This window comes from Lagenorhynchus albirostris, chromosome 9, assembly GCF_949774975.1.
Source record: "Lagenorhynchus albirostris chromosome 9, mLagAlb1.1, whole genome shotgun sequence".
Lineage (NCBI taxonomy): Eukaryota > Metazoa > Chordata > Mammalia > Artiodactyla > Delphinidae > Lagenorhynchus > Lagenorhynchus albirostris.
The window spans coordinates 104,206,867-104,327,871 of NC_083103.1; the positions used below are offsets into that span (position 1 = coordinate 104,206,867).

The 121,005-nt window shown below is 44.0% G+C and overlaps 2 protein-coding genes and 1 non-coding gene across 8 annotated transcripts; 2 read left to right on the forward strand and 1 right to left on the reverse strand.

The window, feature by feature from the left end:
* The first annotated feature begins 45,916 nt into the window (after window positions 1-45,916).
* Window positions 45,917-118,358, forward strand: APLP2 (amyloid beta precursor like protein 2). 6 transcript variants are annotated; one of them, XM_060160771.1, is made up of 19 exons: window positions 45,917-46,111; window positions 82,460-82,633; window positions 83,458-83,581; window positions 95,262-95,374; window positions 96,370-96,581; window positions 96,958-97,148; window positions 98,269-98,436; window positions 101,687-101,817; window positions 102,672-102,746; window positions 104,079-104,237; window positions 104,931-105,059; window positions 108,229-108,328; window positions 109,822-109,974; window positions 111,815-111,850; window positions 114,593-114,678; window positions 115,414-115,488; window positions 115,811-115,966; window positions 116,991-117,096; window positions 117,679-118,358. In XM_060160771.1, the coding sequence occupies exons 1-18, from the start codon at window positions 46,007-46,009 to the stop codon at window positions 117,090-117,092; spliced, it is 2,289 nt and encodes a 762-aa protein (XP_060016754.1). In that variant the 5' UTR covers window positions 45,917-46,006; the 3' UTR covers window positions 117,093-117,096; window positions 117,679-118,358. The 6 variants fall into 6 exon arrangements, with proteins under 6 accessions (XP_060016754.1, XP_060016752.1, XP_060016756.1 ...); XM_060160769.1 differs by lacking the exon at window positions 117,679-118,358 and having other exon boundaries at window positions 116,991-117,346; XM_060160773.1 differs by lacking the exons at window positions 102,672-102,746; window positions 117,679-118,358 and having other exon boundaries at window positions 116,991-117,346.
* LOC132525933 (mitochondrial carrier homolog 2-like) lies at window positions 46,277-63,147 on the reverse strand. The gene is given in 3 exon segments (XM_060159513.1): window positions 46,277-46,796; window positions 46,982-47,141; window positions 62,192-63,147. Coding segments are annotated over 3 exon segments (1,614 nt in total). The 5' UTR covers window positions 63,126-63,147.
* On the forward strand, window positions 57,390-57,496 carry LOC132526631 (U6 spliceosomal RNA). The gene has a single exon (XR_009542622.1). It is a non-coding gene; the product is annotated as a U6 spliceosomal RNA (small nuclear RNA).
* Window positions 118,359-121,005: the final 2,647 nt, after the last annotated feature.

Genomic DNA, 121,005 nt, shown 5'->3' on the forward strand with positions numbered 1-121,005 from the left:
CGCTCGGAGGGACCGGCGGCGGCGGCGGCCCAGGTCGTGAGCCTTCCAGCCTCTGTGCCCGAGGTTGGGAGGAGGAGCTGCTCGTCGGGTGCTACACGCCCCCCGAGGGCCCGCGTCCTGAGAGCTGCTCCCCAGGACGCGGCGGGCCGAGGGCGCGCGGGCTTGGAGGCGGCTCGGGCCCCGGCAGCGGGCCGGCTTGCGGAGCGCCCAGCCGAGCCCACGCCACGCGCGGAAGCCCTGCGCTTCGGAGCCGGCCCCGGCGTCTGACCTCAGCCCGGCAGAAGCCCGGAGTGCGGCGCTGCGTCTCTCCTCTCCCCTTTACCATGCTGAAAGGAAGTGATTTTCACAAACGTGAAGATGTTTTTCAACCCTGGTTAACCAAGGGCTTAACTCACTCTTTTCTTAACCTCAGGCTTCCACATCGTACCATCCCTTAAAATTGCCTTCGCAAAGCAGCCCAGTGCAGAGAGATGAGCTCGGGCTTTGCAGCAAGATGCCACCTGTAGTTCCCCGCCCCTAATATGAATGGCAACTAGATCTTGAAGAGACCTTGAGCCTTTGGACATTCAGGGAGCCGTAATCCTGTCCATGACATCTAACTTGCTACGTTATTTTGAAGATAAAGTGGGATTTACGTGTAAAATACTTAGCACACTAGATCTTAAACGGATAAAAGTATCAATGACGATAAAATATACAAAATTGCTGAACTATTGGCTAACCAAGAAAGTACCACTAAGCAAAAGACCTAAGAATAGAAAACACGGGGCGGTGGGCGAGCGGAGGATGTAAAATTCGTTCAACAATATCCTATTTACTGTTTATTTTTAAAACTGGAAACAAAATCTGGGAAATTTTGGGAAAACATTGTTTTTAGAATTTCAGGACTGTTGAGTACCTTGTAAGCAACTTGATGACTAACCCATGTCTTGTTCCTCCACAGACTCCTGTGCAGGCTGTCAGTAAACACTTGCTGAATTTAATTGAAAAGAAAGCACATTTGGGGTCTGATGAGGCAGACCTTAACATTTATAGTGAGAGATGCTATTAACTCTTAGCTGGATATAAAGACACATGAAAGTCAGTTGCCTTAGGAAAGATGATATTGGTTAGGAGAGTCACTGGAATGTTCTCTTTTGGTGCTGTGAGTAGACAAACAATGCCAGAAGTGGACAGGTCCACGGCCCCTAGAGAGAATTTCCCCCGTTTTGAGATTTAACATTATTACATCCTCTCTGAAGGATTGGGATCATCACAACTGAAGTCTGACCAGAGATGACCGCAAGGAACACAAAAGGGGAAATTGTCATGAGGAATGGGGCTGTCTGGACTGGAGGGCCCAAGTTGGCCTCACGGACTTGGAGAAATTGTCTAAAACTTTACTGGCCACGCAGCTATGCAGGATCTTAGTTCCCCCACCAGGGACTGAACCCGTGTGTCCCCTGCAGTGGAAGGGCTGAAAGCGCAGAGTCCTAACCACTGGACCGCCAGGGAATTCCCTAGACCTAAAACTTTAGAGTGCATAAATGTTACAGGTAGACACCACCTCAGAGATTTTGTTATTCAGAAGGTTTGGAATGAGCCTCAGTAATCTGCCTTTTATATAAATGTTTCAGTTAATTATTAAATTTGCACACAGTAGAATTCTCTCCCTTCAGTATACAAGTACTGAATATGTACTGTCTACCAGTCACTGTTCTAAACCATGAGGATGGAATGGGGGACCAAAACAAAAAAAAGCCCCTGCTCTCACGGAGCTTAAGTTCTAGTGGAGGCAACAGAAGAAAATTGATAAATAAATGAGATGATTTCAGGTAATGATAAGTGCTATGAAGAAAATAAAGCAGAAAAATGCAAAGGGGAGGAGAATGCTGGCAATTTAAATAAAGGTGTCAAAGAAATCCTTTCTGAGATGCTAACGTTTGAGCTGAGACTTGATTGATGAAAAAAGCCCACCGTGCTAAGATCTTGGAGAACATTCCAGTCTGAGACCAGCAGATGTAAAGGCATGAGGGGGAAAAAAAAAAAAACATGCACCTATTCATTCATTCTTCCATAGAATAAATATTCATTGAATGTTTATGATACGCCAGGCACTGTCCTAGGTGCTTTGAGATTGGTCAATTAACATTATAGACAAAAGGAAAAACACAACACATAAAAATCCCTGCCTTTATGGAGAGCTTTCACTCTAACACACTGAAAAACCTAAGAAAGCCTGAGTTGCTAGGACACAGGGCAAGAAATACTGTGGTCCAAGAAAACTTGGGGAAACCGGCAAGTGTCAGATCATATATTGCTTTGAGGGCTAGAGTATGGGAGTTGTTATTGTATTTTAAGTACAACTTAAAGTAGAGGTTTTAAGCGAAGGTATGATACAGTGTTTTGTTTTGTTTTTAAAGATAACTCAGGCTGCCCTAGGAAGCTTATCATGTTGGCTGAGGGGATGAGAAACGGGAGACAAGGAGGATAGTAAGGGTCCGCTGCAATATGGTCTAAGCAAGAAATGATGGTGATCTTGACTAAAATAGGAGAAGTGTAAATGGGGGAAATGTATGGATACCAAATATATTTTTGAGGTAAAGCCAAAGAACTTGCAAATGAATAAGAGGATGGGTGAGAGTTGGCATTTCTAGTGATGACGAGAGTGATCAAGACCGATGCATAAAGTTGAGACTCGAGTGACCTAGTAAATGTGGATGGCTTACCTGAGGAGACCTGGTTAGAAAATTAAGAGTTCTATTATAGTCATGTCAATTTTGAAATATCTTTTAGAAATACACTTGGACATACTGCAGAAGCAGTTGGAATTCAAGGAGAGATCTGGGCTGCAATACAATTTTAGAATTCATCAGATTATACATTGTATTTCTTTTTTTTCTTTTTATTGGAGCATAGTTGATTTACAATGTTGTGTTAGTTTCAGGTGTACAGCAAAGTGACTCAGTTATACATATACATATATCCACTCTTTTAGATTCGATTCCCATATATGTCATTACAGAGTATTGAGTAGAGTTCCCTGTGCTGTACAGTAGGTTCCTATTAGTTATCTATTTTATATATAGTAGTGTATATATAAATCCCCCAATCTCCCAATGTATCCCTCCCCCCTATAAACTATATTTCTTTTTTTTTTAATTAATTTTTTTTTGACTGTGTTGGGTCTTCTTTGCTGTGCATGGGCTTTCTCTATTTGCAGCGAGCGGGGGCTACTCTGTTGCGGTGCGTGGGCTTCTTATTGCAGTTGCTTCTCTTTGTTGCAGAGCACAGACTCTAGGCACGCAGCTGCAGTAGTTGTGGCACATGGGTTCAGTAGTTGTGGCTCGTGGGCTCTAGAGTGCAGCCTCAGTAGTTGTGACGCACGGGCTTAGTTGCTCCGTGGCATGTGGGATCTTCCCGGACCAGGGCTCGAAACTGTGTCCCCTGCATTGGCAGGCAGATTCTTAACCACTGCACCACAAGGGAAGTCCCTGAATTGTATTTCAATACATAGGATTACATGAAGTCTAATTAGATGAGATCATCTAATGAGGATGAGATGAAGGAGAGAGTGTTTATAGAGAAGACAAGAGGGTCCAGGATTAAGCTCTTGGGAGCTGCTGAGTTTAGAGATGAGAGACAGGAGAGGAACCAACCAAAGAGACCATGAAGGCCAGTAAAACAGAACAGAGGAGGGTGGTGTCTGAGAAGCCAAGGGAAGAGAGTGCTTGAAGAAGGCTGCAGTCATCAGCTGCAGCTAATGATGCTGAGAGGTAAAGAAAGATAAAGACAGATAACCTGTGGGCCTGGAAAGATGGAGGGGGAAGTACCTGGTTATTTGTCAATAGCAGCTTCAGGGGAGGGTTAGGAAACTTAAGAATTGTCTGAAGAAAGAGTGGGAGGTGAAGAGTGATATCTGTTGCCAATAGTATAGCAGATAAGATAGGCCAATAAAAACAACTAAAATGTTGTACATGCTTTCCATAAAACACTTTTTTTTAATGCATCACAGAGCTGGCAACAGAGTGAGGACTCTACAAAGGTTAAAACCAAAGTCCGTGAGTAAAAAGGGAAAAGCTCATCATTACAGAAGAAAACAAACTAAAAAGAGAAAAAGGAATGCTGGGAAAAGAAGAGAGATCATTTGGCAGGAACCATAATAACTATTAAATTTTTTCAAGCAAGAATGATCAATGGAGGATAAACCTTAATGGATGAAAATTTGATGGTTTGATATCAACGTGGTTTTGAAATAGCTCTACAAAAGATACTTATCAACTACAATGGAAAAAATAATAACTTTACAGTGGAGAAAGTTGGCAGATACCATCATTGTGATCAAAGTTACTGTACTCAGGGATAGGACCCCGAGACCGAGTGCCTCTGCATGTGATGCCCTGGGAAGGACACGACTTCTGCAATATGGCTACCAGAAGCTCTTAACTCTATGGGCAAACCCAAACTGGGGGATATTCTACAAAATAACTGGCCTATACTCACCTTTAAAATGTTAATGCCATGGGCTTTCCTGGTGCCACATCTGGCAGCTGTGACTGTGACCTTATTTAGAAATAGGGCCTTTGCAAATATGATGAGTTAAGATGAGGTCGTACTAGATGGATATGTTGGGCCCTAACCCAATGACTGGTATCCTTAAAAGAAGAGAAAATATGGAATTCCCTGGTGGTCCAGTGGTTAGGACTCTGTGCTCTCACTGCTGAGGGCGTGGGTTCAGTCCCTCGTCGGGGAACTAAGATCCCGAAAGCCGCGTGGTGCGCGGCCAGAAAAAAAAAAAAAAAGAAGAGAAACTAGAGATACAGACACACAGGGGAAGATATATGAAGACGGGGCAGAAATGGTGCATCTACAAGGCAAGGAAAACCAAAGATTGCCAGCAACCACCAAGGGCTTGAAGAGAAGGATTCTTCCCTAGAACCTTCAGAGGGACCATTGCCCCACCAACACCTTCATCTCAGACATCTAGCCTCCAGAACTGTGAGAGAATGAATTTCTATTATTTTAAGCCAGCTAGTTTGTGGTACTTTGTTATGACAGCCACGGGAAACTAAGACAACATTATAAAGTAAGGAAGAAACTATAAGGGCACAGGATCGTGTATGTGTAGGGCATCTCCATGTGGATGGCTGAGATTATGAGCATTTATGATATAGGAACAGTTTGAGGGTGTTTTTGTTTGTTTTTGCCGAGAAGGTTGGCTCTTTAAAATTTATCTTACGGAGCTGTAGTTGATTTATAATGTCGTGTTGTACAGCAAAGTGATTCAGTTAGACGTATATATACATTCTTTAAAAAAATTTTTTTTTATCTTCTTAATTGAAGTATAGTTGATTTATAATATTGTGTTAGTTTCAGGTGTACAGCACAGTGATTCAGATAGATATATAGATATAAATATATAGATATAGATATATAGATATATATGTATAGTCCTTTTCAGATTCTTTTCCCTTATAGGTTATTACAAAATATTGAGGGACTTCCCTGGTGGCGCAGTGGTTGAGTCCGCCTGCCAGTGCAGGGGACACGGGTTCGAGCCCTGGACGGGGAAGATCCCACATGCTGTGGAGCAACTAAGCCCGTGTGCCACAACTACTGAAGCCTGCGTGCCTAGAGCCCGTGCTCTGCAAGAAGAGAAGCCACCGCAATGAGAAGCCCGCGCACCACAACGAAGAGCAGCCCCCCCTTACTGCTACTAGAGAAAGCCCATGGGCAGCAAAGAAGACCCAACGCAACCAAAAATATATATATATTGAGTATAGTTCCCTGTGCTATATAGTAGTTCCTTGTTGGTTGTATGTTTTTTAAGATGTGAAAGGAAAAAGCCAAGGAATTGAGCAGATAATTATATTAAAATATGATTTTTATATAAAATCGGACACACTTAATTATGGAGTGGAAAATACAAGCAGGTTTTTATCCCTGGCATTCCAGTGGTTAGGACTCCGCGTTTCTACTGCAGGGGGCCCAGGTTCGATCCCTGGTCGGGGAACTAAGATCTCTCAAGCCGCGTGGTGCGGTCAAAAAAAAAAAAAAAATCAGCTTTTTAAGAAAAATAGATAAGATGGCTGCAGAAGGACTAGCTGTTATGGGGTATCTGCTTTTGTTTGTGTCCCAGACTCCCAGAGATCTTAAGTCACAAGAGTGGATATACCATCTTCAGTTCAAACAGCTAGAGCCACAGATGTTGGAGAAAGAACTGCAAAGGAGGTGATGTCCAGCGGAAGTTAATAAGCAGCGAGAAAAGCAGCAGGAAGACCCTGAGTCAAACTGCATCTTTCTCTGTGAAATACAGTCAAGGAAAAAGAAAATGTATGAAATTGAAAAGTACTTCCTTAAAGAAAAAAAAGAAAAAGTACTTCCCATCAAACATTTTTCCTTCAAGAAAACATTTTTATGAATATGGCTCAGTCTGAAAAATGTGGACCATAACTTAGATTTCAGTATGAGGGAATCTGTGTAAGCAAGAACGATTATGAATATAACGAGTTTGTTATGGTTCCTCCTATGTGTAGCAATCTCATCTGGGGTAATCATTGTGAGAAGGGTCTTCTCTCAGAAATATGATGTCAGCAGATACCTGAGAATTAATACTGAAGAGAAACTGTAGCATTTAAGGAATGTTGGAAAGCCTCTAGCCAAAGCAAATCTCCTTAAGCGTAAAAAAATTCATACTGGAGGAAAAACTCATGAATATATTTAGTGTAGAAAAGCCTTTAGCCTGAAGCAATACCTCAGAGATCATGAGAATATGCGTCCTGGAGACTGTGCATTCAAGCATGTGCTGACTGGACTCAAGTGTTCTTTCTCTCTCTCTCTTTCAAGTGTTCTCTCTTTTTTTAAAAAATAGATTTATTTTATTTATTTAATTATTGGCTGCGTAGTGTCTTCCATGGCTGTGCGCGGGCTTTCTCTAGTTGCCGAGAGCTTCTCATTGCAGTGGCTTCTCTTGTTGCGGAGCACAGGCTCCAGGCATGCAGGCTTCAGTAGTTGTGGCACGCGGGCTTCAGCAGTTGTGGCGCACGGGCTTAGTTGCTCCGTAGCATGTGGGATCTTCCCAGACCAGGGCTGGAACCCGTGTCCCCTGCATTGGCAGGTGGATGCTTAACCAGTGCGCCACCAGGAGAGTCTCTCAAGTGTTCTCTTGAATCTCATCCCTCACTCTACATTTCAGAATCCATACAAGGAGAAATCATATAAAAGTGATAAAGGTGGAAAAGACTTCAGCTGTCATAGAAAAAGCTCACACGCATCATTATAAGGAGAAGAAAAGCTTGTACTCACATGTCATTTCTCATTAGAAATCAAAGAAGGCATGCTGGAGGGACACCGTGCATCTAAAGAAAGAGGGCACCCCCCGCTCCAATAGCAAATCACACCTCACAGAGCATGAGAATATCCATACTGGAAAGAGCCTCTTGAGTATAATCAATGTGGAAATGTCTTTACCTAGAGGCAATGCCTCATTACGGATCAAAACATTCATACTAGAAAGAAACTCCCTGAATGTAATGAATGTGGGAAATCTGCAGACAAAGGGGAAAACCTCAGTATTCATCAAATCCATGCAAGAGAGAAATCTTATCAATGTAGTAGGTATGAGAAAAGTCATATTTAGAAATTAAGCCTTATTAGATGCTAGCGAGGTCTTACTGGAGATAAACCCTATGCATGGGAGGAAGGTGAGAACGTATTCAATGGCAAGTGAAAATCCTCATTTGAGAGATGCCCTATAAATACAGTGAATGTGCAAAACCCTTCACGCAGAAACCACGCTTCATTAAATATTACAACATCCGTATAGATGAGACACACTAAGAATGTATTAAGGGTGGAAAAGCCTCTGGAATCCCACTGCTTATCGTATGTGAAGAACCCATCCAGGTAATAAACATGAATGTAAAATGTGTGGAGAAGCCTACTCTATGCATGAGAACCAATGCTGAATGGAATGTCCATTAACAGGTGAATGGGTAAATGTATTGTGGTATATCTGCACGATGGAGTGCTACCCAGCAATAAAAAGAAATAAACTATTGGGCTTCCCTGGTGGCGCAGTGGTGAAGACTCCATCTGCCAATGCAGGGGACACGGGTTCGAGCCCTGGTCCAGGAAGATCCCACATGCCACGGAACAACTAAACCCGTGCACCACAACTAGCCACAACTACTGAGCCCATGTGCTACAACTACTGAAGCCCGTGCGCCTAGAGCTTGTGCTCCGCAACAAGAGAAGCCACCGCAATGAGAAGCCCGCGCATGGCAACGAAGAATAGCCCCCACTCGCCTCAACTAGAGAAAGCCCGCACACAGTGACCAAGACCCAACGCAACCAAAAATAAATAAATTTATATAAAAAAAGAAATAAACTATTGATACATACCATCATGTAAATTCATCTCAAAATAATTATGCTGAGTAAAATAAGCCAGACCAAAAAAAAGAGAGAGAGAGAGAGAGTACATACTTCATGATTCCATTTATATAAAATTCTAGACAAAGTCAGACTAATGTGTAGTGATAGGAAGCAGATCTGATTGCCTGTGGGGTTGGGAGGAGGGAGAGGGATCACAAACGTTCAGAAGGAAACTTTTGAAGGTGAGTATATACACTTTCTTGACTATGGTGATGGCTTCATGGATGTGCACATTTTTCAAAGCTGATTAAGGTGCTCACTTTAAACATGTGCAGTTTAATGTCACTTATACCTCAGTAAGGCTGTTCGGATTGTTCTGGGGATTTCTGACAGTTATAGTCAGTCAAGAAATTTTTTTTAATTGGTTATGAATTTGAAAAGGAGAATTTAATCTCCATTTGTTTATAATATGATTAGGATTTACCAAAGTCTCTTAGGTTTTTTGGGTAAACATAATATAAACAAAAAATACTAAAAGACTTAAATATAACAATGAAACAATAAAAATCTTCTAAGACAATCTAATTCATTATATGTGCCATCTCTTCTAGGAACATTGGCAACCTTCTTCACCAAGACCGGAAACCAAGGAGCTGTAATGGGGGAAAACATCTATAATAGAGACAATAGGCATATTTTAGTTGCATGTAAATAAAAACTTTGGCTATATATACCACAAACAAGTCAATAAACAATATATTAAAATTTTTGCTATACAGAGCACAAAAAGAAATATCTTATAAATTTGTAAGAAAAGGCAAACAACCCAAAAGTAAAGACAAGGTGTATTAAAATTTCAAGGCAGACGAGCAAATCCAAATGTCCAAAACTATATAAAACACACTCAAACTTTAAGCATCAGGCAAATGGAAATTAATTATTAGGTATTACTTTATTTTCTAAAATATTTATTTATTTGGCTGCGCTGGGTCTTAGTTGTGATGTGCGGGATCTTCGTTGCGGCATGTATGCGGGATCTAGTTCCCTGGGTTAGGGTAATGTGGGGAGGGCATGGGGGGGGAGAAGGGGAGGAGAATACCAAGCAAAAAAAGCAAAAATACCAAAAAACAACAACAACAAAAAACCCTACAACATTAAAAACATAAAATCCAGGATATCATAGCATCATATTTGTGGATTTATATAAAATAATCTATGTGTATAAAAATATATAAAGACATAAAAACCAAAATACAAATTTAGCAAGTATTCAATAGATAAAAGAGTACTCATTGTTAGTTTTTTAAAATATAATCAAAGAGAACTGCTCTTCTTAAATATCTGTTTTAAAACACAAACATGGGCTTCCCTGGTGGCGCGGTGGTTGAGAGTCCGCCTGCGATGCAGGGGACACGGGTTCGTGCCCCGGCCCGGGGGGATCCCACATGCCGCGGAGCGGCTGGGCCCGTGAGCCATGGCCGCAGAGCCTGCGTGTCTGGAGCCTGTGATCCACAACGGGAGAGGCCACAACAGTGAGAGGCCCGCATACCGGAAAAAAAACAAACAAACTCACAAACAGTATCTGTATTAGTTTTCTAGGAGCAAATTACCATAAACTGGATGGCTTGAAACAATAGACATCTATTCTCTCACAGTTCTGGAGGCTAGAAGTTCAAAGACAAGGTACTGGCAAGGTCATGTTCATTCTGAAGGGCCTGGGGAAGAATCCTTTCTTGCTCTATCCCAGCTTCTGCTGGTGGCTGGCAATCCTTGGCATTCCTTGGCCTGTAGTGTCATCACTCCAGTTTCTGCCTCTACCATCACATGGCTGTCTTCCCTCTGCCTGCATGTGTGTGTCTCCAAATCTCCTTCACCTGAGAGGATCACTGGATTTAGGGCTCACCTTAACTTGATTACATTAGCATATAAGGTCCATATTCACAGGTACCAAAAGTTAGGACTTTAACATACCTTTTCGGGGGACACAATTCAACCCACTATAGTATACAACTTATGATAATCAACTAAAACATTTCTATTAAAAGGAGAGAACAACAATGCCACATTTATTGCAAGTATTTAACACTGCCCTGGAAGCTCAAACCACTGCAATAACACAGAAAACAAAAACGAGACAATTATTCGAAAGGAGGAAAAAAGTCAGCATTACGGGCAGAAATCCAGAGCATATGTGTTGATATACCATTGGGCCTATAAGAGAGTTTGAAATGGTGACCACACACACAATAATTAAATACAAATGAGTAGTTTTCCTTAACACTAACAAGAATCATAGGAAGCACCATAGAAAAATATGTAGGTATGGAAAGCCTGCTACGCACTTAGCTTTGTCCTTTAAGAAGTGAGAAGTGCGAGATGGCTCAGTTATTCAGCAGGATTTTCTGGATCCCAGGGCGAGGTTTCTGCTCCAGGCATGCTTGAGCTGCTTTACCATGTTGCCTGTGCTCTGCCCCTTGCCAAGGTTACTTTTTTTTTTTTTTTTTTACGGTACGCGGGCCTCTCACCTCTGTGGCCTCTCCCGCCGCGGAGCACAGGCTCCGGACGCGCAGGCTGAGCGGCCATGGCTCACGGGCCCAGCCGCTCCGCGGCATGTGGGATCCTCCCGGACCGGGGCACGAACCCGTGTCCCCTGCACCGGCAGGCGGACCCCCAACCACTGCACCACCAGGGAAGCCCTGTCAAGGTTACTTTTGATCCTCTCTGCACTCCTCCCTCACAACAGGAAATACAGCTGGGAGATCTACAATCCTCCTTTCTCTGATCCCTCCTGTTTGGTTCCCAAGTGGTTTGTAGGTAGCAGCCCTGAAGCCCCCTCCGTGCTTTCACTTGTGGCTAAACCACTGGAGTTGCTGCCTTGCTGGTTGTTTATGAGAGAAGGTTACTTTCTAGGCAGAAGCCAAAGAGCTGTATTAAATGTAGACCGTTTTAAACAAAGCTGTGGTCTTTTGCCAACTTTTTCCTCCTGTTCATGATTTGGCTTCCCCTCTAGCTGAACAATCAATCATGGGAGAAAATGACAGAAGGACATGACCGTGGACAGAAGAGAAAGACAACTGCAGATTCTGATGGGAAAAGTAGTATTGGGGAGCAAAATGAAAAAAGAAACAAACAAAAAAACCACCACCACCAACAAGTTCACTAGAGTAAGCTAAGAAGATGTGAATGACCAGTTTTCGAAAAGCTCCCAGAAAACACTGAAGAAAATACTTTCTAAGAATTTTCACAATGAAACATTCAGAGCAACCTTTTTGGTTTACTTAAAGCTTAATTTAAAAAAATAAATGCTGGGCAATTTCTATTTTGAGTTAAGCCCTTCTTTCTGTACCGCTTCAGCTGCTGTGCCTTTCATGTGGATAGCACCTTTTGATCTAAGTGAGATTGCAAATATATTGGCCAACCAAACAGTTAACTGGGGTTAGTCTTCTGCTGAGTGGGAGAAAGGAAATGGAAAATTTTTTAGAAAACAAAATCCTAAGCCAAATATAGCAAAGATTAAGATCCAGAGAAACATTGTTCTGAATATTGATGGGTAATCCATGAATAATCCTCAGAAATAGATATTGCTGATGTAAATCAGATGAAAAACATTGGGGTGGATTTTTTCCAGCACATATGGCGACAAAGAAGAGTAGAGCAGCGTTACTGTTACCAGGGCCATGAATGCATAATTTTAAAGACTGAGAGGAAGCAAAGTGAGTCCCATTGGTTAGAGAAATAATCCTCTGTAAGTGAGGACAACGTTTCCCTATTAAAAATAGGAGACTGTAAGAAATGAGGGAAAAACTCCATTGTTTTTAATGCCAACCATGATGTGTGGATTTTAAGTTGTTTAAGCTTTTTGCTCCTTCTCAGTAAACATTAACAAGAGACAGGTCCTGCATAGATTTAAATTTAAGTAAGACCTTTCCTGCTCCTTCCCAGTGTTTTTTATTTACTCTACTCCTGTGGTCATGGAATGTAAATATTCTCTTAACTTCTCTTTCTTATCGTATTAAAATAACTACCCGAGAGCTTGAGAATTAAGCAGGATTCTTTCCCCTCAAGGCTGCTTTCAAATTCTAGGCTGGCATCAAATTTCTTTTCATTTCGGTCCAGACAAAATCAAGTTATTTTTTACATTTAAAATTTTTTATTTCCTCACCAGGAAGAAACATGAATCACTAGTACCTACAAATGCAGTCACTGCTGGTGACTAGGTTTCTAGAAAAAATACTTTTTAGTTTTGTTTGTTTGTTCACACAAAAGTGACACACATGGAAGCGTCTCAACTATTCAGATTGTGTTCATGCCCTAGTTAATCAGCCCACTCACATGTCAGTTGTTGGAAAGTGTTCCTCCAGGTTAGAAAAGGAAAATAAGACCCTGGCTTTTAGCCTTGAGACTATGAATCCCTCTAAAAACTTTTAGGCAAAGTACCATGTTCAACTTCTTATGTGCATTTCTTCTGAGAGGAGATTTCATAGTTTCCAGCACATTCCAGGGAGTCCAGGATCCCACAAATACCAATAATCACTCCTTTATAACAGTTACTGAAAACCAAGGGGCTTTTATAATGCATTCCATACACTTTCTTAATTGGTTACATCAGTGCTTTCCAAATTTTAATTCACATACAGATCATGTAGGGATCCTGTATAAAATGCAGATTGTAATTCAGAAGTTCTGGGGTAGGCTCTGAGACTCTGCATTTCTAAGAGATGCTGTTACCGCTGGTCCATGGACCACACTATAAGTAACAGCAAAAAATATGACACACCCAAAGAGTACCCTATGCAGAGCTCAGAAAATTTCACCCATTAAGATGATTCTAATACTGTGTTTATCGATATACCCTAATGTCTGACGAAGACAGGAGAGTAAACACTTACGGCATTGACTTTTGCCATACTTGGAATAAAGAATATATTCACGAGATGATGAAAAGTAACACCCTCCCCACTCTTGAGAGGTCTGAATCTGATTTCGTGGTGTCATACAGCATGGGAGCTCTCTGATTGAATTCCCTATCTTTGTGTTTCTTCCATCGCCCCAGTCCATAGAATTGGTTCACAGAGTTTCATAAGATGCTGTCAGCTCTCCCAGTGCAGACATAGATGTAAATTGATGATGCTCCTTTTAAAAAAAAAGTCATTGTTTTGTTATCTTCAAGACTGAAATATTACCCTCTCTTTTTTTTCATCCTCAGGCATATAAAGCCTTGTTACAAACAAGTTTAGAAATAAGCAAAACAAATACATTTTATTATTCCAGTGGGGACAGGATTAACGCTTTCTCATACATTCACCTTACTTTTCTTCTCCTCTGCATCTTATGATTGACTCACCCAACGATTATCCAATTACCTATCTGGAAGTTTTACCAATGCCTGAAACTTAACACTAGAAATTTAACAATTCCTCTATCTTATTCATATGTATCTTCCATGACCCAAACAACTTGTGATCAAAACCAAAAGATTTTGTTTGACTCTATGTCAAGCTCCATACTTAATCACTTACCAAATCCTATTAAAATCATCCTCTCTCGTTTCCTAAAACAATATCGGGGATTTCAAATGGGAAAGAAAATGAAGAAATATATCAGTTTTTTTCCCTCCAGCCCTAACTAAAAACTGCAGCCTCCTCTGTGAGATCTGAGGGGGAAAGACAGCAGCAAAGAGGAAGAGAAGGCGCCAGAGAAGGAAAAGGGGGCAAAAAGTGTGTTCCAATCTTTTACACACCATCTTAAGTGGAGAGCAGGACAAAAGCCATTTTAAAAATAGTGCTGTGTAATGTAAATGGTTAATAACTTGGGCTCTGCTGTCAGACCTACTTCCAACACTGTTTCTAAGCATTCTTACACCTCACTTTCCTCATCTATAATATGAGGATAACCTTGAGGGTTGTTTTCCAAATTATCCATCCTCCTTCTTCCTTATTAACAAAATTTTATTTAGTGATCTCACAGCCTCCTTTGCAGCTAGAGGTAACGATAAGACATAGTTCTGACCAAAAAGATGCTGATGGAGGTCCTTGAGAAGAGATATTCATTGTCCTTTCTCTCTGGGAGGCAGATGCAATGTCTGGAGAAGTGTCAGTGATACTATGACCATGAAAATGAAAGACATATGCTGAGAAGAGTGAAGAAAGAAGATAGGATTCTTAGTGATGTCATTGAGTAACACAGAAAACTGGACTGGGCTCTTTATTAAATGGAAGAAAAAAAAGAGTGGGTATATGTATATAATTCACTTTGCCGCACACCTGAAACTAACACAACGTTGTAAATCAACTATACTCCAATAAAATTTTTTTAAAATAAAAATAAAACAAATTTTTTAAAATGGAAGAAGAAAAATAACCAACTTGACTTCTTAAACTCTTGTAAAAGTGTTCTCTATTATACGTAACACAATCCTAACTGATACACTATTTCACAGAGTTATTGAGAATATTATTAAGTGTGATCATGAATATAAAAATGGTTCACACAGGGTGTTGCACATAGTAAGCATACAATAAATGTTAGTAGCTATTTTTGGCATTCTATTTATTATTATTATTATCGATATTATTATTATCCCCCATGGCTTCTTCATTCTTCCCCATCTCTAGCACAAATTTTTTTCCATTCTACTTTATTTCCACACCGTCAGCCAAATCAAGACACTCATTATGTTGCATCTGGATAATAACCAAGCCACCAGGTGTTTTAGTTGTATCTTGAAAGATAAATTATTTTCAATAGGCAGAGAGAAGGGTTGAGGGCCTTATTGGTGAGGGAGACAATGGTGTCAACACAGGTGCTGAGGTTGGGAAGCAGAGGATAGCAGAAACTCCATGCATTTCTGGAGGATTAATGTGGGATCAGGTAGAAAGAGAGGTTGGAGCCAGATTGTCAAGGGTTTTCTATGACTGGCAAAGAGCAGACCAAGGAATCTGTAGTATATTTTCCTGTGAACATTTTAGGGCACTGTTTGGTTTGGTTTTGACACAGGAACTAATACAATTAAAGAAATGAGAAGAGTTCATTCTTTTGCTTACTTGGCTGGCGTTTAGTTTGCTCAATTATCACATGAGGAAGTTAAAACAGATGCTCTCAAAGACCTGTGAATATTCTAGAAGTCTAAGATTCATTGGAAACTTCGAGAATATTCTAATATCTAAGCTTGAGTTCAGAGCCTCCATTTCAATGTTAGCCCTGACTTATTCATTTATTCTTTCTTGCAACGAAGTTAATTTATGTTGCACATTGAGTCTGAGGACATTTGCTGCTACCTCAAATCTCACTGGAAGCCAACTTCAATTATCCATAACCAACAGAAAAATCTTCTTCATAAATTTCAAGAATCTCTAGCAGCAACCCTTGGTCCACCCAGCTTTCACACCCCTCTGTCAACTAACTTCAGTACCAGTGAACTCCATCTCTGCCCTCCCCATCCTTTTACAGTTCACATGTGATTCTAGATCCCAAGGTAAGTGGAATATTAACTTATAAATCAAATGCAATATAATAGTGCAAATGGTTTACTACCTAATAAATATATTGTGCTTGTTTTTAAAAATAAGTTTACTATTTTTAAGTTATAGTACAATGCCAATCATAAAAGAAAATAGATGGAATATTTTTTAAAAGGAAGTAATAATACCACCATCCAAAGGAAAAGGTGTTAACTTTGGGGGGGGGGTCTTGCTTTGCCAGATTTTACATAGTTGTCATTATTTTTAATTTATACATTGTGATTTTATAGCAATGTTTTCCATGTTATTATATTGGCTTTATATGTAACTTTTTGATAGTTACATAATATTTTAAATTGATCATGAAATATTTCATACCAAAAGATATAAGGAATAATAGAATGAAAATCCATGTAGCCTCACAGAGCTTAAGAAATAAACCATTGAGGATAAAGAAGATGTGGTATATACATATACAATGGAATACTACTCAGCCATGAAAAAGAATGAAATAATGCCCTTTGCAGCAACATGGAGGCAACTAGAGATTATCATACTGAGTGAAGTAAGTCAGGGGCTTCCCTGGTGGTGCAGTGGTTAAGAAACCACCTGCCAATGCAGGGGACATGGGTCAAAGCCCTGGTCCGGGAAGATCCCACATGCTGCAGAGCAACTAAGCACGTGCACCACAACTACTGAGCCTGCGCTCTAGAGCCTGCGAGCCACAACTACTGAGCCCACACGCCACAACTACTGAAGCCCACACACCTACAGCCCATGCTCCACAACAAGAGAAGCCACCTCAATGAGAAGCATGCGCACCGCAATGAAGGGTAGCCCCCACTCGTCACAACTAGAGAGAGCCTGTGCACAGCAACAAAGACCCATCGCAGCCAAAAATTTTTAAAAATAACAAAACTGGTGTGTTAATTAAAAAAAAAAGTGAAGTAAGTCAGAAAGAGAAAGACAAATACCATATGATATCACTTATATGTGGAATCTAAAATATGACAAAAATGAACCTATCTGCAAAACAGAAACAGAATCAGGGACATAGAGAATAGACTCGTGTTTATCAAGGGGAGGAGGTTGAGGGAAGGATGGATTGGGAGTTTGGGATTAGCAGATGCAAACTGGTATATATAGAATGGATAAACAACAAGGTCCTACTATATAGCACAGGGAACTACAGTCAATATCCTGTGATAAACCATAATGGAAAAGAGTATGAAAAAGAATGTATATATATGTATAACTGAGTCACTTTGCTGTACAGCAGTAATTAACACAACATTAAATAAATCAACTGTACTTCAATAAATAAATAAATAAATAGAAACAAACCATTGAACAACAATACAATATCTGATGACCTGTTATTGGAAAGAAAGGACAACATAAGGCAATGGACTATTATCATTAAAATGCTGAAACAAAACAAGTAGGAGGCAGTCATTTAAAAGTAAGTCTAAGAAACTGAGGACAGGATGCTTTTTTTTTTTTTTTTTTTGGTGGTACGCGGGGTCCTCACTGTTGTGGCCTCTCCCGTTGCAGAGCACAGGCTCCGGACGCGCAGGCTCAGCGGCCATGACTCACAGGCCTAACCGCTCCGCGACGTGTGGGATCCTCCCGGACCGGGGCACGAACCCGCGTCCCCTGTATCAGCAGGCAGACTCTCAAGCACTAGCGCCACCAGGGAAGCCCCTCAAGATACTTTCTTGAGGATAAAATCTCTCCCACAACATGATAATAACATGGTAACAACAGTCACTTCTATCAAAGGCAGAATAAAAAACAACAGGGGACTCACTTTTCACTGAAGGCCCTTCTGTATCTTTCATACTGACTTCTGAATACCAGTCAGCTATTCAAAAACACTAAATAGGGTTTCCCTGGTGGCGCACTGGTTGAGAGTCCGCCTGTCGATGCCGGAGACACGGGTTCTGTGCCCCGGTCTGGAAAGATCCCACATGCCGCGGAGCGGCTGGGCCCGTGAGCCACGGCCGCTGAGCCTGCGCGTCCGGAGCCTGTGCTCCGCAACGGGAAACGCCACAACAGTGAGAGGCCCGCGTACCACAAATAAAAACACTAAATGTTTTTAAAGCCTAAATAATAATAAAAAAAAATTACCTCTTTTATCGGTTATAAAACCTATGTCCCGGGCTTCCCTGGTGGTGTAGTGGTTGAGAGTCCGCCTGCCGATGCGGGGAACGCGGATTCGTGCCCCGGTCCGGGAAGATCCCACATGCCGCGGAGCGGCTGGGCCCGTGAGCCATGGCCACTGGGCCTGCGCGTCCGGAGCCTGTGCTCCGCAACGGGAGAGGCCACAAAAGTGAGGGGCCCGCATACCGCAAAACAAACAAACAAAAACAAAAACAAAAAACAAAAAAAAAAACCCCACGTCCCTTTTAATTTGCTATTTCATGCCTAACGATATGGTCAAGAGTTATAAAAATATACATTCGTAAATCTAGAAGAAATGAACATGAGTACCCAAAAGAGAAGTCAGTGAAGTCAGTAAAACTGAGGAGAAAAAACCAATACAAGAAAAAACAAGACTGAGCTTCAGAATAAGGAGTGCTTCCATCTGTTATATAAAACTGTTACATAAAAACTATGTTCCTTGTGAATTTGCTTTTTCATTCCTAATGAAATGACCCCAAATTAAAATATATCTTGTTAAATCTAGAAGTAGTGAAAAGAAGCACCCCACAGATAAGTGGAGTCCTCAAAACGGAGGGGGTAACATATGGCTAAAAACCAGGTCAAGCTTCATGATAGTGAGAGGTGGTCCAGAAGTGGGGAGGAAAAAGCTCAATCTGTATTTAATTTTCACAAAGACTTCCATTTACAGGGTGCTTGACAGACTCAGAAAACACTGATGATTTCATATTTAAAAGCCACAGTTTAATTCCCTGTACTATTTTCCCAGAGAAGCAGCTTAGCATAATACTTGATAGCACAGCTTTGAGTTGGCCTAAATCACTTCGAATCCTGGTTCTGTCACTTATTAGCTATGCACACTTGGATAAATGCTTTAATTTCCTCATCCAGAAAATGGGAAAAATAATAGTACCTATCTGATATAGTTCTTGTAAAGATCAAATGAGGTAGCACAGTACTAAATTGCTTAGGACAGTATATGACATAGTAAACAGTCAATAAATGTTTATGTGTGTTTATAAATGTGACAGAATTTTACTTAAGCCTTACCAGTGTTAATATAAACTTTGTTGCTTAGAAACCAATTTGTGAAAAGTATTTTCAATGATTTTTATTATTCATTTGCATTTGATTAAACTCGATAAGTATACGCTATTGGAATAATGTACAAAAGTTTTTTTAGTTTTAGAATGACTACAACCTGCTGCTCTGGAAAAAGGAAGATCCCTTGTTACACAGTGCCATGTATACACTCCTCTAGGAATTTTCTCAAATGTAAATAAATGCAAAGTGTTTAAAGAAAGGAAAATTAAAAGTGGAGGGGACTCCCTGGCAGTCCAGTGGTTAGGACTCCACGTTTCCACTGCAGGGAGCACGGATTCGATCACTGGTTGGGGAACTAAGATCCCGCAGAGCTGCTAGGCACAGCCAAAAGAAAAAAAAAAAAGTGGAATTCTATGATTTGTGAATTATATTCCAATAAAGCTGTTGTCAAATTTGCTACACATTTTCCCTAGGTTTTTTGGGGTCCGTGGTTTAGTTTTTAAATAATGCCTATCGGTATAGAATTAAAGAGTTTAATACTTGATTCTATTATAATGTCAATTTGCTTATGTGAGTGGTCACACATAATAGATAGGATATTTTGATGGTAAAATCATTAATATATCATTAAATTTACAAATATATATACTAATCTGAAATTGGCTAAATTTTAAGATTCTCTTGGTGGTCTTAAATCATCCATTTCCTAGAACAGCGTTTAGGGTACTGCTGACCCCAATGTGGTTTGTAAAGCATGTACCATCTTTAGTATCTTATGGAGAACTTTCATTTATGTTTTCTTTCCTTTATTTACTTATTTTTGTTTTCCTAAGAAAATAATTAGCAGTTCAAGTTTAAATCACCATTAAATCCTTTCAAATTCCATTTCACTAAACCGTCTAATGTTAGGAAACTTAGCACCCTTGCTATTTCTTTACGAATTTCTTCCACTTTGAGAGGTGGGCACTTCTGCAATTTTAAAATAAAAATTTGGCCTTAAAAAATTTTAAGACACAGAGAAAGACTAATATTATATAATATCACTTATATGTGGAATCTAAAAACTAATGCAAAACAGAAACAGACTCACAAACATAGAAAACAAACTCAAGGTTACCAAAGGGAGGGATAAATTAGGAGTTTGGGATTAACAGATACACACGACGATATATAAAATAAACAACAAGGGTTTACTGTTGTATAGCACAGGGAACATAAATTCAATATCTTGTAATAACCTATAACGGAAAAGAACTGGAAAAATATATATGTATATAAATATCCCTGAATCACTTTTCTGTACACCTGAAACTAACACAATATTGTAAATCAACTAAACTTCAATTTAAAAAAGTTTAAGACACAGGTTGAAAGAATCAGTGGTTTCACTCTGAAGGGAAGAAGAAATAGTGACATTTATTTACCATTCTTATACCTCCTCTGTTATGAAGAAAGAATTCCTAGGAATTAGTAGAAGTCTCCTTTGAAGGCTTATAGAATTAATAGAGCTCTTAACAGGCCAAAAGAGCTATCATCTACTGCGCAGTATTTATTGAGCACTGCTTTATGTCCAAGCCTACTGCAGGTGCTGGGAGATATAAGGAGAGTGACTAAGAGGTCCTTTCAGGTAAGGCAGAGAAGGAAAGAGAATAGTGAGAAGTCCACCTGCAGGTACCGGAGCCAGGATACAAATGGTCTTTTATAACCTCCTAAAGAATATGGATTTTTTCCCGCAGCAGTTGACAACCTTAAAATATATTTTTTTCTTTTCTTTTGGCCATACCAGTGGGCATCTTTAAATGCACTGCCATGCATGGTGCTACCTTTGCCATATTTGCAACACCATGAATCTAATCAAATGAAAAAAGTCACTATTTCTCTTTGAATAAAAAGATGTGTTTTAAAAGATAATAAAGGAGACAGCATGGAAAATGGGCTGCACAGAGGAGATATGGAATGGGGGTGACCATTGGGAGACAGATTGCAATAGTCCAGGTGAGATAAGATGAAAGTCTGATATTACAAGACATCCTGCTCAGCACTGCAGGGAACAGAAGCTGAGCAAGACACGGCCCTGCCTCGAAGGACGAATGAAGAAGAATGCCGAACTCCACGCTCATTTACCCCAACATGAGGCTCCTGGAGCCAGTGATGTAGAAAGCTATGAATGAGAGAAGATGGACTTTTATTAAAATCCTGCTGAAGGTAGAGATTATAGAAAGCAATAATTCTTGCTTGATCTGTTCAATTGGACTATGTTGTCTCCCTTGTCTTTAGGTAATCAATTTCTACACCCTGCTGTTTGTGTTTTGACCGACCATAGAAAACAAGGTACCCGGGAACAATGCAGTCAGCAGTTGCCTGGACTTGTTATCGGATGTGATTTCAGTAACTAACTACTTGCTGACTCAGAGACAAGAGGAAAGCAAAAATCTCTCCCAGTTCTGTGGACAGCCAAGTGATTACAAGACTGTCAAAATTCACAGGGATGGACACCCAGCTTGTTCATTTGCTGTGTCATCCGTTAAGCAGGACCGAAGTTCCATTCTAAATGGAAAGAACTACGCGAGTTATGTAAATCATTTTCAGGGCTAGGTGTCCAGGACCAGGTGGCAAAAAAACCAGACACCTTTCCTGCCCCGAGGCCCCATTACTCACCTGAGTAGCTCCATGGAGGGAGCCAAGAGCAAAGCTACTGCAGCACCTCCCCCATCTCTGTTGGAGAAAACAGACACCCAGCACAGAGCCTAGTCCCACAGTAGAAAAAGGATGGGATGTGAAATCAGATATGGCTGAATGCTGGCTTTGTCAAGGCTGTGTGACTTCCTGCAAGTCAGTTAAGCTCTTTCAGCCTCAGATTTCCCACCCATAAAATAGTGCTTACGATATGACCACACCTATCTCTGCAAAATAATATATTCACAACACCTGGCACTCTCCTACTTTGTTGGGAGGAATGTAAAATGGTGCCGCCTCTTTGGAAAACAGTGTAGCAGCTTCTTAAAAAGTTAAACATCAATTTACCATACAGCCCAGCGATCCTACTCCTAGGCATCTACCCAAGAGAAATGAAAACATATGTCCACACAAAGACTGATGTGTGAATGTTCATAGCAACATTATTCATGAGTGAACCACAAAAACATTATGCTAAGTGAAAGAAGCCAGATGAAACAGATCACATATATTATGAGTCCGTTTACATGAGGAAAGGCAAACCCAGAAAAGACAAATCTACAGAGACTTCCAGCAGGTTAGAGTTGCCAAGGGCTGAGGGAGCGGGGAGGGGAAGAGACTGCAAATGGGAAGGGGGGATCTTTCTGGGGTGATGGAAATGCTCTGAAATTGGATTGTGGGGACGGATGCACAACTCTGTAAATTTACTAAAAGTCACTGAACACACACTAAAAAATGGTGGAATTTTATGGTATCTAAATATCTAAATCAGACCTCAATAAAGCTGTTTTTAGAAACCCACCAGCCATGTAGTAGATACTCAATACTATAGCAAATCACTAACATTTAATAAGCATTTACTGGTAAGCAACTTTAAACACATTATGTGCCATAGCTCAATTTAACTCATGTATTTCTAAGGCCTATTTCTTAGTTTCAGTCTTTCAAATACCACTTTCATTATTTTTTCCATATTCACTTCCCATCAACACCAATTATCAACCAAATATTGTTCTTTAAACAAAATTACTTACATAAAACTTAGAGAAATTCATTGAAAAATAAAACACTATATCCCTATGGTAAATGCAAAATCAGTATCATTTGTCATAAATAAAAGGTACTGTGAAAATAAACACAAGGAAAGCCAAATGATCTTAGTTTGTAGACACATGTTGTTACCTAAGGAAGGCTTGCTCTCTCTGCTTGAAAAAGGAGACTGAAAAAGTTAGCCAGGTGATTCACACCAGCACAAACAGAGAATTTCGCTCTGATGTAATCAGAACCCGAGACTGGGATCCCAGGCTGAGAACAAAGAAGGTTTTCTTGTGTCCCCACCGTCAATAGAGTTGAAAACAATTGAGGCCAGATACCTTCTTAGGTTATCAGAGGCGGAGGTGGCTGAACCTCAGAAAGAGCAGATGCCTGGATAGAGGGGCGGGGAGAGGTTGAGGACCTTCAGTCCTGACTCCTGACTTGGTCAGGAATTCTGCCTCCCCTGGGGCAGGAAGGGGCCTGAGAGAATCACTCTCAGGGACCACAGAATAGTAAGGAAGGAGGTGGCGTCCATCCACTGGAGGTCGGAACGGGTCTTGACCTGGAGCTGCGACCCCAGCAAGGAGTGTGGAGACAGAGGCTTCGGAGGAGCCTTGGTGCTCGCCTCCCAAGCCCCATGCCCACAGAGTGGAAAGGACGTGGAATGGGAGCTGAGGGACAGTTGAGGCGGTCGAGCCAGAGTGACCCCGCGATGCCGGGGAGCTACGCAGGGCCTACTGAAGAAGGCGTCCTCACACTAGTGGGAGAATCAGAATTTAAGACGCCCAGAACAAGGGGACCTCAACAGCCAACAATGTCAGCCAGAGAGGCAACTGAGCCAAAGAGGATCCCACATCGTTTAGGGAGGAGACATTTTCCCCTCTTCCTTCTTTCCCAGAATCATGGGAGAAAGCGATTTCACTGAGCATGGCAGAAGGGAAAAAAGAAAACATTTCAGGTTTGTACCTCACTTGATTCAGATTGTTCAATAAACTGGGTAGAGGAGGATTAAAACAACTTAAAAAGATTTCACTTTCACACTCTGCCATCCAACTGCTGCCTAGACTGTGACATCTAAAATCATCTCTGGTTCCTCCTACTGTTTAGAAAACACTGCTCAAGGGAAGGTGAAGAGATGCCTTCAACCCCACCTGCAATCCAACTGGGAGGCTGAAAACGTGATAGAATGATACCTGAACAGCTTCTCCACCCACTGTTTATCAACCTTGGTCTGTCTTTTCCAAGCTATGGAATCCATAAAATTTAGTAACATTACATCCTTGACCAAAGTGACTGTTTTTCTCTCAATTTCCTCCCCCTCTTTCTATTTCTCTCACTTGTTCTATTTTCCTTCCCTCTTACTGACTTCCAGTTCTTGAGTTTCCTTGGTCAGCAAGGGAGAATTACTCTCCACTGGTGGGTCTTATGGTCAAATGAGAACCAAGGACACCATGGGAGGCAAAATGTTGGGGAACAAAAACTCCTGCCTGCAGTGGGCAGGGTTTGAGTTCAGGTTCTGCCGTATTGTCTATATTAGTTCACATTCTGAGCATCAGTGCACAAGGGTTTTCTTTTCCCCACATCCTCACTAACACTTGTTATTTCTTGTGTTTTTGATGACTGCCATTCTGACAGGTGTGAAGCTGTATCTCATTGTGTTTTTTATTTGCATTTCCCTGTTAAGTGGTATTGAGCATCTTTTCATGTACCTGTTGGCCATTTGTATGTCTTCTTTGGAAAACACTGCGAGTTTTTTAAAAAGTAAAGTAGTGCGAGAGCTTCCCTGGTGGCACAGTGGTTGAGAGTCCGCCTGCCAATGCAGGGGACACGGGTTCATGCCCCGGTCCGGGAAGATCCCACATGCCGAGGAGCGGCTGGGCCCGTGAGCCATGGCCGCTGAGCCTGTGCGTCTGGAGCCTGTGCTCCACAATGGGAGAGACCACAACAGTAAGAGGCCCACACACCGCAAAAAAAAAAAAAAAAAGTAAAGTAGTGCTATGTGTTGTTCATGAATATATACTTATGAAGGGAAAGAACTTCAAATGTGTGGGAAAACACATTAAACTCATGCTAATGGGGAGAAAGGGGCCATGAAACTGGGGAAGGGTACCAAGGGGCTGAAAGAAATAGTCAAGGCAAATATAACAAATTAGGAACAACTGTTCAATCTGGGTGGTAGAGGCACATGAATGTTTACTATACTGTGTTACTCTCTGTGCTTTTGTCTTTTGAAAAAATATTTTTCTTAAAAAATGTTTCTGCTCAATGTTGAAAATCTGGAGAAAACAGAAAAGGGTAAACCCAATAACAATAATAAAAACCCAACGTTCATGGGTATATGTACCTCCCATCTTTTTTATTCATTTATGCATACAAATGCACTTAAACACAATTGGGTCGTTCTGTTTTGTGGTACCTAAGTTGCATGCTGGCAGCTGGGTTGGATGGCCTAGTTGTCAAAGAGCAGGGCTTACGAAAATGAAACATTCCCTCCACCCTTTTATTATTGAAGCTTCAAACACCGGCCTGGTGTTTGTTTTTCATTTATATTTTACTGTGTTACATGATGCCAAATTCATCTGCCAATTCACTCCATTCAGTTTTTTCTAAAAAGTAAAATAGTTTTTGGTGTTGTATAGATACCACATGTTCAGGTGATCAGCTAAAGTTCTTTATTATCTACTTGGTTTAGAATTGTTTATGTGTCTTCCTTCTATCCCAGTAATATCAGTAGATGAGGGTATGTTTTTTTCTCTTCACCCTTTCACTTCTCAACCATCTACTTCTTTGAGTTTGAACCAAACTCAGGAGTTGGTTAAGGTTTGAATACTCAACCAGTCAGGAAATCTGGATTTGGTCTCTAACAGCTAAAAAAGTCACCTGAAAGTCTAAAACTGCACTGTCCAGTACAAGTAGCCATTAGGCATATGTGGTTCTTTAAGTTTAAATTTATTAAAACTGAATAAAATTTAAAATTCAGTTCCTCCATTACAGGAGGCACATGTCCAAGTGCTCAGTATTCACATGTGGCTGGTGGCTTCCATGCTGGAGAGCCCAGGTCTAGAACATGTCCGTACCTCAGAAAGAACTGTTGGACGGTGCTGGTCTAGATCATGTGCCAGCAATTATGTCATTTCCTGCACTTTCCAAATGCCCCATCTTCATCTTCCTAACTTTGAAAAGCTTCTGCAGGTGCAACTGTGGCTGAGGAAACTGTGGGTAAGACATGAATGTTGAAGTCAAAACTAGCTAATTAGAGTCCTTTTCACTCTTCCCTAGGGACCACTATTTCTCGTAAGCTACTCGGGCTTCTGTCCTGGCCTCCATCTTTGAGTTGTTATAAGATTTTCAGATAAAGATCTTACCAAGAGACAGAGATAGATCCACGCACCCAAGGCTCCTTATTATGTTTATTTATGAAAGAAAGTTTGAGGATTTGAGGCAAATGTAATCGGTAATCCAGTTTTGTCCTTAGACAAACTTCTAGTCACTGCTTCCTTCTTGGAAGGTAGACTAACAGTCAACTAATAAAGTGTGGCGAGCAGGAAATTGGCTAATTTGCATCCAGTGACTCCATAAGGTCAATAAGTGGTCACAGCTCAGAACGGCTCTTATTTTTGTAGAGGACATGCTCTACGGACAAATAAGGTGACAAGATAAAGTAGCACCTGTAAATCTTTGAACCGAGGAAAAATAGTTAGCAAATGAAATTTCTCGTGAATACACCTTTCCTAAACGTATGAGGTGATATTTTCTTCAAATTCTCTCCATTGTTTCTGTGTACCTAGTGCACCGTGATTTAACTTTTCTTTGTTTTTTTTCTCCCTCTGTACTTTTCCATTTGGCTTTTACAGAAGTGTGCTCTACTGCTATTCCAGAATGAGTCTATATACCACTTAACCCTTAAATCACCACATTTTATTAGAACACCTACAGAGTATTTATTATTTCAATTAATAAATGTATATCTTTTTCGATAATTGTCTTGGGGCATGAGTACCAAGTGAAAAACACTCAGAAAATTATGCAGAACCATAAAAGCCTTCAGCCAATGACAAATGTACTCTTTAGGCACTACGCCATTTAAAATAATTCCAAAGCAGCTTTCACAAAATACTGTCTTATGGAGAAGCCAGCTGAAAAAAGATAAATGTTGGTACAGAAACTCTGAAGGAAGCCAAACTAGGGGCTTCACCAGGGCTGGAGTGGGGAAGAACTTAGGTAAACAAGTGTCCTCCACCATGAGGCCTCTGTGGTTTCCAGGTCCCTCTTCTCTAGATGGAATTTGGGACCTGTGAGTGGGTGTACCCCACCAGATCACAAATTGCTCCAGCACTGCAGAGGGCAAGAGGCAGTCACCAGGAGACCAAATCTCAAACCACTTAGGTCTTTACAGACGTGGTCAACACTTACAATTCTCCTTAGAAGCAAACAGGCAACTTGTTCAGACTCTCCAAGGTGAGTTCAGTCTCATACTTGGAGAGTTTCAGAGGGAAAGGAATACAACTGATGAGTTTTAAGTCTGTGAATCTTTTCCTGAATTGCTAGGCAAATATTAGCCCTGTGCGCTGTCGCCACTGTCTTCCCTTCAGCTCACTAGAGGCTAGTCATCACTCCCAGCTCCCTGCCTTTGCCTTTTCTGCAGCAATAATGAGCTTGGAAAGAGACTCTGAGAGGCCTCCTTGATTTTATTTATTTATTTCATTTTTTTTTTAACATCTTTATTGGAATATAATTGCCTTACAATGGTGTGTTAGTTTCTGCTTTATAACAAAGTGAATCAGCTATACATATATATATCTCTTCCCTCTTGCATCTCCCTTCCTCCCACCCTCCCTATCCTATCCGGCCTCCTTGATTTTAATCAGCCACACAGAGTAACTCATTACAAACAATCTCACTTCACGTTGTGCATATTTTTCAGGGCAATGCTCAGACCCCCAGTCTAAGTATAGTCACATGCTTACGGAAAACACATATTCCCAGGCTCCACCCAAGACCCAATTGCTCAGAATCTTGGGAGAGGTGTCAGGAATGCGCATTCTAATCAGCTCTCTTCCATGATTCTTTCACTAAAAGGAAAGATTGAATGGATGGAAGGTAAGAAGGGTTTCTATGCCTTTTTCTATAAAGAAACAAGATGAGTCAGAAATTCAGCTAAATCTCTGAACCAGAACAAAGAAAAATTATTAATTGAGAAATAACTCTGGGCAAAAAGCAGAAGAATTTTAAAGCTGTAAGTACTTCCAAGGAGTCCAGGGACTTGGCAAGGCCTTGGCCATCGTCTTTCCCTCATTTCTCAAGCCAGTTCCAGTTTCAGATATCCTGTCATGCTGGTTGAGACCACCAGCAAGTGGTCACTTCTCTTTATTTCCATTTCTCATTTGTAAAATGAGAAATAGCAATTTCTGTCTTGTACACCACACAACGTTTTTGTAACGATGGATCCAATGAGATAACATAAGTGAAAGCAGTTTGCAAACTACAGAGTGCTTTACAAACATTATGAGGTCCAGGGAATAGAGAACTGTATTATTCTTTCATTGACTAATTGTTCGTCATTTTGGAAAAAAATCAGTTACTAATTCAATCTTCTGTTCTGTGAATTAGGGTCGTGTCTTTGCATCATGAGTGAACTGTATTATGGCACAATCAATTCATTCATTGTTTGTCTTTGCAATTAAGTTAACATGTGGTAATTTACACTGATTATGGAGATACTCAGATAAGGTGCGTTACTTAGGGCTCTTCGTAAATGTAGACAAAATTTAAATCCTCATCTCTCTCACCAGTCTTCACTTTGTATCTTTTCTTCTTTGCCGTTCATTTAAAGTTATCTATTTAGTTTTAAAGTAAGTAATACATATGTAAAAATCAAAATTCAAAGGTATAAAAGTCTCTTTACACGTACATCTCACATCCATCTAATTTTTGCTTACCTTTGGAAAGCAATTACTGTCATTGTTCTTTTTCTTTTTAATTTTATTGAAGTATAGTTGATTTATAACGTGTTAATTTCTGCTGTACAGCAAAGTAACTCAGTTATACATATATATTTATTCTTTTTCATATTCTTTTCCATTATGGTTTATCACACCATATTGAATATAGTTCCCTGTGCTATACAGTAGGACCTTGTTGTTTATCCATCCTGTATATAACAGTTTGCATGTGCTAATCCCAAACTCCCTGTCACTAATTTCTTGTATACACTTCCAGAGATTATTTTTATGCATACACAAATAGATATAAATATATATCATCTCTCCTTTTACTTTTCAACATGATGACAGCATACTCCACACACTGTTCTGTGCTTTGCTTGCTTCATTTAACAATACATCTTGGAGATCTTTCCCTAACACAAAATAGTTTCCTCAATCTTTTTTTTTTTTAAATAAATTTATTTATTTGTTTTTGGCTGTGTTGGGTCTTCATTGCTGCACACAGGCTTTCTCTAGTTGTGGCGAGCAGGGGGCTGCTCTTTGTTGTGGTGCACGGGTTTCTCATTGCGGTGGCTTCTCTCGTTGTGGAGCACGGGCTCTAGGCGCCCGGGCTTCAGTAGTTGCGGCTCGCAGACTCAGCAGTTGTGGCTTACGGGCTCTAGAGCACAGGTTCAGTAGCTGCGGTGCACAGGCTCAGTTGCTCCACGGCATGTGGGATCCTCCCGGACCAGGGATCAAACCCGTGTCCCCTGCATTGGCAGGCAGACTCTCAACCACTGCGCCACAAGGGAAGCCCTCCTCAATCATTTTTACATCTACAGTAAATTTCATTGTATAGCTGAGCTATAATTCATCTACCCAGTCTCATAATGATGAACTTTTAGGTAGATTCCAATCTTTTGTCATAAATAATGCTATAGTGAATACACTTGAACATTCATTATTTTCCATTTGTGTATTTCTGGAAGCTGAATTCCATATGCCTTCTCTTCTAGCCTCTGAATGTTTTGGTTGACTTTTTGGGACTCTTCCCAAGTTGTACACAATCTTCTTCAATTAGGAAAACCAAAACTGAACACAATACTCTAAGAGTAATCTTCCTAGTGCTGAATATAGCAAGACTGCTTTTCTCTCTTTTGTTCTTGCAAATCAGATCTGCCACAATTGCAAGCCAGTTTTTAAAAATGGCCTAACAACTGTTTGAAAGAACCAAGTTTATTAAAATAATGACTAACATTGCTGAAGAATATTAAATATCTAAGCACCGTGATTTCCAGTTATTTGACTATTTGTCTTTACATGTTTTCTTCCTCTCTAACACATGTTCTTTGTTTTGGTTTCTATCTTAATGGAAGGGTTTGTTAAGGTCAAGGCTGCTCAATACACAGCAATGAAAGCAATTAAGAACAAGGTGTAGGATGGGAAAATAATATTTTAACTGTCAAGTATGTATCGTGGTTAACTGCTCTGATTTCAAATGTTTCATCTCATCAGATCATATGCCTTAGCTTTAGAATATATAATCACCACACAAATATAGAACATCTTTGGACCAGGAATTTGGTAACTATAGCCTGTTAATGTTTCAGGTGTCAGCAATGCCTTAAGAAGTTCCAGTTTTCTGTATTGTCACTTAATGCTCAATGGTTCAAAGTGGCTTAGTAGCAGGCAGAAATAGCCAGTAAGCCTGGAGGGGTGGGATAGGGAGGGTGGGAGGGAGGGAGACGCAAGAGGGATGAGATATGGGAACATATGTATATGTAAAACTGATTTACTTTGTTATAAAGCAGAAACTAACACACCATTGTAAAGCAATTATACCCCAATAAAGATGTTAAAAAAAAAACCCTCAAAAAAAAAAAAAAGAAATAGGCACTAACTAAGGAAGTTTTGAGGTATTTACTAAGCATACAGGAGCCAAATTGCACTGTATTCTTTTTTTCTTTTTTTAAAGAAGATGTTGGGGGTAGGAGTTTATTAATTAATTTATTTATTTTTTCTGTGTTGGGTCTTCGTTTCTGTGCGAGGGCTTTCTCTAGTTGTGGCAAGCGGGGGCCACCCTTCATCGCGGTGCGCAGGCCTGTCACTGTCGCGGCCTCTCTTGTTGCGGAGCACAGGCTCCAGACGCGCAGGCTCAGTAGTTGTGCCTCACGGGCCTAGTTGCTCCGCGGCATGTGGGATCCTCCCAGACCAGGGCTCGAACCCGTGTCCCCAGCATTAGCAGGCAGATTCTCAACCACTGCGCCATGAGGGAAGTCCGCTGTATTCATTTTTGATAAGAAGTGGAACTTAAATAATGGAAAGCCACAAACAATCCCCAAAGTTCACCTCAATTAATTGCCTCACCACGATTTTCTGCCTCGCTTTTTTTTCTTTTCTTTCCTCACTCCCTAATCTCCTTTTGCCAGAATTTCTCAAGAGCGGTAAAATTGACTTTAAAAAAATGTCCTTGCATTTCCTCAAAGGAATGACACAAAAGGGGGTGAGCAGGTTGAGGAGCTAAGAGGTCACAGATAACACAAAACGTAGATGATGGTTGAGAGTTGACTTTGGTTTTCGTCAATCACCTCTGAACTCAAATTAGAATTGACTTATAGCTGAGTGATAGAAAACAGCCGAACGCAGGATTGAACACCCCACATTTCTTTTTAAAGAACTAAGCGGGGCTTCCCTGGTGGCACAGTGTTAAAAGCATCCACCTGCCAATGCAGGGGACATGGTTTCAAGCCCTGGTCGGGGAAGATCCCACATGCCGTGGAGCAGCTAAGCCCGTGTGCCACAACTACTGAGCCTGCACTCTAGAGCCCATGAGCCACGACTACTGAGCCTGAGTGCTACAACTACTGAAGCCTGCGCGCCTAGAGCCCGTGCTCTGCAACAAGAGAAGCCACAGCAATGAGAAGCCCGCGCACCCCAACAAAGAGTAGCCCCCGCTCGCGGCAACTAGAGAAAGCCTGTGTGCAGCAACAAAGACCCAATGCAGCCAAAAATAAATAAATAAAATAATTTAAAAAAAAAAAAGAACTAAGCAAAATGGCAGGATGAAGAATGAGAAAGCCATTCTTCACCTTTTCTCAAAGGTAAGAATGAGAAAGCCATTCTTCACCTTTCTCAATCCTGAGGCTGATTTGCACTCTTTGTCACTGTAAATTCAACCTCATAGATACTGAAAGCTTCAACATTAATCTATCTAGGGCAGCAACCAAGAGTAAAAGATATAATAAACAACCATTACAAGAATAACTTCTCTTTCAAGGATAGGTTATTGCCCCATACATCAGTCTTTACAACTTGAAACTGTTACAAACTTTCTCTTTGAGGATGTTAACTCAATCTTGTGATGTTCAAGTATCACTTATCCTCACCAAATATGTCAGTTGATACATTTGCCTTATCGTTTATCTTGACTGTTCTCTGAGCACTTCAGTGTAAATAATTTCTATCAGATCTGAAAAGTTGCATCCGTAGTCAAATCTCAACGATTTGAATAACAGTTATGCATTTTAAATTATTTATATCAAGTATTCAATTCCGTCTGCCTCTCACAGGCTCTTCATTTAGGGGCAACCTCTTATTCTTCAGTTTCACCCCATATATATATATATATATATATATATATATATATATATATATTTTTTTTTTTTCCTGCGGTACGCGGGCCTCTCACTGTTGTGGCCTCTCCCGTTGCAGAGCACAGGCTCCGGACGCGCAGGCTCAGCGGCCATGGCTCACGGGCCCAGCCGCTCCGGGGCATGTGGGATCTTCACGGACCGGGGCACGAACCCGTGTCCCCTGCATCGGCAGGCGGACTCTCAACCACTGCGCCACCAGGGAAGCCCACCCTTAGATATATTTTTTTCGTATGCATCTCAAAGGAAAATCTTTTTTTCCTCACCTAACCACAATACCACTGTCACATCTAACAAATTTAACAAAACTTCTCAAAGTGAGTCTTGATTTCATAATATTTTACCGTGGCTATGTAATTTAGCGTGTGAATACCAGCCAAGTACAGGTGATACAACCCTGGTTTTCTCAAAAGAGCTGTAAAGCTGGTTGTTCCAAGATGAGCAACAGCTGAGGCCATGATGGTGGGTTAGTCACCTCACCGCGCCTCGTCTGGTCTGCAACCCATTCCCAGAAAAGGAGCGGGACCTAGAGAGACCTACTGGAGTATACCTGGAAACAACTCAAGTCTTCAGCGGCCTCCACCTTGTAAAATGTAACGAGGGATTTAAAAGCTGATTTAGACTATGTTTTTGGACGGCTGGATGCTGAACCCTTTTTATCTCAAAATAGTACAGAGATCATCAAAAGTCCCCGTCGGGCAGGCGTCCAGGAGCTGATTTGAATGCTGCTGACTGTGCTTTTAAGGACGTGTGCCAGCAAATGCGATCAGGAACAACTTCTCATAAAAAGTCAGTAGAGGCAGAGGCACATAAAGACATGTCCAGAATTTGGACACCAGGTCACCTTTTGAGAATAAAACTACTGAGAACACATACTTATTTCAAGTAGCCATTTGCAGAAGGACTAGTGCTGTGGGTGAAAACATTGGAAGCAACTCATTTCCAACAAGTGGACAGTTAAATATTTGGTGGCATTTGAGCGGTATGAGTCTAGTCTAGTATTTAAGACAGAGAGTTCTGGAAAGAGGCAGACATGAGTTGCAATCCTGCTGTTTCCATCTGTTTTCTATGTAACCCGGAACAGATTATCTAGTCACTCTAAGCCTCAGAGAGCTGTTGTGAGTACTAAACTAAAAATTAAATGCAGTCATTTTCAGTTTCTCATACACCTTGATATTGGAAAGGAGGTTCTCCAAGCAGTTAGCATGAGTGATCTGGTCCCCTGAAAACAGTAATGCCATTTGATGGCAAACAGTAATGTCAATTGATGTATTATCTTCTAGTTCTACATGGCAGTCTCTCTCTCTTTCTCTTTTTTTAAATTTTGGCCACACCGCATGGCATGTGGGATCCTAGTTCCCTCCCACCCAAGGATCCAATCCATGCCCCCCACAGTGAAAGTGTGGAGTCTTAACCACTGGACCACCAGGGGAGTCCCTGGCAATCTCTTTTGAGTTTGGTTACCTAAAGATAGTACTTGAAGGGTTCTGATAAAATTTCTGACCTGCAAAACAGTGGACTACCATATGGGCCAGAAATTCTACTTTTTTTTTTTTAATAAACAAGGTTTTTTAAAAATAAATTTATTTATTTATTTTTGGCTGTGTTGGGTCTTCGTTGCTGTGCGCAGGGGCTTTCTCTAGTTGCCGCGAGCGGGGGCTACTCTTTGTTGCGGTGCGTGGGCTTCTCATTGCGGTGGCTTCTCTTGATGCAGAGCACAGGCTCTAGGTGCGCAGGCTTCAGTAGTTGTGGCACACGGGCTCAGTAGTTGTGGCTCACGGGCTTAGTTGCTCCGTGACATGTGGAATCTTCCCGGACCAGGGCATGAACCTGTTTCCCCTTCATTGGCAGGCGGATTCTTAACAACTACGCCACCAGGGAAACCCAGAAATTCTACTTTTAAGTATATACCCAAGAGAAGTAAAAACATAGGTCCACACAAAAACTTGTGCACAAATATCCATAAAAGTATTATTCATAATAGTCTAAAAGTGGAAACAACTTAACTATCAACTGAGGAATGAATAATTGAAATGTGGTCTATCCATATAATGGAATATTACATGGATAGTATAATATATATGGATAATATAATGGAACATTATCTAGGAAGAAATGAAGCACTGATACATGCTGCAACATGGTTAGCTTAAGCTTGAAAACACGATGCTTAGAGAAAGAAGCCGGTCACAAAAGACCACATATTTTATTTTATTTTAAAAAATTTTATTGAAATATAGTTGATTTACAATGTTGTGTTAATTTCTGCTGTACAGCAAAGTGATTCAGATATATATATATATACATATATATATATATATACACACACATCCTTTTCCATATTCTTTTCCATTATAGTTTATCACAGGATATTGAATATAGTTCCCTGTGCTATACGGTAGGACCTTGTTGTTTATCCATCCTATAAATAATAGTTTGCATCTGCTAATACCAAACTCCCAGTCTATCCCTCCCCTCCCCCCTCCCGCTTGGCAACCACAAGTCTGATCTCTATGTCTGTGAGTCTGTTTCTGTTTCATAGATATGTTCATTTGTGTCGTATTTTAGATTCCATATATAAGTGATATCACATGATATTTGTAAAAGACCACATATTTTATGATTCCACTTACATGAAATGTCTAGAAAAGGCAAATCTATAGATATAGAAAGTAAACCAATGGTTGCCTAAGGCTGGGAGGAGGAAGGGCGGGCAGGAAACAGGGAGTGACTACTAATAGGTACAGTGATCCTTCTGGGTATAATGAAAATGCTCTAAAATTGATTATGGTGATAAGTGCACAATTCTGTGAATTTCCTAAAAACTATTGAATTGTACACTTTAAATGGGCACATTGAATGGTATGTGAACTACAACTCAAAGCTTTTATATAAAAAACAGAATGAAACAACAACAAACATAAAACCAGAAATAGACCTTGGGGTTCCACCAAGCCCCTCTTACCCTGTGAGGCTCCGCCGAAGAAGCTGACTGGGCTCACTCTCTGACATTTCTTAATTGAAACAACAAGCAAATATTGTCAATATAAGACAAAGAAAAAAACATGGCATATAGCTTGTTCTACATCTTACCTTCAATTCAGAGGGTTTTCAGGTGATTTAAAGCTGAGGGGTTTCATAGACTACTTTATCAACATCTATTCAATGATGCACAGAATAACAAATAGAGAACCAAAATAAGGATCCCAGGAAGGACAGCTGGGAAGGAGGAAAGATGAAATTTGTAGCTAACTTGGCAGTAAGATCCAACCTAAACTGAATGTTGAGAAATAAAGTAATCGATATTGTCTATTTCCTACTCAGTATCCTTTCCCCTATTTCCCTTCCTATTTGATTTTCATTCTGTTAACACCCCTCCCCCATCTCCCCCCACTTCCAATTCCTTGGCCGTCCTGGTTGACTTAAGACACTCAGCACATTTTATTTTTGCCCCTCTTCCCACCCCACCCCCCAGTTATTGAGTCAGGAGTGGGTATGTGACCTAAGTTGTCCAACCAGAGAATCTCAGGACTCTCGTTTGGAAGCCTGAGGCAGAAGCTGTCTTTTCTCCTGGACAATTTCCTGAGCAGATGTAGGACAGGATCAAAAACTATCACAGACGCCTCACCGTTAGCCTGTGGATGAAGCTGACAGACTAGGAGGACCCGGAGAATCACAGAGACGTGAACTGCAGTCTTGATTGGAACCATGCCCCATCTCTATGTTTTCACCTCTAGATTTTTCCAGTTACATAAGCCAATAAATACTATTTTTGTTTAAGCTCTATTAAGTAGACATTTCTATTATTTACAGCCAAAAACATAAAAATGGGATAATTCTAATAAATTCTACACTCATGCCTAGACTTAATATTTATTAAGATGTTTGGAACAATGCCTGGCATGTAGTAAGTGCTATGTAAGTGTTAGTTATAGTTATTATTATTGACAGAAGTCTTAGTATTATAAAACAAAGAAAATAATAATGACTAACCTACCTACTTAACAAAACATTGTTAATAAGACAATGGAAAACAAAAGAAAAGGGCATCATTTCTCCCTCCATTGTAAAAGTAATACCTATCCATTATAGAACATTTGAAAAACACAGAAATATATTAAGAAGAATTTAAAAATCATTTATAATCCCACTCTCTAGAAAAAAGTAATATTTTGGTTCATTTTCTCCCAGTCTATTTTAAACGTGATTGAAATTATTCTACATATACAACTTCGCATTCTCTTCTTTAAAAAATTGACCATATCTCATAAGCATTTTTCCGTCATTTATTCTCATTTTGGATTATTTTCCTAGGATGGAGTCCTAGAAATGAATTGTCCTAGAAATGAAAGTGAGACTTGCAGGGTTCTTTTGAACATGAAATGAGATAATGGATACAAGAGGCATTTGAAAATTGAAAGCACTGTACAAGTATGAGCTGCTCTTGTAATATCATTAGCTCTTCCCCTAAACTTGCTCCTCCCCCTGAATTCTCTATCTTGCTGAATTGCAGTAGCATGATCACCACCACCATAAACAGCCAGCACCAGTTACCTGCTGTCTTGTATCAAGAACTTATCATGTGATGTGCACTGAGCTAAACAGGTAAGCACTTTATCCATTATTCCATTTAGTCTTTGTCGGATCCCTGCTAAAAAGGTGATAGTATCCTATTTTGCAAAGAGAATTCCGAGCTCTGATGGAATTAAATAATTTAAGGTCACACAACCAGAAACTGTAGAGCAGGGATTCGAACCCTAAAATTCATCTGTGTAAAGTCCCTGCTTTAACCACTTGCTATCTGCTATTAGGCCCTTTTCCCCAGTGTGCATTTCTTCTGTATCCCACAAGTCATTGAGTGGGGCACTTTCTGATCCCTGTGGCACTCTCCTCTGCATTTCTACTTCTTCTGCCCTAGTTTGGGCTCTCATTGTGTCTTCCCTGGATGATTTCAATAGTCTCCTGATGTGAGGAATCTGACAAAGTGATCTTCCTAAAATGCAAATCTCACCATCACTTAGTGGTTCCCCAGATCTGTCAAGAGAGAGTTCAAAATCTTATTGAGTACTCTTATTTCTTGTGATCCCTCTTCTCTTGTTGCTCCCCTGTGGGGTCATGCCTCTTTATGGTTCCCTGTCCACACCCAGACCAATGCCTTGGCTAGCCATAGCTGCCTTCTTTGTCGAGATGACTCCTATCTTTTCAAACTCAGTTAAAGCATCTTCTTTGGGAAGTTTTCCCTGTTATCATCACACTCTTTGACATTGAACAGACAGCCTTTATTTATTAAGCAACTTGAGAACAAGAAGCCTATCTTGTTTCACCTTATATCCCAAGTAAAGTATTGATTGACACATGGTATGCTGTAGGTGCTGAATAAATACCCACCAAATGAATTTTTCTGTGACTTTGCTATTGATATCTCATCAGGAAATGTTAGGGTGCATTAATGAAATGCATGTTGTCCAGAAAAACAACATTATGCTCTCTATAGGATGTGAAATATGGTCCTCAGTTTTGGAGTCTACATTTTTAGAGGCTGATTAGTAAATTGGAATTGATAGAGAGGTGTAAAGAAGGTAAGAAGGTCTGGTAACAATGTTGCATGTAAAATGGTTACAGAAATGAGTCTGTTTACATTAAAGAAAAGACTTTGGAGTGGGGGGCAGAATGGGAGATGAGAGCCATCTTCACATACATGATGAAGATTAGCCGAATAAAGACAAAATTTCTTTTTTTTCTTTTCCTTTTTTTTTGCGGTACGCGGGCCTCTCACCGCTGTGGCCTCTCCCGTTGCGGAGCACAGGCTCCGCACGCACAGGCTCAGCGGCCATGGCTCACGGGCCCAGCTGCTCCACGGCATGTGGGGTCTTCCCGGACCGGGGCACGAACCCATGTCCCCTGCATCGGCAGGTGGGCTCTCAACCACTGCGCCACCAGGGAAGCCCTCCTTTTTTTAAAAGTTAATTTTTATTGGAGTATTGTTTGCTTTACAATGTTGTGTTAGTTTCTGCTGTACGGCAGTGAATCAGCTATACGTATACATATATCCCCTCTTTTTTGGATTTCCTTCCCATTTAGGTCATCACAGAGCACTGAGTAGAGTTCCCTGTGCTATACAGAAGGTTCTCATTAGTTATCTATTTTATACATAGTGGTGTATATATGTCAATCCCAATCTACCAATTTATCCCACCCTCCCTTCCCCGCTTGGTATCCATACGTTTGTTCTCTACATGTGTCTCTATTTCTGCTTTGCAAATAAGTTAATCTGTACCATTTTTCTAGATTCCGCATGTAAGCGATATCATATATTTGTTTTTCTCTTTCTGACTTACTCTGTATGAAAGTCTCTAGGTCCATCCACAAGACAAAATTTCTAATCATAGAACTATGAGTTTCTCCATCCTTCTGTTATAGCCGTTATGAAAGGACTTCTGTACAGGGTAGAAAAATGCCCCAAATATGTTCAAACTCTTTGACTTGGGGCTTCCCAAGCTGAGTAATTTCACATCAGCTTGTCTGAAAAGCAAGTACCATGTAGAAATCACCAACAGTAAGAACTTATAGTGCAAGCAGTTTCCAGCGCTGAGGTTTTTATCATCATTTTATATTTTCCACACTGAAGGCAGAGGAAATCATTCAAAGAAGCACCAAACAAGAACAGTAAAAAATGTGGCAACGTTATGGGCAGCTGAGAAAATAGCCATAGCATAGGGGCAGAACAGCCCAAATACAAGGAATGGGATGGCTCCTTTCAAATGAAGACTCAGGGACAACAAGAAATAAAGGAAGGTAAATAGGCAGGGCCACATGCAATAACAACTCCTCCAAAAGTGATTTGCAGCCAGAGGCAGCTTTTCTGCAGAGTTAATTAAGCTCTTCGACCACTCCTTTGCCCTGGGCTCCCCTGAGGCCTCTGCAGGTACTCTGAAAATCTTAACGTTTGTCTTAACGAGGACACCCAAGACTGTATAAGTTTTAGACCTTACAGAACTTGTTTGCTTCAAGCCTGTCAACCAGTTGACCAGCAAAACAAAGCGTAGCATATGTGTAGTGTGTTTAAAGTTATTTTTCAAGCATTGTATTTCAGCCACACCTACATACCCAGATTGTAATCAGTTACACCAATATTATCTTTGAAAACAAAAGATATTTACATGAAGACTCCAGTGCCAGATTCTTTCTTATGTCTAGACCCTGCTCTGGCATTATTGAATTTGGGTGCCCTGTACTGATTTTAAGTACTTGATATTTTTGTCTATTTGACTTGTTTGAAAACCAGATCCTGTTTTAATTTAGACCAGTAGGAGGTATAAGAAAGTCTTTATAAGTTAAAATATTTAAATCTTAATTACCTACTCACGTGGTGAAGGTGAAAATCATGCAAGGTTAAACCTGTTCTGCTTCTTGTAGAGCGTCCCTCTGAGAAGTGACGCCACCTGTTCAACATCAGTGGCAGAGGGAACATGGAAGCCTTCTAAGCAGGAGAGAAATAGGAGACAGCTAGGGAACTTTCTAGTTCCTCTTGAGTTACATTCTGTAGAGTGGCTTCTCTGTTTACGAATAGAAGTGTGATTTTAGAGAATATCACAAAGCTACCTTAAAATGCAAGCAGAAAGAATGGCCAGCCATTGATACATTTTCCATATATCCATGGAGGGACTTATGAGATGAATGTTTTCTGATACCTGCTAGGGAGTTGGTTAGCATGATGTGAGCAGACGACCTTAAGTTTCTGAGTCACACAAACCAAGATTCAATTTCCTTCTCTGCTGGTTACTGGTTTTGGTTGTGGGCAAGTTATTTCACCTCTCTGAGCCTTGGTTTCCTCATCTGCAAAATAAGGATTATACTCATCTTACAAATCTGAATGGTCTCTCTTGCACTGTCAATTTCTCCCCTTCCCCAGTGGCTTCTTGGGGGTTTTTTTTTGTTTGTTTTTTATTTTGACTGCACTGCCTGGCTTGTGAGATCCCAGTTCCCCATCCAGGGATTGAACCCGGGCCACGGCAGTGAAAGTGCAGAATCTTAACTACTAAACCACCAGGCAACTCCTCTTCCCCCGCACAGTGGCTTCTTATCAATGGCAAACAGCAACAAAAACAACAACAAAACTCTCTACCCGTACCCCACAAGAGCTGCTCCACTAGCTCGCTTTTTCAGCAGGAAACATCTTGGAGGATATGACTGTGCTTGTTAGCTCTGCCTCACCAGCCACTTAAACCTTTACTTCCTACATGTAGCTTTACAACTTACAAAGAAATGACCAGTGACCAGGTTCTATGATCTCCAAGTTCAGTGATGCTTTCTTAGTCTTCATCCTACTTGGTCTTTTCTAGCTTTTGACTCTATGCTGTGATGATAAACATAGGTTAAACAGAAAAATAATATAGCATTCTGGGTTTCTTTCTACCTCTCTTGCTGTTCCCATTGGCTGTCTTATGGTTCTAACCACTTTGGGGTAGGTAAATTCCTGAATTCTAATTCTAGTTCCAAACTCTCTCTGAGCTCTTTCCCAAGTAATGACTGTGTATCTCATGCTGGAGAGGTTGTTGGCATTTCATCAACTCCACTCCCCTGTCCCCATTATCTTTGCCCTATTTCTGCCAATGGCATTGTCCTTACCCTATTCTCCCAGGCACCGTGTTTGGACACATGAAGTTCCTTTTATTCCTCCTCCTTTCCAGTCCCACTGCATCTCTCTTCGTTCTGCCCACAATCACTCTTCCCCTCATATCACAATTGGCTCCTACTTGGCCTCCTTGCCTCTAGACTCTGGTTCATACCTCGTATGGCTGTCACACTCAATTTGCCTAAAGCCAACTCTAATTATATCTTTTTTCCAAAGATTTCTATGGCTCCCCAGTATCTTTTAGGTAAACTGACCAACCATCTTACCTTTGCTACTTATTACAAACCCTGTCCTCCAAAGAAATGAAATACTCACATGTTCTCTTACATGCCTTGTGTTTTTCCAACGTCATGCCTTTGCTTGCATTGTTCCTTCCATGCTTTTTGTCCTCTCCTGGACATCCTTTGTATATTCACAGGAACTCTCAGATATAATCTCTTCTATGATCCTTGCCTGCTGTCCTCAGCCAGATGTAACCAACTTCTTCCCCCAATTTATTCCTTAAAAAGCACAGATAGTTCTCTTGGGCCATTTATGACTTTCCGCTTAGTAGTATACTTATGCATGCACAAGTTTTATCCTCTCTGCCAGAGTGTAAAGCTCATTTAGTTATGTGTTCCTTCAGCAAATATTTTTTTGAATGTCTATTAAGTGCAACCACTCTGTAAAGGTACAGAAGTGAACCAAACACGACTCCTCCCCTCAAGGGACTCATGATGTAATTAAGGAGACAATAAAGAAAATAGATCACTGGGCTTCCCTGGTGGCGCAGTGGTTGACAGTCCGCCTGCCGATGCAGGGGACACGGGTTCGTGCCCCGGTCCGGGAAGATCCCACGTCCCGCGGAGCAGCTGGGCCCGTGAGCCATGGCCGCTGAGCCTGCGCGTCCGGAGCCTGTGCTCTGCACACGGGAGAGGCCACAACAGTGAGAGGCCTGCGTTCCGGGAAAAAAAAAAAAAAAAAGAAAGAAAATAAATCACTAACGTTTAGTTTACAAACAGTGTGTCAGAGTTATGTACAGAATGTTCTGGGGGAACACAAAGGAGGTGTATCAGCTCAGCCTTGGAGAAGAGGGAGAGCAGAAAACTTCCATGAGCAGGTGATACTGGAACCAAGTCTTAAGTGCTGAGTCAATCATGGATGATGTGGTGGGTTTGGCGGTGAGAGGATACATTCTGGGTATGGTATATTTAAAGACTACCAGTTATAAGCCAAGGCCAAGCTTATAACCAGTTCATATTCATGTCCCATACTACATTGTTCCATCATCTGCATTAGAACAGGACCATTCCATTATAAAGTATTCACCATTCTGATTTGTGATGAGAAAAATGCAGTGTAGTGAGTTGTCAAAAATTTACATTGTATCTGTCTTTTAAATTGTAAAATGATGACCATTCTTACTTTTTGCTGTTGGTAAATGTTCTTTCTTTAATGAAACAGTGGTGACAACACACAGTTGTGTCAATGTTTTATTTAGAAAACTAAAACACTGGTAATTTTTTTATTTTTTAATTGACGTATAGTTGATTTACAATGTTGTGTTAGTTTCTGCTGTACAGCAAAGTGATTCAGTTATACATATGTCATAGGCTACTGAATATAGTTCCCTGTGCTGTACAGTAGGACCTTGTTGTTTATCCATTCTACATATAATAGTTTGCATCTGCTAATCCCAAATTCTTAATCCATCCTTCCCCCACCCTCCCTCCCCCTTGGCAACCATAAGTCTGTTGTCTATGTCTGGAAACACTGGTAACTTTAAATGCTACTCCAATTTTAAAAATTTTGTTTTACTGACCCATGATTTTCAAGAATCAAGCTCTCAGAAGTATTAGTGGATTAGAATTCCCTGGACAGCTTTAAAAAAAATGTATATTGAATTCCTTATGTCACCTTAGTCTCAGTGATTCAAAATTTCCAAGGTAGGAGCTTAAGAATTTGCCTTTTTATAAAACTTCTTAGTTGATTTTGAAAAGCATCCTGATTTGGGAGCAGCTGCTGTACCTGGATTTAACTCACCTGAATAAGTGTCAAATGGATGAGTGGGTGCTGCTCATATAAGGATACATTTAGGGACATAAACTACTTTTTTTCCCCAACAATGAAATGCACACATCTTAAGTGTACGTGAAAGATAACTCTTTTACGAGAAAGTCTGATTCTTAAGAAGAGAGGAGAAACAGGAGGTTATTTTAGGCCTTTTCCTTTTGTGAACAAAGGGTAATGAAGTGAAAACATAGTACTCTTCAAATGACTTGGTCACTGACGTGAACATGTTTAGGATGAAAAATCATTGTCTGAGAACTGCAAGACTAAGTATGCTCCTGTGAGTGTCACTTAATAAAAAGAAAGTAACACTTTAAAGTCAAGAACATTGATGAATAGGGCAACAAACTTTTATTAATGATCCTTCAGTGACCTGAAAATGCAAATAAACGTCTTTCAGGACCTATTTTAATTAATTAATTGAAACATATTAAGGTTTTAATTTAGTTTAATTTATTTATTTATTTCATGTGGGATCTTAGTTTCCTGACCAGGATCAAACCCATGATCCCTGCATTGAAAGCATGGAGTCTTAACCACTGAGCCACCAGGGAAGTCCCCTGGACATAAATAATTTTAGATAGAAAACCCCCAGGTCATTTTTCTACATTTCCTTGCCCTATTCCATGATATTAGAGTTCAGCCTTGCATACACAGTCCCAAAAGCATGAATATTGGGGCACTGCTCTGAACCTAGGGAATTTCACTTGCTTTTCTCTTAGCATTTAGATTCATAGAAATTTAGACATCCCTGAGTTGAGTCCCTGATTTTGTGGGCAAGGAAACAGGTCCCAGAGGGTCTGTAGGACACATCCAAGGCTCCACAACAGAATTAGGACTTTCACAGTCACTTGGTACTGTTTCGTGCATATTTTCACAGAAAATTGCACTTCATGCTTTTCTCTATTGGACATTCATTTTTCATTGAATCACACAAATTGGTAAAGTAAGACAGGTTTTTAATATTTACATTTGTCAGGGGAGGAAAGATAGTCCACTTGATGAAGGGCTTGCCCATAGTTATACAGCTACGCCAGTCAGCTCCAGCTGCCATAACGAAATACCACAGACTGGGTGGTTTAAACAACAGGACTTTCTTTCTGACAATTCTGGAGGCTGAGAAGTCCAGGAGCATGGTGCTGGCCAGCTTGGTTTCCCAATGATGAGGGCTCTCTTCCTGGCCTTCTCTCTGTGTCCTCGTGTGGATGGGGGTGGGTGGATGGTGGAAACAAGCTCTCTGGTCTCTTCTTATAAGGGCACTAATCCCCTCTTGAGGGCCCCCACCCTCATGACCTCATCTAATCCTAATTACCTCCCAAAGGCCCCATCTCCAAATACCATCATATTGGGGGTCAGGGCTTCAACAGATGTGAATGTTGGAGAGGATACACTTCAGTCCACAGCAACCGCTGAACTAGGACCAGAACCCAGCAGAATTGGTTTCAGTGACGCTGCACAAACATGTGTTGGGGTGTCCGGGGTGAGGGGCCCTTCAGTATTACATACCCATGCCTTGTCAGTGGCAGGAAAGCTTTGGAAATAACTAGGGCAGCAAGTGCCGGAGTGGGGAATAGCGCTCCGGGTATTCAGAAGCAGATGATTTTACCTCCAACCGAGCAGAGGAAGATGAAAAGGTTTTCAGCAGGTAAATATTGGAGCGAGGACAGTGCAGGCATGGGGAGAGCTCTGCAGTGGAAAGGTGAGGGCTGCCTCTGGGGAATGGGGTAGAGCCTGTTCAACCACAGGAATGGGCACATCACGCAGTGGCGCTGGAAAATCCAGCGTTCTCCTCGTTGCCGCACTCCGTGTGTACTCCGTGGACGCTGTGTCTCCGTTTTTACTGTCTGTTTCCTGGGGTAGAGACCCTGCTCTTTATTCATCTGGAAACTAGCAAGGACTATGGAGAGGGTGGTCCATAAATCTCAAGTCTATTGAAAGGAAACAAAGCCGGAGGCGCCCCAGCCGCGGCGAGGCCGTGCCAGCTGTGAACCAGGGCAGCAGAATGTTTCCCGACTGAAAGTGGAAACGCAGCAGAGCAAGAAGGCAGAGAGAAGCAGGTCTCTTGCTAGTCATCTTAAACTGGAGAAAAAAGATCTTTTCCTAAAATACACGAGGAAGGGGACCTGGGCTTTGAGATCAATGTTTTCCTTGCACTACTGGTCTCCAGTGGGAGGAAGCTATCCCGGGCTCTAGTGGCCACTGGTAAGGAACAGGACGGATGAGGCCTAAGAAACAGAGGTCAAAAGCGTGGAAACACGGCCGGGCGGAGCGGCGAGGAAAGGGCGAAGCAGGCTCCGGGCTGGCAGCGCGCTGGGAAGGGGCGCGCCCTGCGCGGGGTCGAAGCAGAGGAAAGCTGCCTCATGGCAGTCCTTCCTCTGCCCGGGGGGAGGGCCTTCTGCAAACCTGGCTGGACTCGGAACAATTCATCCTGTTTTTTTTTTTATCCTGTTTTTAATAAAATCATTTTCAGAATCCCAAAGAGGGCGGTACCCAGAGGAATCTGGAAAATACCCCGCAGGGGCGGGGAGTGGGGCGTGTCCGTATCAGGCCGCTGCAGGCGAACAGACGGTCGCATTGCGGGCAGACAACCGTGCACGGTTCCAGAGGCCGAAGCGCGCCCCCGCCCGGGCCGAGCTGCGGGCCCCCACCCACCCTGCGCACACCCCCGCGTACACCCCCGCGTCTCTGGGCCTCGGGGTCCCGGCGGGGGCGGGGCGTCAGCGGCTGGGGGCGGGGCCTGGCGGGGGAGCACGGCTGCGGCGGCGGGAGGTGCGGGCCCTTCCGTCCCCTGGTTGGATCTGGGCTGAACAAGGGGCGGTGTCTTGCGGCGGTTCTGCGGGCCGGCATTGGGCGCTGGATATGGAGGGCGTGGTTTCGTGAAGTCAGTTCCGGTCGGTGTAAATCCCCCGGGGCGGCGGCGAACGGGCTTCAGATGCTTCTGGGTCGCGGTGGGGAGCGCTCCCGAGTCCGAGTGTGTGAGCTTGAGCGCCGAGCGCTAGAGCGACCCGGCGAGGGATGGCGGCCACCGGGACCGCGGCCGCCGCGGCCACGGGCAAACTCCTGGTCCTGCTGCTGCTCGGGCTCACGGCACCCGCCGCGGCTCTGGCCGGCTACATTGAGGTGGGCACCGGGCGAGCGCCCGAGCCCTTTTTCCTGCGCCTGCTGGCGGGCGGGCCGTGGGGTTCGGGCCGGGTGGGGAGCGCGTCGCGTGGGGGCGGTGGGGGTGGTCCGGCTCTGCAGCGGGTCTGGGGCGCCTCCCCCGCCCGCCCCTGCTTGGCGCAGCGCTTAGCGCTGGAGGTCGGGCTGCCTCCGACGCCGCAGAGGCCAAATGAAAGGCATCGGGGTTGCGGGGGGCGGCGGGCAGCCTCGGCCGCCCCAGCCCCCATCCCGCCCGCGGCGGCGCCACATTCTCTGGGGACCCCGCGCGGCCCAGACGCCCACCCCGCCCTCCCCCGGGACCACGCGAGCCTCTGCCGTGCGCCCCGGGGCGGCCCGCAGCCCGAGACCCGGTGCGGCTGGGCTCGCTCCGGGGGCGGCTGTGCAGACCCTGGCCCCGGGCTGGGGCGGGCAGCGCGCTCCACGCGGGGGGCCGGAGCTTCCCACCGGGGAGCGGCGGATGCGGCCTTTGTTGGCGAGGTGGGCCGAGCCGCGGGGATGCGGGCGTCCCGGCTCGGCGCCGGGGGAGTGCCGCGGTGCGGGGCGAGCGCCTCTTGGGCTGCACCGGAGAAGCTCCGCACCCCGCAGCGGGTGTGCCCTCTCCTGCCTGTGTGCCTCCCGCTCCAGATCCTGCGCGCTGGCATCGGGCCTTCGGGAGGAATTGTTAAATATAGCTGTTTGCCTGAGTCCAATAAACAAGGGGAAACCCTTCTCTGCTGCTGGTGTTGTTCCCTTTTGTGGTGGGTTTCAGCGAGCAGGGACGCGGTACCCGTGAAAACGTTGTAAAAACTCTTGTCTAATCGTACTTTTTTGGTGTAAGTAGTTTTTCTGCACCTGATAACCCCGTGCCATCTCTGTGCCGGGAGGATGTTCCAGCGCCTGGGCTCCTGGGTGATTCGCTGGGGTCGGGCCGCGGGGACAGGCGGGGTTGCTGAGGTCCGTGGGTCCTGCAGGGTGGCCTGGACGTGGCCGCTTCCCAGAAACCTTTCTGTTCCTGAGGGAGACGTGGGACTTTAATTTTACTTGCCTTCTCGAAATAGTGCTTGAACTGTCGGACTGGAATGTTTCGGGTGTGTAGTTTATTTCCCCTCTTCGCTATTTTAAAAATTACAATGGATTTCTGCGTGGTTGGCTAATTTCAGAGAGAAGTGAGACTGGATTTGATTACCTAGGCATTGACTGAGAAGTTTCTAATAAAAACCTACAGTTAGAACGTGTTCTTCTGCAGAACGTGTAAATATTTCCACGATTAGAATAAATCTGATCAAGAACGAACCTCCGATGGAACGGCTTAAAACGTTTGTATTCATCCTGCTTAAAGCTTTGATTCTTGGGGGGCCGGGGGGGGAGAAGTTTTAAGTAGAAATAGTTAATGTTTATAATACGCATGCTTTTAGATTAGGATTATTTTCGTTACCACACAGTGGTTAGTTGGATTTATATCTGTGGTCCCCAATATGGTGTCGCAGGGAAGCAAGCTAGATCATTGGGATGGGAGGGGAAGGAAGAAGATTTTGTATGGAACATAGAATTTAACTCTTAGGTCAGGATGTCAAAAACCATTGTTCACACTTTTACCTCACTTCCCAGAGGTATGAGTAACTTCAGGCACTAGTGAATTCACAAAGAAGGGTCCATCAATTTTAAAGTACATCTTCCTTTCAGGTTTAAATGGAATATTAATACTTGATGCCTGCAGAGAAAGAGAAATGAACAATATCAGAATTAGCTGTTGTGGATTAAATTTGATTATTACCCACATCATTGTTCAATCGGAAAGTCTGGCTAGACAGAAAGTAGGCATTAGACATTTCCCTAAAATGGTTTTTGAATGCTGTGTTATGAAACTTCTCTTCTTTGGAACTGTGTTTTTGCCCATACTTGCTAAATTACCTTTCAAATGGTTTTTCCTTTTGTCCAAGAGGCAGCATTTCCTTCATATGTATATAATTTGATTTAGTTTATTTGCTTTCAGGCAAAGGACTGCCTAAGCCTTGATGTAGATGAGAATGGCCTAAATCAGGATTCGCTTTGGGATGGTCCTTATTGAGATGAGCCAAGAGGATTCTAGCCAAATCCCTGATCAAATTGCTTGGCACAGAATTATTGATTGGCCAGTCTTGAGTGTTGCTTGGTGTTGACTGAATTAATCTCTTACACCTGTTTAAAAGAAAAAAAAGTCTCTGTACTCAGGGTCACTTCCTCTGTTAAATCTGAGACAAGTTCGGTCGTGGGCCTGCTCCCATGTGGGATTCTCAGATGGTATTTGTGCTGAAATTCTGCACTCTGTACAGTGGACCTTGAGGCTTCTGAGAGCCAGTTCATTCCACCACATTTTAAAATGGGCCCTTTGATAGTCAATTTTCAGGAAACTCAATGTATGATGTCTGAGGCAGAGGACCAAGAAGCTTTGTGCTGATATTTCTGATGGGTGGTGGAGGGGATGTCACTTTATGACCTGGACAGATACCAATGCCTCTGATAGGAACATCAGCCTGTTAACCTCATAACCATGTAAAAATCGTTTGATAAATGTGATGAGCAGAGTTTTGGCGAATCAGGCCCTCCTCTCGCAGGCTTTTGTTTCATCCTCTAAAGCTGGGCTGTCCCACAGTGTAGCCACTTGCAGTGTGGCTATTGTGATTGAGGAATGAACTTTCCATTTTATTTAATTTTAGCTAATTTATATTTAAAAACAAATACTCTATTCGGTGATTGGAAAACATTTATCTGTGTTTGAAACAACTTGGTATGAGTCTGCTTTTTAAACTTTGATACATTTTATGAAATCTAAATGCAGATCCAGTATTTCTTGTGAAAATTTAGCATCTGAATTGAGGTGTACTGTGGGTGTAAAATGCACACCAAATTTTGAAGACTTAGTATGAAAAAACTTGTAAAATAACTCATTTATAATTTTCATATTGATTGTATTGAAATGATAATATTTTACACATCGGCTAAGTAAAATATATTAAAATTAGTTTCACCTGTTTCTTCTAATTTTAATGTGTCTTCTAGAAAATACAACATATGTAACTCATATCTACTGGACAATACTAATTTAATTGCTTGCTTAAGGTTGGTGCTGCGTGAGTGTTTTTATGAGCACAATTTTTAAATACGTTTTTTCCCCCAATAAAGTCTTGCTTAAAGTTGGTCCAGTATGATCTTTTTTTTTTTTTTTTTTTTTTTACGGTACACGGGCCTCTCACTGTTGTGGCCTCTCCCGTTGCGGAGCACAGGCTCCGGATGCACAGGCTCAGCGGCCATGGCTCACGGGCCCAGCCGCTCCGCGGCATGTGGGATCTTCCCGGACCGGGGCACGAACCCGTGTCCCCTGACTCGTCAGGCGGACTCTCAACCACTGCGCCACCAGGGAAGCCCGGTCCAGTATGATCTTAAGAACAATTTTGAATATTTTTCTGTTACTTTTTTCAATTAGAATTTTTATTTAGAAATAACTTCAAGCTTACAAAAAATTATAAAAATTGTACAAACAGCTCTTATACCCTTTACCCAGATTCATCAATTTAACATTTCTCCTATTCAGCATTTGCTTTTTCATTCATTTTGTTATTACGTGTTTTTTGCTGAACCGTTTTGAGAGCAGGTTGCATACATCATGTCCATCTACCCCTGAAAACTTCAGTGAGTATTTCCTAAGAACCGAGGAAGTTGTCCTACATAAGCTTAGTACAGTTATCAGCTTAAAGAAATTTAACTTTGATACAATACTTTGATCAAGTCTGCTGTCTGTATTCCATTTTGCCAGTTGAACCAATAATGTCCTTCATAGCATTTGAAAACATGTTTTTTGTTTGTTTGTTTAAGAGCTTTAGAATTCTTGGCAATAATATGTGAAGGGTTAATTTTTTTCCAAATATAAAAATCGTATTTTTAACTTATCTGATATTGTTTCAACTCTGGAAAATCAAAACTTAAAAACCTTTCAGGATTCCTTAATTATATTTCTCTTACTGAATTCTTGGGCTTTTGCATTTTTTTTTAAATAAGAAAAGTTATATAGGGAGTGCATATTCATTGTAAAAATTTAAAATGCATTTGAACAGTAAGAAATGAAAAATAATCTGAGATTGTGTTGTCCAGGGAAATCTCACTGTAAACATTTTTGGTGTGGTGTGTATCCTCCTAGAGCTCTCAGGTACATACATTTTTATCAAAGTGAAGCTGGTACCTAACAATTAGTATTTTGAATTGTTCTAAAATGAACTACTGAAAGAAAATAGTTTTCTGTGTGATAAAAGTAGGGATAAATTTTTGTACAGTAACTGTAAAGTCTGTGGAGGGAGGCCATTTGAGAATTCAAAATCACCCATAATCCAATTTTCATGAGTTGTTTTTTTAGTGAGATAAACTAGATTACCTTGACTCTTAATTAAATTTCATATAGTGTACCTTGATTTATGTCCTAGGATGGAAAGTGAACCATGTAGGCGCATTCAAATAGAAACAAGTTCCAGTCCTTTGTATCAAGTACAACTAATAACTACTTTATTGCTGAGAGAAATTTTCTTACATAAGCATCATAAGGCTTTTTTTAATGAAACTTTTTGAAACATAACTATAATCTTTTTAAAATACAACTTTTCATTTGTTATTCATCCCACTAGTGTTTGTTGAACACTGCTACCAGGTTCTCTGTTAGATGCTGAACAGTGCAGTAATAAAAGCAACTGTGCGTGGGGCCTTTTCCTCTGCAGTGCACTTGCGTGATGTGATTTCCAGGCCCTATGCCCAGAGATTCTCATTGAGGATATCTGGGATTCTCATTGTCACAGGCTCCCCAGGGGATTTTTATGTGCAGGTAGAGAAAAACAAACTCCAGTAAACAAAAAGGCAACAGAACTCATTTGGGGACATTATCTTATGTAAGCCCCCAAAAGTCTGGTGAAGTAGGTATTCGTATCCATACCTAAAATGGGAGTCGGGTGAGGCGGAGGGTTCAAGGCAGTGCAGCAGGGCCAGGGTGAAAATTGGTCTGTCGTATTCTGAGTCTGTCGTGCGCTCTTTCTTCTATATCAGGGTGTTTTGGTTGCAGATTTCTTTCTACTCCGGTCTACCTGTTTTCTCCACTATCAAAAAACCTGATGTGAATATTTTCTTTAAAAGAACTAATTTCATAGATGTTGTAATATTATCATGAATCAATATATGGCAAACTGCTAACAGTGGTTATCTTTGAAGGATGTAATTACAGGGGACTTGGCCTTTTTACATTTTCCATAGGTTTTAAAAAACGTCTAATGCTTTTTAATATAACATGCAAGTTCTCTCTTTTTTGTTTGGCTGCGTTGGGTCTTTGTTGCTGCGCGCGGGCTTCCTCTAGTTGCGGCGAGCGGGGGCTACTCTTCTTTGCGGTGCGCGGGCATCTCATTGCGGAGGCTTCTCTTGTTGCGGAGCATGGGCTCCAGGCACGCGGGCTTCAGTAGTTGCGGCACGTGGGCTCAGTAGTTGTGGCTTGCGGGCTCTAGAGCGCAGGCTCAGTAGTTGTGGCGCTCCACGGCATGTGGGATCTTCCCGCACCAGGGCTGGAACCCATGTCCCCTGCATTGGTAGGCGGATTCTTAACCACTGCGCCACGAGGGAAGTCCCTATCTTTGTATTCTGATAACAAACTTTAAGGAAAGAAACGGTGACCACTTGTGGGGAATCTTACCAAAAGCAGTGTATGGGATTATTTGGAAGAGAAGAGGTTACTGGCACCAGATGTATGATCACTGGCCTGGTTGACAGACTATTAGGCAGAGGCTGGCACAGTAACCAATATGACTGGAATAAGACTGTGGTCCAGAAAAAAGTCAGTCAGCATTTGGAGTGGGGCACCTGCGGTGTGGGTTAATTGAACAGCTCAGCACAACCTTTCTACTCTGCCTTCCTCAGCCTCACGCCTCCTGTGGCTGCAGAATGGCTGTTGCAGTGTCAGAGCACGTGCTTTGATTTGATAACGTCCAGGGGATTGTGGGGCTTTCTCAGAGCACATCAGCACAAGACCCCTCAAGTCTTACTGTACAGAATTATATCAGGTGCTTCCAGCCGCACCAGTCATGGGTGGGGAGGGGATGGTGGTGCTGTGATAGGCTTAGACTGCACACTGGGTTCTGTTGGAAAAGCGGGCTGTGGATGTTGGGTAGATAGCAACCCAACGTCTGCTACCAGGTCATTATCTGTTTGGGAGGTTATATAGCTAAGCTGGCTGGAAAGAAAAAGAATGAATTTATTCTTACCTAAATGATCTGTGAGTTAAAGGTTTGCCGGTGAAATTGAGACCTCAAAGGAACCTCTCAGGTGATTATCAGGATCTCGGCACGTCCTTTTGAGAGATATCGCCGTCCAGAACAGAAAGGCAGGAATGGAGAAGTATGTGAAAATTTGTAAGGGAGGTAATTAGCCTAGAGAAGAAGAAAACATGGGATTTAGTGTTGGTGAAGAATGTAAGCATTGTCAGATTTTTATACATTGGCTCTGGAAGGCTAAATAGATGACTTACCTAGGCTGAAGCAGAATTTTTACCTGGAGAAATGAGCCAGTAAGAGTGTGAAGAGTATAGGACCCTTTAATTATGAATATGACCAACATAGTATAGTAAATATATAAAAGATACTCATATCCACCACCCAGTTTTGTTAAATTTTAGCACTTTCTGTATTTGCTTTAGCCTGGTTTTTTTTTTAAAAAAAAAAAAAAAACTAAAACATCATCAGTAGAGAAATAAAACATTGTTAGGCCTCCTTTGAACTTTCCCCCATTCCATTAACCTTCCTTTCCAGAAGTAACTCTTACCTTGAGTTGAGAATTCAGCATTCCCACTCATGTTTTCGTGTTGAGAGAGACCCCTTTCATCTCTCTGGATTCCAAAGAAACTTACCCAGGCTCTTAGAGTTGTAATAAATATTTGTCAGTGCAGAGTGCTAGTTGTTCGAGCATATTAGGGTGCTTTTAGAAGGTAACAATGCTAAGATATTTGAACTGAAAGTAAGGGTAGCCCTGTGCTCATGAAGGTGCCAAGCACTCAAGGCAACATTGCAGCCCTCTCCACCCACATCTCAAGCCTGGAATTTTTTGAGCTTTTAAAAATTTAAACACACAAAGGAAGAAAAGTTATAGCTCAATGTATTTTCATAAAACATACCCGTGTGACCACTGCCAAGGTCAAGAAATAGAACATTCCCGTCCCCCACTTCCCCGTCCCCCTCCCTCTCCCCCAACTATTATCCCAACTTCTATGGTGATTATGTCTTGATTTTCTTTTTTATCGTTTTACCACCCAAGCGTTCATCCCTAAACACTGTAGTTTAGTTTTTCCTGTTTTCTCGCTTTATAGAAATGGAGTCTTTCAGTATATATTGAGTATCTGGCTTCTTTCACTGAGCATGTTTTTGAGGGTCATTTGGATTGATGAGCATAGCTGTGGTTCGCTTGTTTCCACAGCTGTATAGTATTCCAACGTATGAAGAAACCACAATTTGTTCTACTGTTGATGGACATTTGGAATGTTTCTGGTTTGAGGCTATTGAGATAATACTGTCCTCTGCTGCTTGCCTTTTTACACTATTCCTAATGATGTCTTTAGAGGAAGTTCTTAAGTTTAATGTCTAATTTGTCAGTTTTATTTTTTTGAATTATGGTAGGTGCTTTTTGTGTCCCACGTGAGAAGTTTTCCCCACCCTGAGGACATAGTTATTCTCCTGTTGCCTACTAGGGGCCTTTTGTTTTGCCTGTCATATTTGGAGCTACAGTTTACCTGGAACTGATTGTTGTGTAGATATGAAGTATTGGTCTTTTTATTATTCTTTTTTTTTCTGTATGGCTATCCAACTTGCACCATTTATTGTAAAGGTCTCCTTTCCCTTCTGTTCTCCCATGCCACCTTTGTTGTTAATTAATATCTCTGTATGGGTGAGTCTATTTCTGGGCTCTCCTAATCCATTGATCTCTTCTCTATCCCTGTACCAAGTCCACTCTGTCTTAATGACTGTACTTTATAATAAGGTTTTTTTGTTTTTTAAATAATTTTATTTATTTATTTATTTATATTTTTTGGCTGCGTTGGGTCTTTGTTGTTGTGTGTGGGCTTTCTCTAGTTGTGGCGAGCTGGGGCTACTCTTTGTTGCAGTGCGCAGGCTTCTCATTGCGGTGGCTTCTCTTGTGGAGCACAGGCTCTAGGAGCGCGGGCTTCAGTAGTTATGGCGCGCGGGCTCAGTAGTTGTGGCTCTCAGGCTCTAGAGTGCAGGCTCAGTAGTTGTGGTGCATGGGGTTAGTTGCTCCGTGGTATGTGGGATCTTCCCGGGCCAGGGCTTGAACCCATGTCCTGGAATTGGCAGGTGAATTCTTGACCACTGTGCCATCAGGGAAGTCCCTATAACAAGGTTTTATAACTACTAGAGCAAGCCCTTCTGCCTTGGTTGTCTTCAGTAATGTCTTGACTATTCTTTAACCCTTTTCTTTCCATTTACATTTGCCACATTTAGCCAAAAACACTTGTTGGAATTTAGATTCGATTGCATTGAGTCTGTAGTTGAATTGGGAAAAATAGACATTTTTCCAATACTGAGTCTTCCAACCCAGAAACATGGCATATACCTTTATTTAGGTCCTCTCTAATTACTCTCAGTGTTTATAGCTTTTTTCATAGAGATCTTGTACATCTTATGTTAGATTTATCTATATAGATATTTGATGTTTTTAAATGCTATTGTAAATGGCATCTTAAAGTTGTCATTTTGTTGTGGTTGTTGAAATGAAGTTGATATTTTCAAATTGATCATGTATTCAGCGGTCTTGCTAAGCTTGTGTACTAATTCTAATAATTTATCTGTAATTTTGAAAATTTCTGAGTATATTCTGTGAATTGTGACAGTTTTATTTCTTTCCTTTTATTTTAAAAAAACGAGATATAATTGAATATAACATTGTGTAAGTTTACGGTGTACAGTGTTCTGATTTGATACATTTTTATATTGCAGTATGTTTACCATTGTACCATTGCTGCTAATACCTCTATCAAACATAATTATAATTTCTTTTTGGTGGTGAGAGCTATTAAGATCTAGTCTTTTAGCAACTTTGAAGTTTATAAAACAGTATGTTGACTATAATCACTGTGCTGAATGTTACATCTCCAGAGTTTATCTGCTGTTTACAAATTTGTACCATTAAACGACATGCAAGTTTTGATATATAATATTTGCATTATCATTCTAGTAAAAAAATAGATTTTTCCGTTGTGATTTAATTTTTTTACCCAGGTAATTTAGAAGTACACTTCTTAATTTCCAAAGATGTGGAGATTATCTGGTTATCTTTTTGCTGTTTATTTCTAAGTTAACTGCATTGTGGTCAGAGAATTAGCCTATGATTTCAGGTTTTTGAAATTTATTGAGACTTGCTTTATGACCTAGTTTATGATAGAATTTTTGTTGTGTGCATAGAGAAAATGTTTATTCTGTAGTTGTTACTTCCAGTGTTTTATATGTATTCTGATCATGCTGTTTTCATGTTGTTCAGATCTTTATTCTTAGGATTTTTTAAATCTTCTTTTTTTCTTTTATTGAGAAAGGTATGTTAAAAATCTCCCACTGTGATTTTGGGGAAGTTGTTTTTCTCCTTGTTATTCTGACAAGTTTCGCTTTGCTTATTTTGAGGCTGTCATTAGGTGCATACAGATTTAAAATTGCTATCTATTCCTCAAGAATTAGACTTCTCAGAGTTATAGTTTCCCTTGTTATCTCCAGTAAGGTTTTTGCCTTTATCAGTACTTTGTCTACTATTTCCATCTTTGTGTTTTAGATGTGTTTATGGTTGATTTTTCTTTTGTTTACTTAGGAGACAGTGTTTGTCTTTTACTGGAATATTTAGTCCATTTACATTTAATGTGATTGCTAAAGTATTTGGGTTTTCATCTACCTTCTTATTTAGTGTTTTTTGTTTGCTCTGCTGGTTCTTATGTTTCTTTTTTTTTCAAATTGAAGTGTAATTGACACACAACATTATATTCGTTTCAGGTGCACAACATAATGATTTGATATTTGTATGTGTTGTGAAATGATCACTACAGTAAGACTAGTTAACATCCATCACCACAGATAGTTACATATTTTCATGTGTGTGTGATGAGAACTTTTTTTTTTTTGCGGTACACGGGCCTCTCACTGTTGTGGCCTCTCCCGTTGTGGAGCACAGGCTCTGGGTGCGCAGGCTCAGTGGCTATGGCTCACAGGCCCAGCCGCTCTGCAGCATGTGGGATCTTCCTGGACCGGGGCACAAACCCTCGTCCCCTGTATCGGCAGGCGGACTCTCAACCACTGTGCCACCAGGGAAGCCCGAGAACTTTTAAGATTAACTCTCTTAGCAACTTTAAAATATACAATACAGTGTTATTAATTATAGTCACCATGCTGTACATTACATCCCCAGGACTTATTTATATTATAACTGGAAGCTTGTACCTTTTGACCATCTTCACATATTTTGCCCGCCCTCCACTCCTCAACCCCCACCTCCCACCTCTGACAATGAGTGATCTTTTCTCTATATCTACAAGTTCAGTGTTTTTAGAGTCCACATATAAGTGAGATTATACAGTATTTATCTTCCTCCGTCTGACTTATTTCACTTAGCGTAATCCCCTCAAGGGGATTATGTTGTTGTTGCAAATGGTAGGATATCCTTTTTCATAGCTAAATAATATTCGTGTGTGTGTGTGTACACCATTTATTTTTATTCATTCACTTATCAATGAACATTTAGGTTGCTATGTTTATTCCCTTATTTAACTCCTTTGGAGGTGGTTATTATTTTACTTCTCTCTCCTATTACTTTGGAACATATTTGTATAATCTTTTGTTTTCCCTTTAGTGGTTACTTTAGACATTTCAATATCTTTCACTTAATCAGTGTCTTATATTAATTGGTATTTTTGCCCTCCTCCTGCTCAGTAGAAGGTTATTAGAACACTTTAACTCTACTTAACCCCTCTCAGCATTTTTGCCATTGTTGTTACGTATGTTAATTTCATTTAAACCCCAGAAGACCTCATACAAGCCATGTTTTATACAGTCAAATGAATTTAGATCAGTGATTATAAACTTTGGAGGCACACTGGTATCATCTGGGGGAACATTTACAGAACACAGATTGTCTGCACTCCAGTTCAGACAGATTTCATCAGGGTCTCTTGAGGGAGGGTGTCAAGCATTAGTGTTTCTTAAAAACTCCTCCGGTGCTCGCTTCGGCAGCACATATACTAAAATTGGAACGATACAGAGAAGATTAGCATGGCCCCTGCGCAAGGATGACACGCAAATTCATGAAGCGTTCCATATTTTTGTACAGCTACTATGGAGAACAGTATGGAGGTTCCTTAAAAAACTAAAAATAGAACTACCATATGACCCAGCAATCCCACTACTGGGCATATACCCTGAGAAAACCATAATTCAAAAAGAGTCATGTACCAAAATGTTCATTGCAGCTCTATTTACAATAGCCAGGAGATGGAAGCAACCTAAGTGTCCATCACAGATGAATGGATAAAGAAGATGTGGCACATATATACAATGGAATATTACTCAGCCATAAAAAGAAACGAAATTGAGTTATTTGTAGTGAGGTGGATGGACCTAGAGTCTGTCATACAGAGTGAAGTAAGTCAGAAGGAGAAAGACAAATACCGTATGCTAACACATATATATGGAATATAAGGGAAAAAATGTCATGAAGAACCTAGGGGTAAGACGGGAATAAAGACACAGACCTACTAGAGAATGGACTTGAGGATATGGGGAGGGGGATATGGGGAGGATATGTGACAAAGTGAGAGAGTGGCATGGACATATATACACTACCAAACATAAAATAGCTAGCTAGTGGGAAGCAGCCGCATAGCACAGGGAGATCAGCTCGGTGCTTTGTGACTACCTGGATAGGTGGGATAGGGAGGGTGGGAGGGAGGGAGACGCAAGAGGGAGGAGATATGGGAACATATGTATATGTATAACTGATTCACTTTGTTATAAAGCAGAAACTAACACACCATTGTAAAGCAATTATACTCCAATAAAGATGTAAAAAAAAAAAAAAAAAAACTCCGGTGATTCAAAGATGCAGTGAGTTTGAAAGCCTCTGATTTAGATTTACATATTCTCTTTGTTATTCTTCCTGCCTTTTGTATCTCTGACCTTCATTTTGGGATAATTTTTTGTCTTCCAAAACACACTTTAGAATTTTCTTAAGGTTGGCTGGTGATATATATTCTTTCACCAAATACCTGTTTTAGTGTCTTTCTTCAAGATAGGTTCATCGGGAATAGAATTTCTTTCATCATTTTAAAGATCTTATTCTTAATTCTATTCCTGGTCAATATCTTGGTGTTCAATATTATCAATAGCTTATTGGAATTAACTGTCAGATTGTTGTTCCTTTGAAGATAATGTGTCCCTTATCTCTGACTACTTAGTAGATTTTCTCTTTGAATCTGATTTTCAGCAATTTTACTGTGTACCTAGGTTTGGATTTTTAAAAAATGTATAGTCCCTTGCCATCCTTGGGGGATTGGTTCCAGGACACCCCTACCCCCAATACCAAAATCTGTGATGCTCCAGTCTGTTATGTGAAATGGTTCTAGTATTTGCATGTAACCGTCAAATATCCTCCTGTATACTTGCAATCATCTTTAGATTACTTAAAATACCTAATGCAATGTAAATGCTATGTAAATAGTTATAAATATAATGTAAATGCTATGTAAATAGTTGTAAATATAATGTAAATGCTATGTAAATAGTTGGCCCGTGGCAAATTCGAGTTTTGCTATTATGAATTTTCTGAATTTTTTTTCCCCTGAGTAGTTTCAGTGCATGGATACACAATCTGAGGATATGGAAGGCTGACTGTCTTCGGCTTGTAGAGCTCCTTGAATCTGTGGTTTGATGTCTTTCATCAGTTTTAGACAGTTATCAGCCATTATCTAAGTATTTAAATATTGCTTCTGCCTATTTCTCTTTTCTCTAGGACTCCAAAAACAAACATCGTAGACACTGTTACTCTGTCCTGTGTGTTTTTCCATGCCTCATTTGATAGCTTTTCTTTTGACTCATCTTTTGGCTTACTAATGATTTCTCCAGCTATATCTAGTCTACCATGAAGTCCCATCCATTGAGTTCTTAATTTTAGTTGTTATGGTTTTCAGTTTTATAATTTAAAATAGTTTTTTTTAATTGTACCTAGATCAGAGATGAAATTCTCAATTTTTGTCTTTTGTGTCTTTGAACATGAAAAGTATACTTGGAGTCTCTGTCTGGTAATTCCTATGTTTGGGGTCCCTGTGGATCTTTTCCTGTTGTCTGTTTCTGCTGGTTATTTATTCATTTTATTTTGTTTCCTTGTTTGTCAAGTTATTTTTGATTGTGAGCCATATGTTTTATTTACACAAATGCTTATAGATTAATTTAAGGCCTAGGCTAATGTTATGCTCCAGAGAATGTTTGATTTGCTTCTACCTGGAGTTTGATGAACTAGAGATCCAGGATCTCTCATTTCACCGATTGAGAGGATTGGAAGTTGAGCTGCAGTCTCTGTGAAGTCCTGTCAATTCTGGATTACCCTTCTAGGTTCAGCCTGCCTTGGGGTATCAACTCCAAACCACTAGTGTATTTCCAAGTATGTTTCCTTTCTTCTCTCCCTCCTGCCCCTGGACTCCAGTCCCTTTCCCATTGGTCCTTACAGGCTGTTAAAAGCACTGCTCAGCTACTCCCTTTAGGATCTTTCATCATCCCCAGAGGAAAAAAGCCCTGTGAGCTATATTCATCTCCTTGGACTTTCATCCTCCTCTGGTTACTGACCTAGGAAATCTTCCCTGTCTTTTTAGGTCCCTACTGCCTTTAACTAAGTGCTTTTTAAAGAGTATTTAGTTATGTGGCTGCGCTGAGTCTTAGTTGCCGCACGTGGGATCTTTGTTGCCGAGTGTGGGATCTTCATTGTGACACGTGGGATCTTTATTTGCGGCACGTGGGATCTAGTTCCCTGACCAGGGATCAAACCCAGGCCCCCTGCATTGGGAGCGCAGAGTCTTAACCACTGGACCACTAGGGAAGTCTCTAACTAAGTGCTTTTGAAAAATATTTTTTGTTGCTTTTCTAGCTGTCCTCATCAGGAGGGTTGGTCTGAATTACCTAGTTGACCATAACTGGAAATTAATTCCCTTGAAATTAGATACCTACTGGGAGTTTATAGAGAGAACCTGTGTTATTTTATTTTAGGTAGTTGGGGAAGAAGAATAGACAAGCAGGAATAGAGTGGCAGATTCTGGTGGTGGTTGGAGTGATAATAACAGTGATAGTTATATTTATGGTGCAATTAGTATGTATAATGTTTCACATGTACTCACTGAAACCTTTGAACTACCTTCTGAGACACATACTATGGTTATCCCTGTTTTACAGACATAGGAACCAAGGCGTGGACAGATACAGTAACTTGACCTAGGTCACAATCAGTAAGTGATGAATTGGCTCTCAAGTTTGTGCTAACCGGTAGAACAGATGGCCTGGTCAGAGGCCTGGAGAAGGGATATCTCAGGTCAGCACGGGGCCACCAAAGGTTTATGGAGAAGTTACCAAACAGTCAACATTTAGGCAAAAATTTGCAGTACGTGATTCTTAGTAATCAGAAAGTAAAGAGAAAACTCTTCTGAGGTTATTTTTCCATCTTTCTCCACTACCAAACCACTATCAGGTCATGGAACTTAGATTTACAGTCATTGTACGTTATGACTTGAGTGCGTATCATCTCAGGAACCTATTTGCTACTTCTTACAGCCTTTCATTAAAAAAGACAGATTCTAAATTGATTTTTTACAGATGATTATTATGGTGACTCTTAGTGTGTATCCTGTGTTAAGGAAAAAATATATGGTCATCGTGAAAAATCTAGAAAACACAGGTAAAGCTAAAAAACAAACAAAACAAAACAGAAAGAAATTAACTGTAATTTACCATCCAGGTAAGTAACTTAAAAATTTTCCCAGTCTGTGTTCTGGACATCTTTGTTTTTTGAAAGAATGGATTCCCCCTTATATGTTTATAAGCTGTTTTCCTGCCTTTTGACATATTGAATAACTTTCCAAGCCGTTAAAATATTTTACAGCGTCACTTTTAATTGAATCACCCTTCATGGTTTGGGGCATTTGAACGCCCTGCATTTTTAAATATGCAATTTCCACCACTTTTAGTTGCCTTTCATACTCTGAATTTGGAGTACTTAAGCTGATGCACAAATATTTTGAGTTATTGAATGAAAATGCTGCCTGCCAGCCAGTGGTTGGATGTTTGCAGCAGTATTGGAACCATAATTTGAATATTTTATTGCATTTTGCCCTTATTTTATTGTTGAGTAGCACATGGTTTGATGGAGTTGGTGCTTATTTGGTGCTTTCTAGATCTAGAGTCTTTGAACTTAGGTGAACACACAGTGGGCTCAGTTATGTAGAAAGAACTAAGGAATATTTATAAAATGATAGAATTAAGGTTTTTCCCCCATTTTCCCAAGATTAAATGATTATTAAAAAACGCACCACACTGTATAGAAATCAACATTCTCTCCCATAATTTTATGCATCTGGGACTGTAGATATGTCACTGTCCCTGCCCCACATCTTCAAATTAACATTCTTTTTTTTTTAAAATTTTATTATTTATTTTATCTATTTATTTTTTGGCAGTGTTGGGTCTTCTTTGCTGAGGGCAGGCTTTCTCTAGTTGCGGTGAGCGGGGGCTGCTCTTCGTTGCTGTGCACGGGCTTCTCAGTGCGGTGGCTTCTCTCGTTGTGGAGCACGGGCTCTAGGCATGCGGGCTTCAGTAGTTGCGGCACGCGGGCTCAGTAGTTGTGGCTCACAGGCTCTAGAACACAGGTTCAGTAGTTGTGGCGCACCGCCTTAGTTGCTCCACGGCATGTGGGATCTTCCCAGACCAGGGATTGAACCCGTGTCCCCTGCATTGGCAGGCGGATTCTCAACCACTGCGCCACCAGGGAAGCCCCAAATTAACATTCTTAAGTCACAACAATAAGTCTTCTCATAGGGGGCCTTCTGGGAAAGCAAGCTATTTCCTCCGCTCATATTTCCCTCTTTTTGTAGCATGCACCAGCAGTCTATCCAAGAAGAATATACTGGGGAGTAGGGAGGGCATCCACCAGCAAGCCCACGGTTGTTGACAGCCATAAGATTAGTGACAAGCACAAAGGGATATGTCAACATACTGGCAAAAAATCCTGTGACAGCTTGGGAATAACTCTTCATTTCATTCATGGTGGAAACCCCACCTTCCAGTGCATAAGTATTGACGAGGTAGGCCAGTGAGTTACAAAGCCACAAAGAAATGCTGTCACCTAGGAGGCGAGGAAAAAGACCCGCAAAAAATCCTAGGATGGCTTCTTCCCAATAGATAGTTGCTAGGAAGTCACAAAATCCACAGTACTTGGATTCTCTGCCAATGAATTGTACCACAGATCTCAGAGTGATCACGTGGAAGGGATGTATGATGAGAGTAGCAGCAGAATGAGCCGTCACCTCTCGAGTTGTCTCCTTGATAACTCAGTCAAAGGAAGAAGAAACTTCTTTCTGTACATTTCCAGATCCTGACTCCTCAGCCTTGTCACACTCCTGGTAATGCTGTAAAACTTTACCATGGACCACAGTTCCAAGGACCCCTGAACACAGTCTTGGAGTTAAGCCTGTGAACAACCCACGCTTCCCACTGATGCTTGCAATGTGCTGAGCATAATGAGAGGATGAGGAAGCTGATAAAATTGCTGCCCCAAAAATATTTCATTCTGTTGTTGGAGGAAGAGGCTCATATCCCACCTGGATGAGCACCTTCATGTACATGAGTGGCTGGGACAGGATGGTGAGACTAGAGCCCAGGAGCACCTGACTGGCTGCGTCCGCCATGATGGCACCCATGGACAGACAGACAGATGGAACCACCAAGTGACGAAGCTGGTCCCGGATCACGTGCCAGGGCCGCTGGCTTCACTGGCCCGCCCGCAGTGTGCCTAGAATTAAGTTTTTAAGGATAATTTTTTCCTAAAACACTGGAAGTAGTTGAGATTTGTATAAATTATTAGCTTTCTAGTGACAGAACCGCCCCCCCCCCCGCAAATAACGTGCATATCTTTGAACTTGCCCATCTTTTCAGGGTTTTATGTAAAAATAAGAGTCTTCTAATTCTGTCATTTATTTGTTTATAATTTACATTTCTAATTTTTCTTTAATGCAAACAGTATGCAGTAGATATCTCTTTTTTATCCTTTTAGCTGTAGGATATCTCAGATTGACATTTAAAAGAACCTTTGGATATAACTTGTTCCAGAGTTGAAGACTTTCCCTGGTAACTGGTTCATTTGAAGTTCTTCATGGTCATCATTATTGGCAGACATTTATTAAATTACTGTATGCAGGGCACTGCACAGAACACATAGCACACAGCTGAGGGCAGCATATATTGGGTTGGCCAAAAAGTTCATTTGGTTTTTTCTGTAAGATGGCTCTAGTAGCACTTAGTTGTCTTTAACTTCATTTGAAACAGTTTTGTTAGATTGTATTGTGACAGCTGTCATATGAGTATGCCTTTTTTTTTTTTTTTTTTTTTTGCGCTACGCGGGCCCCTCACTGTTGTGGCCTCTCCCGTTGCGGAGCACAGGCTCCAGACGCACAGGCTCAGCGGCCATGGCTCACGGGCCTAGCCGCTCTGCGGCATGTGGGATCCTCCCGGACCGGGGCACAAACCCATGTCCCTTGCGTCGGCAGGTGGGCTCTCAACCACTGCGCCACCAGGGAAGCCCATGAGTATGCATTTTTTAAAAATTATCAAAATTTGTGAATTTTTGTGTAGCCATTTTAATATTGAAGATGGAAGAAAAAACATTTTCAGCATATTATGCTTTATTATTTCAAGAAAAGTAAAAACAACTGAAATGCACAAAAAGATTTGTGCGGTGTATGGAGAAGGTGCTTTGACTGATGGAAGGTGTCAAAAGTGGTTTGTGAAGTTTCGTGCTGGAGATTTCTCGCTGGACGATGCTCCACGGTCGGGTAGACCAGTTGAAGTTGATAGCGATCAACTAGAGACATTAATTGAGAACAATCAGTGTTATACCACTCGGGAGATAGCCGACATACTCAAAATATCCAAATCGAGCATTGAAAATCATTTGCACCAGCTTGGTTATGTGCATCGCGTTGATGTTTGGGTTCCACGTAAGTTGAGAGAAAAAAGCCTCTTGACAGTATTTCCGCATACGATTCTGTACTTAAACATAATGAAAATGTTCGGTTTTTAAAACAAACTGTGATGGGTGATGAAAAGTGATACTGTACAATAACGTAGAACGGAAGAGATCGTGGGGCAAGTGAAATGAGCCACCACCAAGCACACCAAAGTCCAGTCTTCATCCAAAGAAGGTGATGTTATCTATATGTGGTGGGATTGGAAGGGAGTCCTCTATTATGAGCTCCTTCCGGAAAACCAAACGATTCATTCCAACCAGTACTGCTCCCAATTAGACCCACTGAAAGTAGCACTCGACCAAAAGCATCCGGAATTAGTCAACAGAAAACACATAATCTTTCGTCAGGATAACGCAAGACTGCATGTTTCTTTGATGACCAGGCAAAACCTATTACAGCTTGGCTAGGATGTTCTGATTCATCTGCTGTATTCACCGGACATTACACCTTTGGATTTCCATTTATTTCAGTCTTTACAAAATTCTCTTAATGGAAAACATTTCAATTCCCTGGAAGACTAAAAGGCACCTGGGACAGTTCTTTGCTCAAGAAGATAAAACGTTTTGGCGTATGGACACCAAGGGGGGAAAGCTGGCGGGGTGGGGGGGCTGGTGGTGGTGGTGTGATGAATTGGGAGATTGGGATGGACATATATACACTAATGTATAAAATAGATAACTAATAACCTGCTGTGTAAAAAAAGAATACATCAAAAAAAGATTAAAAGTTTTGGGAAGATGAAATTAGGAATTTGCCTGAAAAATGGCAGATAGGTAGTGGAATAAAACGGTGAATATATGCCACGGAGCAACTAAGCCCGTGCGCCACAACTACTGAGCCCACGTGCTGCAACCACTGAAGCCCACGTGCTTAGATCCCATGCTCCGCAACAAGAGAAGCCACCACAATGAGAAGCCCACGCACTGCAACGAAGAGTAGCCCCCGCTCACCGCAACTAGAGAAAAGCCCATGCGGCAACGAAGACCCAATGCAGCCAAAAATAAATTTAAAAAAAAACGGTGAATATGTTTTTCAGTAAAGTTCTTGGTGAAATGAGAAATGTCTTATTTTTACTTAAACACCCAAGGAACTTTTTGGCCAAGCCAACTTTTTGGCTTCTTTTGTTTATCATCCTAAGATGATAAACAAAAGAAGCATTTTAGGTGGTTGGAAAAATGACAATCAACACTTCTCCAGTCTTTTAAAAATAGATTATTTTAATGTAGCTTATCTTTTTTAAAGAACCTATTTATAGGGTTTACTTCCAGGTATTTTTACATTGTCAGCCATTAAGTTCCTGCTTTCAGTTCTTTTGGGTATGTACTGGAAAGTGGAATTGCTGGATCATATGGTAATTCTATGTTTAACTTTTTGAGAACTGCCAACCTCTTTTCCACAGTGGCTGCACCATTTTACGTTCCCACCGTCAGTGGCAAGGGTTCCAGTTTCCACACATCTTGGCCAACACTTGTTTCCTTTATTTTTATTTTTTTGGCTATGGCAGCAGCAGGCCCCCTTTATTTGTCAGAGATTCTCGTCTCCCCAAGGGAGGCTGAGTGTGGGTTGTCATTTTGTTTTATACCCCTGTCTGTTCTCTGTCGTCTAGAGGCACAGAGTTTTCAATGCTTGTTGAAAAGCGGAGAAAGTTGGCTTGAAATCACCTCTTGCAGTAACAATTTATTACTCATTTTCAAGTGAATTGCAAACCACATTTCATAGCGGAACCTTCGCTGATTGGCTGGTTGACTAGCAGACCCTTCGCTGATTGGCTGGTTGACTCTGCCACGCCCCTCCCCCCTTTTGAAGAGGATTTCTGCTTAATGCTGTATGAGTGTTTTTCCTTATAGCAACTCTTTTTTCCTTCCCTCTCTGTCCCCCTCTCTCTCCCTCCCCCTCCGTGTCTCTCTCTCTCTCTGTCTCTGTCTCTCATAGCAACTCTTTAAGAAAAATGATTCCTTGAGGCTTGATTAGCTGCCTCAGGATCTACATTAATAAAATATCCTGCTGGGCTGTTGTTTTGAAAGATTAATCTTGTGAATTGATACAAGTCATTGAGACTCAGTGTTGGTTCGTGTTGTTTTTAAACAATGGAAATAGTAAGGACAGATTAAAATCAGATTAAAATGTTTTAAGTATTGATTTTGAAAGATTAAATACAAAGCACAGACTCAAAGCTGATTAGCTCCCAGCCAAGCTGAGCCATTACGTGTGTGTGGGTGTGTGATGAGTGAAGAAGCAAACTTGTCACAGGATGGCGGAAGTTAAGGCAGATTATAAATCCAGCACCAGTCCCTGGACGATTGGATCCTCACTAAAATATCCCCGTGGTGATCTGATACTAGGCGAGCAGCATTGATGCCTGTCTCTGAAAAGCTATAGAAAATAAAATAGAACATAGACTCTGAGTCAATTTGAGGTAATGATGTTTGTTTCAGTTAACATTAAGAAGGTAATGTTTTAGCTGTACCACTTCTAGCATCCTTTTTACTTGGTAATTTGTGAAGATAAATTTCTTTTGGTTATCACATCAGTATTTGGAACATTTTGGAGTTTTATGGGAGAAAATGTTTAGAAGAAAGCAAAGAGACAAAGAAGTGATCAGAGAGGTAACATATCCTATACAAATATAGGGCCTCGATTACATCATTTTATACCAGCATAGGTAGGGTTCATTGTTGGCCAAGTAAAATATTATCATGTTAAATATTACTGAGACTAAGGTGTGGCTTTTGTGATGTTATGTGAGGGTTACTATTAGTCTTATGTACGTTTGGAAATATTTGAAACCCGTTTTTTCCATAGGGCCAAAGAATTCACTTTAACCTAATATGAACACTTGTTTTCATCCTGGCATCAGGCGTTAGAAGTGAGTTGCAAAAATTCTTCCATTGAGCTACTTAATAGCTGTTCCCAAGGAAGGTGAAGGAGAATCATTCTAATAGGCCAGCACAGATTGCCCAAATTCGGCTTGGGTACTAAGTTACCGGATAGTATTATACTTAAATAGCTGCTTGGCCTGCCAGTTTTTGAAAGCTTCAAGGTGAGCTAGTTCTGATGACTTTGTAAGACTGCTACTACTATAGAGTTTGGGAATATTTCCTTTTATATTAGGATTATTCTGTTCACGTGATGTCTCCCTTACCAGCCCGAGCCTCCATGTGGGTGAGAACTTGTGACTCTTCAATTTGTTGTCTCTGGAGCCTGCTCTAATAAGGCCCTTGCAAATGTGTATTGACTCAAGGTCCTGTGTGATGTGAGTACCATATCATATATACTCTATCTGTTCTGGCCTTTTTTTTTTTGGTCTTTGGAAGACCTTTGGGTTTTGTTTTGTGGTTGTCAGAAGCCTAAGAGAGTGTCTTTTTGTTTTTGTTTCTGTTTTGTCTGTTTGTTAATGTCTCAATCAGGCTTCTTTTACTATTTGTAGGATCTAAAGAGTTGGGGGATGGAGGCGGGTTGTCATCCTCCCCCACCCTCCAGCAGTTGGATAAAATAAGAACTTGGGCTCTTGGCACTGTTTTACCCACTTACATAACCCATACCAAATCCTTTTTAAGAAGAAATGTCTCGAGGTCCTTTTTCCTGTCTAATTCCCGTTCATTATTTTACTTGTAACCACTTGTCTCTTTTGCACGAGCCTGGCCTCTTTAGAGAAGCTTTTTTCTCTTTAGAGAAGCTTACCCATTTAGCCATCCAAGGACCCCATTCCTGCAAATGCCAGAAACTCTTGCTAGCCTTCATAACGGAAGAAAGGGAACTGCAGTTAAACGGAATCTACAGGTAAATGAAAAAAAGTCGTTCGGTCGTGTCTTCCCCTAGCACAGTGTTAGCTGAACACTTAACACAGCGCTGTCCAATAGAAAAAGGCGAGCCACATATGAAATGTAACTTTTTCTAGTTGACATTTTTTTAAAAAGCAAAAATAGGTGAAATGAGCTTTAACAATATAGTCTATTTAACTCAGTATATCTGAGATAATTATCATTTCAACACGTATAATTTCCTGGATGAATGCAGAGGCTTCCTAAGTGGCCTCCTTGTCTCCACCTAATCTTGCCGAATCACACCCTCTCACCTTCTAAAATATGCCTAGCAGGGTCGTTCTGGTGCTGGCGCTGGAGCAGAGCCCCGGCCCAGTTTTCTTGGGGAAGGGGTTCTGGAGACTTAGCCGTCCACTCCCCGCAGCCCCGCGCCTACCCCTGCCGCAGCGCTTCTCAGATGCCAGCGCCGTCTCCACTTCCTTACGTCTTGTGCATAATGTAAGTGCTACACTGTAGGTCTGGGCTTCCCTGGGTCTGGATCCTGCCTCTAAGACGGTGAGCTCCCCAGATACTTAGACTGAGTCTTATTCGCTTACCCAGCGTATTCATTTGCTAGGCTGGCCGTGGCAAAGTACTACAGACTGCGTGGCTTAAGCAGTTGAAATTTATTGTCTCACTGTTCCTGGAGGCTGGAAGTTTAAGATCTACGTGCTGCTGGGTCACGCTCCCTCTGAAGGTCTGAGGGAGGATCTGTCCCAAGCTTCTCTCAGCTTCTGATAGTTCTTGGCTTTGGGCAGCATAACTCCCATCTTCACATGGCATTCTCCCTGTGTGTGTGTGTTGTCTCTTCACATTTTTCCTCCTTTTATAGGGGTGCCATTCAGGTGGGGTTAGGGGCCACCCCACTCTAGTGTGACCTGATCTTAATTACTGATATCTGCAACAACCTTATTTCTAAATAAGGTCGCATTTGGAGGTGATAGAGGTTAGGACTTCAACATATGAATTTAAGGGGGGCACAGTTCAGCTCATAACACCCAGTGACTAGCATATTGACTGTAACGTAACTGTAAAATGATCAAATGACATAATCTGAGGAAAGGATCAGAATTTTATTTTCTTAAAGGCATTATGTTTAAATAATCAAGATAGAAGCTCTCAATTTTATTAATACTTCTCATCTCTAGTTTTCAAATATATTCATAGTTAGTGGCTTTTGAATTGTTGCACCTCAAGAGATGCAGGTGGAGGGACTTCCATGACGGTTCAGTGGCCAGGACTCCGCGCTCCCAATGCAGGGGGCCCAGGTTCCATCCCTGGTCGGGGAACTAGATCCCACATGCCACAACGAAGAGTTTGCATGCTGCAACTAAGACCCGGTGCAGCCAAATAAATATTTTTTAAAAAGAGAGAGATGCAGGTGCAGGGTTCTAGCTCTAACTCTGTCCTGGTGAGAGAATGAATAGACCAACAAGGACAGAGAACAGGAGAGAAGAAAAGATGTCTCTGCAGACTTGATGATGGACCTAGTGACTGAGCCAGCAGACCAGAGAAGCTGGAACCTAAATGCAGGGACACCAGCTAAAAGCAAGCTGATTTGCAGAGCAGACCTTGAATGAGGGATGGAAGCATCAGGGTGAGGCTAATGGCAGGGAGGGGTTGAAACTAAACATGAGTAATCAGGCCCTGAATAACGCACCTCACCCCACCTCGCTGCACCTCAGGAGAAGACTTCAGGTTCCTCGGGACGCCAGGCCCAGCGGAACATGAGGCACTGAGAGGGGAAAGGCTCCCTTCCTAGGCAGACCCGCAGCAGCCAGGCTCGGGGGCCGCAGTCAGGGAGGGAGCTGAAGGATTCCTCTCTGGACAAGTTCTGTCCATGTGCAGCAGGGTCCCTTTCCTAAACACTGAGTTAGATGACTTAGGGTCACCAGCCACTTCAGGAACACCTTGAACAAGAACAACACAGATGGGGGAACAGCAGCTTAAAGACCATGCAGGGAGCAGGCAGGTAACTTCAGTAGGCTCTTGATATTTACCTCAGAGAGGAGAGGTTGTTTCCTCTGTGAGATAATAGTTTGCAATAAAAAAAGGCTTTCCGAGAACAAGGAAGAGTTCTTGGTGGTTAGAAATGTGATACCAGACATTTAAAAGTCTGGTTAGAAATCGTTCTGAAAGGGAACAAAAAGAATCTAGAAAGGAAGAGGTAAGAAAGGAAGAAGATCAATGTAGGAGGTAAGATGCGGCTGATAAGAATTTCAGAAAGAGGAGAGGAAACCCAGGACTGAGTGTTTCCGCGATGATGTGGCCCACTGAGCGCTCAGGCAAGTGAATGACAAAAACTCAGACCCAGGCCTATTAGAATTGAATCTCAGGATACCTAAGATTGGTAAGATTTTACTTCCATGTAGGAAAAAACCAGACCTGCACAAAGAACGAGGGATCAAATTGGCTTTAGATGTACCAGCAGCAGTGCTGGAAGCTAGATGGCCCTAGCTCCACATCTTAACCTGTGAGGGAAATTTGTGTCCAGGTTACAGTTTAGTGCTTGTCCAAATTGCCAACAAAGTGTGTGCGTAAGATTAAAAGTTTCATGTGTGAAAGTTTCCGGGAGGCTGTGGGAAGCGGTGAGCCACTGACACAGGCGGTTAAGTCAAGAAGGAGCAGAGGGCTTCCCTGGTGGCGCAGTGGTTGAGAGCCCGCCTGCCGATGCAGGGGACACGGGTTCGTGCCCCGGTCCGGGAAGATCCCGCATGCCACGGAGCGGCTGGGCCCGTGAGCCATGGCCGCTGGGCCTGTGCGTCGGGAGCCTGTGCTCCGCAACGAAGGAGCAGAGTACTGAGTTGGGAACAGGAGAAAAGGGGGAAGCAGTTTTCAGGACGGTTGTGATCAGTCCCAGGAGTGGCAGCTGTGCTCAGACCTGGAGAGTCATCAGCGCAGTTGAAGCAGGAAGACGGTGCCTTGTCTTCAAGAAAAGGGATCAGAGCCATCTCTGCAGATCTTCCTGGCAGGCTGAATGCCAGCGGTCAGTACAGGCAAGTAAAGGAAGAGATGGCCTTGCAGAGGCTGAGGGGGGAAAATAGATGCCTAAGGAGGGAGCTGGAACTACAGTACCTTTTTATGTCATAATCATGTAAATAGGAGTATTGATTTGACCAGCGGAGCAAGGAGAAGAAGGTGGGTGAACGTAGGGTCTGGTGGTTTAAGAGTTCAATCCTTTTGACTAGAAAGTCGATCGATGATGTCCGGACTGAAAAGGTATGGAAGTGGTGAGGCATAAATAGTGGGAGAAAAGGCTGGAAGGGCCGCCTTGGGGTGGAGGACTCCGCTAGGAGCCTGGTGTTGGGTGGCTTTTCAGGCTGGGCACGTGGACTCAAGTGGCAAAAGATAAAAAATGGAAACTTGCCATGCTGCCTGAGCTGTTTTCATTTTACTTGTCATTCATTACAGATGTACTTACGCGAAGGCTAGCACAGCGTTGATCATTTAGAAATCGCTGCTGAGTGGTATCTGCTTAATTCTTACTAGTTTAGCTAAATGTGTTGGAGAGAAAACAAGAGCACAGGCTTCAGTCAGACAGTCACTTCCTTGGGTGTGAATGATTACCTACTAGGTAGTTGGTGCTGTTTCCAGGTGCCGAGATTAGAAAACCTGGAGGGCCCGCCCCCAAGCACAGCCCCACCCCCTGCCAACCTGCATCCTGTTGGAGGGAGATGGACAGTGCAGGTGAATGAGCAGGTGAATTCCCATTGCTGGAGGGGAAAACAAAACACCAGCGGGGGGTGGGGGCTGTCCTTGGGAAGGGCCCCCAGGGATGCACATTCGAGCTGGGTCCTGAAAGGTGAGACGTGACAGCTCAGGGAAGAGCAGGGGCAGAAGTTCGAGGTGCAGAGCCTTGAGGCAGGAGAGACCCTGGCTTGTGCCCAGGAGGGTGGTGTCCATCGCCAGATGGGTTGATGGAGGGAGTGGGGAGGAAGCAGGGGTCGTCAAGAGTTGGAATCCCTTGGAACATGAGAATGAGTGATGTGTTCTGCCTTGAGGTGATTCAAAATGCTGTGGTCGGAGTGGGTCTCGGAGGGCAGGGTGGACATAGCTCCCCAGGGGCCTACCTGACCAGTGGGACAAAAGTGCTCCTGGGCTTTCCCCTCTGGGAAAAGGGGACCAGCAAATGCTGAAATCTTGGTGTGTGTGAGCTGGATCACCGTGCTGTGCATTTCCGGGTCCATCATGCACCCTGCAGCCTACCGAATGCCCCTCCCAGAGTTATACAGTGCACACGTTTACATCCTTTTTATTCTTTTTACTTGGGCGTAGCTTTTCCTGCTCTCCTTTATGCATTTATTTAGTAGTTAGGTGGCTGGTACCCAGGAAGGCTAATTAATGGCAGAGACAGCAAGCAGTAAGCACGCTGACTAGCAGCTCATACTCGCTTTATTACTTTATTTTTTTAAATTGCTGTTAATGACAATAATGTGCATGGGCATGGTCCCAGACAGGAAGAATTGTTGTCTGCAGGCAGATCTGGTGCGAGCTGATAATACAGTATTTACTTTTACATTTAAATGCTGCGTAAATCATGGCAAAGATGCCTTTCTGACTTGATTTGAACTGGGAGAGGGTGGAGCTCTTCCATATTTGTGTTATTTTCATAGCGTTTTGATGGACATTAGAAGTTAAAGTGATTTGTTACATCAAGATTGATGTGTGAATATTGCTTGACCTAGTAAATGTGAAATGTTTAGCAGAATAGCATGTGGAAATTGCCCATTTTGTATTTTTAAATGTGCATTTCCTCTCCCTGCCCTGTGAATGTCATCCTGGCAAATTGTCTTATTTTCTGTTTATAAGGAAAGAAAGATATGGGTTATTCACGGAGGAATTTCTGCCCTTTCTTGCCATTCAGCGTCACAGAACCTTAGAAATAAAGTGCTAACTCTTTGGTTTTCATGGAATAGTAAAGCTAAGAAAAACATTTTAGATAGATAAAGTTGTCAGTTCTTAATATTATGGAAGGAGCATTTTTAAAAAACAGACTACCCATTTATTACTGCTGCCATCCTATGAAAAACATTTTAAAGCAAAGGTAAAAAAGAGAACCTTAGAATTCAGGATAGTCACTTCTCAAGAGAGGGCAGGGCTTCCCTGGTGGCGCAGTGGTTGAGAGTACGCCTGCCAATGCAGGGGACGGGTTCGTGCACCGGTCTGGGAGGATCCCACATGCTGCGGAGCGGCTGGGCCCGTGAGCCATGGCCGCTGAGCCTGCGCGTCCGGAGCCTGTGCTCTGCAACAGGAAGAGGCCACAGCAGTGAGAGGCCCACGTACCGCAAAACAAAAAAAAAAAGAGAGGACAGTTTGCATCTCAGCACCTTCGGCATTCGTGTGCGCACGTGCTCTCCAGACCTTTCTTACTTGCCTAAGATCTGTTGTTACAGACCTTACCAGGCAAGTAAGGTGTCAGGGAACCCCTGCTTTAAATTTAAAACACCAGTAAAAACTGTCCTAAATATTAAAACATGGATGTTTGCAGCTGCATGGATTTTTCTTATCTTTTCCCAGATAGTGTATTAAAGGAGAAAAGATCCAGTGAAATCAGTTCACATGTCTGACATTGGCTGTTGATGTTTGTGGTTGTAACATCTTGAAGTCAGAGCATTTCAGCCAAAGCTGACATGTTAGATAGTTTCCCAACTTAACCTTGGTAAAAATCACTAAGTTGAGTGTTTATTTTAGTGAAATATTTCTATCTGAAGAATAGAATTTTTTTAAAAGAGGTGTGATTTGTTGTTTCAAGTGCATGAAATATGCCCCCAAATTACCTAATTTTTAATGACTGACTTAATGCCTTTAAAATAAACAAAATATTATAGAGCATCAAATCAGCCAGAAGTAAGCTTGTAACTTCTGAGAATATTGCCAGGTGTGTGCTTGGATATTCAACAGAAAATTCCCCGTCATTTGTAGTATTTCTGTCATCTGTGAGTCAATAAGAATGACTCAGAATGAACATATTTAATGACTAATATTTAATCATTTGTACTTCTGGGTGTTTGTTACTTGAAATCATTTCAGCCTTTTAAGGTTTAGGAAACATGCCTACACACCCCCCGCCAACCCTGTCTAGGCTGTTTGTTTGGCAGGCTCTTGGTTGCTGCCTGAGTAATACTGGCCAATGAGTGCCGAGGGGAAGACCAGGTTCACACCATGGAGGTCCTCTGATGTTAATATTCATACTCCATCCTCCTGGCTTTCTGACCTTTGCAGGTAGCAGCCTTCAAAGCATGACATATTACTGCTTTTGTTTGGAATCATGCAGATTTTTATTCAGTGAGGAAGCTGTCTTTGTTTGCAAACCACGTTTCTTATGCATCAGGAGCTTTAGGAAAGTAGACTTCTGTCTGCCGTAGTGTGAGCAAAAGCTAATATTGTGGGGGTCATTTATTGTAATACCTAACATTTGGGTAACGCCATATTTATGTTGCCCAAAAGTGAAAACTGGGGTCAGGAGAGAAACTAAATAACCTCCATGAGGCTACTTAGCTTGTAAGTCAAGGGAATATCCCTCAAGAAAATTGAGAGATTTAGAGAAATAACGTAGTGCTTTTTTTTTTTTTAATTTATTTTTGGCTGTGTTGGGTCTTCCTTGCTGCACGCGGGCTTTCTCTAGTTGCAGCGAGCGGGGTCTACTCTTTGTTGCGATGCGCGGGCTTCTCATTGCAGTGGCTTCTCTCATTGTAGAGCACGGGCTCTAGGCGCGCGGGCTCAGTAGTTGTGGCTTACGGGCTCTAGAGCACAGGCTCAGTAGTAGTTGTGGCACACGAGCTTAGTTGCTCCGCGGCATGTGGGATCTTCCCGGACCAGGGATCGAACCCTTGTCCCCTGCATTGGCAGGCAGATTCTCAACCACTGCGCCACCGGGGACGCCCACGTAGTGCTTTTTTGATCACAGCAGTGTCTCTATAGAAAACACAGGTTCATTTTGACCTCACTTCCATTTGGCTGGAAGCTGGACCAGAGCTAGGAAGCCAGCAACCCCCCAGTGATTTTCTTTTAAATGGTAAGGCAGTATTAAATTGTCATATAAACATTTGGTGACTGAATTCCCTCAAAATAAAATGTGGAGTGTGAATGCAGCCCTCTTCAGGTGTGTCCAGATTTCAGAGGTAGAGGAGGAATGTGCAGCCTTCACCCCATTTCACGGGTTTGGGGAGGATGGCTGGTCACGTGGTGTGCCCATGGCTTAAGCCCTGGTTCTTGTAGCCAGAGAAAATGACATCTTCAGGAGCCAGCCGATGCTAACGTTCAGGTCGGGTGTTGTGCTTAGTGCTTACATGCATTCTCTTAATTTAATCCCACAACAGGCCCCAGAGGAATAGTATGTCAGTAGCCCTGTTTTACAGATAAAGAAATTTAAAGCCTGATACTAATAGCTATCAACACTTGAAGAACTCCTGTGTAACAAGCACTGTTTCAAGCACTTTTCATGTGTTAAACTCACTTAAACCTCAGAACAGCACTATGGTGTGTAGTTACTATTGTCCTTATTTTATAGACGGGAGACTGAGGTCCAGAGAGGTTAGGGAACCTGCCAAACGTGGCACAGCCTGCCCGTGGTGGGGCTGGAACACAGTCACGGTTTGCCATCTCATACAGCCCGTGCTCTTCACCATCACATCACGTACTTCCTCCAGGGTCAGGAGTGGAGAGAGCAGAAGGTGATGGCTGGCCAAGCCATGTCCCTAGGACCTCTGTTCCTGAGGAGGTCAGTTTAGTGGAATTCCCATTACAGGCAATTGGAAAGAAACACAGGAACCTGTAAAGAACTTGTTCACTTGAGAATTTTAGATCCATAAACACTGTTCTGCCTTTTTTTTTTTATACCTGAAAGTGTTTTATGTATTTCAGTAACTTCCTTTATAAAAGACTCTTAGCTCTCATCTTAGAGACACGTACAGAAAGACAGGCCTCTCTTAAATCTTGGTGCTTGGATCCTTACCAGTATAATCCAGTTGGACAGATTACCACGTTCCTATAAAAAGCCTTGGAGACAGTCTAAACTATTTTCAGTCTTGGAAATGATACATCATTTATACTTTAATATTTACAGCTCTAATAAAAGCAGGGATTATTTGTATGAATTACTGCCTATGAAAATGATACCTAACAGCTGGCATACATCAGTGGAAGAATAATGACCTTTTACATTCAGAGTTTTTCCGCGTAACCCTAATTCACAAGCTTCTAATTAGAATTAAGTTCAAATGTTAACAACAACAACAAAAAAAAGCCAAGGATTTTCAGTTGGCGTAACGTAACTGTCACTTTTAAGCACAGGTTTCTCAGTTTGCTGTTCAGGCTGGAAAATGCTTAATAAGAATCCTGATATTTTATTAAATAGTGTGTTGAAATGTTTGAAGTTTGGAGGTTTGTTTTTTTTTTTTTTGGCTGCAGTGGGTCTTCATTGCTGCACACGGGATTTCTGTAGTTGCGGTGCGCGGGCTTCTCATTGTGGTGGCTTCTTTTGTTATGGAGCATGGTCTCTAGGCATGCGGGCTTCAGTAGATGCAGCATGCGGGCTCAGTAGTTGCAGCTCACGGGCCCCCTAGAGCACGCAAGCTTCAGTAGTTGCGGTGCATGGACTCAATAGTTGTGGCTCATGGGCTCTAGAGCGCAGGCTCAGTAGTTGTGGTGCGTGAGCTTAGTTGCTTCGCGGCATGTGGGATCTTCCCGGACCAGGGCTCAAACCCGTGTCCCCTGCATCGGCGGGCGGATTCTTAACCACTGCGCCACCAGGGAAGTCCTTGGAGCTTTTTTAAATTGAAAGCTTCACGCTGTACTGCTGAGGAAGAGGCACTAGGGACCTCAAACACAGTCACCCTTTGGACAGTAACAGAAGTGGAGTTTCTCATACGTGAGGTTCTGGGCAGAATTGTAATAGTCCTCCCATTGGAGATAAATCAAATGTAATATATATATGCATGGGGTTTTACTGCATTAGGGTATGTTCAGAATAAATAGTTACGTTTTTCAGGTATTGGGCCTGCTCTGATCATACTTGCTCGTTGCCCTACCAAAGAGCGTGTCTTCTCTTTGCAGATTGAAACCATGGAGTCACAGTCAAAATTCAGGCAAGCGATGAATAGAATTTAAAAAAATCAAAACTGTTTTATTTTGAACTAATTTTAGAGTTTTTAAAAAGTTGCAAAAATAGTAGAGGGAGTTCCCCTGTATCCTTAGACTGCGCTTCTCTTAGTATTAACATCTGACATAACCCTTGTGCATTTATCAAAACTGGGAGGTTGACATTGGTACAGCAGTGTTAACTGATGCACAGGCCTTATTCAGATACCGCTCCAGTTTTCCCACCAGTGTCCTTTTCCTGTTCCAGGATCGCGTCTGGGCTCCCACGTTGCATCTTTTTTCTCCATAGCCTCCAGTCTGAGACAGTCCCTCGGTGTGTCTTTCCTCATCTGTCCTCTTACACGAATTATGGCTGGTGAGGTTGACGGCAGTGTCTCCACTGTGAAGTAGTTTGGCTTCCCTTTTGTAGTTAATATATTGGGGCGATAACCTTGAAACTGTGGATTTTTTAAACTTTGTTTGATTAAGTAAATCTTAGGTGCAGGTTTGTGGATACAGACCTAAGTGATTTTAATTTAGGAATCATGAAGTACCATTTAGAACTTAAACAAACAAATGAATACAGGATCTTCACATCCATGAATAGATTGTCATTTCACTGACATATTCATTTAAAAAAGGAGGGTCAGGGCTTCCCTGGTGGCGCAGTGGTTGAGAGTCCGCCTGCCGATGCAGGGGACACGGGATCGTGCCCCGGTCCGGGAAGATCCCACATGCCGCAGAGCAGCTGGGCCCGTGAGCCATGGCTGCTGAGCCTGCGCGTCCGGAGCCTGTGCTCCGCAACGGAAGAGGCCACAGCAGTGAGAGGCCCGCGTACCGCAAAAATAAATAAATAAATAAATAAAAAGGAGGGTCTTTGAGCAGAGTCTGTGTCTTGATGTCACTCCTGTGCCGGTGGTTAGTAGGTGGTACACGTACAGTGCTCTAATGGGAGCTGGAGCTGTGCTGCCCTGCTTCTTGGGGGTACATGGACCACAGGAGCACTTCCTGTCGCAGGAAACAGACTCCCTCAGGAATAGAATAAAGCCCTCCTCTTTGGAGGACGCTTCCTCCGTGGCAGGCACTTTCACAGAGCCTGGAGCCAAGTTGGAATCTGGGGCAGTAGCTGTAGTGAGGAAGGAAGTCATGGATTACCTGTTTGCTCTGGATTGGGAGGCTTTGTGAAGGGAGGTGGGGCTGAGGTGGGCCCAGGAGTTGCTTCTCTTGAGGTGATGATTAAAGGCCCTGTTTGAAGTTACGTTCAGATTTATGTTTGTTTCTATTTATTTATTGCGTTAAAGCCATTTCAGGTTTTCACCAAGTTACTAGAAGCACTTTTTACCAAGTTGAATTTCCATCCTTGAGTAGCTGAGTCAAATTAATAAAATGGAATTTCTTAATAGGAATGAATTATTAAGTTAAATGGAAGTGCTGAACTAGGAAAGCAGTTGATGCAATTTGTTTCCAAAGCCTTAAAAATGCTGCAGTGTTCATAGATCAAGGGCTGGCCGCGGTGCCCAAGCGGGGGCGTTAATTTTCTTTCCTAGAGGATTTCAGGTTCACAGGATATCGGAAGTGCTGACTTGGCAACGAAATCCCATTTGTAACATGTTAGGTTAGGAAACAGATTGATTTATATGTTGATGTAATGGGTCAAGGCACAGTGTGTGCCTCCGAAAATGGAGAGCACGTTAAATAAGAGCATTTTCAAAGGAAAGAAGCATGAACATTACAGGAAAAAGCGATCCTGTTATACGCTGGGTGAGGTTGGGGTATGTTTGGTTAGTTGATCCCTAGACGTGGTCCGCAGAGGCTTTTTATATTCCAGATGATACCTTCTTGAGAGTCTCTGATGGCCACAAGGATTAATCTTTCTGAACTCAGAAATGAATCACGGCAGCATATGAGCTGTCTGGACTGATTCCAGTTACCCTCCTTTTCCTTGGTGGGAACTGATGTGAGGAGCTGTGGCTGCCAAGCTGCCTCTTCCTGCTGCTTTAACCTCTGGTGTTTTAGATCCTCTTTAGGGAAGGCACTGTTGACCATCTCTGCAGAAAGATCAAATGCACTTACCACCGATGTATTGACCTCAGTGGTTGACCCGTAAACTGAGCATTCATACAGTTGGAACTCTTGTGGCCTTTCAGCCAACAGCCATAGCGAGCCACACGTGGACTGTCTTCTTCAATGTTTGTTTTTTTTTATTTTGCGGTACGCGGGCCTCTCCCTGCTGTGGCCTCTGCCGTTGCAGAGCACAGGCTCCAGACGCGCAGGCTCAGCGGCCATGGCTCATGGGCCCAGCCGCTCCACGGCATGTGGGATCTTCCCGGACCAGGGCACGAACCCGTGTCCCCTGCATCGGCAGGCAGACTCTCAACCACTGCGCCACCAGGGAAGCCCTGTCTTCTTCAATGTGATGAGCGACTGCTTGCACAGTTTTGACTGTGGCCTGGGTGAGCTCATGTAATTGACTGAAGCTGTTTCTTACCTGTATTCATTTTTGGAACTAAAGAGGCAAATGCCTCCGTCCCCCGCCTCTGTACTTCTGAAAGATTAGATACCACCCTGACATCCTATTTAATGTTAAAACATACCAGTCCGTAGAGAGAATTTAGAAAGGATTGCTCAGCGTCTTTCACGTTTAACTGTGGTCGTTCATTTATAGCAGGTTTAGGAAATACTTTCCTTCTAACCTGTAGATTTGGCTTTCTTGCTTACATATTTATCATGTCTTCCTGGATTTTCCTTGTTCGTTTCTGTCTGAGCTTTTGAAGAGTAGGAAGGAATGAATTTGCTGGAACACTGGTTTCGGTGCACAGAGCATCCCTGGGGTTTGCTTGCCTTTGTCTCTGTATGTACCACTTAATGTACTGTGTGCCCATTTCCCTCCGTATCATAATCCAAGTTTCTAGCCTTAATCCTTAGATATGCCTCCCAGAAGAAGAATGGCCAGTAGAAGAGGCATTTTTGTGCACATCTCCAGCTCAGTGTGAGAATTAAGTGCCTTTGTCATGTGCATCTTTATACCTTTTAATGATCTGTTTGAATTAAACGCCATTAAGGTACTACCTATACCTTCTTTCCACAGATACCTTTAAATGTTTTTTCTTTCTTTAGGGGAGACAGGACTTCACACCAGTCTATAGCTTCACGTGCAGTTATTGTGAACGCACAGGATCTGTGTCTTCTACTTTAATAGATGATTATTCATCACAGTGGGGTGACAGTCTATTATACTTAACAAAGTTGCTGACTATTCTCCTCGTTGGATTTAACTGAGGTGTTTTTCAACCCTGATTGATCTTGGCGACATTTTAGATCCAGATTAGCTTTCTCCCAGCTATCCAGCAAGTGTTCGTGCTTCCTTCTCTTGCGCTACTGGAAAGCAGGCTAATTTTAATAAGCTCCTAAGCAAAACGTGTAGGTGGTAAATTTGTCCTAGAAGATCGGGATGTATTTCAGAATCAAACGTAGGCTCCTAATTGGAAGGACCATTCATGTCTGTGTAACAAGTCCATCAGCACAAATGCAGGAGACTTGCCTGGAAAGCACACAGTTTTCCATATATTTTAAAAGTCAGGGAATTCCCTGGTGGTCCAGTGGTTAGGACTCTGTGCTTTCACTGCCAAAGGCATGGGTTTGATTCCCAGTCGGGGAACTAAGATCCCACAAGCTGCAGGGTATGGCAAAAAAAAAAGTCATATCTACTTTTTCTTGTTAATAGGAAAACCATTTAATACCAATGCTCTTTGCTCTTTTTGAAAAGATCATAATAGGCCAGATAGTCTAACCCGACCCCTCAAGTTTTAACATTTTAAAAAGATGTTTAATTTTTGTTTTGAAAGAACTTACCCATTAGGAGAGACCACAGAACTTTATTGTGAATGTAACCATCAATATTGGTATATCTTTAGATGCAGGGATGCCTGTGTTTTTTCTGGTGCACGAGACTTTGTAAGAGCCTCACTGTCATCGTACGTAAATGTTTTTTCTCACCTGTAATTTGTGAGCTATTGATGGCTACAGATAGTTGATTTTTTTCCTAACATGAGATAAAATTGTTCATGAAATCTCTTTTAGTGTTCTCTTTCCATGCACGACGCCATTGCTCACTGAGTTATGCAAGCCATGCTGCCTCTTGGTCACCCCCCAGCCATCGTCACCCAGTCTTGCCTGCACTGCTGTCTGCCGGTGCTGCCTTACCCAAGTACTGTCATCTCTCCAGCTCCCTGAGCCATCCCCCTGCCTACAGAGAACATCAGAGCTGCATTTGAAAAATATTAACTCTGTACTTAGAACCCTCAGCACTCCATCCTTTCTTGGTCTACAGACCATCCAGTCTTGACCATGTGTGCCACCCACCCTTCCCTTGGACCCTCCACAGACTAACAGTCTACATTCTCCCCCAACGGGGATGGCCAAAGCCACTCCAGTGTCACAGCCCTTGGACCCTCCACAGACTCACAGTCTACATTCTCCCCCAGTGGGGATGGCCAAAGCCACTCCAGTGTCACAGTTCAGGAGGCTTCCCCATCACCTCCTACCCAAGCCTAAGTCACGTTCCCTTTTTGTTGTGTATGCTCCTTCAGCTCTATGTTCTTTTCCTTCGTAAGACATCTGGGAATCTTTCTGTGTGAGAATTGACTCTTGAACTAGACCATAAACCCCAAGAGGGCAGGGGCCGTAACCTTTTGCTCAGCCTTGTGTCCTGAGCATTTAGCACGTTGCTGTGCAAAAATAGTAGTTGCTCAGTAAAATGTTGTCATGTAAGTGAATTGAGTAAAATTGCTAGAACTCTCGCCGTTCTGTACTTTTGTGTTTTGGTGTATTAAGGAATGGAAAGTGGGTTTGCTTGTATTAGAGGGGACTGCAGGTGGATTATGGGTTCCCAAGTCAGAAGTATCTAGATGGGGAGTGGTGGTTACAGTTCCCATGCACTCTGATTATATATGTCCAAAGGTCATTTTTTATTCTGGCTTAGTTCCTGGGAAAAGGATTTGTTTATGAAGAAAAAACAGTAAGTAATGAAGATTTTTTAAAAGGTCAATTCTACTGTCACAAACCACTAAGTGACTCTCCCTCCGTGCCACCTCTTGGGAGTGAACCTGGAATTTATTTTCCCTTCAATAGGCCCTCGCAGCCAATGCTGGAACAGGGTTTGCTGTTGCTGAGCCTCAGATTGCAATGTTTTGTGGAAAGCTAAATATGCACGTGAACATTCAGACTGGGAAGTGGGAACCTGACCCAACAGGCACTCAGAGCTGCTTCGGAACAAAGGAAGAAGTTCTCCAGTACTGTCAGGAGGTAAGCATGCTGCCAGAAACTTAAACGTTTCTGGGTCACGTTTGAACCTGTTTGCTTTAGAAATAGGTGCTCTGTCATTCTGCTGTTTTGACCTAAGACCAAGCTGGTAATGATGGGGGCAGCAGGCTTCTGTTCTGAGTGTGCACTTGGCCTGGGTGTGCTGTGAGCTCTCTGTCCTTTCTAGATGGAATACTGCAGAAGCTTGGAGGGGCCTTAGAAGTGCAGCCTGGTTCCCTTGGCTTCCCACGTGTTATGGGAAGTTGTGAAACAAGCCCAGTGTCACGTGTGTGCTTGTGTTTTGCACTTGCTGGTAGAAGCCACCAGTATCATAAGGGATTATCTCATGTCTGATTCAACAGACTTTTTGGGTCAACGCTTGACATAGAAAAGCGTATGAGATGTTTTAATTTCTTACCAAAACTAGCCTTTGGGGTCAGGGTTTGAATATTATTCTATAATTTCATTAACACACACTTCCATAGACTTGCCTGTTAAATGTTTTAGTTCTTGAACTCAGCTTGCACACACCCTACAAGTGGACTTGATCCCTAATAGACTTGTTTGGGGCTGAACGCTTGCCGCTTGTGTAGGTCTTTTTTCAAAGAGAATGTGTTAGAAGTGGTCCATAATCTACCTGTCAAAAGAAAGCTAACAGTTGCAGTATCTCTTTGCTTGATTACTTCCGTTGGAACCAGGCAGCAGAGGGGATTTATGTAGGACGATGGGGAAGCTGAGCGTGCAGACACGCGTCCTGGCTCAGCAGCGAGTGTTCATCTTTTACGGACAAAGTCAGTCTACTGTGTGTGTCTCCTCTTCCCTTGCAGATGTATCCAGAACTACAGATCACCAATGTGATGGAGGCAAACCAGCCGGTCAGCGTGGACAACTGGTGCCGGAGGGACAAGAAGCAGTGCAAGACCCACATCGTGATCCCCTTCAAGTGTCTCGGTGAGCGTCCGGGAGCACCTCTGGGTTCCTTCTCAGGAATGCGGGTCCCCGGTGTTACATTTCATCTTCTCCTGGCTCACAGTGAGATGTCGCCATCTGTCAGGAAGCCAAGGGCTGCAGGAACTTATTGGGGGACTGGCTTTTGAATACTCACGGCTTTCTGGTGTCGATCAGTGACTTGTCTTTGATGGTCACTAACTCCACCTCTCCCATCATGGGCGTCCTCTGTTTTTTCAGGATGAGCCTCTTCCACACCCCTGAGTGAGCGTGCTGCGCTCAGAGTGGTCCAGCTTCGTTCACACCGAGAGTTTGAAATTACTGTTGATAGTCCTGGGATCAGTAGTACCGCAACAGCCGAGGGGTGGTCTTTCGTTCCCCTTTCTTTGCCCTACACACATTTTGCAAGCACCGAAATCCTGTATTGTTAGCCAGACCAAACCTGTGGCAGTTTTCAGAAGCCGAGGAAGTGAGTCGTAGCTGCCTGTAGACAGTCAGGGATGCGTCGGCCAGGCCCTGTGCCACCTGCCTTACTGAAGGGTCAGCTGATAAGGGTGTTTATGACTGTGTGTTTCTGTTAGCAGTCAGACCTAACTCAAGTGCAGCCATAACATTTTATTACCCAGAAGTAGAGTCGCTGCTCCAAATGCCCTTTTAGTGAACGTGCTCATCCTGACCACTGGGCACTGACACATCTGAGTTACGTTCGCGCGTCTGTTGCCTGGCTGACTCAGGAACAGATTTGGTCGTAGAAACTTAAAAGGGCGAAACGATCAATTTTAGATGATCCGCGATAGGACTGACATAGATAGAGCACTAACATACCCTGGCTAGCTCTGCGGATGTATTTAATTTTAACCACTAACTTAACCTGTTCCCCTCCCTCCTTCGTTAAAATCTTTCTGGGACTTCCCTGGTGGTGCAGTGGTTAAGAATCCGCCTGCCAATGCAGGGGACACGGGTTCGAGCCCTGGTCTGGGAAGATCCCACATGCCGCGGAGCAACTAAGCCCGTGCGCCACAACTGCTGAGCCTGTGCTCTAGAGCCCACGAGCCACAACTACTGAAGCCCGTGGGCCTAGAGCCCGTGCTCCGCAACAAGAGAAGCCACTGCAATGAGAAGCCTGCGCACCACAACGAAGAGTAGCCCCCGCTCACTACAACTAGAGAAAGGCCGCGCGCAGCAACGAAGACCCAGTGCAGCCAAAAATAAATAAATAAATTTATTTAAAAACAACAACAACAAAAAAAAACCTTTCCTAACATGGAACTCATTGCTTTCTCATTCTCACAGGTAGCAAAGTAACAGGAAGAGGCAGCAGCTGAATAACAGTATTTACCGTAGCAGTTACTTTGTTTTAAAAGTATTGAGCACGGGGGAAAAGAGGACAGGTGTGTGCTTAACACCATTTACTTAAAACTGAGCCCCATGCAGTAGTGTGAGCCTTGTGAATGGTTTTGTGTGGTGTGGTTTAAAGATGTTCTTTCATTCCCTTTGGCTGTAAGAAATCTCTGAGTATAAGGTTTCCTTCATTCTCTGTAAAATTCTCAAACTTAAGAGAGTACCCTTGAATATTCGTACACGATAGATAGTACCTAGCAATCATTTTATTCCTTTTGCACTGTCATTACCGGAGGCTTTGTGGCCTGGTCTTCCCCATCCTGCATATTCTTTGTCACTTGTTGGCTCCACTACCCACCCAGGACTCTGAGCTGGAGATCTGGGAGACCTGTATCTCCCCACACCCAGCCAGTTCTCAAGGCAGCCTGGTTTTTACCTCTTAAGAATGGCTTATAACCATGGTTCCCAAACTGTGCACAAAGGCGCCCCAGGGCACTAGGGATATTTTTGATTTTTGGGGAAAGCATGTCAGACATTGTGAGCTAGCTGGAGGCGTTCACAGTTTCAGCATCAGCTCATCCCGTTCCTTTCGATGACCTCATGTCTTTGTGGGGCTGCTTCTTAGTGGTTTCTGTGAGGAGAAGCCAGCATTGCACCAGAATTGCTGAAGAAATGGGGGTGGTGGTGCTGAGTTTACTGCCGTGCAGGAGAAGCTGTGCAGTACCAGCAGGCACAAGCTGTCAGACACAGGTGCTTTTTACTAAGTTGTCACCCTGACTACTTAACTTTTCGGCACCCTTTTGGCCTGGGGGGTGCTGTGAAAAAATTCCTGGGACACCCAGAGTACCGTGACTGGGGAAACTTTGGGAACCTCCGGCTGGTCCGTCCGAGTCCCCTGCTCTACCTCAGTCTTTTATCATTTCCTGCCTGGACTGTGAGAAACGCTTCTGCGCGTTTCTCAGTTCTGTTCAGTCCATTGCCCTCCCTGATCCAAAATGAAGACTGATCTGTCTCTCCTGCACATAAAACCCTTCAGTAGCTCTAGATCTTCTTCACCTAAAAGACCAGGTGTAAGCGCCCTTAGCACAGTTTGGAAACTGCATGGTGTGGCCCTTGCTTAGCTCTGCTCCGTGCCCCCAACCCCTGCTCCGTCCTCCCCGCCCCTGCTCCGTCCTCCCCACCCCTGCTCCATGCTCCCACCACAGCACGTCTACCTCGTGGCTCCTGCCACGTGCAGTCCAGCTCCCACTGGAGCGACTTTATGTACTCACTTTGCTTGGCGAGTTCTCCTTTTCACACTCATCTCAGGGACATCTCCTTTAAAGGAAGCCTTTCCTGCTGCTCTAATTTCTGTCTTGACGTCCAGGTTTCTCAGCTCCTCTTTGTTGCCGCCCGTGCCCCATCACCCTGCACGATGCCCGTCTGTTGATGTGTCTTTCTCCAGCTACACTCTGAGCACCTTGGGAGGAGGGTCACGGCTTTAGTCTTCTCTGTCCCTGCAGTCAAGACGGTGCCTGGAACTAGGATGCTGTCTGTTGATTACAAGACCACTACCATAGCTGGTGCACAGCGAAAATGTTCTTTTCTAAATGTTAGTTTGAGTTTTTCAGTGCCAGAGAACCAGACGATGCATGATATTGTCATTAACTAGATGCATAAAACAATTTGACCATAAACCATTCAATACCTTCTTTGCATTGTGGTCACTGAATAATGCATAATACAGTCTTCAGTGTTACTGAAGTTATTGTGTTTACACAATTCAGACAGTTATTGTGTTTACAGCAGCATCCATTTGGACAACTTCTTAGCCAGGAAGGAGAGCTACCTGTTGGTATTTTTAAATAAATAAAACAGTTGCCTGAGCCTAAGCTAGTAGGGGACCAGGTGACTGGAGTTAAGGCAGGTTAGGAAAAAAGTACTGCCAATTCCTTGTAATCATTTGAGAAGCAGAAGATTGTAATGTCTCTCTGTCCCCGTCCCCACCCCTTTAGAGTCCCCAGGCACTGGTTAATTATCAGCACCACTTTCTTTTTACCATAGGCTCCTTAGAAAGCCTTTTGGTTCTAGTCTTTCAGGGTTACTTTTACCTTTTTAACTTAAAAATAATACGGGACTTCCCTGGCGGTCTGGTGGCTAAGATGCCGCGCTTCCATTGCAGGGGGCATGGGTTCGATCCCTGGTCAGGAAACTAAGATCCCGCATGCCATGCGGCATGGCCAAAAATAGGAAAAAAAAAAAAATTAAAAATAATAACAGTTTTAAAATAATTTCAAGTTTACAGAATGGTTGCAAAAATAGTACAAAGAGCTTCCATTAAATCCTTTCCTCAGATTTTCCAACTGTTAACATTTGATTAATACGGTAAAATTAATCTTACCACTTGTATCTCCCCGCAGGTTTTTTTTTTGTTTTAAATCATTTAAGTTGTAGACATGGTATCCTTTTATCCCTTAATACTTCCATGTATATTTTTTATAAACAAGGACATTCTGCTATGTAACTATAGTACAGCCGTCAGAATCAGGAAATTATCATTGATATAATATCTAATCTACAGACCCTGTTCACGTTTCACCTGTTGTTCCAACAACACCAGGATCTAAGTCATTGTTTCAATGTTGCATTTAGTTCTCTCTGTAGCCTTTCCTTGTCTTTCATTTTTTGTTTGTTTTTGCTTTTTTTTTTTTTTTGTGGTACGCGGGCCTTTCACTGCTGTGGCCTCTCCCGTTGCGGAGCACAGGCTCCGGACGCGCAGGCTCAGCGGCCATGGCTCACGGGCCCAGCCGCTCCGCAGCATGTGGGATCTTCCCGGACCGGGGCACGAACCCGTGTCCCCTGCATCGGCAGGCGGACTCTCAACCACTGCGCCACCAGGGAAGCCCCCTCCTTGTCTTTCTTAACTTTGGTGTTTAGAGTACAGGCCAGTGACTTTGTAGAATGCAGTTTGGGTCTGTCTTAGGATCCTTTTGATTTGTGTGTTTTTGAGGGCACTGTCATAGAAGTGTTCTTCTCTCTGAATCCTCTTAGGAATTGCATGATGTCACTTTGTTTCATGACCGGTGATAACTTTTATCAGCTGGCTAAGATGGTGTCTGCATTCATTTATTCATTTCATTATGGACTCACTGTCCAGATTTGTCCCGTGGGTCCCACTTCATGCTGACTCCTGTGTCTTTTTGCTATGTCCCTATTATTCTTTGAAAGCTTCCTTACTTTCTGGTACAAAAAGATGCTCCAGGCTCATCCTGTGTTCCCTGCCCCACCCCTGGAGTCAGCCATTTCTCCAAGAAGAAGTGGTTTTCTTTAGTGGGGAATGGTATTTAGGAACCAAAATCTGGGTATTAGGTGTACTTACTGCTATTATGTTATTGCTTCTAGGCCCACTCAGCAGACAGACCTGTGAAATACATTTATATACACATATTCATGCACATATAAATCTATATTTCTATACATGTGGATATTAAAAGCAGTGAGCTCATATCGATACCTCCAAACCCATTATCCTTAGTATATTTATTTATTTGCTCAGTATTCCCTGTAAATAATCAGTCTCTCTGCTCCTTAAAAACAGATTTGTTGAGCTATATTTCACATACTATGTAATTCACCCATTTTAAAGTGTACTGTTGAATGGTTTATAGTATATTCACTGAGTTGCACAACCATACACGATTCTTTTAACATACAAACTACTAAAAATTAATCCAGTAAAAAGCAAGCATCCTATATATTTGATTCACCGGAAATAACCACAGTGAGTCCTTTTATACATGTTAAGGTGAACACCACGTGTTGCAGTAAAGAGATGGCCATAGTGTGATTAGCTTCAGCCCTGAAACCCCCTTTAAGATATTACTGCCCAGCAAACCCAAAGCACAGGCAGGCCAAAGGGCAAGGAGATGGGAAAACAGGCTCTATCTAATTGGTTGGGTACCCGTATTAATTGATTTGGTTGTTCAGGGGCGTTATGGATGTTCTCAGACACTGTTTTGGTTTGCCATTGTTTTGCTAGCTTTAGGGGAAGGACGTGTCTTGATTAGCACTCTTGAAGGCTGTTTGAGAATGAATTTAGGTAACGGGTAGTGTTGGCATCAGGCCTGGTGTCTCGCTGTCTGTAGACATCTGTGCACCTGTCACTCAGTTCTGCCCTATTTTGAGAGCATGCTTGACCACCCACCAGTGTGACTCTTTTCACTGATATTCAGTATATTTGGTGAGAAGTCATACTTCAACCTTGCCTCTCAAAATGAATCTTACATTTTACGTTATTACGAATTGCCTGTTTATCCATAAGATTTTATCTAAATAATTAGGATGATCTGAGTGGGATAGAGTTGGTGAACTGTGAAGAAGCAAAGCTGCTGGTATTTGGGGGGAAGGAGTTAGTCATCTCTGACATTTATATATAGACTGGCTCCTGCATCAAAAGAAGAGAGCTTTGTGAGCCCATGACTGTTTCTGTTGTTGCTAATTTCTGGAAGGAGATTTGGATGGGAATATTACTGTGGTGAAGACTGCTAGGAATGGTCTTGTTCTCAGAAGCTTTGAGGTGGGGCCCGGAGTGAGCTTGGAGCTTACTTGTCCACTGCAGGTGTCTGTCCGCAAGTCGTCTTCTGCCTTTGAATTCCTGACAGCCCGTCAGCAGTTCACCCTGTTCCCACTTGTGGGCCCTTGTGCAAGGTGTATGTTTCTGTTCATGACGATCGTTCAGGCTCTTTAACTTCTCAGAGCCCTATTTACCTCCAAGACATCTGCTAAGGGTGGCTACCAGACCTCTCAAAAACTCACGTTGGGTGGTCAGGTTAATTTTCTTGGTTTTCTCTCATTACAGCAGGCCTTCGCCCCGCTCCTTACAGCTTCCAAGGGCCCCGTAAATGACATGGTCTTCCTGTTTGCAACCAGAGAGTACTTTTTTTTTTTGGCTGCACTGTGTGGCTTGTGGGATTTTATTTCCCCGACCATGGATGGAACCTGGGCCCTCGGCAGTGAGAGCACAGAGTCCTAACCACTGGACCGCCAGGGAAGTCCCAACCACAGAGTACTTTTGCAGTAGGTTTATTTATACATATGAGTGTTGGTATCGAGGGGCTTCCCCAAGTGGGTGAGCAGCCGTTGTTAACTTTGAAAGGAATTTTATCAACTCTGAAAAAGCTCTAAGACCTGATGGCTGCCATGACCCTGCTGGTGGGAGGTGGTAGGAAAGAAAAACAGTATCACAGGGAATGAGTGGAGACTGAAGATAAATCATAAATGCAGCTTAAATGAAAGCCTATAGTTCAGATTTTGCTAAATTGCCATGTTCATTGACCAACTTATTGCCTTGAATAGCAAAAACAATATAGGTTTCTAGTGACTTAGGGAATTGTGGGCACTGTCTATTGTACTCCAGCGGGTTAAATTGAGAATTGTTACCACCTTAGATAAACTTTTAAAGTGAGACCAAACCATCTTCAGTGTTTTTCTGTAAAACAGAGTAATACTGATTTGCTTAGGTCAGTCTTTTTCCTAGAAGTTTCTGATAATTATTTGTATCAAAGGCAAAAAGTAGCAGTGACATGACAGAACTGATGCTGGGATTGAAATGTGTTCCTCTTTTAATTTACATGTTTAAAAAGTTTTTGTTTTTGTTTTAAATAAAACAAATGGGGAAAAAGGAAAGCAAAAACAATCCTTTCCAGTTTCTGCACTCCATTAACCACATTAACATTTTGGTGTATAGACAAGACTTTTTTTCTTTGGATACGCATGGAAATGTGTGTGCTTTTAAATGCTTTTTTTTTTTCCTAAATTGGATCATGCTAAATATGCTTTCCTGTTTAGTGCTTTTTTAAAAAGTTGACATTTATTGAACATCTATTATGTACCACTCTTAGGGCTGCATACATCTTTTGAGTCTGTCTTTTTAAACAGATTTAGCCTTAAGGAGTTAACCAGGCTTAAGGAGAGGTTAGGGATATCGGGTGTGTTTATTCCTTTGCTTATTTGTTTAATGATTGTTAAAATTGTTAAACCGTCATGGAAATGGAAATGTTTCCATGTTATATACAGATATTTAACCATGTTTCTTATAACCCCATGGTATTCCATTAAGTATCATTATTTAACTAATTCCCTATTGAGGAACATTTAGGTTGGTTCCGTTTTTGGGTTTTTTTAAAAAATAAATTTATTTATTTTATTTTTGGCTGTGTTGAGTCTTCGTTGCTGCAAGCATCCTTTCTCTAGTTGTGGCGAGCAGGCTTCTCATTGTGGTGGCTTCTCTTGTTGCAGAGCATGGGCTCTAGACGCACAGGCTTCCAGTAGTTGTGGTTCACGAGCTCTAGAGCGCAGACTCAGTAGTTGTAGCGCACTGGCTTAGTTGCTCCGCGGCATGTGGGATCTTCCCGGACCAGGGCTTGAATCCATGTCCCCTGCATTGGCAGACGGATTCTTAACCACTGCACCACCAGGGAATCCCTGGTTCCGGTTTTTTGATATTAACAATTCTGTAATGAATATCTTTGTTCACTTTCTTAATTACTTCCTAAGAGTACGGTTTTAGAATTGGAATTGTTGAATCAAGGAGTGCTATTCTGTTTTAAATCAGGGGCGTTAGTTCTTTTCTGGTTTTCAGAGGTCAGATCAATTTAATCATGATTCCATAGCAGAAGATTGATGGCGTTTAATCTTACAGTTTAGCATGGAGTTAATTATTAAATTTCTTGCATTAAATTTTTAAAATTTTAAACTTAATTTCATTTTGAGATATTTCAAGCATACTGAAAAAATAAAACATAATATGATAGTCACTCATGTACTCACTGTCCTGATTTAAGTTCTTCCCCACTTTGCCATATTTGCTTTTTTTGGGGGCTGCGTTGGGTCTTTGTTGCTGCTGCGTGTGGGCTTGCCATATTTGCTTAATCTCCATCTTATTTTTTAATTAAGGGATTAAATGTCCCAGAGTCCCATCCTTACATCCCTTCCCTCCCTCCCTCCCTACCCTTGGAGGTCACTGCTACCCCACTGTCAGGGTGTATCACTCCCATGCCTGTTTTTATACTTTTGCTGCATACGAATGTGTCTATAAACAATTTGTTTTTGTGTTTTAAAACTGACATTAATGGTGTCATACTGCACTTGACCTTTTATAACTTGCTTTTTTTACTTTATATCATTTTGGGGTTTATCTAAGGTGTAATATAGGCAGATTTAGTTAATGCATTTTTAACTAAGATGAAACGATATGTCGTACTCCACTATATTTTTAAAACCCAGTTTGGTTATTGTTTCTATAGAATATATATAGTAGTGAAATTGCCGTCTAAACTTTTTCTCTGATGTTGCAGTTGTACATATAAAATTGAGGTTTTACAAATTAAAGGATATGAACTGTTGCCTAACTGTAGATTTCTTGATAACCGTGGTTGTATAGTTTGCTTTGTATAAAACTAGTTACTCGGGACTTGAAACTAACAGCATTAACATCAGTAATTAGAGCTAATACTTAAATAATTCTTAGTGTTTACTATGTACCAGATTCTGCTCTAAGCTTTTCCCGTGTTGTACATATTACATCTGGCCTCACAGCAGCAAGATAAAGAAACTGAGGCACAGAAAGTTTGAGTAACTCGCCCAAGACCTCTCTGCTAGTAGCAGTGGTGCTGAGATTAAACACTGGCATTTAGCCCTGTATACACCGCCTCTGAAGTGTACCTTTTGTTGCTTTTTTGTCATAAATTAACAAACATAGGGAGTTCCCTGGTGGCCTAGTGGTTAGGATTATGGGCTTTCACTGCCGAGGCCCGGGTTCAATCCCTGGTTGGGGAACTGAGATCCCTTAAGCCAGGAGGTGCGGACAAAACAAAAAGAAAAAACATGTATATATATAAAGATTGCTTAGTCCATACAGTCACCATCCACAGTGTGAGCTGGTGGTTGGATGCCAGAATTTCAGTGATTTGTACTTAGACTGAGTATCGGGGTGCTTCTCCTGATGGAGGCGAATCCTAGTTTACCCCTGGGCTTTGCTTTTTAAGCTTCGATTTTAAGGCTGGTTGATGGGTAAAGCTTGTTTCTATCTCCCTTTGGGGCCCTCGAGGGCAGCACCGTGTCTAACTAACCATTGTGCTCGTGTATTAGTGTCAAATTGAGCTGTCTGGTCCCCGAAGTCCCCGTGCTAATGGCAGAGTGAAACCTCACTGCCCCGCGGAAGGCTGTTTTGATGTGCGGTGGCTGCCTGAGATGGCGGGAGCACATCTCCCCCTCACAGCAGATCAGGGGCTGCCCTTTGCCTCCCCATGGGCAGCGGAAGGACAGATTTCTCAGGCCCAGAGACCGAGGTCTGAGCTGCAATGAGGCTGGGGAGCGGGTCTGCATATAGACTTGCCGCTAGTTCAAGTCTTAAGACCTTTTTTTTTTTTCTTTTTTTTTTTTCCGCTGTGCCACTTGGCTTGGGGGATCTTAGTTCCCCGACCAGGGATTGAACCCAGGCCCCAGCAGTGAGAGCGCCGAGTCCTAACCACTGGACTGCCAGGGAATTCCCCCTAAGACCTTTCTTAGGCCAGATTACTTTCTTATTAGACTTTCCTTTTCCTTTTTTTTTTTTTTTTTAAACCTCAGAGGTTAGCCTGCCTGTTTCCTTTTCCCTCCCCTACCTATTGCATCTCTCCTGAGCTAAGTACCACCTTGGTTTTCTTGCACTCGGTAGAGCACGTTGGTAATGCATCAGAAGCGCCTGGGATGCTTGTTCAGCGCAGATCACTGAGTCCCAAATCAGACCTACTGAACCAGGTTCTCTGGGTGATGAGCCAGTGATTACGTTTTTAGCTTTTTATTATGGAAGTTACAAACATATCCAAACACAGAGATGATTATCGCATTAGCCCTCATGTGCTGTGTAACGGTTCAGGAACCACTCACCCTGTCTGTGGCCAATCCGACCTGCCCCTCGTTATTTGGAAACAAGTCACAGATACCGTTTTTATTTTCCTGTAAATACTTCAGCATGTATTTCTAAGAGATAAGGACTCTATTTTCTAAGCAGCTGTGTGTATTTTTCCCCCAGCTTTTTATTTTTGAAAGGTTTCAGACCTGTAAAAAATGCAGTAGTCTATACAGTACTCTATACCTGTTACCTGGGTTTCCCAGTTTTGCCTTACCCATCTCACTGTGTGTGTTGTGTGTGTCTTACTTACTTTTCATTGTTAGGCCATCTGACAGTGAGCTGGGACGTTAAGAGAGTTCACCTCCAAGTAGTTTTCAGCTTTTTTTTCTTAAGAGCGAGGGCATTCTCCTGTATGACTGTGATACAGCGATCACACATGGGACAATTGTCCTAAATGTTCAAATAATGGCCTTTACAGCTTCCTTTTAAAAAGGACCATACATTGTATTTAATCTAGGCAGTTCCTCAGCTTTTTCTTTTGAACCTTTTATTTATTTTATTTTATATTACTTTATTTTTTTTGGCGGTATGCGGGATCTTAGGTCCCTGACTAGGGATTGAACCCGTGCCCCCTGCACTGGAAGTGCAGTCTTAACCACTGGACCACAGGGAGGTCCCTGAATATTTTATGACAATAATATCTTTTAAGAGTCTAGGTCATTTGTTTAGCACTATCTCTGAATTTGAGTCTGTCATATTGTTTGGTATGATGAGAGTCAAATGACATATTTTGGCAGAAAGACTGTGTAGGTGATCTGTTCTTAGAACATCACTTAAGTCAGCTTGTCCAGTTAAAGTAGTGTCTGCCAGCCCTTCCCACTGCAAAGACACGTGTTCCCCTTCATAATTAACCCTCCACTGATGATTTGTACCTGCATCAGTTATCACAGTGGTGGTTTGTCTTAGAGCTAGGTGTCTGTAGGTCCACAAAGGGCTAAAGTAAGATTCACCTGTTCTTTAGGAGAACACCCAGTCTTAGTTTCCTGAGCGTTTTGTTATTAGAACTGATGTGGGCAGAAATAGAAGTAAGAGGCTAGGAATGTTGTCCATGTGAAGCCAGAGGTGGTGGGGAGTAGCTGTGTGTGTTTGAGGTCATGCACGGGAGTTCTCTTCCCGTTTCCCCCGTAGGGTGCCGTAGCCCTGCTCCAGAAGTTAAGGGATTGAGGTCAGGAAGGAGTGAGGAAGTCCTGGGCTTTGCGGTTGTAACAGAGTGTTGCGCTCTTGTGGCTGCTGGCCTGGAGCTGAAACGTCCAGTTGGCTTTGGAAGGTGAGGTGTACAGCAGCTTATATGCATTAGAGACTGCTCCTGGCTGCCCGTGACTGTGTGACCGTCACGGTAACCTGCAGTCAGGGTTGTTTTCGCCTTGAATCATGATCAGAATTGCTTCTGACAAAGCTTCTCTTTTCCAGTGGGCGAGTTTGTAAGTGACGTTCTGCTGGTTCCAGAAGAGTGCCGGTTTCTCCACAGGGAGCGGATGGAAGCGTGCGAGAGTCACCGGCACTGGCACACCGTGGCGCAAGAGGTACAGGGGTGGGGAAGTCGGGCGCGGTTGTTGAGGAAAGTAGTATTTTTCCTCGACACCTTACCATATTTTTTGGGTTTTTTTTGCGGTACGCGGGCCTCTCACTGCTGTGGCCTCTCCCGTTGCGGAGCACAGGCTCCGGGCGCGCAGGCTCAGCGGCCATGGCTCACGGGCCCAGCTGCTCCGCGGCACGTGGGATCCTCCCGGACCGGGGCACGAATCCGCGTCCCCTGACATCGGCAGGCGGACTCCCAACCACTGCGCCACCAGGGAAGCCCCTTACCATAATTTTAAATTAATTTTCTTTCCCTTTATCTCATCAAAGTTTACAATTACTTGTATCTTTTAAATTAAAACTATTTGGGAGAAGAACAGATATTTTTGTAAGGAAGTACAGTATTAACAGTTAAGCCCCTGAAGTCAGGGACAGGAAAAAGATGGTTAAGTAAGGATTCTGTCGGCAGGGCCCCCAGCAAGGCCACCCAAACCCTAAGGCGTGTGTGGAAGTAGCCAGTTATAGGACATCTGTGTCTGGACATGCATGCTGTCAGGTTTAGATATCATTTCATTCTTCCCGTGGGGAGAATGACCCTTTCTTAGCTTGTCCTCTGAGTTAAGTTGGTTTTCCAGCCAGTTGCCTTTCTTTTGTCTAGTTCTGAAGTAATTCTGAATTCCTCACCCATTAGGAAGGTATGTTACCATTGACCACCATTCACCCACGTCGATAATTACTAGAAGAAACCCCCTTTCCTTAATTTTATTCCAACTTTGGGCTTTCATTGGTTTTAGCCCAGATGATGTTTCCCCCTTGCAAATTAAGCAAAATTTGTAAACCTTAAAATAGTAGGGTGGCAACTTTTTGGCCAAAAATGGATGTGTCCGTGAGAAAGGCTCACGTTGTGATTCGGTAAGGGTTTCTTCTGGGTAAAGCTGGGGATCGGGGGTCTTTGGCCACACTTGCTGTGTTCTGATGTTGGTGTGTGGGTTTCCCTCAGGCCTGCCTGACTCAGGGAATGACCTTGTACAGCTATGGCATGCTGCTCCCCTGTGGGGTGGACCAGTTCCACGGCACCGAGTACGTGTGCTGCCCTCAGACAAAGGTTGTTGAATCTGCTGTGTCAAAAGAAGAGGAGGAGGACGATGAAGAGGACGATGAAGAGGACGACGAAGAGGACGATGAAGAGGAAGACTACGATATTTATAAAAGGTAACCTCCTGCCCGGAGCCTGCGGATGTGGCCGGGCTGCTGGTCCCTGGCTTCCGGGCGAAGCAGGCATTGCCCGTTCCTGCCAGAGCTGGGCCGGCACATTTCACTTGGGCCGTGGCTGAGCCCAGGCACACCAGTGGCCTTCAGCTGCGTGTCACCCCGGCCACATGCCTTTCTGCAGGTTAGCCCAGCCCCTGCTGCCTGGCGGTCCCCTTCCGCTGAGGCGGCCGGGCTGAGGGCTTTAGCGGCACGGCTCACCATGGGCTGAGCTTATTTCCTGCCTGTGTCTTTGTGTTTCAGAACAGGGAAGGGACTCATTGTTGCGCTCTGTGCATAGCAACTGGTATTAACCTTCCTTTTTTATTGTGACCTCTAGTGAATTTCCTACCGAAGCAGATTTGGAAGACTTCACAGAAGCAGCTGTGGACGAGGGTGAGGAGGAAGTGGTGGAAGATCGCAATTACTACTACGACGCCTTCAAGGGAGACGGCCGCCACGAGGAGAGCCCGACTCAGTCCAGCCGCCATGGGACCGCTGCAGAGAAGGAGATCTCTTACGGCGTCAGAGGTAACCCCACGGAGAGCCGCGGCTGTAAAGTCCACCTGGCGGTTATTTACTTAGAATTTGTTAATATTCTCTAATGTGCCTAGAGACTGCTTTCCTCACAGGTAAGTCAGGAGGGTGACTTCGTGCCCCGAAGGTGAGGTCAGCTCTGGGCACTGCAGGTCTGGCGGTTGACAGATTTTAATCAGGAAACTAAGCTTCGCATTGAAACTAAGCTTCGCATTGTAAGGACTTAACTAGAGAGTCAGAGATTGGTTGGTCTGCCCTCGGGCAGGATTCTTCCACATCCAGCGGGAAATGTTCTCTCCTGAGGGGGCTCCCCTTCCTCAGTAACTGCTGAAGCCCCAACCTTTTGGAGTGGAAGTCACTTCCCTGGTTCCCTTCCTGAGTGTGTTCCCATCTGTAGGCTGCCCTGTTTGTCCATCAGAAAGAGGTTTGCAGCTGGGAGGGTAGAATTTGATGACCTACCGGGTAAGGGATCAGGGCCAGCAGTGTTTTCATTTCACCATTAAAAAAAAAAAAAAAAAGTTGCGACAGTTCTAGACCATTTTATGTGCAGCCTCCTGCTGATAGTATATTCGAAACCAATTAAGATCTGAAGAATTATTCAGGATTCAGCCAGGAGCAGATGACTTAATGAGTCCAGAAGTTTGTGATTCACCCTGGAGAACATAAAACATACACTCGTCCTTTCCAGGGGCCTAAGTAGCGTTTACGATGGTTACCGCCACGGAAACAGCCTCTGCACCTGCACTGTCCCCTTCTGCCCTTGACACCCCCAAGACGGCCAAACCAGGCAGCTGTCCCCACTTCACAGATCAGAAACGTGAGGCTCCTCCATGTCAGCCCTGCCCCGCTCTAGACTCTAGACAGTGCAGAACGCACCAGTCCATATTCTCAGGGCCTAAGGGTCTCTCTTGCATCAGGAAGGAAAACGACCACATCCTCAGGGTTGGCGGCAGGAGTTGGCAACTTCGTTGGCCTGGGCGCCAGGTGCTGCCCCATCTTGGCCTTCGCTGATGTTAAGCGTCGCCTGGTCCTTCTCCCCTTGCTGGTCTGTAGCTCTGTGAACCCCTGGAGCTGCTGCCCGGCCCCTGCTGACATTCTGACCATTTCCACACAGCTGTCTGCTCCCAGGAGGCGCTGACGGGGCCCTGCCGGGCCGTGATGCCCCGGTGGTACTTCGACCTCTCCAAGGGGAAGTGCGTGCGCTTTATATATGGCGGCTGCGGCGGCAACAGGAACAATTTTGAGTCTGAGGAGTATTGTATGGCTGTGTGTAAAGTGATGAGTAAGTCCCGCCGCCCTGGCTGTGCAGCTCCATCCCGTCCAGCGTTCTGTCCCCCGGTGTCCTCGTGACCGCGTCTGTGTGGTGCTCCCTGCCCACTCGGTGTTCGCTGTTGGTCGTCTGCTCTTCTCTCTGTGCTTTCTAGATCTAGCTTTGCTTTCCTGTCGGCAGTTGTCAGCTCAGTTTTCCGTGTCCTGTGCTCGCCGTGGGCCGGTGGAGGTGGTGGTGGTGGAGGAGGTGATGGTGGAGGTGGTGGAGGTGATGGTGATGGTGGTGGTGGAGGTGATGGTGATGGTGGAGGTGGTGGAGGTGATAGTGATGGTGGAGGTGGTGGAGGTGATGGTGATGGTGGAGGTGGTGGAGGTGATGGTGATGGTGGAGGTGATGGTGATGGTGGAGGTGGTGGAGGAGGTGATGGTAGTGGAGGTGATGATGGTGATGGTGGAGGTGATGGTGGTGATGGAGGTGGTGACAGCGGTGATAATGGCAGCAGTGATGGCAGAGAAGGTGGCGTTCCCTCGCTGCCACAGCGGGGAGCCAGGGGCCTGCCCTTTCTCATCTGGAGCCTCCGTGTTGGTTGGGTTGGAAAGGCGGCCCTGCCCTCCTCTGTCTGAGGCTGAAACACACGAAGGACAAGCGGACAGGTCGTGAGTTCTGCACATCTTGTGTCCAGGCTTTTCTCTCTCACTCTTGTCTTGAGCGGCCCTGTGCCGACCCCCCATGATGCACACTAGCTAAGGGGGTCACCCGCTCTCCAAAGAAGTGACAATAAGGACACTTGAGGGAGCCGAGAACATTGGAACATCTTGCTGTATGCACTCCAGGGAGCGTGCTCTGCAGCCAATGGTGGTGACTCCGTTTCCCCAGTGTTCTGGCAGCGCTGGATCAGGGCTAGCTTTAGGAGTTTTAGTTTATGCGTTCTTTGGTCACAACGCAATGCAGCGTTCAGTTGAGTCAGGTTTACTTCGCTGTCGGTAGGTTGCCTTTCTTCATAGTTCCCCCTTTTCCTGTTTAAGACCCTCTTTCTCGTCTGGAGCACTTCTGACCCGTGTGTAGGAAAACCCTCTGGCTAGGCAGACCCTTCTTCATTCTGATTCTAGAGTAATGAGCTGTGCTGCCATTCCTGGTATTTGCCCTAAAGATTTGTGGCTGTAGCTTCTGACAGTTTTTCGTTCATATGCCATCTTGTTCCCTCTTTCCTTCCCCAACCAAAAGATTATTTAAATCTTAATATGATATGGTTTACTTTTAGTGCTTCCACTCCAGCTGCTGCTTGGTGAACTTTTTATTTGAAATGATTGAAAAGATGAGAAGACAAATGAGCCCTTAGGGAACGTTGGTGGCAGAAACTTTTTCATTTAGGAAAGATGGAGACAGAAATTATTGTGATACTTCCTGCTTTGTAAAACTTCTTAAACTAAGGGGCAACAAAACGCTGTTTGGGGTCAAAGCCTGAGGAATCTGGGTCGTTAAAGGTCTCGCTGAATGTGGAGGTGCAGTCTTTACCCAGAGGATCAGGTGGACGGTGTCGTAAGACACTGGGGACTGGCAGATGGCTGGAGCGTGAACAGTTGCGAAGCCTGCAAGGTCGTGCTTCCCGACAGGCCATGTGCTTGGGGCCCGGCTGGAGGGCTTCGGAGCCTAGAAGCATCACTGCTCCTGTGGGCAAGTTTGCTTCCCTCCTTGAAGGGGACTGAGGCCTGCGCACTTCCGGCTTCCTGAGCTGGTCGCTTGCACACAGACAGAGGGATGTGGTTCTAGGTTCGAGCCCATCCCATCATGTCTTCAGAACGAAACCTCCCGACCTGCTGCCCCTTTGCCCTCTCTTTCCGGCGTGGGGCGGGGGTGGGGTGGGGCGGAGGCAGCTTGCGCCTGCTTGTATTACCTTCATCCGGCCCGGAGATATGAACCAAAGGCTCTGTCTCCAACACGTAAGCCTTTAAGCTGCGGACACGAGCCGCCAATGGCGACGTGTTTGTTGGCACCAGTGGACTTCAGTGCTTCGAAATTCTCCTGGCTGAGCTTTTGAGTATTGTGGGGAATGTGGTTTCTGAAGCTGGCTGTATATGTTCTGATTTAGTTATAGTCTGGAAATCGGCTGTTGAGATCCTGTTTAAATTAACGTAGGAGGCAGATGTTCCTGACAAGACTTAAGCCATAGCTTCTAGGGTTAAAACTCAGTAAAAGAGGGTGAATGAAGACACCCCGACTTAAGGACTGCGGAGTGGCTGACTTACTTGTGGTCACACTCATCGGTTACACAGCTGGTCTCATGTTAAAATTATGCAGTTCTGGAAACTGGGAGAATTTGTTTTTGAATTAAAATTCGTTGAACTTGGCCTTTGCTCTCCAAGTGGCTCTCAAGTGTGTCCCGATGGAGCAAGTTGTGTAAGCACGTTGCCTGACGTTCCTCCTTGGCCTGGGAAATCCCCAGTGAGTTGGGGTAATGAGAGTTTCCACAGGTATTTCTTAAGAGGTAGACCTGTCATCTCAACCCTTCCTGGGTTAGGATAAGCTCCTTTGTGCAGATGCACGTCTGCCTGGGGCTGGTAGGAACTCAGGAACTTAGACTAGTGCGGAGTGTTTGTTCTACCGGGTTTGTTCCCTGGGTGGTGGCCTGGTGGGGCCAGTGAGTGCCATGGATAGAAAAGCCCAAAGCATCTTCACACTCGTGGTAAGCCCTTGTCCAATACATTGCCCCTGCTGTGGGGCTGGGGCTGAAAGACCTCCAGCGGAACTGAAAACGAAGCAGCTGGAGCTGGAGCATTTGGACTTTCTCTGCCCAGTCTGTGTGCAAAGAACATTCAGTTGAATCAGTTGCCCCAAGTGAGTTGTGACCTAAAAATAGCCAGAGAAAAAGAGGAGACCTGAGCCCTGCAGTGCCTTTGCACGTCTGACTTCAGCCCTGTCTCTGGTCAGATGCTCTCAATGGGGTAGTTCTTGTGTAGGTTTTAAGGTTTCAAGAACTGCGGGAAGGTATAGAAGTGGTTTCCTTTTCTGCCCCTGAAGTCCTAAATAGATGCCTCACTGGTCCTGAAGTACGGGGGGAGTGCGGACAGGCCTGGTGGCTGGATACTGGGTAAGGAAGATGGAGTGGAGTCCCAGCAGATGGGCGCACCTGGTCCTTGAGCGCGGTGCTGGCTGGACACGCCGGTCCCGTCTGCAGGCCCAGCCAGGCTTTGCTCCCTGAGCATCGTGCAACTTCAGCGTGGGGCTGGCCCCTGGAGAGACCCCTCTGGTCCCTTTGTTTCAGTTCCCCCAACTCCACTGCCGACCAATGACGTCGACGTGTATTTCGAGACCTCAGCAGATGACAACGAGCACGCGCGCTTCCAGAAGGCCAAGGAGCAGCTGGAAATCCGGCACCGAAACCGGATGGACAGGGTAAACCTCGGGCTCCCTTGTCTTCGTGCTGTCAGGCATCAGCTGACTTGGGGTTCGTGGCTGAAGCAGAGGGACGCCACCTCCCCAGGTTGTTGCGCTAATAACCGAGTTAGGACAGGTGAGGTGTGAGAGTGTAGGCAGGCCTGCCTTCGGGGCGGAGCTAGTCCCCTCCCTCTGTCCATGATAATGGAATTATCCTCTGAGTGCTTATCTGTTCCAGACTCTGCCGGGGAGCGCTTCCTGTAAACATTATGTTCTGCTGCTTTTTCTTTGCCATGAACTAGCTTTTTAAATTTTTTTATTTTGAAGAAGGAAACTTTATATCAATACTGTAAGTAGAAAGCTAGTATCATTTACCATTAGAACAAGGTACCTAGAAAAAGATTTTGGATCAAAGCAGTGTTAAAACATTCCAGCTGGATGCTGTGGCCTGCATAGTTTCAGGGATGCTTTCTTTTCCTTCAAGGAGTTATAAGTGCCAGAGCAACAGAGCACCAGAGTGCAACTTTCTCCTAGACCTACTTGGAAAGGTTGGGAAAAATGGAAAAGGGAATTTTTTGCTAGGTCTGGGAACCACCTAAAATCCCACACATCCCCTGTGGTGGGCTTGTGTGCTGGGAAATGCTTGTTACTCTGTTTTAACCACATCAGTTCTGAGAAGTCGGTACGAGAGCTGACGCCCTGCATCTTCTGAGGCAGCAGTTCTGGGACAAACCCTGAGCTCACGAGTTTGTGGGATGTGATTTCCTTGTGCACTTTTCCACATTACATTCAGGGCTTGGCAGTATTTTTAGAAAATGGGGGAATTGTTTCAGAGATTATTCTGGTTATAGTGGCTTTGACCTTTGCTCCAGGTGAAGAAGGAATGGGAAGAGGCTGAACTTCAAGCCAAGAACCTCCCCAAAGCAGAGAGGCAGACTCTCATTCAGGTGAGACGTGTCCTCCAGAGAGGGGCTCCCAGGCTGACCCTTTGGAGTATGGTCGGAGCCGGAGTCCCCACAAGTTAGAGTTTGACACCCCCTTTTGGTTGAGCGCTTATGTTACGAGGAAGTTTTCACTGGCCTGCTTTGTTTTTCACCTACCAACTGGCGTTCTCTAGAATTGCTCACCTACGGTGGAGGGAAACCGAAGCTCGGAGCAGAGCACACGTCACTCATGCCTGGAAGTGACCTTAGCTCGGCTGTGTTTACTCTGCTTTCCTGGCAAAAGTCCTCGGGCATCTTCCTTCGTAGGCTGTGCCTTGTTTTCCGGCAGTACTGCAGTACCGAATGCTTTTTTTTTTGCAGACTTATTGAAAAGTCAAAAGGCAGAAAATAAATCTCTCTATCAGTTTATCTTAACTTTGGATTTAAGAATGTAATCAGACTCACAGCAGCTGCCTCCCTTTGACTAGAGGAGGTTGTTGACAGGAATTTACAGGATGGATTTGGGATTCATAGAACTAGTTACATCTTAAGTCAGCTTCTGTTTATGTTTAGCTGAAGCCTCTCTTCTCATGATGTTGCTACTTTATCGGCTCACCTTTGCTTTTTTATCAGTAACCTAGAAAATCCGAGAATGTTAATTTCCACACAGCCAGTGCACCCCATGCAGGGAGCTTTAGCTCGGCAGCCTTCAGCCTGCCTGCAGACCTGGCCAGGCACCCCGCAGGGAGCTCGCCCTTCAGGACTTGGTGTGAATGGCTCGGCCTCACCTGCCGCAGGACAGGACTGTGGTCTGGGGGCGCCTTGCTGCAGTGTGGGAAGGACGGCCTTCCTTTCCTCGCGGTGCACACGGAGAGGCCAGGCCTGGGCTTGCGTGCTAGGGATTTCAGTTAGGGAGGTGCTGAAGATCCCGTCCCATGCCCAGACATACATGCTGGCGTTAGATGGGGAAGTACAGTCGGCCCTTGAACCACAGGGGTTTGAATCGCGTGGGTCCCCCTACACGCAGATTGTTCTCAACGGTAAAGGCCACAGCACCGCACATGGGCGGTTGGCCGAATCCGTGGGTGCGGAACTGCGTGTACAGAGGCCCGACTGTAAGTTACACTGGGATCTTGGACCGCGGGGAGGATCGGTGCCCTTAACCCCTGCGATGTTCAAGGGTCGCCTGGAAGTGTCCAGACGGAAGTCAGAGGAGGTGTTTTATGACCTCACCCCGCTCCACACGACTCTGTGCCGGGGCGCTGGGCGCGGAGAGGCACAGAGTGGGGTCTGACACCGTGAGTGTAGATGCCCGCAGGTGCGTTGACTCGATGTGGTTCCTGCTTTATGGTTTAGCACTTCCAAGCCATGGTGAAGGCCCTGGAGAAGGAAGCGGCCAGCGAGAAGCAGCAGCTGGTGGAGACGCACCTGGCACGGGTGGAGGCCATGCTCAACGACCGCCGCCGGGTGGCGCTGGAGAACTACCTGGCGGCCCTGCAGTCCGACCCTCCACGGGTGAGAATCGCTGAAGTAGCGTGTGTAGAACTGGTGTGAGCTCACATCGCGCTTGAGGGCCCGTGGGCCGCCTGTGGTGTGGACACGGCTTCTGCTGGAAAAGCAGCACATCAGGGTGTTGGTTGGTAGTTCCCCAGTTATTGCATTTTTATAGTAGCCTTACTTTCAAAGAATAAAAGCACGTCTTCCATGGACAAAGGCTTTTGAACCAGTTCTATTCCAAATAAGATGATAAGTTAATTTATATGCAGCTCTTACCTGCCAGTGGTGTCAAACTTTATCCCTTAGCTCTAACTTGCCTTGTTCTGGGGGACGGAGAGGATCGAAAAGGAGGGTATTTGTAGCCTCCTTAAGCAAGTAAAGTCTTCTGGGTGACACAGGTCACCCTGTGCTTGTAGTTCTGGTGGCAGGCGCCGAGCTCAGGAAAGGGACAGACAGATTGGAGGAAGACGGTGGGCTAGCGATTTTGGAAAATGCTGTCTGTTGAGGAGCCACTATAACTGTGGAACTTAGCTTTTGCTACTTAGAAGGGTAGCTTCTTGTTACTTGGTAACTGAAAGCTCTTAAAGGTACAGCTTTCATTCCTGGACCTCGCTGAGGCTGACTTTCTTAGTGAGTTTTTAAAGCTTCATTTTCCTGCCTGTTTTCAGTTCCCTAGTCTCTGGACGTGAAAACCACTGTTCTCTCTTGTAGCCCCATCGCATTCTCCAAGCCTTGCGGCGCTACGTCCGGGCTGAGAACAAAGATCGCCTCCACACCATCCGTCATTACCAGCACGTGCTGGCTGTCGACCCTGAAAAGGCGGCCCAGATGAAGTCCCAGGTACACCAGACAGAGGAGAGACCGCTCTGACCGGTGGTCGGGCAGCACGGATGGTCGTGCTTATTGTTTTTAGTCCTCAGGAAATGATTTTGGATTTCCAGAGACAGTAGGTACAAGAGTTGGTTTTTGCAAAGGTACTATTTAAAAAATATCTTTTCCATACTTTTTAATATTAAGTATGCCCTACTTAAACTGTTCTTGAAGGTTTAGGAATGCATGATTATATTGAAGAGATCATTTTTATATCAGTTTATTTCTAGCTGAGGGTCCCACCAGAATTAATATTTGAAATCTCTTTCTAGGCAAGCACATCTTAAAAATTGGTCTCTTTTGTACAGTATAGTTTTTGTGTTTAGACACTTGACATCCCTGGGTTTTGTCCCCTGCTGCATCCTTCTGGTCTTTGCAGTCATCTATAGAGGTTTGTTTCTGGACCTACTGTGCTAATTTTTGTTTTGACCATGTATTAACTTGAGTTTTACTGTCTTGTATTCATAGAAATGAACTTGCCTCCAAGACCGCTAGCTTCCTTTAAAACAGTCTGCCTATTAGTTTTCCTAGAGGGCCTTGTGATGCCATAACTGATCTTACTCTCTTTCCTCCCGTATTTTAAACCCAGCCCTGTGCTGCTTTGTGGGGACGCAGCGTGCACAGGCTGGGAACCTGTCCCCTCCTGCCTCCTGTTGCTCCTGTGGTGTGATTGTAGGGGAACTTCGCAGAAGCCCTGGGGGGCTCCCCTACGGCCCCATCTGCTGCCCAGTTCTGCTCCAGCATCTCACCACACATAGTTGAATCCTGCGTGCCCTTGAGCAGCTTACAGTTGTGTGAAATTAATTATGTTAACTGTGAAGATGGAGAAGAATTGTCCTTAAACATACGGAGCCCACATTAGCAGCTGGGTGTCCAGGGAATGAAAGAACTCAGTGTCGTAAAGAGTGGGAAGGGCATGGGTCTGGGGACCCCCGGGGCCTCTGCTGGGGGCCTGGAGCTAAGGCTCTGTTTGAAGCTGGATGGAGTAGAAGAGAAGGAGGGAAGGCCAGCGGACCTCGGGTAGCTTCCGGGAAGCTCAGGTGGGAAAGGCTTACATCCTGACAGGGGTTAGAATTTTTCAGGTCTACCCGATTTTTTTTTTTAAACGTAGGTCTTCCCTGGCGGTCCAGTGATTAAGACTTCACGCTTCCAGTGCAGGCGGCACAGGTTCAATCCCGGTCGAGGAGCTGAGATCCCACAGGCCGCATGGCATGGCTAAAAAAAAATTAATAAAGTTAAAATTTAAAAATATAATCTTGTTTCAATTTTTTTTTTTTTTGTAGAAAATCTAGACTATTATGTAGTACTTTATAGAAAAACAGCCTGTTTTGTATGGTGAGAATAGAAGGAAAGGTGAGACCTTGATCAGTGTGTTCAGTTAACCTGTGAGCCAGGATCAGGGCACTACCTGCGTGCCCTGGGAGGCGGAGCATCTTTGCTGTGTGATGTTTACTGTCTGCTCGGAGCCCTTGATTCTGGGGCAGCTCGGCCGCTGGATTACACTAGCTTTTGGCCTGTTCCCTGTCCTGTTATGTAAACTCTTGAAAACCCCAAATATGTTGAGCCTCTTAGAACGTGTGCACTCGATTTGAGGTGTGAGTGATGTGCTGCTGCCTCCTGCCCCACACTGCAGCTCCAGGCGGCCCTCCAAAGACCCTGGCGCCCAGCATCCCGCCCTGTGGTCTTGTCCTCGTGGGTGTAGGAACCGTCCTCTGCCAGGCTCCTTAATTCCTCTGACATATGGCAGTGTCACCACTGCTGAGACTGGGGAGCTCACCGTTCCGTTTCTACTTGTATTTTTTCTCCAAAGCACTCACTCTGGTGCTTTCCCATCAATTTACTTGATTGAAAGAACGGCAAGTATAAAATTAAATTGCTTTCATCTTTGCTTTTATAGGTCAGAGAGACATCGATCTACAATAAAAGCATCTTTCCATTTAACTTTTTTTCATTTTGACCCTTCATGTTAATGGCTTCAAGCCCACATAATTAATCCATTGGCTCAGAGCGCCCTCTTTAGGAAGAGCTCAGTGGCTGCAGGTGTAGCCCAGTGGGATTAGCCTTCCTGAGGAGCCTGTGTGATGTACAGCCACGTGCTTCACAGTGTCATTGGGGTGGATGTAGTCCAAATCTCCTTTCATTTCCACCCTGAAAACCTCTCAGATTCAGTGACAAAAAAATATTTTTTAATTAAATTCAGTGACCACTTTAATGACTTTTTTCTTTTTTCTTTTTGGATGAACAACCTTGGAACTTCTGCATTCAGAAAAGGCAGTGAGCTATGTAAGACAGATGGTAGATATGCCTTCCTTATCACCCCATAAAAATCAGGTTTATTTATACTTCAGTGTGCAGTCTTTTTGTTTTTTTGTTTTTTTTTTTTGCGGTACGCGGGCCTCTCCCTGCTGTGGCCTCTCCCGTTGCGGAGCACAGGCCCCGGACGCGCAGGCTCAGCGGCCACGGCTCACGGGCCCAGCCACTCCACAGCATGTGGGATCTTCCCGGACCGGGGCACGAACCCGCGTCCCCTGCATCGGCAGGCGGACTCTCAACCACTGCGCCACCAGGGAAGCCCCAGTGTGCAGTTTTGAAGGAATAGCTAATTTAGTTAAGTAGAAATAAACTAGTTCTGATGCTCACTGTGATAATCATTTCAGGCAACTGCTTCACTAAGCAAAATCCATGAATGGTCTCACCCCTCAAATCTACGTTTTAACCAGTGATTTCATTCCCTTGTTACCTTTTCTTGTCTGACCAGTGGTAAAAATTGCCCAACTCATTTCCTCTTTCACTCAGAAGGACCTTACTGAGTGTCTGGCATTGTACAAATTTGGGTTCTTTTTTTATAGTACAGTTAGCGAGTGCCTCCTGTGAAAACCAATCAATACTTGGCTAAGGAAATTCTAAAACTTTTCCCTTAACTTGGAGCACTCTCTGGATAAATCCTGAGATCACCGAGAGGTAATACACACATTCTTGCACTACGGTGGCCAGTAAACACGGGGAGGATTCATACTGCCCCCCCTGACCAGCTGCTTTGCTGGACTCTGTAGAGAACATAGGTCTTTGCAGAAGAGTGTGGGTGTCAGGCTGGCCCAGCTGTTCTGGTGACAAGGCCTCCCCCATCCTGTGCTTGCAGGTGATGACACATCTCCACGTGATTGAAGAAAGAAGGAACCAGAGCCTTTCTCTGCTCTACAAAGTACCTTACGTGGCCCAAGAAATCCAAGAGGAGATTGGTGGGTGCTGACTGTTCGCATCAAGGTCAGACGGGGCTGTGCTCAGGAGTGATGGCGGTGCCAGATGAGAAACAGGACAAGCGAGGCCACGAAGCTGGGCATTAGCCTGCCACGGGCTCAGAAGTCTGGGGCTCGCGTGGCAGCGCCAAGCCCTGGCTGGGAGCCACAGAGCCTTGAGTTTCATTGACCGTCGCTCTGTTACCGGAAGAAAAATCTAGGGTGTGAATTTGCAAGGGACTGAGCGAGTCTCCCGTTACCCTTTCCCCCTTAATTGCTGGCGTATTTTAAGACACCTGTTTATTCACGTTCTCACTTCTTCTCCCTCTTCTGGTCTTTCTCTTCTTCATTTATCCAACAAACGTTCGTTGTGTCTACTGTGTGGCACGGAGTAAAACGTGCACCAGTAGGCAGACCTCCTGGAGCCCACATTTTAGCAGGAGGGAACAGTCAGGAAAACGAGTGTCCGTGGGGATGGGTGCTGTGCCAGAGGTGAAACTGGGGTGGGGCGGGGAGGGTGCCTGGTGGTCAGGCTCCCTTGGGGGAACCTGAGATCCGAATGATAAGGAGGCGCCCTCCACACAGCAACCCCAGGGGGGAAGCACTGAGCACAGAAAGCGACCACTGCAGAGCCTGACGTTTGAATAGAGAGATTTTAGCAAAATCAAGGAGTTTGGATTTTATTCTAGGATAATTGAAAGCCCTTCGAGGGTTTCAAACCAGCAGGTGACTAGATCTGGAATATGTTTTTTAAAAATGCGAACTTTAAAAAACAATTACTAGACTGCTATGTTGAGAGTTGATGAAAATTGGAAACCACCCAGGAAGCAGTTGTAAAAATCCAGGAGAGAGGGGATGGCTGAGTGCACAGAGATGGGAATGGAGGAGATGGAGATATGAGTGGTCCTGAGGATATGTTTCAGAGGAAGGCTGAACAGGATGCGCTGATGGGCTGGACAGGGCAGGGGGTTGAGAGAAAGAAAAGCATTGGCTCTGCGCTTTTCCCCTGTGAGCAGCTGAGTGGGTGGTGAGGCTACACTTTGCTCAGGTGCTGCATTCTCTTTACCTGTTAAAATAGAAATTGTCCTCAGACATTAAGTAGAGGTGTGCAGTAGGCTACCAGGTGGATGAGCCAGAGGTCAGGGATGCAGGTGCAAGATACAGGTTTGGGAGTCACGATCCATGGATGGTATTTAAAACTGTGCCGTAGGAGGAAACCACTTACCCAGAGGGAGTTGATCGAGGAGAGGGGGGTGCCCAGGATGCAGCCATGGGGTTCCCAGCGCCGAGGTTCTGCAGTCAGCAGGGTCAGGGAGCACACCCTCAGGAGAGAGGAGGGGGTCGTGCGTGGCCTGTGTTGCGAGCTGGTGAGATGCCCCTTTAGGCAGAGCTCACATCCCACCCTTAATGACACAAATTAGCCCCATGCAGGCTATCCTGTGCCTAGAAACCAGATCCTTCTGAAAAGCTGGCTCCTGCGCGTCTGTCTTTGTCAGATGAGCTGCTTCAAGAACAGCGAGCAGACATGGACCAGTTCACCGCCTCCATCTCAGAGACCCCCGTGGACGTGCGGGTGAGCTCGGAGGAGAGCGACGAGGTCCTGCCGTTCCACCCCCTCCATCCCTTCCCGTCCCTGCCTGAGAACGAAGGTGCGTGTGCGGTAACAGCCCAGCTTGGCAGCGGGGGCCAGGGGGCGGGGAAGAATGCAGTTAGAAAATTGAAGTCAGATCTGGGACGGGCTCGTGCTGGGGAGACTGTGTTCCTGGTGCAGGTCGAGCAGGGGAGGGGCCGGGATTCACCGAGCACCTGCCGCGTGCAGGCACCGAGTGGGGAGCCTTCGGTAACGTCGGGAGGTTTGTGATGTTTCTCCCATTTTATGGACAGTTGGCCTAAAGCCCACTGTTTGTCCTGGTCCCATCAGCTGCCTCCAGTGTGTGAGGCCTTCCACGTGGAAGCCCCTTTGCAGCTTAAATAGCACTTTCGTGTTCTAGGCTGTCATTATCTTTTCCTGACAGTCTCAGGAGGTAGGTGACGGGGGGCTGCAGAGGTAACCTGACCCACTCGAGTGCGAGGCGGGCTGAGAAGCTGTCCCTCTGCCTCCTCCTGCGCAGGCGTGCATTCTTCCATGCCCTGCCGGTTCTCGACGTCTGTAGGGATCTCTCAGAGCTGTGGGTCTGGGGACTTCCCTGGTGGCACAGTGGTTAAGAATCTGCCTGCCAGTGCAGGGGACACAGGTTTGAGCCCCGGTCCGGGAAGATCCCACATGCCGCGGAGCAACTAAGCGCCACAACTACTGAGCCTGCGCTCTAGAGCCCACGAGCCACAACTACTGAGCCCATGCCCTGCAACTACTGAAGCCCGCGCACCTAGAGCCCCTGCTCTGCAACAAGAGAAGCCACCGCAATGAGAAGCCCGCGCACCGCAAAGAAGAGTAGCCCCCGCTCGCCGCAACTAGAGAAATCCCGCGCGCAGCAACAAAGACCCAACGCGGCCAAAAATAAATTTTAAAAAAAGCTGTGGGTCTGCACGAGAACTAGACAGGCTGCCGAGCCCAGGCCCTGAGGTCAGGGTGTGGAATCAGTTTCTGTTTATTTGCGGGCTGCTGTTGTGGCTGGTGGTGGTGTTGATAGAAGTAGCGGCCACCGCTGTAGAGTACGCCAGCCTCGGCTAAGCACTGTGCGTGGACGCTCTCGTTTATACTGTTATCCTCACAATAACCCTCTGCGGTAGGGACTGGGTGTGTTCCCCATTTGGGGATCCAAGGTTTAAAGAGGTTAAGTGTCTTCCTAGGTCACGTAGCTTGTAGGTAGAGAGTAAGGATTTGAGCCTGCGTTGATGCGGTCCTGAGTCCTAGGCAGATCCCGGTGGTGCTGCTACGGAGGCCTGAGGAAGGGGGCGTCCGGCTTGGCCTCCAGACCCTAACACAAGTGCCTTCCTTCCAAACCAGCTCTCTCAGAGGTACCGACTCAGTACAGTTGACCCTCTGATAGTAAAAGAGGATGCGAGGAGGGAACCAGATACATCGCGAGGCGCCCGCTCACTCCCTAAGCCTGCTCTTTCAGACCCCACCCACGGGGCCGCAGGGTGGCCCTACTTCCTCAGCTTGTTGGCATGGGGGCGCGTCTCGCTTGGACATTTGTGAATTGGGACCTTGTCTCCTTCTCAGAAAACCACAACCAGTGCTGACTTGTGTTTTTGTTGTTTTCTAAGAAAAATAACTTGGGGCTAAGCTAAATAATTTGGGAATCTCACAGAAGTTCCCCCAAAAGACCCAAGACCGCCTACCTCCTCTCCCTTCCTTGCAGTCATGTGCTGTAGCTCTTACCGCCGTTTGCTTGTGCGGCAGCTCAGGCCCAGTTTGTAAGGAAGAGTATGCTTTTGTTCACGTTATAGAGAAAGTCAAGTCAAAGTTAGGAATTTTGAAAGAAGGGATTTTTTTCTTAATCTCCTGTTGTGCTGTTTTGTTTTTGTTGCTTTCCTTTCTGCTAGACACTCAGCCGGAAGTGTATCACCCAATGAAAACAGGTTGGTTTTGTCAAAGATGTACCCCCTAAGACCTTCATTCCTTTCACTTGCCCGGAAGTCTCACGCTCCGTTCCATTCCACCACCTGATGCTTTCCGCCTCATGCCTTCAGACATGGCTGTGGGAGGACCAGAGGAGCCTGACTTCCGGCACCCAGAACCCGGTGTCCGTGGGTTTGCTTACCCGGTGGCCGTCCTGAGCTGCCCTTCTGGATGTCCAGAGAGTACAGAGGCATACAGAGTAACCAAAGTAGAGCCTTCATAAATCCTTTTAAGCTGGGTAGACCTTAAAAGTATACCCAGCTTAAACAGGTTGGTTGCAAATTCCTAGGACAAATGAAAACATGCTTATGGTCGGGTGGAGAGCCATTTTATGTTACCTCTTTTTCTCTGCTGCTCCCACATACATCTTTTCCCTTTCTTCTTAGCTGTCCTCTGCCTTTTGTCCATGCCCGAGTGTCTGTTTCCAGCTGTCTCATGTCCCCCGAGATGTAGCGTCCCTCAGAACATAGTAGAAGCTGATGGATGGAACGGGTTGAGACAAGTGAACTCTTGCTGTAACGAGTCTCCACTTTTCAGATGAAGTTAGCTGCGTGTGAGCACAGGCTGAAGGCTTGCACACTTGATCTCGTTTAACCCACTGAACACACTGGAGGTAGGGTGATTAGCTCTCTTTGCTAGACAAGGCAGTTGGAGCAGCCTCAGGGTTCAGTCATGAGCTTAGGAAGTGGAGGAACCAGAATCTGAACTCAGCTTCCTCTGTCTTCAGAGCCCGTGGTGTTCCTGTTTCACAGACTGCGGTAAAGTTGCCGCATTTCCGGGGGCGGGGGAGCGGGGACCAGTCCATCCTCCAGGGTCATCGTGAACAAGGGCACACGTTCTCGGACTGACCGGGCTGCCTCTGCCCGGCTGAGGGTTTGGCAGTGGTGTGTGTGCTGCTTCTCAGAACACAGGGTTGTGAGCTGCCTGCACAAGTCACTCGTGTGCACGTGCTTTGTTTTATTCTCCTTGGATACGCCTCTTCATCGCTGTGTGGACGTTCCTCTGGGCGACACATCTTGGATATGTTTAGGTGAAGTTGAATTTTCTAAAAGTTTAACTTGTCCTTATGCTTCAACTGTTATTCGTTGGAATAGTTTAAACATTAACTTTTGGTCTGTTAAATTCCCTTGTTTATTCATTCTATAAAACCAAAGTGCTTTTGGTCGGCGTTAAAGCAGCATGAGGGTTGTACCACCAAAAACAGCGTTAGGAGAGTCTGAGCACGGGTAGTAGGACTTTAAATTCGTTGGCTCAGTGCCACATTATTTTTGAAATAGGATCCTGCCTTATGACCTTTGAAATTCTGAGGTGGAGGAGAGAGAGAGATGGAAAGAGTGCAGAGTTAGAATTTACTCGGCTTGGTCGTGAGCATCCTGCCGAGAGAGAGTCCCTTCCTCAAATAGCGGAAATGCAGTGTTGCTGCTTCATTGGCATTTTGAGACTACAAAAGCCGGCCCTGGTTTAACTCACCCTAGAATCAGGTTGTGAAGCTCTTCTTTAAAATGAAAGCTCTGGAGAAAAGGCTGCCTCGTTTCTGGCTGCATTCTAATGAGTTAAGTGTTAGCTGGCCTGGGGGCGCAGCAGCTGCAGTGCGGTTACTGGCGGCTCTGGGTCCAGCACGAGTCTGGCCGTGAGCCGGAGAGCCTTGCTGCGGCTGGGCCTCTGGCAGCCTGGGACAGCAGTGCTTTGCAAATACTCGTGTCGGCATCTTACTCACTTACGGGTGGTCACCGTAGAATGCCGAGTATGCCACCAGGTTGATCTATTTATAAAAGGTTCAAATCACAGGCGTCTAGGTAGCACTGTATATAATATTATTAACGAGACACTGGTAGGAGAGCTAGAAGTCACATGCTTTGGGGCTAAAAATAGAGAAGATTGCGCCTCACTTTTCCTCTCCCTGGGTTTGTGCTGCGCCTTTGAGCGCTGTCATCAGGAGTGCCGCGCACAGGTGATGCCGGCCCAGGCAATGTCTGACCTTGACAAGAGACTGTTGCCATTCTTGCCCTGTTTATGGAAAGGTACCATCCACCTCCGTGTTAGAATTCCCCCCATGTAGGGAATGCTTCCTTGCTGTTCATTCTGGTCTGATAAGCCCCGGGAGGGTAACATCCTAGTGACAGACACAGAAGAAAATCAATAATTACAAACAGTGACTCTAAGTACTATAACCTGGGAATGTCTCCCAAAAAGAGCTGCAGCTTGAAGAACAAATAGGAAGGATATAAGGTCAGGGAGGGTATTTCAGGCAGAAAGAATTGCCTGTGGCGTAAAAGATGGTGCTTGAGGCAGGCATGCAGGTTTGCTGCTGGTGTGACAGTTCTTCCACTCAGAGGAAGTGTCAAAGGAGTGAGTTGAGGGGTAGTGGGTGCTTGGTGATATCACAGGGTGGGTCACGAGTTTTTTGATGCTGGAATGCCTTTGGATCCAGCTTCTGTTTATAGTACAAAAAGTATTCTCTCCTGAAGGCTTGCAAAGTGAGCACACCACTCTCTCCTCCTCCATGACACGCATTGGTCCTGCGTCACTCACCCCTGTGGAGCGCAGCACATCCTCCCAAATGGGAACAAGTAGCATATCGAGAAAGGGGAGGGGGCATCTGGTGAGGGCTCCCTGGCCCTCAGGAGGGAGTTTGCTGCTTCTCTGAGGTTGGCGTGAGGTCAGCCTATCCCAGGAAACTCAGGTGTGCTCTCTCCACGCAGGATCTGCACTGGGAGAGCAGGAAGGAGGACTGATCGGGGCCGAGGAGAAAGTGATTAACAGTAAGAAGAAAGTGGATGAAAATATGGTGAGCCGTTTCTCCCTGCTCTGTGCCCGTGTCAACTTTGAGAATAATTAGAGTGAGTCGCATTGTTTTAGATGCTTCCCAGATGGACCTCCGCGTGTCCGTTTCCATGGGCTAGCAGATGGGCAGGCTCTGACTGCTGCCACAGACGCGCTGTATTGTTCAGAGTCTGGGTGTGAATAAAGAATTATTTTTCAGCAGTAGCTCATCTCTTGCTATACGGTGGAAAATATATTTGCAACTAAAGGTATGAATAAAATATGAGAGGCCATTTCAAATGAGTAGAGATTTAATAACTTGAAAATGGAACAGAGTTGAATTTGGTTCTTACACTGCCTGAGGTTTATACCACCTATTAATTATTCATCTAGCATTTTTATCACTTACATTTCTGGATTATCTTTAACTGAATTGGATATTTAAACGTGGCTGCTTGGTAATCTGTGCTGAAATACCTCCACAAGGGTTACCTAAAGGAAAACGCAGGTGACAACCCTTAAAAGACCAACTGCTGTACAGTAGTTTTGCGCCCACACCTGCTCCTTTGTTCAGGGGTTTGGTGAGCGGACTTAGGTGAATGGCGCAGAGCTGATGGGTGAGTGGGTGTCCATCAGGCGTCTGCTTCCCTCCACCAAATGGTAAATGGAGGGCACGAGAAGCAGTTACACTTAACACACTAAATTTGCCCTCCCTCCCAGTTGGTGACATTCTCCCCCCACCCCCCTGCCTCCGTTTCAGGTCATTGACGAGACCCTGGACGTGAAGGAAATGATTCTCAACGCCGAGAGAGTTGGAGGCCTCGAGGAGGGGCCGGTATGTGTCCTGCTCCAAAACCTGATGGCAGGTCCCACACCAGCCTCGGCCGTTTTCTCTCCCTCCTGGGAGCATCTTGCGCTATCTTAAGCTATCAAAGGTCCCTCGTCCCCCATTTCCCCTGTGCTTTCGGATAAGAAAGCTCAAGTTCGAATCTCCATGGAGATTGCAAAAGGTGGGGACTCCCCTCACCTGGACGGCGACCTGGACGGCTGGGTCCGGGTGCCCCCTTGGGTTTTTGGAGGCACGACCGGAGGCTCACAGCCTCCCCCGCTGCTTGTCGTCTCTCACACCTTGTCGCACGTCTGCTTCGTTACGTTAGGAATCCGTGGGGCCCCTGCGGGAGGACTTCAGTCTGAGCAGCAGTGCCCTCATCGGTCTGCTGGTCATTGCGGTGGCCATCGCCACGGTCATCGTCATCAGCCTGGTGATGCTGAGGAAGAGGCAGTACGGCACCATCAGCCATGGGATCGTGGAGGTGAGCCGTCGGGGGGCTTGCGGCATTCGAGCGTCTTGTCAGGGGCTGCGCGTCAGTGAGATGACTCCCTGGATTATTAGGTCACGTCTCGGAAGTCAGCTTTGGCTGAGTCAAGCTGATCCCGTCACAAGAGCTGCTGCCAACTCTTAACGTTAATTTGGGCTTCGACCGTGAATGCGAGGAAAGCACAGGAGCATTTTATGCTGCACAGTGTGAACACTGTTTTCTCAGATTGTTTCCTTAGTGTTTCCCTTTTTTTCAGGTGCGTTATAGATGTTTGAGAATGAAGGACTGCTGATACTGTTTCTTTCTTTCTTTGTTATTAGTTTGCTTTTTTTTGACGTGTTTTATAAGGAGAAAACCAGGTATATGACAGTTCAGGCAACAATGGCAATGTAGTGAATTGATTCTTAAAAATATGAAATAGGAATAGCACTCTTCTTTTTCAATGGGGAGAAAAGCAACAGGAAGTTCGGAAAGAGCCAGACAAGGCTGTTTCTCTTCCATCTTCTGCTCATTTGTGATTAGAACTGCTTACTTACCACTTGTTTTTGGTGAGTGGTGGGAATGTCCACAGTGTCTTGATTCTAGAAAACGAATACAATAAAGAATAGAATCTGCTGGGGGAAATGACTGCACATGCGTGTGTCTTAGTTATCCAGCTTCACCTCCTGCTGCACACTGGCCTAGTTGTGGTGTTCCAGGGCTGGAGGGGACCCGAGGTCATCTGGTCCTTCTCCTTGGCCCTCGCTGAGGCTGCCCCGCAGAGAAGCGGCAGAGCTGAGACTCGTCACTGTGGTGCTGGGAGATTCAGCTCACTGTTTTCTCCAGTGTGGACTCCAGCTTTCAGCAAGCAGCCTAGCCTCTCTGACCCTCTTCTTTTCTCTTTCCTCCTCCTGGGTCCTCACCGCCTGCTCTTGTTTGGTCCACCCCGTGGTCCCCGGGGATCGTACAGCTCAGGTCTGCTGATGCCCTGGGAAGTTCTCTTGGGCTCACGCGATAACCCCCGTCTTTCTTCCTGCAGGTCGACCCAATGCTCACCCCAGAAGAGCGTCACCTGAACAAAATGCAGAATCATGGTTACGAAAACCCAACCTACAAATACCTGGAGCAGATGCAGATTTAAGCAGGTGAAGCACGACACCCGGCTGGAGTGGGGGGTAAGGCGGGCAGCAGATGTCCAGAGGTTTGGACCTACGACTGACCGACAGCTACTTCCAGAGGATTTCAGCTTACACTCGGACCTCCTGGATCATTAAGACTATAAAGTACTACTGTAGAATCACAATTTCCATTCTTTTTAAATGGGTGAAAAAATGTTAATATAACAATATATGATATATAAACCTTAAATGAAGTGAAAAAATTATCTATTACAGATATTTGACTGATGTAGTTTTCTTTTTTAAATTAATCAGGAGTCCCACTTCTATCGTATTGTCTCACACATGCTCTCTGTAGAAATGGAAGATGTTGATTTTCAATGATAGACTGTACGTGCTACATGCAGGCCGTTTGTTCCGGCCGCATTGTGTCAATCAGCTCTTTATGGCTCACTGTCCTGGGTTTTATTTTAAAAAAAGAAGAGGCAGTATTCCTCATTTAAAGCTTTAAATGAGCTTTCAGATAGTTGCTGAGAAACTAACTGAAATAAGGAGCCGTAACTGATCCTTAAAATACATCATGATCCCCCTCTCAAAATTCCTTTGAAGGACCAGTTTCTTGGAAGTCTGGTGCGCCCACCACTGGGTACCTGGGTGTCTCCACACAAGTCCTGTCACCAAGGAGGCGCTCAAAGCAAGCATTTGAGTTCCAGCTTCTTTCAGCGAGCCTCGTGTGTACAGATTAGGGCCACTACTGCGTTCCTTCTGAATCCAGTTCTTCCACAGAAAGTAGCCTGTAGTTTGTACCTGACGTTCTTCCACTGTCCGCCGTTGCGTCACCGTAGCTTCTGACCGCTCGCTTCTCTCCCGAGTAATGTCCAGATGTGCTGTTTTCCTTTTTGGGCATTTCCCACCCCCTCCGAAGGCACTGGTCTCCACCGTCCCCACCGTTCACTGAGAGAAGACAGCAGGAGGAGGTGGCCGGCATCCTGGAGAGGATGCGGGAGGTTTGCTTTTCTCTGGAAGGTGGATGCTCCAGGCTGTACACAGAATGATCTGTAGACCCCATGGAAAGCTTTGAAGATTTTGTTTCCTTCACATGAGTCTTTGTGATGCTTGTATAGTTGATGTTGACGCTCACAGCTGCTTCTTTTCCCTTTTTTTTTTTAATTCTAAAGGTTCTGGTAACCTGAGGTGTATTTTTTTTCTATTTCCCTGTGACTGTTTTTTTTTCTTCTTCCTCCCCTTTACCCCATCCGTGTCTCTTCCCACTATGCACAGATAAACTTCACCTACAAACTCCTTAATCTGCTCTGTGGAGAATGTACAGAGTTTAAACACATCAATAAATACTTTTAACTTCCACCAGGACTCCTTGATTTATTGGCCTGGCATTACTCGCGGTGATGGCTTTAACCCCTCTGCCCTGGACAGTGGTGCTTCCTTCCCTGGAGGGTCTCTCACTGCACGGCAGAGGCAGGCGTTGGTACAGGAAGCTGGACTCTTGGGCTTGAATTCCATTTTTCATTTAAAAAATAAGAGGGAAAGTGCTTCAGCCTCAAAGCTGGTGGTTTTTATTGATCTCAGAGAACTGGTCTTTCATTATTTCTTTAATGATTTCCTCCACTGTGTTTTCTGTTTTCTAAAGTTGTAATTGGCTAAACCTTGGACCTCCCTGATGGCTCCTTTTTCTTTAGTTTTAGTCTGTAATCTAGGTGATTGCTCTCCTTACCTTCAGCCTTTCTAGTGAATTTTGTAATTATATTTTTAAATTCCATAAGAGCTGCTTGCTTTATCTTTCTCTTCTTCCTTTTTTTTTGTCTCCACCGAATGGCATGCGGGATCTTAGTTCCCTGACCGGGGGTCGAACCTGTTCCCCCCCCTGCAGTGGAAGTGTGGAGTCCTAACCACTGGACCACTGGGGAAGTCCCTGCTTGCTTTACCTTGATATTTCATATAACATTTCTTCTTTTTATGATGACAAATCCATCTGAGTTTGTACATCAGGAATTTTTAAAGTTTTCTTCCTTCTCTAAATGAACTGTTTCCTTTTGAGCTATCGACGTCCTATAAATTCCTATAAACATGTAGTGATCATTCATTTGATCAAATGTGAGAATGAATTACATGATTAGCTAAAAGAAATAAAATCAGTCCGGAAGTTAAGAATTTGATGCAGCAAAATACCATTAATGTTTATTAATATGAGACTTTTCTTCCTGATTCTGGAAACAGTGAGTGGAGCTTGTGGCTGAGTTTTTAGAGAAAGGTTTGCAGCCTCCATTTCTGAGTTTCTTATATAACCTGCCACTGGTAGGCACTGCTTTTCTCATTGAAGGAGGCTTGTCTACCCCACGCCTGCTTTCAGCACTTTGTGCCTGGGGGTGGTTTTCGCTGGTCATCTAACATCCGGCTACTTGTCTGAGTAAATGCAGGAGCTAATCTCAAGAGTCCTCACTCTAGTTTACTGTGATGCTGATTTACAGTATATGATGCAGTTAAGAGTCCCTTGCATATACATGCGTACCTGTGTATAAGTGCACATATATGTACATACAGGGAGTGTGCATTTTATGAGCCTCTGGCGAGGAAGCACCTTGGGACAAACCAGTTGAACAGGCTGGTTCTCTGTAGCGATCAGCACGTCCCCGTCTGCCCCTCCCTCCTGCACTGGCCTCACAACTTGCTGCCAGAAAGGTCGCGAAAAAGACGAAATTTCATTTTTTTGAAGCCAGTTTCCGCCAGTGTTCTAAAGAGTGTTTTCACTTGACCCTCTGCAATACCAGCTGGAAAATGGGGGTCTACGTTCATTATGATTCAGTTCCAAACCTAACAGACCCGCTTTCTGTAGGTTAGTGCCTGCCATCTGCTAGCTGCTTTGTAAACAGCGCCTCATTTCATTGTCTGAACTTCAGAGCATGGCTGTTATCTTACAGAAAGCTGAGGTCCTCCGCCTGGTGAGGGTTGAAGCAGAGACCCAAGCCCAGCTGTCACTGTCCATCCATCCCCTTGCTCCGTGTATGTCGGCCCCGGGAGACAGTGGGCCCAGGAGTCACCTCCTAAGTGGCGCCTGTCAACCAGGACTCACCCAACTGGCCAACTCTTAGGACTGGTGTCCATCACCCACACCGCTGTCAGTGGTGGGCCTCGGAACTGCCTGGGACTGGTGAAATAGCAGTGGGTTCCTTTACCCCAATGGGGTCAGTACAAAGGGAGCTGAGGTTCACCTGTCGCCCTCACCCTGGATTGATGGAGAGTCTATCTCTGTATCTGTAGATCTATAGATGCTCTATGCAGATGGTAGTTTTTTAATTTTGAAAGGAAATGTGTGTAAGGCAGGGACTGCAGGGCAGACCTCACCTAGACCAGCTCCACTCTGCTCCCTGGCGGCACCTTCCCCGCACAGGGTCCTGAGAGAAACTTGCTCAGCCCCTAGTTTCTGCCGGTGACTCAGCCTTGCCCTCTGGGGAATGTGGCCCTGCCCACCTTGCTGGCAGCCTGCGGTGCCGGCAACTCCCCGCGGACTTTGGCGTGAGGTCATCCGACCTCCTCGTCTGCTCTCAGTTACAAATCGGAACCTGGCAGTCGAGGTCTGAGCCAGCCCAGGTGTCCTAGTAATCTCTGGTTTCAGTTGCCATGACGCTGATTCTCTGATTTAGGAGACACACTGGGACGTGATGAGTCTCTAAGTTAATTTGGACAGGCCCCAGGGTCCCCTCCAAAGGAACGCACGGTCTGACGTGGCTTGTCAGAAGTGGACACGGGCAAGATTGATGGAAGGAACCAGAAGGCCCTGTGGCACCCGCCCCCTGCCCCCCCATTTCACAGCTGAAACAGCCACCAGCTCACATGTTCCTCAGCACAGAGTCAAAGTCTGGGACGTGCAGTACTTTTCTGGGACAAAAGGTGAAGTGGTCCTTGTAAAACAGAGTCGGT

Coding starts and splice junctions, on each gene's coding strand:
- APLP2 (XM_060160771.1), top strand. CDS start 46,007: ATGGCGGCCACCGGGACCGCGGCCGCCGCGGCCACGGGCAAACTCCTG. Junction 83,582..95,261: donor GATCCCCTTCAAGTGTCTCG/GTGAGCGTCCGG, acceptor TCTCTTTTCCAG/TGGGCGAGTTTGTAAGTGAC. Junction 111,851..114,592: donor GTATCACCCAATGAAAACAG/GTTGGTTTTGTC, acceptor CTCTCCACGCAG/GATCTGCACTGGGAGAGCAG.